General features: G+C 36.2%; 1 pseudogene; it reads left to right on the top strand.

The window, feature by feature from the left end:
• Window positions 1-23,444: 23,444 nt before the first annotated feature.
• On the top strand, window positions 23,445-142,198 carry LOC126068668 (cytochrome c oxidase subunit 7B, mitochondrial-like; annotated as a pseudogene).
• The last annotated feature ends 1,981 nt before the right edge of the window (window positions 142,199-144,179 follow it).

Below are 144,179 nucleotides of genomic sequence, written 5' to 3'. Positions count from 1 at the left end.
TGGACAGGTTCCTTAGCCCATACAGTGCAGTAAACCAGCAGGAGTGTTGTAATGTGATATAATCATTCTCTTGTTAAACAATTGATGCATGCCTAGATAATTACTACCAATTTAATAATTTGTATGGTTGATGGCAGATTAAGAATAAGGCTTGATCCACTATGCTTGTCAGCTTCAAAACTTTTTAAAATTGGGCCTGGCCCATAAAGGTGTTTAAAAAATATACATTTTTTCCTGCTTCCAAACATTCTCAGACTCCCAAAATCTGAGGTGTCCACTGTGGTTTTCTCCTTTACTGATTGTCTTTGGTTCTGTAGTAGACCAGATTCTAAAATAGCCCCTGTGATCTTTGTCCTCTGGGTGTTACTCCCATGATTACATTATGTACATTACCAAAGGAATTTTGCAGATGTAATTAAGCTTACTAATCAATTGATTTTAAGATACAGAGATTATCTAAATTGTCCTAACATCTAATGAGCCCTGTAAAGGCAGAGAGATTGGAAGCATGTGAGGGATTTGTTATGAGGGAGGTTATACCTTTCTGAAATGGAGGGGGCCACAGAGCAAGGATTTGAGATTGGCTGCTATGACCAGTAAGTGGTCCCCAGCTGACAGCTAGCAAGAAAATGGGGACTTAAGCCCTATAATCACAAAGGCCTGAATTCTGCCAACAACCTGAATGAGCCTGGAGGTAGATTCTTCTGCAAAGCCTACAGAGAAGAACCCAAACCAGCCAATATTTTTACTTTAACCTTGTGAGAGCCTAAGCAGAGAACCCATGCATGCCCACCAGGACTTCTGACCTACAGAATTGTGCAATAATAAGTGGATATTGTTCATTCTGCTAAGGTTGTGGTAATTTGTTACATAGAATTAAAAATAATTACAGCCTGTGTATTCAGAATACTTTTGAGATTTACAATAAACTTAATCAGCAACTGGAACAAGGTTGGTATTTGGTCTGAGAAAAAAATGTGATAGAGACACTGGTTCTACACATTAGATTTTTGAAAACATGGAATTCTCTTCATTGGAAATCTATTCCAGTGTTAGAAAAGTTGCTTTCTTTGCATCTATCTTGCAGAATCCCATGTGTATGGGTGAGATAACCAAGATTATTTCTTGATTTGTGGGTGAATGGAGGCAGTAGGCAATTAACCATTTATTTAGTTAATATGGAGTCCTGGATCCTATATACACTGAGTCTGACCAGTTTTTGGAAATAGTGGAAGCTTTTGACAGCTGGCATTTCTGAAGGTGACAGTTACATTCTGCCATTCTTGAGACTAAATTGTCCATAAGATATGAAAATCCATATCTATTTTACCAGAGGAAAATATGTTGTGGGTTATAATAGTAGTGGTGGTGTTTTTAAGGAGATGAAAATTATCTTTCAGAACAAAAAAAGAAATTTTTTTTTCTTTAAGAAGGCAGCAAGTTACAAAGCTACTAAGCAAGCTTCTATACATATAGTAGTTGAATTTCTAAGCTAGCTGTCACAGGGCTTCCATGAGATTCCTGCTGCCTTTCTAACAGATGATATCCTGCCTTCTAACATTAATCTCTATTTTTGTCTTACCCAAGAGAGCAAATACATTTCTTCTCAATGCAGTACCACCAAAAGCCTCAATTGCTAGTTATCAGCACTCTCTGCCTTCTTTGATTTTATTTTCATTCTGTTTAATTTATGGATGTCCAAGATGTTTTTTAAGTAATCCAAAGGAACACAGCCAGTACGACCATGTGGTAGATGAAAGGAAAACTGTGTAAATGACTCTTTTGTCATGACACAGGAAATCCATTTATTCTTTTCCAGTTATATAAAGGGTTTTGAAGACAGAGAGACAAGAAAAGAGGACCAGAGAATATGGTGATAAATTAAAACAAAATGAGAAAACGGAAAACAAAGACATGGAAAATCCCAAATGCCCAACACCAAAATGCTTTACCACTGAGTCGACTCCAACTCATAGCAACCTTATAGGACAGAGAACTGCCCCAGAGGTTTCCAAGGAGCAGCTGGTGGTTTGGAACTGCTGATCTTTCGGTTAATAGTCAAGCTCTTAACCACTGCATCACCAATGCCCAAAAGGAAATTTAAATAACATTATTTCAAATAGCATACTTAAAATTTTTCTTCTCCAAGGTTACATAATAATCTATTACAGATTATCTTTTAAAGAGAATTATTTAAAAAGAAATTTGGATGGCTGTAAGTTTACAAAATGACATCACCAATTAATAACGCCGGATTAAGAGTCCAATTTCAAACTGTTAAAACTTTCCCTCTATATTTGTTAGGATTCTACACTAATTTAAGGAAATATATTTAACAAATATTAAGAACACATTTGATTGGAGCATAAGATGAAAGAGAGGAAGTAATGTAGGATCATATCATGCCAGATGTATGAATACTATTTACAGAAGTTATGGCTAAATTTCATTATATACTCTATTTTCAGTTCCTCCAGTTACATAGAGTGCTCCGTGAGAGAGGCCATTCATTAGTTCATTTCTCTAGATCTGCTGCCCAGTTATCTCCCCTCCTTAAATTTACCTTCTAGATCTTCTGATGCACCATCAAGAGTAAAAAATAAATCTAATTCATTTCCCACATGACAGGCCTTCAAATATTTAAATATTATCATCATGCTGTCCCAACCCCCAAGTCTTTCCCTAATAGGTCACCTGCTGCTCTTATATCTCAGATCATCACTCTCTCTTCATTCCTGTTGCTACTGCCTTTGTTTAGACACACATTATTCTTCACCTGAATGATTACATAGCAAACTCATTGGTCTCCCTGCTTATGTCGTTGCCCTCCAAGCTATTCTCCACATTGATGCTGCCAGAATGAGTTCTTTAAAAAGGCAAATCTGATTCACCATTTATACTTAAACCTCCTTAATTGTAATGATTTGTTTATATGTCTGTGTCTTCTACTTGACTATGAGCTCCTTAAGGGCCGGGAATATAGCTTATTAAATAAGTAAATAGCCCTGGCTGCTAACACAGTGTCTGGCATATAGCACATGCTCTGTAAGAGGTGGTTTAGTATTCTGAATATGTTTCTATTCTATATATACCCCATTGCTAAGAAAATGTATTATTATCAGCAGGTATCATAATAAAAAAAAAATTACCTGCTGAAGCATTCCTTTACCTATCTGATTTTCTTAATTTTGTATATGGGCAGGATTGTTGTTGTTAGGTGCGTTGAGTCAGTTCCAATTCATAGGGACCCTTTGTACAACAGAAGGAAACACTGCTGAATCCTGCGCCATCTCACAAATGGGCATGATAAGACCCTGGAAATGTGTCATAATAATAATAATAGCAAACATTTATTAAGTTCTTATTCTATACTGCTGCCATTCTTCTGTTCTATACATTTTTGCAAATACTATTTTCATTTAATCCTGAGAAAAGAATCATAAAACTCAAAAGGTATAGGTACTATTATTATCCTCATTTTACAGATGAGAAAACTGTGGCACAAAGGAAATAAAATAATTCAGCCAAGATCACAAAACCTTTAAGTGACAGAGCTGGTATTCAAGCCCAGCCTGCCTCCAGAGTCTGTACTTTCAAACACTAAGCTATGCTACCTATTGATGTATGCTACTTTGTTTTTTATGTCCCCTACACACTTTCTTTGGATATGCATTACTTTGTTTTAGCAACTTTCTCAGGTACCTAGTATCTTCATACTGCTATCTGGCTACAGGAAGGTCTCCTAGTTTTTGGTTTCTCTAAGCCACACTATATATACTGCTTTCTCATATTCAGAATTTTGCCTGCCTTAGCTCCTTAAAATCTTGCATTAGGGGCTACTTAACTATATACTTTAAAGCGTTATCAGCAGTTATTGAGTTATTAATGGTATTACCAAAGGTGTTGTTATAATATCTGAGCTCGATTAAGATGCACATATTACCAGAATATGATGAGTGTATCTGATTTCTGGAATTTTAGGACATCATGCACTAAAGTATGATTGAGAATTCGGAGCTGGAGCGTCTTGTTCGTGTCACTTCAGACCACCTAGGTGACTGTTAACTGCCTTCCTCTCTGCAAGAAAAAGAAAATACAAACCACAATAAAAACTATTCTCATTGCTTGTGTTTAACAACAGTAATGTGATGTGGCATCTTTTCCCCTTGGATCAGAGTTGATGGGCTAATTTATCAACCCATTCTAAACATTAAACTTTACTAATGATTAAAACAAACACCTAGAGGCTGGGCTTTTTATACCTCTTTCCTAGCAGAATGCTATGCAGGAGAAAAATGGCAACAATGAATCCGGAAGCCAAAGATTTTTAATGGAGTCTTAAAAACTTTGTGGATACTTTTTCTAGAATAATACTATTCATTACAGGCAGCTTTTTCATCTTATAGATATATTTCCTTTCTTCCTACCTCCAACAGTTCCTTTGTCTTTCTATAAGTTCTATAGTTGTAACAGCTGGTAACTTTCATTTCATTTCTACATCCTTAGATGTATTTATTCAGTCATCTGGTAAAGAGCATTGTTTTCAAGGTAAGCATTATTCCTGTGTTAATTAATAGTAAAAATAATAACTAACTATTGTTAAGGTAGGAGAGAGTCCTCTAATCTATTTACCATTCAAGATTTTGCTGCCATTTTTATTTTAGTTGTTTCTCTGGGGTTATCATGATCACATTCTTTTTCATGTTTAGCTGTCATTTTAGCTCCTCCCTCCCCCTTTTAACCCTGCTGGAAAACAGATACCAAGTGTCACTAAAGAAACCAAACTGATGTTGTAATTTCCAAAGACTTTTTTTTTTTAATTTCTCCAAACATAATTAGATCTTTATAAGCCTTATTTGGACTTTCTCACAATACCGTGAGACCCACGATTAAGAAGAGTGTAACACTGGGAATGGGGTGGTAGTTTTACATATTTTATGATACTTCTTAGTGGTTCTTATAAGTAAGGAGCCCTGCTGGTGCACTGGTTAAGAGCTTGGCTGCTAACCAAAATGTCAGCATTTCAAATTCACCAGCCACTCCACAGAAACCCTATGGGGCAGTTCTACTCTGTCCTATAGGATCAACTCAACAGCAGTAGGTTTTGTTTTTGGGTTCTGTAAGTTATATCATGATTAAAAATGTGAATCTCAGGCATTGAGACAAACATTCTATGATTGTTTTAAGATCTTTCTCTTTCTCTCGCTTTTTTTTTTTTGACTTGAATTTACTTAAGACTTATGAGGAGAGGTGTTTAGTTCTCCCACTAATGGGAGATAAAAATATGGACTAGGGAAAGGTGAAGGAAAAACCCTGTGGTGTTGGATTTACATTGAAGGGACTAGAAGTACTTATACTGCAGTAGCAATGAACACACCTAGCACCTAGATCTTGGTTTCTAATACAATTCCCCATTACATAAAACCAGAGCACCTTGGAGAAATTACTTATACCAGGTTGTGGGCAGGAAAACTATAAGATGAGTCTGAAACATCTTTTGCCAAAACACAAGGAAGTACTCAAAAACAAATTAGAGTATGTCAAAAAGATCTGGCAGCTTGAAAAGCTCCTAGAGACAAAATTTAGATTATTTGATCATCAAAAAGGATATGGCAATAAGCCGGCGGGGCCAAGATGGCTGACTAGGTAGAAGCTACCTCGGGTCCCTCTTGCAACAAAGACTCAGAAAAACAAGTGAATCGATCACATACATGACAATCTACGAACCCTGACCATCAAACACAGATCTAAAGAGTTGACCTGAGTGACAGAGACTGAGAATGAACAACCACAGGGAAGCAGTGACTGTTTTCGGAGCCTGGAGACAGCGTCCCAGTCAGGAAACCTTGGCGCCGGGCTTTGGACTGGGCACAGGGGAGCTGAGCATGGCTTCCTGAGACGGTGCAAACACGGGACACAGCCCTAGCCCCCAGAAGTGACCTCAGGGGAAGCCCAGCCAGTGCATGCAGGCAGCACAGCATGCAGCTGACAGGAGAAGAAGTCACCAGGAGGCAGCGACTGGTTTTGGAGCCTGGAGTGCGGCGTCCCAGCTGGGGAACCTTGGCGCTGGGCTTTGGACTGGGAGTGGAGGAACTGATCACGGCTTCTGATACAGCACAAGCATGGGACGCGGGCCTGACCCTCGGGGGCAATCTCGGCCCAGCCAGCGCACACAGTCAACATGCCCCTCGGGAATCTCAGATAAAACAGTCATCCCAAGCAAGATAAGTAACTTTGTCTATATTCCAGGGTGCTATTCTCTCCTATTTATCTGAACCCTCCCCTCCCCTTCCCAGGCGCCTTCATTAACATTGGAATTTCCTGAGCCAGAGAGTGAACTGTGCTGTGGCTTTTCTTTCTTTCTTTCTTTTTTTTTTTTTTTTGGTCTTTTCCTAACCCATTCTCCTGGCCTGAGAGAAGCAGCTACAAAAAACCCAGGGACCAAAAATCCTTCCCTAATTGGACTAAAAACACAGAACCACCTCCAGCCAAACATATGTGATCCACACTCTTGGGCTTTCATCCCTACAGGGAACAAGGTGGCTATTATACTCCAAAGGCATTTCTGATAGGGATCTGACTGTAATTGTTTTAGCAGACTACTGGAAAGATGAGTTGCCCAGGTCTGATATCTCTGCATATTCAACAGAGCCCTCACTGACCCACAACAGGGAACCGAGGGCTGAAGCTCCCCCAAGACCACCTAGCCTCCTGCCTTAGGGGTCTAAGGAGGGTGACACCTACCAATCTGTAGAGGTACTTGCATTGGGGGCCTAAGGTACAGCTGCAGAGCCCACCCACCAAAGTGCTTTAGGAATAGAGACACACCTACCTCACTGGCACTTGGGGTAAGCCTGTCAGCATCCTGCCCTCCCTGGAGTGTGAAACCCTGCTGCTACTAGAATCTGGTGCACACAACTATCACTACTACTTCTCTAGGTGGATAGGTGACAGTCTGCATCACACACTTGATGACCCAAAATCAGATTCTACTCAAGAATAGCGAATGGACTCTTAGGCTTATATATCTGGTAACAGCCCAAACCAGCTGGTAATAGGACATAAGTGATTCAAGGGCTACAACAATCAAGACAGTGCAATATAGTAGCCCATCTATGTATATTGAAAGAAAACAAAACAAGGTAAGACTCAGTGAGCAAATATAGAATAAATCACTACAATATCTTAGTGATGGCTCGGAGACAGCAGTCGATATCAAAACACATAAAGAAGCAGACCATGATTGCTTCTACAACTCCCCAAACTAAAGAATCAAAATCTTTCCCAAATGAAGATACAATCTTGGAATTGCCAGATGCAGAATATAAAAAACGGATTTACAGAATGCTTCAAGACATCAGAGATGACCTCAGAAATGAAATAAGGCAATCTACAGAAAAAGCCAAGGAACACATTGATAAAGCAGTTGAAGAACTCAAAAAGATTATTCAAGAACATAGTGGAAAAATTAATAAGTTGCAAGAATCCATAGAGAGACAGCATTCAGAAATCCAAAAGATTAACAGTAAAATTACAGAATTAGACAACTCAATAGGAAGTCAGAGGAGCAGAATAGAGCAATTGGAATGCAGGGTGGGGGATCTGGAGGACCAGGGAATTGACACCAATATAGCTGAAAAAAAATCAGGTAAAAGAATTTAAAAAAATGAAGAAACCCTAAGAATCATGTGGGACTCTATCAAGAAGAATAACTTGCATGTGATTGGAGTCCCAGAACAGGGAGGGATAACAGAAAATACAGAGAGAATAAATGAAGATCTGTTGGCAGAAAACTTCCCTGACATCATGAAAGACAAAAGGATATCTATCCAAGATGCTCATCGAACCCCATTTAAGATTGATCCAAAAAGAAAATCACCAAGACATATTATCATCAAACTTGCCAAAACCAAAGATAAAGAGAAAAATTTAAAAGCAGTCAGGGATAAAAGAAAGGCCTCCTACAAAGGAGAATCAATAAGTTCAGACCACTCAGCAGAAACCATGCAGTCAAGAAGGCAATGGGATGACATATATAGAGCACTGAAGGAGAAAAACTGCCAGCCAAGGATCATATATCCAGCAAAACTCTCTCTCAAATATGAAGGCGAAATTAAAATATTTACAGATAAACACAAACTTAGAGAATTTGCAAAAACCAAACCAAAGCTATAAGAAATACTAAAGGAAATTATTTGGTCAAAAAAACAATAATATCAGATACCAGCACAACACAAGGTAACAGAACAGAACATCCTGATATCAACTCAAATAGGAAAATCACAAAAACAAATTTAGATTAATTTTAAAAAGAAAAAAATGCTCAAAACAGGGAATCATTGAATTCAATATGTAAAAGATCACAATAATCAAAAAGAAGGACTAAATACAGTGGCATAGAACTGCCATATGGAGAGGGATACAAGGCTATATAGGACAATTCAAGTTAGGTTTTTACTTAGAAAAATAGGGGTAAATACTAAGGCAACCACAAAGAGGTCTAACAACTCCATAACTCAAAATAAAAACCAAGAAAAACATAACGACTCAGCAAACATAAAGCCAAATACTATGAAAATGAGGAACACACAATTTGCAAAGAAAAACGTCTCAGCACAAAAAAGTAAATGGAAAAATGAAATTGTCAACAACACACATAAAAAGGCATCAAAATGACAGCACTAAACACATAAAAAAAAACACATACTTATCTATAATTACGCTGAATGTAAATGGAGTAAATGCACCAATAAAGAGACAGAGAGTCTCAGACTGGATAAAGAAACACAATCTGTCTATCTGCTGCCTACAAGAGACACACCTTAGACTTAGAGACACAAACAAACTAAAACTCAAAGGATGGAAAAAAATATATCAAGCAAACAACAAGCAAAAAAGAGCAGGAGTAGCAATATTAATTTCTGACAAAATGGACTTTAACCTTAAATCCACCACAAAGGATAAAGAAAGAAACTACATAATGATTAAAGGGACAATTGACCAGGAAGATATAACCATATTAAATATTTATGCACCCAATTACAGGGCTGCAAGATACATAAAACAAACTTTAACAAAAAGGATATGGTGATATGGCAGAAATGGACTATAAAGGAAGAATTAACAATTTATGAGTCCATATGAATATTCCCTCTTAAAAAAAAGGAAAGAAAGAAAAAAGAGAAGGATGAAATAAAGGGAAGAAGGAAGAAAAAAAGAAATGAAAGAGACAAAGGGGATGATAAATATAGAAACCAATAAATATTGAATGAATAATGGAAAATAAATTGTATGAACACAAATGTAATGATTTACAAAGAAATCATCAATGTATGCTAAAACCATTGAGTAAAATAATGCTGGAAAACAGGATAGTCACACACTATCAAATTATTCTCCCAGAGATTTTTTTATTAATTATAAAGGAAAATATGTACTTTTATAATGTATAGATTGGCCATTAGTAAAAAAAAAAAAAAAAAACTTGTTATAACCCATTGTTATGTGTTCCCGGTGTGATACAAATAAGAGCTACATAGCATCACCTATGTAAATGGATTTTCCAAAATTGTTTATTATTCTAATCATCAAGAAAGAAGCATATACAAAATGATGAGATATTCTGGAAGAAAACAATTCTGGACTCTTCCGAAAGGTTCATTTCATGAAAAACAAGCAACAATAACAGCAAAAGGTGAGCACTGTTCTAGACAGACGAATCCTGCAGACATAACTAAATGCAATGTATGAACCCTTATGTATATATACATATATATAAAACCAAAACCAAACCTGTTGCCATCAAGTCGATTCTGACTCAAATCGACCCTGTAGGACAGAGTAGGACTGCTCCATAGAGTTTCCAAAGAGTGCCTGGTGGATTCAAACTGCTGACCTTTTGGTTAGCAGCCGGAGTAGCACTTAACCACTACACCACCAGGGTTTCCATATATATGTGTGTGTGTATATATATATATACACACACACACACATACATGCATGTTGTTGTTGTTAGGTAACATCAAGTCAGTTCAAACTTAAAGCGACCCTACGTACCACAGAACAAAACACAGTCCCGTCCTGCATCATGCTCACAATCGATATGCTTGAGCCCATTGTTGCAGCTACTGTGTCAGTCCATCTCGTTGATGGTCTTCCTCTCTTCCACTGACCCTGTACTTTATGAAGCATGATGTCCTTCTCCAGGGACTGATCCCTCCTGACAACAGGTCCAAACTATGTGAGATGTCGTCTCACCATTCTTGCTTCTAAGAAGCATTCTGGTTGCACTTCTTCAAAGACAGATTAGTTCGTTCTTTTGGAAGTCCATGGTATATTCAATATTTTTCACCAACACCACAATCCAAAGGCGTCCATTCTTCTTTGGTCTTTCTTATTCATTGTCCAGCTTTTGATTGCATATGATGCAATTGAAAATACCGTGGCTTGGGTCAGGTGCACCTAAGTCTTTAAGGTGACATCTTTGCTTTTTAACATTTTAAAAAGGTCCTTTGCAGCAGATTTGCCCAATACAATAAGTCTTTTGATTTCTTGACTGCTACTTTCATGGGTGTTGACTGTGGATCCAAGTAAAATGAAATCCTTGACAGCCTCAATCTTTTCTCCACTTATCATGATGTTACTTACTGGTCCAGTCGTGAGGACTTTTGTTTTCTTTATGTTGAGGTGTAACCCATACTGAAGGCTGTGTGTGGTCTTTGATTTTCATTAGCAAGTGCTTGAAGTCCACTTCACTTTCAGCAAGCAAGGTTGTGTTATCTGCATAAAGCAGGTTGTTAATGTATCTTCCTCCAATCCTGATGCCCTGTTCTTCTTCATATAGTCCAGCTTCTTGGACTATTTGCTCAGCATACAGACTGCATAGGTATGGTGAAAGGATACAACCCTGACACACACCTTTCCGGAATGTAAACCACACAGTATCTCCTTCTGTTTGAACAACTGCCTGTTGATCTATGTACAGGTTCCTCATGCGCACAATTAAGTATTCTGAAATTCCCATTCTTTGCAATGTTATCCATAGTTTGTTATGATCCACACAGCCAAATGCTTTAGCATAGTCAATAAAACACAGGTAGACATCCTTCTAATATTCTCTGCTTTCAGCTAGGATGTATCTGACATTGGCAAGGATATTCCTGGCTCCACGTCCTCTTCTGAATTTGGTTTGAATTTCTGGCAGTTCCCTGTTGATGATATACTGCTGCAGCCACTTTTAAATGCTCTTTGGCAGAATTTTGCTTTTGTGTGATACTAATATTCAATAATTTCCGCATTTGGTTGGATCACCTTTCTTGGGAATAGGCATAAATATGGATCTCTTCCAGTCAGTTGGCCAAGAAACTGTCTTCCATATTTTTTGGCATAGACCAGTGAGCACTTCCAGCACTACTGCATCAGTTTGTTGAAACATCTCAGTTGATATTCTGTCAATTCCTGGAGCCTTGTTTTTTGCCAATGCCTTCAGAGCAGCTTGGACTTCTTCCTTTAGTACCATCAGTTCCTGATCATATGCCACCTCTTGAAATGGTTGAACATCAACTGATTCTTTTTGGTATAATGACTCTGTGTATTCCTTCCATCTTCTTTTGATGCTTCCTGCTTCGTTTAATATTTTCCCCATAGAATCCTTCACTCTTGCAATTTGAGGCTTGAATTTTTTCTTCAGTTCTTTCAGCTTGAGAAACGCTGAGTGTGCTCTTCCCTTTTGGTTTTCTATCTCCAAGTCTTTGCACATGTCATGATGATACTTTACTTTTTCTTCTCAAGTCACCCTTTGAAATATTTTGTTTTTTTACTTCATTTGCCCTTTTGTTTTAGCTGTTCGATGCTCAAGAGCAAGTTTGAGAGTCTCTTCTGACATCCATTTTGGTCTTTTCTTTCTTTCTCGTCTTTTTAATGAGCTCTTGCTTTCTTCATGATGTCGTTGATGTCATTTCACAACTCATCTGGTCTTTGGTCATTAGTCCTCAACACATCAAATATATTCTTGAGATGGTCTCTAAATTCAGGTGGGATATACTCAAGGTCATACTTTGGCTCTCACGGACTTGTTCTAATTTTTTTGGGTTTCAACTTGAACGTGCATATTAGCAATTGATGGTCTATTCCACAGTCAGTCCCTGGCCTTCTTCTGACTGATGTTATTGAGCTTTTCTATCATCTCTTTCCACAGATGCAGTTGATTTGATTGCTGTGTATTCCATCTGGCGAGATCTGTATGTAGAGTTGCCATTTTTGACGGTGAAAAAAGGTATTTGCAATGAAGTTGTTGGTCTTGCAAAGTTTTATCATGTGATCTCTAGCATCATTTCTATCACCAAGGCCATATTTTCCAACAACTGATCCTTCTTTGTTTCAAACTTTCGAATTCCAATCACCAGTAATTATCAGTGCATCCGGATTACATGTTCGATCAATTTCAGACTGTGGAAACTGGTAAAACCTTCAGTTTCTTCATCTCTGGCCTTAGCGTTTGGTGTGTAAATTTGAATAACAGTCATGTTAACTGGTCTTCCTTGTAGGCGTATGGATATTATCCTATCACTGACAGCATTATACTTCAGGATACATCTTGAAATATTCTCTTTGATGACAAATGCAACATCATTCCTCTTTGAGTTGTCATTCCCAGCATAGTAGAGCATATGACTGTCAAAATGGCCAATACCAGTCCATTTCAGCTCACTAATGCCTAGGATATTGATGTTTATGCATTCCATTTCATTTTTGTTGATTTCCAATTTTCCTAGATTCATACTTCATACACTCCATGTTCCAATTATTAATGGATGTTTGCAGCTATTTCTTCTTGTTTTGAGTCATGCCACGTCAGCAGATGAAGGTTCTGAAAGCTTGACTCCATCCACATCATTAAAGTTGACTCTACTTTGAGGATGCAGCTCTTCCCCAGTGGTCATCTGAGTGCCTTCCAACCTGTGGGGCTCATCTTCTGGCACCATATCAGACAGTGTCCTGCTGTTATTCCTAAGGTTTTCACTGACTAATTATTTTCAATAGTAGGGTGCCAAGTCCTTCTGTTACTGAATGCAATGGGTTTATCGCTTGTAGTCTCGTTAAGAATAACTAAGAGTCAAGTGGATTTAAAGCAAGGCATAGTTTATTACTTGCAGTGAGTAAGGAGACAGGGAGAATACTCTTAAAGTACTGTCTCTTCGAACAAAGGGCTGAAGGAAGTTTTACGTTAAATGGGAAAGGGGCAGCCATACATACTCATTAATTTTCTGGTAAAAATAACATGCATGTTCAAAAGGGGCCAGGCTAAGATTTGGCATGGAATTGGCCAATGGACTTCTCGTTTCTGAAATGGGCTCAGTCACTGCTAAATGGTGTATGTAGGGTGATTTTGGTTCTTTGCATGAGTCTTTTGGTTCCTAGGCAATACTCATTATGGGATGGAGTCATCTGGTGGCTAACCTGGTCTACTTGCTCATGCCTAGGATTCTGGTTTTACCTGGTTTACCTGAAAAACAACTGCTAGCAGAAAGATTAGGAGGAAGCAGACAACACTGTGCTTAAACATTAACAAGATATTCTTTTAAATGGGGTAAATAATGCATTGTGGTTGACATTATCCTTCTAGATAATCTTTAACTGACACAACTTGTTGCTTAAGGCCTTTTCTGTTCCTAGCTAGTCTCATTTCTTCCTAGTCTCTCTTAGTCTGGAAGCTCAGCTGAAACATGTCCGCCATGGGTGACTTTGCTGGTATCTGAATACCAGTGTGATGCTTCCAACATCACAGCAACATGCAAGCCCCCACAGTACGACAAACTGACAGACACGTGGGGGCTTGCATATATATATATTATATATAGATAGATGTATATAGATGTAGATAATATAACATTTTTGAAATGATATATATATACAAAATTTTTGAGGACAAATGAGGAAAATTGACTGTGGACTGTATATTAGAAAATGTTTTTTAATTAATGATAATTTTCATGTTTAGAGATCATATTCGTAACTTAAGATGGTTCAGAAAATGTCTATAATTATACACCAAGCCATACTCCATACCCCAACTCAAAGTGAAAGAAGGAGAGATAGAGAGAGATACAGAGCAGGGAGAGAGAGATGAAAGAGAAAGACAATTTGAAAAAATGTTAAAAATTGGTGTATCTAAAATCTATGTATGTTCATTGCACTTTTAACTTGTCTTTAGGTTTGAAATTTTTCTAAATAATAGAAATTTCCAACTACATAGGTCGATTTATTTGTTTTTCCTTATAGCTCTATGAATTTGTGCTTTACATATTTTGAAGCTGCTATCAGGTTCACACAAATTTCAAATTGTATCTTCCTTGTAAATTAAACCCTTTATTATTATAAAATCTTCTTTGTTCTTAGTGATAGTTTTTCTTTAAAGTCTACTTTTTCAAATCATAATGTAGCTACACCAGCTTTCTTGGAGTTAATGTTTGCATGGCATTATCATTTGCCATTCTTTAACTTTTAAAGTTCTACATCCGGTTTTAAATATGTGTTTGTAAACAGTAATCAGTGTTGCTTGTTCATTTGTTTGTTTTGAATTGTTTTGATTTTAATTGAATCTGGCAATCTTTGTCCTTTAATTTGGGCATCTTAGTCCTTTACACTTAGTCCAATTAGTTTAAATCTACTTTAAATCTTACTAAGTTCTTGGCATATTTTTGCCCTAATTAATAGCCCTTTTCTTTTAGCTTCCTTTTGATTAAATTATTTCTTTCTGTTAATCAGTATTGCCCTCATGCATTTACTCAGAAGTCATGAGCTCTTTTATAAGTCTTTTAGTTGTCACCCAAGAGATTTAAACATAATTTTTGATTTTTTAAAGGCTAATGGTAATTTTTTTAATGGTAATTAGTACTTTTAATATTTTTCTGAGCAATGACCTTAGAACAATTAAACTCCATTTACCCTTAACATATATGTCATTATATTGTCATGTATTGATGTATATATGTGTGTGTTGTTGTTGTTAGGTGCCGTTGAGTTGCTTCTGACTTATAGCCACCCCATGTGCAACAAAACGAAACACTGCCCAGTCCTGCACCATCCTCATGGTCATTGTCATGCTTGAGCCCATTGTTACAGCCACTGTGTCAATCCATTTCATTGGGGATCTTCCTCTTTTTCATTGACCCTTTACTTTACCAAGCATGATGTCCTTCTCCAGGGACTGGTCCCTCCTGATACCATGTCCAAAGTATGTGAGATGAAGCCTTGCTGTACTCCTTGCTTCTAAGGAGCATTTTGGCTGTCGTTCTTCCAAGACAGACTTGTTCTATCTTCTGGAAGTCCATGGTATATTCAATATTCTTCACCAACACCACAATTCGAAGGCATCAATTCTTCTTTGGTCTACTTTATTCATTGTCCAGCTTTTGTATTCATATGAGGCAATTGAAAACACCATGGCCTGGGCCAGGTGTAACTTAATCCTTAAAGTGGCATCTTTAATTTTTAACACTTTAAAGAGGTCTTTTGCAACAGATTTGCCCAAGTCAATGTGTCATTTCATTTCTCAACTGCTTCTTCCATGGGCATCGATTGTGGATCCAATTAAAGTGAAATCCTTAACAATTTCAATCTTTACAGTTTATCATGATGTTCCTTATTGGTCCAGTTGTGAGGATCTTTGTTTTCTTTATGTTGCAGTGTAATCCGTACTGAACACTGTTGTCTTTGATCTTCATCAGTAAGTGCTTCGAGTCCTCTTCACTTTCAGCAAGCAAGGTTGTATCATCTGCATAACTCAGGTTGTTAATGAGTCTTCCTCCAATTCTGATGCCCTGTTCCTTTTCATATACTCCAGCTTCTCGGATTATTTGCTCAGCATACAGATTGAATAGATATGGTGAAAGCATACATACAACCCTGACGCTCACCTTTCCTGACTTTAACCATGCAGTATCCCCTTGTTTTATTCGAATGACTGCTTCTTGGTCTATATAGAGGTTCTGCGTGAGCACAATTAAGCATTTGAGAATTCCCATTCTTCAGAATGTTATCCATAATTTGTTATGATCCACACAGTCGAATGCTTTTGTACAGTCAATGAAACACAGTAAACATCTTTCTGGTATTCTCTGCTTTCAGCCAAGATCCATCTGACATCAGCAATGATATCCCTTGTTCCACGTCCTGCTCTGAATCTGTCTTCAGTTTCTGGGAGTTCCCTGTCGATTTACTGCTGCAACCATTTTTTAAAAGATATCTAGGAAAATTTTATTTGTATGTGATATTAATGACATTTTTTGATAATTTCTGCATTCTCTTGGATCACCATTCTTTAGAATGGACACAAATATGGATCTCTTCTAGTCTGTTAGCCAGGTAGCTGTCTTCCAAATTTCTTGGCATAGACGAGTGAGTGCTTCCAGAGCCTCATCCTTGTGTTGAAACATCTCAATTGGTATTCTATCAATTCCTGGAACCTTGTTTTTTGCAAGTGCCTTCACTGTGTCTTGGACTTCTTCCTTTAGCACCATTGGCTCCTGTTCATATGCCACCTCCTGAAATGGCTGAACATCGACCAATTCTTTTTGGTATAGTAACTTTGTATATTCCTTCCATCTTCTTTTGATGCTTCCTGTGTCTTTTAATATTTTCCCTATAGACTCCTTCAATATCACAACTCAAGGCTTGAATTTTTCCTCCAGTTCTTCCAGCTTCAGAAATGCCAGTCGTGTTCTTCCTTTTTGGTTCTCTAACTCTTTGCACATTTCAGGGTAATACTTTACTTTGTCTTCTCAAGCTGCCCTGTGAAATCTTTTGTTCAGCTCTTTTACTTCATCATTTCTTCCACTCACTTTAGCTACTCGACGTTCAAGGGTAAGTTTTGTAGTCTCTTCTGACATCCATTTTGGTCTTCCCTGTGTTTTTAATGACCTCTTGCTTTCTTCATGTATGATATCCTTGATGTCATTCCACAGCTTGTCTGGTCTTCAGTCATTAGTGTTTAATGAATCATATCTGTTCTTGAGATCATCTCTAAATTCATGTAGAATACACTCAAGGTCATACTTTGGCTCTTGTGGAATTGTTCTAATTTTCTTCATCTTCAACTTGAATCTGCATACGAGCAATTGATGGTCTGTTCCACAGTCAGCCCCTGGCCTTGTTCTGACTGATGATATTGAGCTTTTCTATCATCTGTTTCCACAGATGTAGTCGATTTGATTCCTGTGTATTCCATTCGGCAAAGTCCACATGAATAGTTGCCGTTATGTTGGTTTTGCAAAATTCTATCATGTGATCTCTGGTGTTTCTATCATCAAGGTCATATTTTCTATCTACCAAACCTTCTTTATTTACAGCTTTCATATTCCAATCACCAGTAATTATCAATGCATGCTGATCACATGTTTGATCACTTTCAGACTGTAGAAGTTGGTAAAAATCTTCAATTTCCTTGTCTTTGACCTTTAGTGGTTGGTGCATAAATTTGAATAATTGTTGTATTGACTGGTCTTCCTTGTAGGTGTGTGGATATTGTCCCATCACTGACAACATCATACTTCAGGATGAACCTCAAAATGTTCTTTTTGAGGATGAATGTAATGCCATTCTTCAGTTCGTTATTCTTGGCATAGAACTGCCCCGTAGAGTTTCCAAGGAGCACCTGGTGGATTCAAACTGCCAACTTTTTGGTTAGCAGCCATAGCTCTTAACCACTACACAACCAGAGTTTTCATAGCAGACCATACGATTGTCCAACTCAAAATGGCCAATACCAGTCCATTTCAGCTCACTGACACCTAGGATAACAATCTTTATGCATTCCATTTCTTTTTTGACAACTTCCAATTTTCCTAGATTCGCACTTCTTACATTCCATGGTCCTTTTATTAATGGATATTTGCAGCTGTGTCTTCTCATTTTGAGTCGTGCCACATCAGCAAATGAAGGCCCTGAAAGCTTGACTTCATCCACATCAGTAAGCTTGACTCTAATTTGAGGAAGCAACTCTTCCTTAGTCATATTTTGAGTGCCTTCCAACTAGTGGGGCTCATCTTCCAGCACTGTATCAGTCAATGCTTTGCTGCTATCCATAAGGCTTTCACTGGCTAATTTTTCCAGAAGTAGACTGCCAGGTCCTTCTCCTAGTTTGTCTTAGTCTGGAAGCTCAGCTGCAACTTGTCTACCATGGGTGCTCTGTTTGTATTTGAAATACCAGTGGTATATCTTCCAGCATCACAGCAACACACAAGTCACCATAGTACAACAAACTGACAGACGTGGGGAGACATATATATATATATACGGAAACCCTGGTGGCATAGTGGTTAAGAGCTATGGCTGTTAACTGAGAGGTGGTCGGCAGTTCGAATCTGCCAGGTGCTCCTTGGAAACTCTACGAGGCAGTCCTACTCTGTCCTATAGGGTCGCTATGAGTTGGAATCGACTTGACGGCAGTGGATTGGTGGTATATATATATATATATATATATATATATATATATATATATATATATATATAGTATATGAACAAAATCTGCAAGGTAAGAAAACCATAATAGCATCTGGTGGTGGGAATATGTGTGCCTGTGTATGCATGCACTTGTATATGTATATATTACATAAACATATACATATATACATATACACACGCACTTTTTAACATATATATTAACATAAAATTTGCCATTTTAACCATTTTTAAGTGTACAATTCAGTGGCATTAATTATATTCACGATGTTTTATTCATAATCATCACAACTATTTGTTCCTAGAACTTTTTCATCACCCCAAACAGGAACTCTACTCATTAAGCATTAACACCTCATTCCCCCTTTCCCTCAATCCATAGTAACCACTAATTCTTATGATATTTTTATGTAAAAATTAAATTTTTTTATGTGGACAAGTCCATCAGGTTTTTCTTTCATGATATATGGCATTACTTTTATACTTAGAAGGTATTTCTCCACTATAAGATGAAATATATTCATTGATAGCTTGCCCTGGTTTTTTAGGATTTCAGTTTTCTACATTTAATTCTGTATTGTATATGGAATGTATTTTAGTCTGTAGTATAGGGCAGAAATTTCATTTCATTTTGTCCAGTGTTCACTAACTGATACAGAAGCATTTTCCAAAAATCTATCCTCTTCATTCTGATTTTAAATGCTACTTTCATCATATTCTAATTTCCATATTACCTAGTTTATATCCCTGGGGTTGCTATTTTATTGCAAAGATACATCTATGCATTCTTGGAAAAGCCCCCACTTTATTTTAATTAATATATTTTATAAAGCATAGTGATATAGAAAAATGCCTGCACCTGTACTCTGGTTTTTAAATATCTCTTCACTGTTTGCATGCCTTATCCTGTTAAATGAACTTTGGAATCATATCGATAAGTTCAAGAGCATTAAACCTGAACAGTCATTTGAGTCAAACTGACATATTCATAAAGTTGAATTCTTTCTATCCAGGAACATTGCATGACGGAAGTGTTTTATGTTCCCAATAAAGTTTTGTTGCTGCTGTTGTTGTTTTATATGTCTTACACATTTGTTTTTAAGTTTATTCTTGAGAAATTTATATTTTGAATGGCATCATTTCCTGTTGTATTTTCTCAGGAAATATTGCTGGCACTTAGGAGAGCTAGTAATTTACGTATATTGATTTTCTTTCTGGTCACTTTACTGATCTGTCTTCTTATTTCTAATCGTTTTTCACTTGATTCTTTTAGGTTTTATTGACATACAGTCATAATGCCTGTAAATAATGATGTTTTACCCTTTTTTTTTCTTATATCGAGATGAGTTATAGTTTTACCTCTTATTTCTATTTCTCTTTTCTGTCTAGTCTGCCTAGAAGTCTGGTTTTCAATTAATGAGAGTTATCAAAAACTACCTGACTGAACCTGAGTTCCACTGGGATACAATTTTTGGGAAAATGTTGCATAATAGTGTCGAAAACTGCCATGCTTGCCTTAGACATGACTTTAATAAGATATTAAACACCTCATGATTCCTGCTGCCAAGTTTCTCATCTATCTCCCAGTTTATAAATTTGTCCCTGATTACACTTTCTAATCTAACCTGAGGATTTTTAGCCATAACTGGAATATCACTTTTACTTTGTTCATTCATTTTACCTACCATATCATTCCTCAATACAGAGTCAAGGATACATAGGAAGATTTTTTAAATAATTTATTTAAATGTTTTCATACGAGAGCTCATATTAGGGAATCACTGTTTTCTCTTTGGAAAGATACATTAATAAGCTCTGTGTAGATAAGGTGAGTTCCCAAGTAAATGATGTGTAGAGAGATATCTATCTTGTACTGTATAAGAATTGAATGAGTGGCTGGGGTGTTAACGAGAGTACAAAATTTGTTTTGAGAGAGAAAAAAGACGGAAAGGAAAAGGAAAGCTTAATAACAGTGCAGGTGGCTAAACTCTACAAAGTGACCAGTGAAATACTTTGTTGCTAGGTGGTGCAAAGGTTAAGCACTTGGCTGCTAACCAAAAGGTTGGCAGTTCAAACACACCCAGTGGCTCCATGGAAGAAAAACCTGTGGATAATCCATAAAATTTACAGCCAAGAAAACCCTATGGGGCAGTTCTACTTGGTCACATGGGGTCACTATGAGTTGAAACTGACTTGACAGCACCTAACAACAGCAGTTGACCTAAGGCTTTTAAGTATAGAGACATCATTCCAAACCTTCAGTTGATTTGGCCTCTCCCTTGCTTTAGAGATTTCAGTGGAAAAGAACTTTTGTGTGATGTGTAAGACAGCACAAAATATAAGACTACGGGAATAACCATGGATACTAGAATTTAAAAAGTACAGAGACTGGAAAAAAGAGGTGACTGAAAGAAAATATATTCTTTTGGGAAAAACACTTGACTCCCACAAAATGTGGTCAAACCCCGTGGCCATTACCCTATTGATATTGTCTTCCCCCAAAATGTGTTTCAAGCTTCTTTAATAACTTATATGTGGTTGCTGCATCTTTTCACCCAGTGTCTTGCAAAAAGTAGGAGCAGGCTGTGAATAATTTCAATACCCTATGGAATCTAGTAAGGGGATTAGTAGAAAAAATGCTTATAATATCAAGTAGAAAATTAAAGGTTAAACAATACACAATACACCATACAAGGTGTCATGAGAATTAAAAAGAGACGAGTATTTTCTGTTGTTTGGATGCATAGGAAAGCCTTCCCAAAAGACATTGCACTTAATTGTGGTATGACATAAGGTTGCATAGATCTTGATTATTGTATGTCATAGAAGAGTAAGTTTCTGGTGAAGGAAATGCACAGTGACAAGAAGGTGGGAGGTAAAAGGACAAATGTCCAAGGAATAAACAATAATCTTACTTAGTGGAATTATAGTGGATGTTTAATGTATGTGTTCAGGAGGCAGAAAAGTAGTGAAATGTGAAAAAACATTGGTGGAATGGAAGAAAATATGGATTGGTATCATTTGCCTTGAAACAAAGGAGAGGGCATGCCATACCAAAAAATATTCCAGTTCCAAAAGCTCTGAAATACTACACTAGTCAAACAAAACAAAATCTGCCGGGTGCACTTGACCCATAGGTCTTCAATCTTGGAACAACTAAATGTATGGTTGGAGAAGTTATTTTAGTCATTATTGACTTTTGTCCATAGCAATTGGACGGTATATAGCAGAGTATACTGTTAATTTGTTAGGTAACAAAGGACCATTGAGAGTTATTGAACAAGAAAATAATGAAAATAATTAGCACTGCTTGAGGTAAGTGTATAGAACAAACAGGAATGGGCAGAGATTGACTCATTTTTTAATGCAGTGGTAGGCTGGTAGGTTAATAAAAAACAAATACCAAACCCGTTGCCATCGAGTCAATTCCAACTCATAGTGACTCTATAGGACAGAGTAGAACTGCCCCATAGAGTTTCCAAGGAGTGCCTGGTAGATTCGAACTGTCAACTTTTTGGTTAGCAGCCGTAGCTTTTAACCACTACAGAACCAGTGTTTCCTCAGAAGACTAATACAGAGTTCTAAGTAGAAATAGTAAAGGACTGAACTAGGGCAGGTGATGACAGTGGGGTTTAAAGGAAGGCATGGATGTGAGATGCAGTGTAAAGCTAGAATTTTTAACCTGTAGACATCTAAACATCTATCATTTGTGGCATTGTTAAATAATTGAATGCGTATCCATAAGCAGAACATCATGCAGCCACTAAAATTTTTATGCGTTGATATGCAAATATCTCCATAAAATATTCTAAGGGAAAAAAATCAGGCTCAAAAAAAAAAAACCGTGGATAGTATGGCTTGATTTATACAAAACATTGTAGGTATGGGGCTGAGTGTGCACACGTGTAGACGATCCTTGATGAATGCCTAAAAAACGTCAACCAAAATTGTCTCTGTCTTTTGTTACTTGTTTGAATTTTTCTATAGTAGCATGTATGGTCTTTATAATTGGAAAACAAAATCATTTTCATTTTGGGGGAAAAAATGTCTGCAATTACACTACAACGTGAAAAGCAATAAGCTGGAGATAACCACATGTTAATGAGGTATTAGTGTGGGGTGGCGGAGTAAGTCAGGAAAGAAATCTTCTGACTGAGCTGATCCTAGAAGAATGAATAAGAGATTAGGAAGCAGAGAGATTGAGGAAAGCACTCCGAACAGAGGGCTTTGCACAAAGAAGGCTAAATGGGTTGAACATCAGGTGTGAGTAGAAGAGGTTGAAGGATAATAAAGGCTACCAGTTATTGGATAGTTATTTTAGTCCCTCTGCTAAATACTGAGCTCTGGAAAACCACACTAAAAATAAACACCTTCTTGTAATGTAAGTATATCTCCGGATAAGTATCTCAAGCTATTAATTTTACACAACAAATCTTCACTCTAGAGAAGAGTTCAATTCAGTCCTTTAATGACTTTACTAGTTATATGAGAATATCTTAAATAGAATATATTTTATAAAATATTGCTTTGCACTGGAACAAAAAATTAATATAAAATAAAGTCCAGTTGGAACAGAGTTAAATTTCAAGAAACTTAGGATATTTTTAGCATTTTATGTAGTGAGAAAATAAAATCCTAGTTCCATTTTCCAGAAAAGGCATTTTCTCCACATTAAGAAGAATACCTATTACCATTTGATATAAAAAAAAAAGTCACATAGAGTATTGTCATTTTAAATAAACTAGCCATTATGGCAGAAATGGTAGAAACTGCTAAATACTAACTCAAAATACTTAGTCAAAAGCCAGGAACTAATTAACTGGTGTCATGACACTGTATCTAATGAGAGAGTGAAGGGAAAGGGATATGAAGCAAAATGTCACAGTGGCTGGTGAGCTTGCAAACATTCACTGAAGAAAACATGGATTATATATGGTGATAGTGAGGTAACACCAGTACTTATGCTGATTTATGTCCTTAGAAACATGAGGTAAGGCACTGAAGCCAACTTATTAAACCATAGTCTGAGTTCTGTTAACAACAACAAAAATGTACAGCTTTATATGATTCACAAAATGGACCTTCTTGTTTATGCTTACATGAAAAAATATTTTATTCACTTTCTGCCAGTAATGCCATGGCTCTGTTCTTACTATCTCAATCATAATATGTGCATTGGAGTTTTTATTTGTACATGTGTACTGATATTGAATTTATACTTTATAGATAATTACCAATTAATTATTACTTGTCCTGAATGCTTCCTAGAAAGGGAGAAGAATGGGTACACGGGTTTAAAACATAGAAGCTTTCCTACTTCCCACTTGCTTCCATGGCCATTGCTTTAATTTTCTGACAATCCTAGTCCAAGCCAAAAGCAAGCTTACTGAGAAATGCACCCCCATACACGTGAGATTGATTGCCCATCTCAAGGCCTTCACAGGCTTTAAAGCCAGAAAGCATATACATCCTGGGACAGTCCAATTTCAGTATTGATAGTATTTTTATTGTAATTATTATACCTCCAATTTTTTTTTATCACACTGCAATTCTCCTGCCCTTATCACAACTGAATTCAAATAATTCTATTTCCTGGTACTCTGTAAGTTCTATGAGTGCAGGGATCTTATCTAGTTTTCCATAATACATAACAGGTACTTGTTAAATGAACGAATGAATATATTTTTATCATTATCTAACTTTGATAATTTCTACTATTCATTGTAGTAAGCACTGCTAGTCTAAAACTTGGGAAATGTAATTCCCAGTTAGGGTGATTTACACATGATAAACTAGAGTGAAGTATAAGAAATATTTATGACTCAGCAAAAGTGAAACTTTTTTTAACTGTGTTTCCTGATCCCACATGTGTGACAATCAAAGTCCTTTCAGATATCTTAAGAGTTGTCTCAAAATTTACCAAAATCAACTTCACAAGGGAAAATAGATTAGAAAAGATATTGTGCAGCTCGGTGTTTTAAATTAGTAAAGTTACTCTAGCTCTCTAAAGGTTTTATGAATATGTCCCCTAACTGATTCATGGAACAGATATAATATTGACAGTGATCTGTGCAATAAACTGTACTTTTTTGGAAGAGAGGCTGTGAAATCAAGTACACAGGGTGCTGCAACTTCAACAGTTGTGGAACTTCATAAGTGAGCTTGTGCCCTGCCCGTATCCCAACAAACTGTTTGAAGGGTAAACAGAAAATGTGATTGCATCCATAAAACTGAGTAACGTGGTTCACCAATTTTATTTCCTTTGAATTGATTTTCATTTGAGCAGCCCAGTCAAAATGATCAGAGTAGCCTTTATGTTTGACACATGCACTTAACTGGAGAAGTGGGCACTGGGGACTTTATTCTATCCTAAGTGATTATTTCCCAAGATTGTGGACTGTCTGTAAAGAGTTGCCAAGCTATTTCTTGAAAATGCTTGAATGAAGTATTTTCTTGGTTAACCTTTTTTCTTTCAGGTGTTTGCTCTTAGGACGTTTTGACTCTGTCAATACACAAATGGTTATTTTAGGAAAGGTTGACAAAATCAACAGGTAACAAAATGTCTACACTTCCACAAGTGTAGCTTAATAAAAATACAATTAAGAGTACTATGAAAAAATAAGGAACTATCTCAAATTGACACAATAGAATGATCTTATCACAGTCTCTGTATGCCTAATTTTATTTGGAGCTGATGCAGGAGAACAAGGCTAACTTGAATATTTTCAAAAACAAAGCAAAGAACTGGGTATTGTGTGTGAATGAATGTATGCTATCTCCTATGAAGATAGCCTACCACTTATTGCCAGTTCAAATTTCATCTGCTTATCTGATGCTGCTAAGAAATAATCAATCTTACTCTTCTCCCAGTCTGTTCCTGTTTATTCAAGGAGTTTAAGCAATGCCTACTGCAGACAAAACAACATAGGCACACATGTGGGATACAGTGGTGAGGAGATGCAACCTAGTTTAATGGAAACTCATGGGCTTTGAAGTTTTCCAGACTTGGTTTTGAATCCAGATGGCTATATTTTTAGTTGTCTAACCTTGATTGAGAGCCCTGGTGGTGTAGTGGTCAAAGAGTTCTACTGCTAACAGAAAGATCATCAGTTTGAACCCTTGGAAACCCTTTGGGGAAGTTCTACTCTGTCCTATAGGGTTGCTATGAGTGGGAATCAACTTGACAGCAAAGGTTTTTTTGTTTTTTTATTTTTTTTTAACCTTGACTGAGTCATGTAATTACTATGAACCACTATTAATCTGTCACATGGAATAATGACAATAACCAACTCCTAGCATTATGGGGAGGATCTCATGTGATTATATATATATATATATTATATATATTTATATATATATATATATATATATATACCTCTTGACACAGTGTCTGGCTTACTGTAAGCACTCAACAAATGCTAGTGATTATTATTGTTGTGGCTATTAAGGTAATCTGCTTGGCAAATAAAGCTTTAAAAATAGAAGGGATCAAAAGTGGGGCCAAATATACCAGCATCAACTCAACTTGGCAATTAATCTCTCTTTAGATTGTCAAGCCTATTTTGCTTCTGATAATTTATTACCACAAAAATAGATTATGTTTTTAAAAGGAGGGGGTAATCAGCATTATTAAATGCTAAGAGGCTAAGTAAGATGAGGACCAAAAACTTTTCACTGGGCATCATGACATTAGAAATAATTTGGTGATATTAGAAATAATTTTTGACTGGAGGAAAGGAGATGGAAGCTAGATTGTAATGGTTTGTGGCTTGAATAAGAAGGCAGAAAATGGAGGCAATGACGGTAAACTAATAAGAAATGTCCATGAAGAAAGGAAGGTAGGACTGTAGCTAAAGAGTAAATGTGGAATCAATGGAGATTTACTGGTTTGGATTTTACTTTAATGGAAGTGGTTACAACACACTTTAATATCAGTAAGAAGGGAGTGGTGGGTTGTTCAAGAGAAAGAAGGAGGATATTGGCTAGTGTAAGCTTCCTGAAAAGGTTAGGGTGGAGGGGTTGGATCCAAAACATGGGAGGAGGGATAGTTTTAGATGCAGCATGGATACCACCTCCTCTATTGTAAAAGAAAAAGGAAGAGGGAATGGAGGCAGATGTACAGTTTGTTATATTTGGTAGAGATTTCCTGTCTGATGCCTTCTACGTTCCCTTTGAATTCCTGGACACAGTCGTCTGATGAGAGGAAAAGTGTTGAGGTTGAAGAATAGAAGTTTGAGTAGAGTAATAAAAGTTTGAAATAAATACTGCAGTGTGTCAGAGAGTGTTTTGTGTAGGGGCAAATAATAGGATTATTGTTGTCAGGTGCTGTCGAGTAGCTTTCAACTCACAGCGACCCCATGTACAACAGAGTAAAACACTGCCCTGTCCTACACCATCCTCATGATCATTGTTATGCTTGAGCCCATTGTTGCAACCACTGTGTCAATCCATCTCGTTGAGGGTCTTCCTCTTTTTCACTGACTCTCTGCTAGATTACTAGATGTTTTAAATGTGCAATTTAAAGCTGTCATTGATGAATTTAGGTGTAAAAACATGCTGTGTTCCATGAATTTCTTCGGCAATGTCCAGAGTATAATAGGGTGAAGGCACAGAAGAAGGGCATCCTTGGGTCTATTCAGAGTTGATATTTTGCCAGAAAAGAGCTCCTAAAAGGTAGAGAGGCAAGGGTGACTAGTTCGTTAGCTAGAATGGTATTGAAATGACAGGTCATAGAATCTAAACTAGATGGTAAAGTAAATAAAGGTTAGGATGTGATTTGGAAGAAATTATAAAGGTCAAAAGGCTGGACACCCCAAAAGCATTGAAGAATAATATTTTACATGGAGAAGTAGAAAAAACAAGCTGGAAGGACAGGAGATTTTAGACAGGAGTGTTTGATTGACATTGTAAGAGGCACATTTAATGATATTGGCAAGGTCCAATATGTGATGATGATAGTGGTTGGCTGAGGGGTCTATAGGAAGTCACTGAAGATGAAGTGATCAAGCAGCTGGGAGACCATCATGTTGAGATAGTATTTGTAAAGATTTTGAAGTCACCAATATTATTGAAGAGGCTTGGGCTTGCAAAGAAGAGTGAGTATTCTTACAAAGTTTCCACTGAACGATGGTAATGATCAGGATATTAGTATCTGAGGAAGAGAAAGCATAATGAAATAGTAGGGACTTTAAAGGAGCAAATTTGTTTGTCCTTTCTAAGAGTTCAAGGAATTAACAGTCTGGAAAGCAGCACTGCGGAGTGATAAGGAGATGAAAGCCACTGATAAAGTCTGAGATACATAGAATAGAGGAGAAAAAAATGAAACAATCTCCACTTGAGAGGCTACAGGGGGAAATGATGTTCTCAGAGGAAAGTCTGTCTGCAGTTCACACACACACACACACAAAAGGCAGAGAAAGTGTTCAGAAGAGTGGTTGAGGCTATAAGGGCAGTTCCTCATTATATATAAAAAATGACCTAGGGCACATTGGAAGAGTTTACAAAGAAGATTTTGGTGAGGGGAAAGGAAGTTGAAAGAATTATAGCAATAATGAGGCAAGAAAAGATGGATGACTAATAGAAAGGACATACAATTTGGAAACTGATAGGTGAAAATAGCTATGAGAGGCATCTTTTATTTACATTATGTTGTATTTACAGATTAAAACTGTGATTCGGATAAAAAAAAAACTGGATGAGGGAATCAAGGAAATCAAAAGCCATGATCAAACACATGGATATTAAAGTCATCCAGGATGGTGCTGAAACTTGAGATGGAGAGGAAAACTGAGATATGTAACAAAACCTTCAATGAGTGAGTATCGGGCATGCGTAGGGTAATGATTAGGCAGTATATAACATTTCAAGAATGATAGAGAACATGACCCAAACATTTAAAACATTTGTACAGTGGATTGGGTGACAAAACATGTTTTCTTAGATATCTTGATACATATACATATAGTTTAGATTTATTTTTTTTATCTTGGCACATCTTTTCCACAGGAATTTTCTGCTATGCACATATTTGCTTATGACTTCAATCATTATGGTTCTTTAGCAAAGAAATCTCTAAAGCCAGAACATAGAGTAAAAAGAACCCATTTTAGTGGCAGATAGTAAGGGCTCAACTTAATCTTTAAAAAAAAAAAAAGGCTATTGATTTTTTTTTTTTATGTCCGTTTCATTGCTAGTGTTAAATTGGTTATCGCCAAGGACATTAAAGGGCCCTGGCAGAAAAAGCACAGCAGTGTGAGAAACAGGAAGAGACAAAGGAAGCGACAAAGATTCTTAAAAACCACAGGATCCTTTGATAGAACAAGTTCAATGCAAGAAACAAAATGATAACATCTCCCCCACCCCTTATTTTTAACAAGCCTCTAGATAGATAACAGGAACTTTTAAATGTCAGTCCATGGCAAAGAAAACATTCTAAAATCTATTCTTTCTTTTGCAACAAAAAATAGTCCAGCCTGATTTAGTCAAAGAGAAACTATGAAAGAACTGTCCTCTGACAATAGGGTCCTTTACAGGGCAGAAACTAAAATTAGTGAGTGGGTGAGCGACAGACACAGGAGAGAGAGAGGGAGATCTAGGGAAAATGCATTGGTGGGACAGAAGAAGGGAAAAGATTAAAAAAAATAAAAGCAGTTGAGTTCCAACAGGAACAAATAAGGGAAAACGGCAAATGCTCACGACCTTTGGACTGAATTTTTAGTGGACTGTTATATAAGTCTTACAGGACTTTAAAAATACAAGTTGAAGAAAGGAAGAAAAGGAGAGGCCGAGATTGATTTACTAAAACGTCTTCCAGTTTTTGGTTTAAAAGGTAGATCTCTATAGTTTGTTGAGGATTTATATGCTCCAGTCTCATCACCTATACCCAGAATGCCATATTTTGAAAAGAAACATGCAGATACAGAGTTACATGTTGTTAGTGAGGATAAAGCTCTGATAACATCTTTATTTCATGTGCCTATTTCAGAAAAAATTTGATTGTTAAACAATAGGTGAATTCAGCGTTTCATGTTTGGGGTATGATGAGGAAAGGGTGATTTGGAGAAGGCAGGTACAATTAAAAAAAAAAGAACCCTCAAAGCAAAAGGGCAGGGCTAAGGTAAGGTTGCCACATAAAACACAGGACACCCAGCTAAATTTGAATTTCAGATAAACAAAAAATATTATTGCATACAGCATACTCCACTACTGTCAAGTCGATTCCAACTCATAGCGACCCTATAGGACAGAGTAGAACTGCCCAATAGAGTTTCCAAGGAGCTCCTGGTGGATTCAAACTGCCAACCTCTTGGTTAGCAGCTGTAGCACTTAACCACTATGCCACCAGTGTCACTGAAAAGACAGGAAAGAAAGAAAAAACCAAGATGGATGTCAGAGGAGACTCTGAAACTTGCTCTTGAGAATCAAGCAGCTAAAGCAAAAGAATTCATGAAGTAAAAGAACTGAAGATTTCAAAGGGCGTCTCTAGAAGACAAAGTATTATAATGACATGTGCAAGGAGCTGGGGAGGGAAAACTAAAAGGGAAGAACACGCTAGGTGTTTCTCAAGCTGAAAGAACTGAAGAAAAAATTCAAGCCTTGAGTTGCTATAATGAAGGGTTCCATGGGGAAAATATTAAAAGACGCAGGAAGCATCAAAAGAAGGTGGAAGGAGTAGAGAGTCATTATACCAAAAAGAATTAGTCGATGTTCAAACATTTCAAGCGGTGGCATATGATCAGGAACCAATGGAACTGAAGGAAGAAGTCCAAGCTGCTCTGAAGGCACTGGCGAAAAACAAGGCTCCAGGAATTGATGGAATATCAATTGAGATGCTTCAACAAACAGATGCAGTGCTGGAGGTGCTCACTCGTCTATGCCAAGAAATATGGAAGACAGCTTCCTGGCCAACTGACTGGAAGAGATCTATATTTATGGCTATTCTCAAGAAAGGTGATTCAACCGAATGTGGAAATTATAGAACAATATCATTAATATCACATGCAGATGAAGTTTTGCTGACAATCATTCCAAAACAGCTGCAGCAATATATCGACAGGGAACTGCCAGAAATTCAGGCCGGTTTCAGAAGAGGACGTGGAACCAGGGATAACATGGCTGATGTCAGATGGATCCTGGCTGAAAGCAGAGAATACTAGAAGGATGTTTACCTGCGTTTTATTGACTATGCAAAGGCATTTGACTATGTGGATCATAACAAACTATGGATAACATTGCAAAGAATGGGAATTCCAGAACACTTAATTGTGCTCATGAGGAACCTTTACATAGATCAAGAGGCAGTTGTTTGGACAGAACAAGGGGATACTGATTGGTTTAAAGTCAGGAACAGTGTGCATCAGGGTTGTATTCTTTCACCATACTTATTTAATCTGTATGCGGAGCACATAATCCGAGAAGCTAGACTATATGAAGAAGAATGGGACATCAGGATTGAAGGAAGATTCATTAACAACCTGCATTATGTAGATAACACAACCTTGCTTGCTGAAAGTTAAAAGGACTTGAAGCACTTACTAATGAAGGTCAAAGACAACAGCCTTCAGTATGGATTGCACTTCAACATAAAGAAAACAAAAATCCTCACAACTAGAACAATGAGCAACATCATAATAAACGGAGAAAGATTGAAGTTGTCAAGGATTTCATTTTACTTGGATCCACAATCAACAGCCATGGAAGCAGCAGTCAAGGAATCAGAAGATGCATTGCATTGGGTAAATCTGCTGCAAAGGACCTCTTCAAAGTGTTGAAGAGCAAAGATGTCACCTTGAGGACTAAGGTGTGCCTGACCCAAGCCATGGTATTTTCAATTGCATCATATGCATGTGAAAGCTGGACAATGAATAAGGAAGACCGAAGAAGAATTGACGACTTCGAATTGTGGTGTTGACGAAGAATATTGAATATACTACAGACTGCCAAAAGAACGAACAAATCTGTCTTAGAAGAAGTACAACCAGAATGCTCCTTAGAGCTAAGGATGGCGAGACTGCGTCTTACATACTTTGGACATGTTGTCAGGGGGGATCAGTCCCTGGAGAAGGACATCATGCTTGGCAGAGTACAGGGTCAGTGGAAAAGAGGAAGACCCTGAACGAGGTAGATTGACACAGTGGCTGCAACAATGAGCTCAAGCATAACAACGATTGTAAGGAGGGCTCAGGACCAGGCAGTGTTTCATTCTGTTGTGCATAGGGTCGCTATGAGTCGGAACCAACTCGATGGCACCTAACAACAACAACACAATGACATACTAACACTAAGAAAAAGTATCCATTGTCTTTATCTGAAATTCCAATTTAATTCTGTGTCATGTATTTTTATTTGCTAAATCTGGCAACCCTAGCCATGGGATGAGGTAAATAAGGAAATGAATTGATTAGAAATATGAGAGGACTGATGAGCTTTGTAGCATGCGACGACCCCAATTGAAAAGTTGTGGCATGTGCTGACTCATTTTTCCACATAAAATTCAGTTACAATGAGCAGAAACTCATATTTAATCACATAATTTTACATTTATTCATGCAATTACATGATACATTTACTCTGGCAATGATACAGTTCATGCAATCATATGGTACATTAATCATACAGTATTCATGGCCTTAATGGCTATTTTTATCAAAAATTAATTCTATAATAAAGTTTAGTTTTGAGAGCCAAGATATTATGGCAGACCAAAAGGAAATTGGCAGCCTCTAATTATATCACAGAGTTTGGATGGTATTACAGTAATCTCTCTTTTCTTTATCAATATCCTTTCTCTTTGCTAAATTTGATGCTATTAATTGCCTCCAGTACTTGCCGAAATACCTGGTATCTCCAGCCAAGCTTGCTCTCTTCCCAGGTATTTTTAGTTGGGTAGCACATTACTTAGACTGTCAAATATATAACTCACCAAAAAATGTTCTTCCACCTTCCTTTCGGCCTTCACATTCCCTAATTCAACATTCATTTTAATAAAAAAATCCTCACATATCATTCTTCCTAAAACTTTGATGTTGGGTGTATATCTAGCCTTCCATTTTCTCTTTTCCACGTATCTCATTGAAACTCCCTGACTTTCTGACTGAATTTCTCGCATTTTCAATTCCGAAGTAAAATTCCTATCTCAATAAGCATTTTTCTTGATTATATCAAATCAACCTAGGCTGTTAGTACACCTACTGTGGAAGAATCTGTAATCAGATGTTTCGCTCTTATTTTACACGGGAAGAAAATATATTAGATTTTTCAAATGTAATTGGCTCTTACAGGAACTCGAATGGCTTCAGCCGTTTTCTCTCATAACAATGCATGTAATAATTTATGCTCTTCATTTACTGACAGAAAGTCAACTTTCCTGAAAGATCCCCGTCTCCCTTGTTCATTAACAAAGCCCTCTTAGGTAAACAGTGGCATATTGTTATTGAATACCCACCCAGCTTCTGCCTCAAGTATGGAGAAATCACAAATTAGAACTAAAGAAAAAAGGTTAAAAATACAAAACTTAGGTCACCTGTTTTCTAATTAGATTATCCTATAGAAGAAGCTATAGGGTCGCTATGAGTTGGATTCTACTCAGTGGCATCTAACAACAATCTTTACGGGAGCAGATTGCCAGGTCTTTAGAGCCGTGGGGGCACAATGGTTAAGAGTTTGGCTGCTAACCTAAAGTTCAGCAGTTCAAATCCACCAGCTGCTCCTTGGAAACCCTATAGGGCAGTTCTACCTTGTCCTATAGGGTCACTATGAGTTGGAATTGACTCGATGGCAACAGATTTGGGATTTTTTTTTTAATAGAAGATACACATTGGTCATTGAATCATACGTACGTTTCTAGGACTGCCAGTTGTCATCGAGTCTGACTCATGGTGACTCCATGAGTAGAACTGTTTCTACCCAGTTCTACCCAAACATGCAGAACTCCATATCTGCATGTTTCTTTTTAAAATATGGCATTTTGGGTATAGGTGATGGGAGTGGAACATATAAATCCTAAACAACTTATAGAGACCTGCCTTTTAAACCAAAGCATGGAAGGCTACCCTAGAGGGGAACTGTTCCATAGAGTTTCCAAGACTGCTTTCAGAAGCAGATCACCAGTCCTTTCATCTGAGGAGCCTCTGGGTAAGTTCAAAGCACCAACTTTTAGGTTAGTAGTTGAGCACTTAACTGTTTACGCCATCCAAGGACTCCTTTCCAAGACTAGAACCTAAGATATCATTATAGCTAATATGTGTCTTTAAGCCAATGAAACCAGTGCTTCTCAAACTTTAATGTGCATAGGAATCACCTGAAGATCTTGTTAAACAATGGGGGGAACTGATTCAGTAATTCTGGGGTAGAACCTGAGATTCTTCATTTCTAACAAACTCTCTGGTGATGCCTGAAGTAGCAAGGGACTAAATCAGCACTGTCCAATAGAAATACAGTATGAACCCCACATGTAATTTCAAATTTTCTAGCAGCCACAGCACAAAAGTAAAAAGAAATAGGTGTGATTAATTTTAACAATCTATTTTACACAACATAGTCAAAATACTCTCATTCCATCCCATAATTTATATAAATATATTATTACAATATTTTGCCTCTTTTTTAATATTAAATCTCCAAAATCCAGTGTATATTTTACAGATACAGCATATCTCAGCCCATACTAGCCACATTTCAAGTGCTAAATAGCCCCATGTGGTTAGCTAACGTACTGGGTAACACAGAGCTAAACCATTCACAATAGGTGGTAATTTGTTATCTTCATCAAGAACAGAGCCTTCTTGCTTCCTAAAGTTTTGTTAAATTGATGGAAAGAACCCTTTCTTACGTTATGAACCAACTGAAAACACCTTTTTTCCTTATTTAAAACCATTTACTGGTTTTCCATTCTCCATGGAACTAGGGAACAATTGTTCAGTATCTTCCTCAAAAAAATTACTTCATGTTCTTAAACAAGAATAACAGCACTTATTCTTTCTATGGGCCAAACACTTGAGTGCTATATATATATGTATATATAGCGCCCTGGTGGCTAGTGGTTAAGTGCTATGGCTGCTAACCAAGAGGTCGGCAGTTCGAATCCGCCAGGCGTTCCTTGGAAACTCTATCGGGCAGTTCTACTCTGTCCTATAGGGTCGCTGTGAGTCGGAATCGAGTCGATGGCACTGGGTTTTTGTTTTGTTCTGTTTTATATATATATATATATGCTTATTTAATCATCTTAGAAACCTTATAAGGTAGGTACTATTTTTATCACCTGTACTTTAGAGTTGAGAAAAGTGAGACAAGGAGAGATAAACATAACTTGCCTGAGAATACACAAATAATAAGCGATAGAACCAGTTTTCAAACCAAGGCTGTATCTCTGCAGAGTCCTTGATTTTGACCAACACATTTTCTAAAACATCTGAAAGAATGTGCATTCGTGAGAGTGCAATACGGTGTGATGGATACATTTGCAGGATGGGAGAATGGTCCATCAAATAGACTTGAAAATTTTAGTGTGGCAATTTGGACATTATACAGATATCATGTTTACTTACTGGTCTTTGTGTGGAACTTGATTCCATTTCTCTTAGGTAATTTATTGCTAAAGTAGTGATCAGAGTAATTAAAATTGCTTCCCAGTATTTTTAATTGATTAAATATTTTCCACCTTTTTGTTTTGTTTCTGACTATAACACACCACACAGTCCAGTTAATTAAGTTGTGGTTAAAAAAAAATCTGTTTTGTGCCTGTCTGTACTTTAATTAAACATTTATGCTTAGGAGGATAGGCAAATTAATACACTTTCATATTAAAGAAGTTTATGGAAACTGCTAGTAAAAACCTTACTAGCGTCCCTGTAACTCCTTTGGAAATCCAGCTGATAAACCAAATGCTGTGGTGATGCAAGAAAAATAAATCAATAAAACCACACCAAACAAAACATTTGAGTGTTTGTTGTGACAGAAAACATTATTCTAAATTTATTCACATTCCTGGCTACATATTTTTGGTCAAAACAGACTTCCTCCCTTTTAAGAAAATCTAGGATAGAGTGAGTCATAAAAGGCCCCTTTACCTATCAGCTTCCTGAGCACCTCAGATTTTTATTAATTATCCATTACAGCAAGATAATGTGTTAGCTGTATTCCTGCCACTAGCTGTATTCCTGCCACTAGTATAAAAAAAAAAAATTTTTTTTTTTTACTAGTACAGGCATACTGAAATTACATGGTCCTTAATCTTTAGAGGATTTGAATCTCTTTGTTGACTTATGAATTCTCTGTTAGAGCCATTTGAAATAATAATAATAAACTATACAATGATACCATAGGGAGGTACTGATTATAGGCAGAGTATTATGAGTCGAAATCGACTTAATGGCAACTTTTTTTATTATTATTATTGGAGCATTTTGGACTGAGAATCTGGCCTACATTCTAATTTCAGCTCTGTTATGTATTGACTTTGATCTTAAACAAGTACTTTCCTCTTGTGACCTCCATTTCCTCATGTTTAAAAGGAAGAGATTGGGAATAACTTCTAAGATCTCTTCCAGCTAAAATTTTTGGAGAGCTATCAACATTACAGAAATGATTTAACATACATAATAGATAATTTGAGGCACTCCCTTGTGGCACAGGAGTTAAGAGCTTGGCTACTAATGAAAATGTTGACAGTTCGAATCCACCAGCCATTCCTTGGAAACTCTATGGGGCAGTTCTACTCTGCTCTATAGGGTCACTATGAGTCAGAACTGACTTGATGGCAATGGGTTTGGTTTTTTGGTCTCAATAATGTAAGCTCCCTGAAGATGGAGACTTTGTTTATCTCATTAGCTATTATATCTCCAATGCCTGGAATACCTTCCGAGGCAAAATAACTGTTCAGTGTTCATTGAATGAATAGTTTTCTTGGTGATGGTTTTCAAACTATTAAAACAATGGAGCACTTTTCCAAATGAAATCTTATATTCAATAGCATATATGAAAATGATATAACCTGAATTTCTCTAGTTAAATCTGAGAGTCCCATCCATTAGGTCTCTCCCTCAAATCCCAGCAACAATTTTGAGGGAGACTAGGGCTCAAGCCACCACTGTTTTGTAAATTAATAATGCAGAATGTGAGTAACTAGAAAATATTTCTTGAGTGCTTACATGACATAGACTATAGGATAACAACAGTAGAACTAACCTCGTTTAGGGACTATAGAATGCCTACCTAAGGAAATGACACTTAGATCAAGCCCTAAAAGATGAGTGAAAGTTAACCAAACCAAGAAAAGAATACAGATGAAGTGGAGGTAAAACAGCGTTCTAGCAGAGGGAATTACTTAACTATTGTTTGCTGTCTTTGCTGACTCATACTCATGGTTGTTTATTTCCTTGTACATTTGGCGATGTTTGATTTTTAGCCCATATTCGGTTGTTCTGACTTTTTAGAAATCCTGAGAACTAAAATTGGAAATGCTTTTCATCCACGAATGATTTGTGTTTGATTTTTCTGGGAGCCTAGAAGGTGCTACCGACCTGAGGTCAACTTCAAATATGTCTGTTGAATCAACATCCCCACTCTATAATGTGCACGTAACTCAATCTCCATACGTTAGCACTGGTATTGGTATTTGCTACCACCGTTGCTTTCCTGCTACTGCTCACAACAACCCACCTTATATAGAGCTCCTTCATTGTTGGTTTTGCTGTTCGCTGGTTTGAGACCTTGGACAGTCCTCTTACTTCCTGTGATTCCATCAATGCATTAAAAAGTGTATTTCTTCCAAGGCGTATGTTTGAAGTGTAAAGAATGCTCTTCAGAATATTTAATCTACCGTACTACCCAGAAAAAATACCAGTCCTACCTTTCTCTGGGGTTTTTTGTACCCAAAATGAAATCTTACATGCGAAATTACTTTGAGAAAAATTAAAAAGCCATATTACTATTCTAAGTGTCATTATTATTTATTCCTTCTTGTTCATGATGTTTCTGAGAAGATGCACTAATTTAGTTCTTATAAAGCTGCAGGTGGTTATAAACTAAACCCTCTAAATAAAAAAAATATTTTTATAAACTAAAGGGGTATATATTTATAAATTGAAATTAACCGTCACTTAAATGGCATTTATAGCATTCATCAGGAAAGGCTAAAACGAAGGTGCTATGAGAAACTACCTGTGGTGATGGTTAGGTCCATTTAAAGGCTCAGGCTTTCCATTAGAAGTATTTTGGAGCTGCTTTATGTTTCCAAACAGTTTTCCCAGTTATTTTCCTTGAATATTCTATACAGCATATCTGAAATCTATCACTTGTTGTATTACTATTATTATTAAATGCTTACATAGTTTTTATGGTGGTAAAAATATATAAAAAGACTTTTTTCATTTCAAGCTTTTTTACATGTACAATTCATGGACATCAATTACATTTGTGATGTTGTGCAATTATCACCACTTTCCATTTCCAATTTTTTTAAATCACCCTTAACAGAAGTAAATGAGTTGCCCAAAGTCATAGAGAAGCTATTGCAGAGACAGAAGGGGAGCTAATTTCCCACGTTTTTATTGTAGCTGTTCAATCCATTAGTCATTCTGTTTGCAACTAACCACTTACTCTTCAGAATGGATGTGTAAGTGGTCAACTTCATTAATACCTTGGTGCCTCTGATGAATGTAAGTCAATCAGCAAGCAATAAACGGCCCAAATGAGGCACTTTTCAAATATAGCCCACTAGACTCATGTCTACCCTTGCATATACACTCATACACATATACATGTGCACAGATGCCCAAAATTGAGGCCTGGTATGTTGTTTTTTGGGGGGTGGGTGGGAATTAGGCCTAAGATATTGCTAACAAGTAAAAAACAATTGTCTGGGTGCTTCTTATTCCTAACTGTAGGGAAAAAAATGCACCTGGACTATTATTGGGAAGGAGGAAGGTGTATCCCAATAATTAGAATGGAAAGTGAAAATGGTAATACATGAGGATTGTAGTTGTAAAAGACAATAAGTGGGCCTCAATAAAACAATAAATGCCTGCCTAGATAAACACATACATAAATATTGATGACGAGATTATTTCTTTGTAAAATAAAATATTAAATATCATTACTCGGTTTTAAGTATTTCCGGGAAACTTGGCATGACTCAGACAGCCCCAAGTATATTGGCTAAATCACAACATTAGACAGCTTCTGCAAACCTGAGAAACATGCTGTGTTTTCTTCTCTTCTTTCCAGCATTGCTATATTTCTGACCTTGCAGGAAGATGTTCTAAACTAAGGGAAATTTCTTATTTTAAGTCCTAGAGTACGTAAACCTGTTGTTTGAAGGACAAAGTGTCATGTTATGTGGGACAGTCTATAGGAGACATTAAACATAAGATTTCATCAAAACTACAGCAAAAAATTATAAATAGTTGTGATTTTTCTTTTCGAGTCTCTAAAAGCAGCAGTGCCACTTGAGAGGGATTATGCAAGAATTTATTTTAATTTTTAAAAGTTGGAGAATTAGCTCATTGTTTATAGTCCAGGGTTATATCATGTTTCAAAATTCTTCTTAATTCATGCTAGATTTCACAGTGTACTTTGAGAGAAATTTCATGCCTATTTCATTGGAGTCATTTATTTACTATGATGAAAATTGATGGTAGTTATTTTTAAAATAGTTCTGGCTTTTTATTGTAGCCATTTATATACATATATATATTTAATTTTAGAGGGAAAGGACATATGCATATATGTAACATGCGTGTATTTATGTTTTGCATGTGTGCATGTGCATATATATACATATATACACATATATATACAAAACCAAACCCATTGCTGTCAAGTCGATTCTGACTCATAGCAACCCTGTAGGACACAGTAGAACGGCCCCATTTAGAGAGTGAGAGAAAGCACATTCATGTCTATTATTACGTATGTGTGCATATTACACTTACATAATAATACACGCAAATGTTCTATGTATGTATGATAGACAGATATTGTTAATAGATTAGAGATTGAGAGCGTAAGAGATAAAAGAAATATAGAGAATGCAAAGATTATCATCACTCTTGCTCTGGATACTATGGGCTATTGAGGATCAAGAGGACACTAGCACTTTTGGCAATCATGTCATGTCATTAACTCATATAAAACTTGCACTAACGTCAAAACGGTCCTCTCAAATCCTGCAGTCTTGTAGAAAGTGGTAGAGTTGGATGTCAGACCCCCACTTTCAAACAAATATCATTACTAAATTCCAATTTAAAATTGTTTTGACTTAAATTAACTTTAGTTTGACAGAGCTCTGAAAACAAATAAATAGTATTATTTATCCAGTACTTTTTGAAGCAGTATGTCTAGAATTTCAGGGATAATGATGAGCTGCTAACCAAAGGTTCTTTGTCTGTACTTCATTGCTTCCACGGGTTTTCTAATTCTCTATTACACCTCCATCCATCAGAACATCAGCTTTAGTTATGAGAGAAATGCATTTAAAAGGAGTGACATGGTACAGTATTTTAAATACAAATGGTATACTGAAGCAAGTAAATTTCGATTTATCTGACAAGTTTAAAACAAATAATTTACAGAAATTAAATTCAAGATATTAATCTGTAAGAAAAAATTTTTTAGGGATAGAAAGACCACATGGATTTAATAACTAGGAGATAAAAGATAGAAATTACAGGTGTCAGGGATTGAATTATGTCCCCCCAAAAATGTGTGTATCAGCTGAGCTGGGCCATGATTCCTGGTATTGTATAACTTTCCTATATGTTGTAAATCCGGCCTCTATGATGTTAATGAGAGAGGATGGGTGGCAGTTGTATTAGTGAGGCAGGACTCAACCTACAAGATTGAGGCAGTCTCTTGAGGTATAAAAGAAAGAAGCAAGCAGAGAGTTGGGGACCTCATTACCACCAAGAAAGTAGCACCAGGAGCAGAGCGCATCCTTTGGACCCAGGGTCCCTGAGTCTGAGAAGCTCTTTGACCAGGGGAAGTTTTAGGACAAGGACCTTCCCCCAGAGCCTACAGATATAGAAAGCCTTCCTCTGGAGCTGACACCCAGAATTTGGACTTTTAGCCTACTTTACTGTGAGGAAATAAACTTCTCTTTGTTAAAGCCATCTACTCATGGTATTTCTGTTATGGCAGCACTAGATGACTAAGACAATGGGAGTTAATATCAAGAAATGATTGGGGCTTTTTTATTTTTTAAACTTGCTTTCAGAGATCTGTCAAACTAAAGTTAATTTAAGGCAAAACAATTTTAAATCGGAATTTAGTAATGATATTTGTTTGAACGTGTGCTTCATTTGAAGGTCAAATAAAAACTGGCATATAATCAAGAGCTCAAGACATCTAACATCAGAAGTTGAGACAGCCTACCTGAGAGCTGTTTTGGCCATTTAATATTAATGGGAAACTGACACCAGAAAATTTAATCTAAAGGTCAGTTATATCTGACATTCAAATAGAAAAATAATCCAAATTTGGACCTATTTTTCTCATATGAATTATAAATGGTATTATTTATCCAGTACTTTTTGAAGCAGTGTGTCTTGAATTTCAGGGATAATGATGAGCTGTTTTTACCAGTCTTTTTTTTTTTTAAAACAGATTTTCCTCAGTGTACCCAAATAAGTTTTCTACCTCAGGTTCATTTAGATATCTTTTCTTACCAGTGTGTTGGTGATTCTTGTTATTGTTATCATAGAAACACTAATGAGTATTTTTAATTAACTTTTTTGTTTTTATTTTTTTATCCTTTTTAAAATTAATTTCCAGAGGCTAGTTTGTATTGTGGTAACTTACATCCTCACAGACAGACAGAAAGTGCTAAGTTGACACTGTTGGTGTTCTTAGGTACCGTAGGGTTGGTTCCGACTCAAAGTGACCCTATGCACAAAAAATGAAACACTGCCTGGTTCTGTGCCATCCTCACAACTGTTGCTGTGCTTGAGCTCATTGTTGCAGCCACTATGTCAGTCCATCTTGTTGAGGGTCTTCCTCTCTTTCCCTGACCTTCTACTTCACCAAGCATGATGTTCTTCTCCTGACAACTTGTCCGAAGTATGTGAGGCGTAGTCTCACCATCCTTGCCTCTAAGGAGCATTCTAGTTGTACTTCTTCCAAGACAGATTTGTTCGTTCTTCTGGCAATCCACGGTATATTCAATATTCTTCACCAACACCACAATTCAAAGGTGTCAATTCTTCTTGGTCTTCCTTATTCATTGTTCAGTTTTGCATACATATGAGGGGATTGAAAACAGCATGGCTTGGGTCAGGCACACCTTCATCCTCAAGGTGACATCTCTAATTTTCATCACTTTAAAGAGGTCTTTTGGCAGCAGATTCACCCAATGCAATGCGTCTTTGGATTTCTTGACTGCTGCTTCCATGGGTGGATACAAATAAACCTAATTTTCTTCACGTATGGAAAAGGCGGATATTGTGCCCGTGGACCTGGACAGAAGAGGGAACTGAAAAGCTACAGAACTGAAAAACTACAGGAATTCTCTTCAAGGGTTTCCTCACTTTCCTATTATCCCCTGGTCCTCTGCCCGACTTATTTATACAGTGAAAGTAAGGAAGGATGATACACTCCTCTCACATAACAAACACTGGTATATGCCTATAGAAGCACTCAATCCAAATTTCTTGGATTAGAAACCAGACAGTCTCAGATGGTCTAAGGGAGATGAGGTTGTTGTTGTTGTTAGGTGCTGTCGAGTCAGTTCTGACTCATAGTGACCCTATGTACAACAAAACGAAGCACTGCCTGATCCTGTGCCATCCTCAAATCGTTCTGCTTGAGCCCATTGTTGCAGCCACTGTGTCAATTCATTTCGGTGAGGGTCTTCCTGTTTTGCACTGACCCTCTACCTTACCAGGCAGAGGTCCTTCTCTAGGGACTGGCCCCTCCTGATAACATGTCCAAAGTATGTGAGATGTAGTCTCAGATGGTCTAAGAGAAACGAGGAGAGGGTGTTTTTACCCCTGTGCACTTGAAAGCTATTTAAAATTGTAATCGTTCTTTTTCTGTCATAGGTTTCTTATCTCACTATTCACTTTAACAGCAAATTTATTCTAGGGCTCTGAAGACAGAATTTTTGTGCAGCTTAACTTCTCTAGGGTATAAAATTAGGTGAGAGCCTCATCAGTCTAATTAAGAGAATTATGATGATTGGGTCAACACTTTTTGACAGGAGTCTGTATTTAACAGTTCTTACCAATCTAGGTTTAGCATTCATCAAAGTCACCAAATTTTCCACATTTGCCTCTTCTCTCGTCTTTCCAATTTTTGGTAAATATGGGCCTATTCTACCAAATACACTGAGTTTTCTTTGCATCTTCTCTGTTATCCCTCAATATCCAATCATTATTAGAGCCTGCTTCTTCTACCTTTGTGATGCCTTATTTTTTCCACATTTTTTTCTTCTACCTTTGTGATGCCTTATTTTTTTCACATTCTAGTTTCCATCTCCACTGCCGCCACCCTACATTGAACCTTCAGCTCCTCTCTTACAAACCATTGTCTTGGAGCCTCCTACCCTGACTCCCTGCCTCCAGGCTTTTTACTCTTCAAACCACCCTACACTGCAACCATTTTAAGTTTACTCAAATATAGGTTGGAGCAGGGCATTCTCCTGTTTTCCAAACTTTGCTGGTCTCTCTTACTCATAAGTCCTCTCTCCCCACTCTGAACACTCAGAGATGTTTTAATCTCTCTTATATCACACACTATAATACAATACAGTGCTTTGTGTCTTATCTTCTTCCTGCAGTGTTTGGAATATTGTCTTATACACAGTAGGCATTTAATAAATATTGTTGAATGGATCAGTCTATGGCTAAATGTAAACTCATCATTACAGAAAAATATGATTGTCTTTTCTTTATTTAGAGAAATCGTCTTTTGAGCCTACATTACTAAAGGAGAAATCTAGATGGTTTAGTAAGTATATAATGATTCAAAATTAAGTCTATGCATAAACAAAGCAGATAATTCCATATGTGAAGCAATATTAAAACCCCTGAAAAAAGACTTTCTCCCATCCTTGTTTCATCCTCCTCCAAAAAACAAAATACAAAACAGATTTTCTACTGGCTTGTCATAATCCTTAAAATTATACTCTCAATTGAGGACAACTAGCATTAGCATAGTGTGTATATTTTTTGTGAGGGAAATTTTATTCAACCTGTGAAAGACAAAATGCACTGGACAATTGATATAATTTCGTGCAGGTTATTCTAATAGGAAAAAAGTTCACTAATGAGAATATCTCGAAGGAGAGAACCTTGGGTTTTACAGAGGCAAAAAAAAACAAGAGAGTAATGTTGAAGGATGAAGGTGGAATTTATCTCAGAATATGCTAAGGTAGAGTAGTCTTTGCAGTTTAGCCTTTTCTTGGAACAATACCACCACCATCAAAAGGTAGGGGATTTCTCAACTATCACTGCTTTCTGGGAGCATAGGACTCAGATACAGTTTAACATTGTCAAACCAATACAGAGATGACTAGGATACTGGAAAAGTATCCAAAAATGTGTTTTATAGGGACTGGAAGCAAGGGGTGCCAGGAAGAATTATGGATGACAAACAGGGCCAGATTAAGGCATGTGAGGGCCCTAAACATTGATAATCTGTGGTGTACTCTCCTCTGCTTACTCACACATTTGACTGGTGTCTTAGTCATCTAGAGCTGCTATAGCAGAAATACCACAAGAGGATGGCTTATCAAAGAGAAAATTATTCGGACACTAGGAGGCTAGAAGTCCGAATTCAGGGTACCAGCTCCAAGGGAAGGCTTTCTCTCTCTGTCATATCTGGGGGAATGTCCTTGTCATCAATCTTCTGCAGGTTGAGGAGCTTCTCAATGCAGGAACCCTGGGTCCAAAGGATAGGCTATTCTCCTGACTCTTGTTTCTTCATGGTACGATGTCCCCATGTTTCTGCTTGCTTCTGTCTTTTACATCTCAAAAAAGATTGACTTAAGACACAACCTAATCTTGTAGAGTAAGTCCTGCTTCATTAATGTAACTGCCGCTAATCCCACCTCATTAACATCATAGAGGTAGGATTTACAATACATAGGAAAATCACATCAGATGACAAAATGGTGGACAATCACACATACTGGGAATCATGGACTAGCCAGTTTGATACACATTTTTCTTGGAAACACAATTCAATCCATAACAGGTACAGAAGATCTAAATCCCACAATCAACAAACTTGACCTCATAGACATATACAGAACACTCCACCCAACAGCAGTATACATTCTTTTTCAATGCACCAGGAACATTCTCCACAATAGACGATACTTTAGACCATAAAGCAAACCTTAACAGAATCCAAAACACTGAAATAATGCAAAGCATCTTCTCTGATCAAGATGCTATAAAAGTAGAAATCAACAATAGAAACAGCAAGGAAAACAAATCAAATACATGGAAACTGAACAACACCTTGCTTAAAAACTACTGGGTTACAGAAGAAATCAAGGATGGAATAAACAAATTCATGGAATCAAAAGATAAAGAAAACACATCTTACCAAAACCTTTGGGATACAGCAACAGCAGTGCTTAAAGGTCAATTTATAGAAAAAAAAAAATCCAAAAAGAAGAAAGAGCTAAAATCAAAACACTAAACCTACAACTCGAACAAATAGAAATAGAGCAGTAAAAGAAGCCCTCAGGCATCAGAAGAAAAGGAAATAATAAAAATTAGAGCAGAAATAAATGAAATAGAGAATAGAAAAACAATTGAAAGAAACAACAAGACCAAAAGTTGGTTTCTTTGAAAAGATCAACAAAATATTGGCCACAATGACAAAAGAAAAACAGAAGAGGAACCAAATAACCTGAATAAGAAATGAGACAGGTGATATCACAACAGCTCCAACTGAAATAGAAAGGATCACAACAGAATAGTATGAAAAATTGTGTCCAACAAATTTGAAAACCTTTAGAGGAAAGTGACAAATTTCTAGAAACATACTACTTACCTAAACTAACACAAACTGAGGTAGAAAAAGCAAACAAACAAACCCATAAGAAAAGAAGAGACTGAAGAAGTAATAATAATTAAAAAAAAAAAAAAAAACTCCCAACAACAACAAAAAAAAAGGCCAGGACTGGATGGTTTCACTGGAGAATTCTACCAAACTTTCAGAGAAGCGCTAAAACCAATAATACTCAAGCTATTTCAGAGCACAGAAATAGAGGGAATACTCCTGAACTCATTCTGTGAAGCCAGCATAACCCTGATACCAAAGCCAGGCAAAGATACCACAGAAAAGAAAACTACAGACCAATATCCCTCGTGAACAAAGACATAAAAATTCTCAACAAAATTCTAGCCAATAGAATTCAACAGCACATCAAAAAAATAATACATAACCACCAAGTGGGATTCATACCAGATATGCAGAGATGGTTCAACATTAGAAAGTCAATCAATGTAATCAACCACATAAATAAAACAAAAGAATCATATGATCTTATCAATTAATGCAGAAAAGGCATTTGACAAAGTTGAACACCCACTCATGTTAAAAACTCTCAGCAAAATAGGAATAGAAAAAAATTCCTCAACATAATAAAGGGCATCTAATCATCCTAAATGGGGAGAGGCTGAAAGCATTCCCCATGAGAACCAGAAGAGGGTGCCCTTTATCACCACTCTTATTCAACATTGTGCTTGAGGTCCTAGCTAGACCAATAAGGCAAAAAAAAAAAAAAAAAAAAAGAAAGAAAGAAAGGGCAGCCAAATTAGTAAGGAAAAAGTAAAATTATTCCTATTCATAGATGATATGATCTTATACACAGAAAATCCCAAATAATCCACAAGAAATCTATGGAACTAATAGAAGATTTCAGCAAAGTAGCAAGACACAGGATTCACATACAAAAATCAGTAAGATTCCTCTACACCAACAAAGAGAACTTCGAAAAGGAAATCACCAAACCAATACCATTTACAATTCCCCCAAGAAGATAAAGTACTTAGGAATAAATCTAATCAGAGATATAAAAGACCTATACAAAGAAAGCTACAAAACACTACTGCGAGAAACCAAAAGAAACCTACATAAGTGGAAAAACATACCATGCTCATAGATAGGAAGACCCAACATTGTGAATATGTCAATTCTATGCTAAATGATCTACAGATACAACACAATCCTAGTCCAAATTCCAAAAGCATTTTTTAACTAGATAGAGGAAAAAAACCAACAACTTCATATGGAAAGGGAAGAGGCCCTGGATAACTAAAGCATTACTGAAGAAGAACAACAAAGTGGGAGGCCTCACTCTACCTGATTTTAGAACCTGTTATACCACCACAATAGTCAGAATGGCCTAGTATTGGTACAACAACAAGATACGTAGACAAATGGAACAGAATTGAGAATCCATACATAAATCCATCTACATATGAGCAGCTGATATTCGACAAAGGCCCAAAGTCAGTTAAATGGGGAAAAGACAGTCTCTTTGACTAATGGTGCTGGCATAACTGGGTATCTACCTGCAAAAAAATGGAACAAGACCCATACCTCACACCATGCATAAAAACTAACTCAAAATGGATCAAAGACCTAAATATAAAAATCTAATACAATAAAGATCATAGGAGAAAAAATAGGGACAATGCTAGGGGCCCTAATACATGGCATAAATAGTATACAAACCATAACTAACAATGCACAAACACCAGAAGAGAAACTAGGTAACTGGGAGCCCCTGAAAATCAAACACAGTAAAGACTTATTATATACCTACAATAATCAAGATAGGGTGCTATTGGTGGAGGGATAGACACATAGACCAATAAAAAGAATACAGAACCTAGAAACAGACACATAACAACATGTCCAAATATTTTTAGGAAAGGTAGAAAAACACTTCAATGAAGGAAGGATAGCCTTTCGAAGAAACAGTACAGAATCAACTGGATAGTCATAGTCTAAACATAACAAATTACGGATAACATTGCAAACAATGGGAATTCCAGAAATTGTGCTCTTAAGGAACCTAGCTCAAACCTAGACGCAGTCCTTCAAACAGAACAAGAGGATACTTCATGCTTAAAAGTCAAAAAAGGGTGTGTGTCAGGGTTATATCTTTTCACCATACTTATTCAATCTGTATACTGAGCAAATAATCCGAGAAGCTGAACTATGTGAAGAACAGGGCATCAGGATTGGAGGAAGACCCATTAACAATCTGCAGTATGGAGATGACACAACCTTGCTTGCTGAAAGTGAAGAGGACTTAAAGCGCTTGCTGATAAAGGTCAAAGACCACAGCCTGCAATATGGTTCACAACTCAACATAAAGAAAACAAGACCAATAAGCAAAATCATGATAAATGGAGAAAAGATTGAGGTTGTCAAGGATTTTGTTTTCCTTGGCTCCACATTCAACGTCTATGGAAGCAGCAGTCAAGAAATCAAATGACACATTGCATTGGGCAAATCTGCTGCAAAAGATCTCTTTAAAGTGTTAAAAAGCAAAGATGTCACTTTAAGGACTAAAGTGCACCTGACCCAAGCCAGGGTGTTTTCAGTCACCTCATACACATGTGAAAGCTGGACAATGAATAAGGAAGCCTGAGGAAGAATTGATGTCTTTGAATTACAGTGTTGGCAAAGAATATTGAGTATATCATCGACTGCCAGAAGAACAAACAAATCTGACTTGGCAGAAGTATAGCCAGAATGCTCAATAGAAGCAAGGATGGTGGGACTTCGTCTCACATACTTTGGACGTATACTTTGGACATGTTATCAGGAAGGACCGGTCCCTGGAGAAACACATCATGCTTGGTAAAGTAGAGGGTCAGGGAAAAAGAGGAAGACCCTCAATGAGATGGAATGACACAGTGGCTGCAACAATGGGCTCAAACATAACGATTATGATGATGACACAGGATTGGGCAGTGTTTCCTTCTGTTGTACACAATGACTCAACAGTGCCTAACAACAACAAAAACAAACATAAATAAATACATAAAATAATGAAACTTGAGAGATCAACTTCCAGCATGACAGTGTGTTGAGCTCCATTGACCTGCCCCCCAGTGAAAATGGTAAAAACTATATATATATATATATATATATATATATATATATATATATGTATTAAAAAGAAATAAAGCCTCTGGAGACATTGCCTAGCACAAATAGCAATGAAGAAACTGTTTTTCAAGAAAATCTATAAAAACACAGAAAGTTAAAATTCTCTATTATTTGAAGCAAAACTGCTCAGTGAGATACAGATTCCACTCCAGACTGCTGCAGTCTAGAGCACAGGGCTCCCTCTTCCCCCAGCTCTAAGCTGAAGAGCTTTCTTCCCAGAAGGAGCAGGACCTCAGCATTTTTCATCCTGTCCTCTGCTGTCTGTTGAAAAGGCTAAGTCCCAAGTGAGTGCGGTTGAGAAGTGGGGCTTCCTGTTCTACCCAAACCCCACTCATGGAATGGAGGTTCTACCTTGGGTGTGATATGCTGAGAATAAAAGTCCCTGATAGTCCTTCCTCCAGCTCCTGAGGTGGTGGTTCCATGCCAGGAGAGACAATCCAAGAAGACTTCAGCCTACTTCCCCTTCTCCAGAGTGCTCAGCTCCTAGAACAAGGGTGCCACTCAGAGAGAAGCTTGCCATGATCCCAACCCCCACTTCCAGAGCCTTGGTACATAGAATTTTCCTGACGGAGAAGCAGACCATGAAACAAATAGCTCCTCATCTCTTCACAAAGGAACTGACTTCCCTTGCAATAGACCTTGGAGAAATTTAAACATGAGGGTATTCTCAAAAACAGTGGAGGTTGTAGTGAAAGTCAATTGAAAGGAGATTCATGGATCCAATGAAGATACAGCCTAGAATGTAGGTCAGCTAGCATAGTAGAGAACCAGGAAATAAGACATCTGGGAGGAGCCCTAATGGGGTTAGAACAGATATCAAATGGTGACCTTAGAAACAATTCATTCAAAGGAACTGAATTTGATTGGATTAGCCTATAGAGGAATTTATGCCCCAGAGCATTGTTCAAAATAGTAAAGCAATAGGCCTGCCAACAGTGGAATTTAACAGCTGAATGTAGTAAGGGAAAGAAACTAAGACAGCACTATCAGCATCATTGTAATTCCAAGGTGACTGTGGGAATAACCAAATTTGTGCTCCCCTGAGAAGTGACACCAGAGGGTTAACACTGGTAGGGTGGAGGTAGAGTAGACTTCACTAAAATAATTCAACCACTCACTAAACAAATAAACAAGCAAACAACACTAGAAAGCCTTGGGTTGGAGGTGCTAGGCAGAGTTGCTATAACATATGATCTAACATGTTCAGGTTCTAACAAAAAATTGCATGGCATGGAAAGGAACTGGAAAGTATGACACATGCACTACAAAGTAAGTAGGCAACATAAACTGCCTGTGAGAGCAACCTGATATTGGACTTAACAGGAAAATACTTAAAAGTAGCCATTATAAATATGTTCATGGAACTAAAGGAAAAAATGATTAAAGAAGTAAAGACCTGTCTAACCTTTGGCTGAAGGGTGAACACCAGCCCAAAAGCAAAGACGAGAAAGCAGGAAGGACAGAAAAACTGGACAAATGGAAACAAGGAACCTGGGATGCAGAAGGAGAGAGTGTTTACACATCGTGGGGATGGCAACCAATGTCATAAAACAATTTGTGTATTAACTGTCTAATGAGAAACTAATTTGGTCTGTGAACTTTCACCTAAATCACAGTAAAATAAATAAATAAAAGTAAAGAAAGGTATGATGACAGTGTAAAATTAAATTGAGAATATCGGTAAGGGGATAGAAATTATGAAAAGTACCAAGTGGAAATTAAGGAGTTGAAAAGTAAAATACAGAAACAAAAAAATTCACTGAAGTGACTTGACAGTAGATTTGAACTGGGAGAAAAACAAATTAGGAAACTTGAATATAGATCAATAAAGATTATGCAAGATTAAGAACAGAAAAAAAAGAATGGAAAAAAATGAACAGAATCTCAGAGAAATGTGGGACATCATTAAATGCATTGACCTTCATGTAATGGGAGTACCAGAAGAAGAGGAGAGAGAGAAAGAAGGAGAAATATTCAAATAAGTAATGGCTGCAAACTTTTCAAATTTATTGAAAAACCATAACTTATATATCCAGGAACCTCAACAAACTCCAACAAGGACAAATGCAAAGATACTCGCAGACAGACACATCATTGGAAAAACGCCAAAAGTCAAAGAAAAGGAGAAAATCTTGAAAGCAGCAAGAAAAAATTACTCATCACTTACAAGGGATCCCCAATATAATTAACAGCTGACTTCTCAGTAGAAACAATGGATGCAAGAAGGATATAAGATAATATACTCGAAGTGCTAAAAACAAAAAAAAAACTGTCACCCAAGAATTCTATATCCAGCAAAGCTGTCATCTAAAAACGAAGGCAAAATAAGGACTTTTTCAGATGAGCAAACAGAGAATTTGTTGCTAGCAGACATGTCTTATAAGAAATGCTAAAGAAAGTTCTTCAGGCTGAAAGCCTGTGATCCCGGACTATAATTTGAATGCACATAAACTAACAGATAACACCATTAAAGGTAATTATGTAATTATAAAAGACAATAAAAGAACATTTTTCCTTTCTTCTTTGATTTAAAAAGCAGTTGCATAAAATACTATTTATAGGATATATTGTTCGTCCTACTAATATATTTCCAATAACAGCACAAACGAGGTGGATGGTAGTAAAACTACAATGGGCTAAGGAAATGATGACAGATAGTAAAGTAATAATTACAACAATATATTCTTGGTTTTGTAACATTTATAGATGCAATATGTATAATAATAATAATAATACAAAAGAGTGGAAAATAGAATAGAGCTATAAAGGAATAACATTTCCATATATTATTTGAATTAAGCTAGTCTAAATCTGAAGCTTATTCTGATAAGTTAAAATAAATATATATGGTAAGTGCTACAGCCACCATTAAGAAAATAAGCCAATGATATAGTGAAAAAAATCATTAGTGAAATTCAAATGTTACATTAGAAACTATTCATTCAGTGTAAGAGAAAGAAGCAAAGCAGGAATCAAGGAACAAAAATCACATGAGATACATAGCAAACCAAAAAAATAAAATAGAAGATGTAAACCCAACTATACCAACAAAAAAATTAAACATTAAATAATTCAGTCAGGAGGCAGAGATTGTCAGACTGGATAGAAAAAATAAAAATGATCCACCTACATGTTGTGTATAGGAGAAATACTTTAGATTAAAAAACACAAACAGATTGATAATGAAAATAAAGCACAACAGATTGAAAAAGATAAATCATAACCACAACTAAGCTGGATTGGCTATATTATCATGAGACAAAAGAGTACAGGAAAATGTTACTAGAGTTAAAGAGGGGCATTATATAATGATGAAAGTTGAATACATTAGGAAGATATAACAGTTAGAAACATACATACCCTAACCTAATAACAGAGCATCAAAGTACTTGAAGCAAAAACTGACAGAAATGAAGGGAGAAAGACAATTCAACAACAATAGTTGGGTAACTCAATATCCCACTTTGAATAATACATAGAACAACTAGGCAAAAGACTTGAAAAAAATATACATTCTTCTCCATAGCACGTGGAACATCCTCCAAAGCAGACCATATGAAAGGCCATAAAACAAACATACGAAAGATTAAAATGATAGAAATAATACAAAGTAGGCTCTATGACAACAATGGAATAGAATGAGAAATCAATAACATAGGAAAACTTGAGATATTCACAAATATGTGGAAATTAAACAACACACTCTTAAATAGCGGGCCAAAGAAGGAATCTAAAGGGAAATCAGAACACACTTCGAGATAAATTAAAAACCCATTAAAAAAAAAAAAAACCATTGTTGTCAAGTCAATTCCGACTCATAGCGACCCTATAGGACAGGGTAGAACTGCTCCATAGAGTTTCCAAGGAGTGCCTGGTGGATTCACACTGCTGGCTTTTGGTGCTCTTAACCACTACGCCACTAGGGTTTCCTGAGATAAATTGTCAATATCCTGGTTGTGGTATTATACAAGATGTTATCATTAGGGGAAAGTGGGTAAAGGTTACATGGTATCTCTGTTTTATTTCTTACAACTGCGTGTGAATCTGCAATTATCTCAAAATACAATTATGAGTTAAATAAAAACTACTAGAGGGGATTAGGTAATACGTTAGACAGAACAAGAAAAGGATAATAATCTGAGGAAACTATTCCCTTTGCCTTGGGATGTTTAAATAACTATGCTGCTTAGATCTGTTCTGTCTAATACTTAGATTATTAAGTGGCAACGTAATATATACAATAGATAATTCTCGAAGTTCCAAGAATGGGAAACTGAACACATATCTATAATGAACTCGTTCCTTAGTGTGTGTCTATTCATTCGCTTCACACAAAATTTTTAATATAAAAATATGTAGGAGGAAAAACATGACAAAAAGAAAGATAAAAAGGAAAAAAAATAAAGCTGTAACCAAACTTTTGATGGTGCAAATCGAATGTCCTAAATTAGTCAACACAAAAAGCACACAGTAAAATTATTTCATAGTTTGGTAACGTATTTTCAGTTCTTTGAAATAGTCACTTATTGGCCATGTCCAACTCAGATTTGTCCTTTAGTATTAGGATCTGTTTTTATGTCTCAAGTAAAGAGTCTCACATACCCTGTTGACAAACAATATTCTTTGTCCTGTTGTTTCTGCTTACAGCTTTACTATTATTTTACTGGATAATTTCCACTAGTCATTACAACTGTTCTTGCAAATTTCTTTGGAAACTATGCTTTTATTAGTTTGAAAGTCTCCTGCTCCTTGCTGTGTGAAAACTACTCTTGCTGTGATTAAATGAGGAGCAAAAAGTCACTCACGGCAGGTCTGGTGGCATTCAGTACCCTTTCATGCAGAGTAAATGGGACTAGTGGGCTTTCTACTGAACATTATTTCTGGGTCTCCTCAGAAAGAAGGCAGACTGTGTGAACTCTACACAGATGGGCTCTTATGCCTTTTCAGACAAGCATGAAAGAGAATTATTTTTCCTTTGGTTGACAAAGTTGAATAGCTCCAGATTATTAGCATCAGTCACTTTTACAGCTGTCTCAGTTTCCTCTGTATGTACTCAAGCATAGATATTTCTTTTCTTATGTTATTTCTGTTGTGCTTTATGCTGAACCAAAACAACGTCACTAGAAAATTAATAGGAAGGCTACCTGCAAGAGGAGGGCACAACCAAAAATAATGGACAGTAGATTACTCGCATTATATAATCCCATGGGGTAGGAATTCTCTTTCTCTGCCAGTGTAGTGCTACGCGTGGTTAGATGTCTAATAGTTGTGTTTTAAAGGTAACAAAGAAATAGTAAAAGAAGGAAAAGTGGAAAAGCTGATCCATTCTTTCAGCAAACTTTAAGAATACCTATAAAGTCATATTATATCCCTGTCTAAATTGTATATACCAGGTTATCACATATTCCATCATAACAGATCCAATGAACAGTTAAGAAAGATCTTAAAACCTTGAGTATATTTTAGAAACACAAACAGGTGAAATATTTAAACAATAGATTTTTGTATAATATTTTGCATAGTGTAGAACTATTTTGTATTGTAAAATAAAGTTTAAAAGCAAAAAAATAAAAATTAAGAAAATTCAATCTAAAATATGTGTAACACATTAATGAAGAGTTTACAAGTTAAAAACTAAGCTTCAAGAAGGGTTTGGTAAATTAATCAATAATATTTTTAATGTTTAGGAAACAAATATATCTGGTGTTTATTTTTGATCTTTGAAGATAGTGTCGTAAGTGGCAATCATGCTGTTCTAAAAATATTTATTATCCCTGTTAATGGATGAAATTTGGAGGTAAAAGGTTTATATTGGTGAATAATTCCTGTATGATAGATTGAACTATTTATTCCCTGGCATTTCTGAATGAGAAGACATGTGGAGCCACGCTGAGCCAAACCTATCTGAACTCAACATAGACTGCCCCGGAAGAGTCCAGAGTGCCCAGCAAAAAAAAAAAAAATTTTTTTTTGATCCCAACAAATTTCACGAGTGCTCAACAAAGCTGCAGCAAACTTTACCCTAAAGTAACATAAACAAGAGATAATATTTGTTGTTTAAACTACCGAGATTTTGTGGCTGTTTGTTATACTGCACAACCTAGTGAAATCTTACCAATACAGCCCGCTGACATTATTTTTGAAGATTTTTGTTTTTAAATAGCCACAGCTAGACTGAAGCTTGTGGGGTCAATTCAGTCAGATTGGCTCACTGTTTGGTATAATCAATTGCTACATTATTGATCATCAAAATGGAAGGAAATCCATAATTGATGTGTTCATAAACAGTTTGGTCAGACCACACTTAGAGAACTACTAGAGAATTAATAAGAGTGGATTAATCACACATAGTAATGACAGCACTTTGGGCCTTACTTATAATCAATAAACTTGGTTACAAATAAAAGTTGATAGAAGGAAGAAGAAAAACAAAACCCACTAGCAAAGCCTTTATTTGTCCTTAACTGTGAGTTGTAGATTGGGACACATGCCATCAACGCATAAGGCATGCTCCTCTTAAGAAGTCAGACATGAAGTTAATTTCATTTCTAAAGAGGGATTTGATATTTACAGTCTGAGAGAGGTGGTAACTATCACTAGAATTTTTGATACAATTTATCAAGGCGATTTATCAAATCAGTTTATAAAAGTATTTATCATTACAATGAGATACTCGGCTTTTCTAATGAAAAAAAGGTATCATTGTTAAAAAATAATAATAAGACAATTTCCCTCCCTTTCCTTATGCCGGATGGAATGCATGCTACCTGGAATGTCCAGACACTATTGGAAATAAACATAGCGTTAAGAGTCACAAACACAAGGGAAACAAACAAATGAATAAACACACTTCTAAAATCATGAAAAGGTCAATGTTTGGAAAGATTACTAACAGTGGCTCAATGGAAGCTTGGCAGCTGACTGTGCCCAGAATCACAACGCTAATCTCTATCAGTGTGTAGCATTCGGGACGTCAGAAGTTAGAGATGAATGCTCTCTCAGCAAGCAGTGAAAGGCCTATTGGGTTACCTGAAACCCACTGGCGCCATGCAACAATAACCTTTATTTTGGTATTCATTTTAAAAATCTGTTTCATACTGCTTCCCATTGTTGGCTTTCCATTTATTTATTTTTTAAGAAACTGAATCCAACAGAGATTGCATGCAACCCCAACTGTTACAGATAATTCTGCTTAAACGTACAGCCCATAGATGGAGAGATTTCCAACTCTTGTTATTGATGCTGGCCTACATACTGCTGAACTGTTGCTTCCAAAGCATATTTAGAGCTTTATTTACATTTAAGGAACCTGCCATATCTCTAAGATAGGTAAGTGGGAAAATCTGAACAAAACACCAAATCACAAATCTTCCCTATATTTCAGCTAAACCTTGATGATTCATTCTCTCATTCAGTCACTTAATAAATAATTATTGAAAGGCTATTGAGTACTAGTCATCATTCTAGGTGTTGGACATATAGTCATCAGGAGGAAATACAAGTTTATGCTTTCATGGAACATTCTTTGTGCTCAAGTTGTAGAGACATACAGTAAACACGTAAACTAAAGATTTAGTTGAGAGTTATATTAAAGTGTCTTGAGAAGTGGGAAGCTTATGAAGAACTAAAAAGAAGCATTGCAAAGAGAAGAGCAAGAGAAAATATTCCTTGAGCTCGTGCAAAGCTAGCATGTTAAAGGGATAGAAAGAAGGGCTGTGAGATTGGTCAAGGAGAATGAGGAGTCAATTGGTGCATTCAAAAAAGAGAGAGTCCAGTTAAAACAGTGTCATGTAGCTTAACAATTGATCTTGCAAAACAGATATAGATCTCTTAATTGGTCTGGGTCTGCAAACACAAATATCATGATTGAAAAAGTTTGTTTTATTGTTTTTTGAATACCTAACACATATGAAGCACTTTTCTGCATCTAAGAATGCATTATATATACATACACATATATGCATATAAAAAAAATTGCTTCATGAGCAATTCTCTGGTCTAAAGATTTTCTTTCTGGATGTTACACTTCTAGCCTAATTCTCTCTCTCATCCTTGCTTCTTCACAGCATGTCTTTCCCTTTTCTAAAATGTTCAGTGATTCTATATCTACTGATATATCTATCTGTATATATAGATACATATATATACATAGATAGATATCAACTCTAAAAGAGGCAAAAATGAAATACTCTGAGGATTATGATGAAGAATTTAAACACTAATTTATTCCACAAATATTTCTTGAGGAACTATTGTATGCCAGACATTGTTCCAGGCCAATAATGATCAGTGCACAATACAAACAAAAATACCTGTCCTCAAAGTGCTTATATTTTCATGGGGGGGGCGGGGGGAGACAAGCAAGAAACAATTAACTTAATAAATAAATACACAATACGTTATGTTGGAAGTTGACAAGTGTTATGGAAATAAACAGAGTGATGTAAGGGAAATTAGAAAGCCTGATGGGGGGGTATGGGGTGGGGGGTAAGTGACATTTTAAATAGGGTAGTTAGGTTAAGTCTCACTGCAAAGCGATATTTTAACAAAGACTTTAAAAAAAAAGTAATAAACTTAGATATTGAGATTCTGTTGTTAAATCATCCAAGGCAAAGGAAACAGCACCTGACATAATAGGGAAACAATATAGGCTTTCCTGTTATTGTCAGAAAAAAGGACAAGGATGCCCTTTATCTCTACCACTATTTAATATTATGTTGAAGATATTAGTCAATGCAATTATAAGATAAAGCAATTAAAAGCATAAGAATTGGAAAAGAAACATTAATCTACCTTAATTGATAAATGATTACATATCTGAAAAACTAAAAGAATTAAATAAGAAGACAGAAAAAAAGAATAAGAGAATTTAATAAATTAGCAGTTAATACAATTAATATAAGAAAATTAACAGCATTCAGGAAACCCTGATGGTGTAGTGGTTAAGAACTACATCTGCTATCCAGAAGGTCGGTAGTTCGAACCCATCAGGAGCTCCTTGGAAATTCTATGGGGCAGTTCTACTCTGTCCTACAGGGCTGCCATGGGTCGGAATCAACTTGAGGGCAATGGTTTTTTTTAATTTTTTTTGGTTTAACAGCATTTGTGTATAAAAATTAAAACCAACTAAAAGATATAAAGAAAGAGAATACTCCATTTGAAAATAAAAATAAAAATTGACTGTAAATGGCTGATTCCTGGAATGGGGAAGTAAATATAAAAGGCGACCCTGGAATATTTTTGGGGCCATAAAGAAAGTGCTAAAAAGAAACAAACAAATAAGTAAAAATAACCCTACAATGATGCAAGTATGTCAAAGGGGAACAGGAACCAACTGAAAGAGCTCCCAACTGCCAAAGGTAAAGCAATTTAAAAATCAAAATCAAATAAAATTGGATAATAAGCCAAAGTATAAAATAAACATTCATGAGTCCATATTGATATAAATAAATAACTGAATAAATAAATGAGGCAGAACAGACAAATCTGTGCAGAAGAATTCCAGACAGTTTATGGCAATAACACCCTCAAGGAAGTGATGCATAACTCCTAGCCTTTAAGTGTGTACTGCACATAATGACTTCACTCCAAAGAGTACAGTACAGAAATGGAGAAGACAAACAAACAGTAACTTCACAGGGAAAAATTTGAAAAACACTACATTAGCCAGAAAATCATGGTTACCATCATCAGTGATAAGTCAGTAATGTTGATAGTATGTACCTTGTATATAGAGATCCACTTGTCCCAGCACCAGTTGGTGAGAAGACTATTTTTTCCCCATTGAATGGATTTGGCACCCTCGCTGAAAATCAACTGGCCATAGATGTTTGAGTTTATTTTTGCCCTCTAAATTCTGCCCCATTCGTCTATATGGCTATTCCTATATAAGCATCACACTCTTTTGATTACTATAGCTTTGGAGTATATTTTGAAATCTGGAAGTGTGACTCTTCCTACTTTGTTCTGTATTTCACAATTTTAACTTGCATGCCTTGTAGGTTCTATCAGCTATAAAGACTTATAAGTAGTAGAAAATATTACATGTACTGACATAGCCCAAGGGAGAGAATCCAATATTTTTCTCCAATTATATAATGGCACTTTTATCTTTTGAAGCTACATAAGTAGGCCAATTACAGTTCATTCTTCTTAGATGAGAATATTTTAACATTACAAAAATAACTGTCAAGTTTTTATGAACCAATAATGTCATTGTTAGGTGTCAGCGAGTTGGTTCCGACTCATAGTGACCCTGTGCACAACAGAATGAAATGCTGCCCAGTCCTGCACCATCCTCACAATCATTGCTCTGCTTGAGCCCATTGTTGCAGCCACTGTGTCAATCCATCTCATTGATGGTTTTCCTCTTTTTGCTGACACTCTATTTTATCAAGCGTGATGTCATTCTCCAGGGACCAGTCCCTCCTGATAACATGTCTAAAGTACGTGAGACAAAGTTTCGCCATCCTTGCTTCTACAGAGCATTCAGGCCATACTTCTTCCAAGACAGATTTGTTCCTTCTTCTGGCGGTCCATGGTATATTTGATATTGTTCACCAGTACCATACTTCAAAAGCATCAATTCTTCTTCAGTCTTCCTTTTTCATTGTCCAGGTTTCACATGCGTATGAAGCAATTGAGAATACCATGGCTTGAGTCAGGCACACCTTAGTCCTCAAAGTGACATCTTTGCTTTTCAACTCTTTAAAGAGATCTTATGCAGCAGATTTGCCCAATGCAATGCGTCGTTTGATTTCTTGGCTGCTGCTTCCATGGGCATTGATTGTGGATCCAAGTAAAATGAAATCCTTGACAACTTCAACATGTTCTCCATTTACCATGACGTCGCTTATTGGTCCAGTTGTGAGGTTTTTTGTTTACTTTATGTTGAAGTGTAATCCATATTGAAGGCTGTGGTCTTTGATGTTTATCAGTAAGTGCTTCAAGTCCTCTTCACTTTCAGCAAGCATAACACAGGTTGTTAATGAGTCTTCCTCCAAGCCTGATGCCCTATTCTTCTTCATATAGTCCAGTTTCTCAGATTATTTGCTCAGCATACAGACTGAATAAGTGTAGTGAAAGGATAATAACCCTGGTGCACACCTTTTCTGATTTTAAACCACATATTATTCCCTTGTTCTGTTCAAATATTGGCAAGAAGGAAAATGTCAAAATCAACTTCCATCTGTGACAAAACCTATTAAAATTGTTTTTAACCTTTTCAAGATTAAAGCATCAATAATCATGGTCACATTTGAACTGTTTCCCTTATGTACTTTAAGCAGTCAAACAAGTCATGGAAAATTCAAGCAATATAACAATTAGCAATATAAACAATAAAAGTAGTAATTTCAACTTCCTCTGACAGAGGAGTATTTAAACGAATGAGAAATGTGTAAAGAAAAGAAGAAGCTGTACTGCCCCCATTTATTTGTCTTGTGATTTTTACATCTAAGACTACAATACGGGAACTAAAAACAGATGGTAAATTTAGCAAGTCATTGCAAGTGGCTCATTGATAAACCAACACAGTACTTATTTGTATTGCACTTATATAGGCAATATGTTTATCAATTTATTGACCTTGAGGAGGCAAAATAATATAATAATATCTGGGTAGCACAGTGAGTGTAGCATAGGGTGAAAGGCCACTCTTTATTCAACATCATTCTAAATGTGATTTAAATCTACATAAATAATTCAATAACCAAATTTATTTTACAGTCAAAAATATCACTCTACATCTTCTTAAAACTGCCTTTCTAGCAGCATGCGAACAACCATTAATTTATTTTATACAGCCTGCCAAACAAAATCTGACATTTATGCTTCACTCTAGTATTTTCTCAGGGGTTAGAATCAGGATAGAAGTTTAAAATTGATTTCTATGCTAACTTCTTTAGTTAAGGTCTTTCTAACAAAGAAACCAGTAGTTTACTAAGATAACAGAGGCTGTTGAATGCCATTTGTCCTTACTTACTCACGTTTCCTTTCCCTTCTCATGGCACAGAGGCTAAAGGCTTGGCTGTTCTCATTTGGTTTTGATTAGAAAATGTGCAAACAGTAAATTATTCTATTCATTTCTCATTCCTGATGAACAGTAAATTATCCTAACAACATTTACAATTCCATTCATTTTTTATATGAAAATGATGAGATGTGAGTGGCTATTAAAGAGTCTTATGGGGGTTGCAAAACTGGAGCTTATATATTTTTATTTTGTTTATTTTCCTCTGAAATTGCCTTAGGAGCATCTTCTCACTTAAGCAAACACCCAGAAATATATATTTCAAATGTGTACAAAATCCAGGGGTGCTCATGTCAGTGTATACTGCTCCGCTAGGCCTCATCTAACAATAAAAAACTATACGCTTTTGTATGCAATTCATTTTAGTCCATTTTAAATTCAATATCAATGAATAATCTCCTATGGTAGAGATGGGTGTCTGTCCATCACAATCTAATTTCTTATTTTTTAGTATGAAGTTATACCTAGTTAGCAATTGTCCAGCTGCCAACTTCATTTTCTAGCACTTTTTCTACCAAGGTGTGACCACAGGACTAGTTCTTCTCAATGGCACTCGAGTGGAAGGGATCTGTGTCACTTCCAGGCCAAGGCTTTTAAGAAGTCAAGGTGCTTTCTCCTTATGCTTTTCCCTTTCTGGCCACCTGGATTGCAAACTCCTGGTAACATTGTTTTAGAGAAGGCAGAACTAACTAACCTGGAACATCTCTGGACTCAGGTGAGCAAGAAACAAACTACAATTTCATTGAATCATTTTGTATTTTAATCTATTTGTTACTATGGTCTGTTGTGTGCCAGTTGAGTCAATTCCAACTCCTAGCAACTCTACGGGACAAAGCAAAACTGTCCCATAGGGTTTCCTAGGCTGTTAACCAAAAAGTCGGCAGTTTGAATCTACCAGCTGCTCTTGGAAACCCTAAGGGGCAGTTCTACTGTATCCTATAGGGTCGCTATGAGTCGGAATCAGCTCGAAGGCAATGGTTAACCTTTAAGAGATCAAATCACCAGGTCTTTTCTCCCACAGTGCAGCTCGTGGGTTCACGCCACCAACCTTTTAGTTAGTAGCCGAGCACTTAACAATTGCACTATCAGGGTTCCTTTATCACAGCATAGCCTACCCTAATTAATATACTCCCCAAAAGTATTATTTTCTGTACCCAACATGCAGCTATGAAACACTATACTTTCATCGCCATCAATATTCTAATAATAAGCTTTTTTGTTAGGGCCACAGTGTTTCTCAGTCGCTAATCTCAATTTGTACTCAGTATAATGTGTTAAAGAGCCCTGGTGGCACAGTGGTTAAGAGCTTCAGCCACTAACCAAAAGGTCGGCGGTTTGAATCAACCAGGTGCTCCTTGGAGACCCTATGGGGCTGTTCTATTTTGTCCTATAGGGTCACTATGAGTCAGAATCAACTCCATGGCAATGGGTTTTTTTTTTTTTTTGGTATAATGTCTAAAAAAAAAAAGTATATTTTTATGCATCAAGAGGCTTTTTGTTTGAATCCCACTTTGCCACTTTCTGTGTCACTTAGTGTAATTCATAATCACTGAGCCTCAATTTCCTCATCAGAAAATTCCTTAATAATACATGCTTCACTCCACAGTTTGTGTGTATGCATAAGTAGGATGTGTGAAATGACTAAATGAGATAGTATTTATGAAAGCTTTGAGCACATACTTGACACTCACTAATATTAATGGATTAGAATAACAAGAAGGTAGTAATAGAAATAAGCAGAAATTATCCCAGGATTTAGAAGGAGAAAAAAAAAATACAGAGAATTTAAATCAGTGGAATTGGTGAGACCTTATAAGGGTAGGGTGCTGATTGTGCTTTACTTATGTTTTGTTTGCCCTTTTTCTGTTAACATGCATAATTACTGGGATTAAATGAGGCTTTTGTTTCCATTAAAGGTTTTTCTCCCTTCATGGTAAAACTAAACTGCTGTTATTTTCTGATTAAACAATCATCACAGTGGTAAATAATTTTTCTACCAGGCCAAACGATTTAGAAAATAAAAAATATAATGAATTCTTTGAAACTTTGGGGGGGAAACCTTGATCCCTGTTTGATTCTAGCCAGTCACTGGGGCGCGGAGGCACTCAATTCATGAGCTAACATATGTAGATAATAAAAAAACAAAAGCTGTTTCTATCGAGTTGATTCCAACTCATAGTGACCCACTGCACCACCAGGGCTCCTTAACACATTATACAGAGTACAAATTGAGATTAATGATTGAGAAACACTGTGGACCCGAAAAAGAAGCTTATTATTAGAATATTGATGGTGATGAGAATATAGCATTCCATAGCTCCATCCTGGGTATAAAAAATAATACTTTTGGGGAGTATATTAATTAGAGTAGGCTGTACCATGGTAAAGGAACCCGGGCGGTGCAATTGTTAAGTGCTTGGCTACTAATCGAAAGGTTGGTGGAATGAACCCAGCAGCCGTATTGCAGGAGAAAATACCTGGTGACCTGATCTCATAAAGATTAACCACTGTACCACAAGGACCCCAAGTAGATAATAGTTCTAAATTATAGCCCTCTCCTCAAGAGTAGGAGCCCTGGTGGTGCAGTAGTTAAGACCTCAGCTGCTAACCAAAAGGTCAGCAGTTCCAATTCACCAGCCGCTCCTTGGAAGCCCTATGGGGCAGCTCTACTCTGATCTTTAGGGTCGTTATGAGTCAGAATCAACTGGACTGCAATGGGTTTGGTTTGCTGGTTTTCCTCAAGAGTAAGTATGTATAAGTAAACTTTGAATATGTGAGCTGTTAAGTTGTCCAAAGCCATAGGACTGAACTTTTAAAAATATATTTAAAAACTACCTACACAGTATAAAATATCAGACAGAAATCTCTCAAATTAATTTTAACCCAAATTTTATCCTGTGAAAGTAGATCTATAGAGACAATGTCAAAGGACTTGTTACATGAGAAAAATGTTCATTGTCACACTTAAGAACATTGTGTCAAAAACCTAAATGCTCAGAGAAACACCAAAAATTAGTGTAACAGAATATGTTTCTTGTGAGTATGACTGGAATCAGGCAGCATCAGTGTGAGCCTATAGGGAAGGTACTCCAAAGGGGGAACAGGGAAAGCAGGTTGTATGTTAATTTCTCAGGAGATAACATTGAAACATGTGCAGGGTTCCTGGTGGTTGGAGAAACACTCACTAAGGACATACCATACATTTCCCAGTCAGGCCCTGGGGTTCCTGCTCCTAGAAATTGACTGCACATAGGTAATTCTCTAAGGGAGCCCAATGCCTAAGGCCAAACGGTCTTCCCTAAGCTGCTTACCGTTGTTGTTCTTGTGTGCCATCGAGTCCATTCTGACTCACAGCGACCCTATAGGACGCAGTAGAACTGCCCCCATAGGGCTTTCCAAGGAGCGCCTGGTAGATTGAAACTGCCAACCTTTTGGTTAGCAACCTGAGCTCTTAACCACTTCGCCACTAGGGCTCCAAGATGCTTACTAGGCTACCCTTTGACCTGAAAGTGACTCCAGGGTTTAAAAGGACACCTAAGTGCAGATGGCCTGGGTTCATTACCCAAATTCCATGAACCCAGAAATCCAGATTCCAAGAAAACTAGAACAATTTTGTCAATTCCTTTTTTAAAAAGTCAATTTTCCACACAGCATGTATAGCATATATGCTTATTTTAGTTTTGGCTTCCCGAATATTAGTTCAACCAGCAATTCTATTCATGTGTGCAATTGTGTATTTTTCATTTCCCTGTGTCCCATTAGTGGGATTGTTCTCAAAACACAGACCTATGTAAAACAAAACAAAACCCCATGCCGTCGAGTCGATTCAGACTCATATAGACTCTATAGGACAGAGTAGAACTGCCCCACAGAGTTTCCAAGGAGCACCTGGCGGATTCAAACTGCCGACCCTTTGGTTAACAGCCTTAGCTCTTAACCACTAAGCCACCAGGATTTCCACAGACCTATGTGGACAATGTTAATTCTACAAGAAACTTGTTTGCAAAGTCACTCATACATAATTATGCATGTCCTGTACTCAAAATTTTTATTCAAAAGTAGCATTTCTTCACTAAAATTACTTGTAACTTTTAGAATAGCATATATCTTTTTTCATTTTGTGGCAAAATATATGGCACATATAAACAAAAAAATATCGTTTGAAAAACCATTTGGACAATTATTCAAAGTATCTTGTAACCAGATTCAGATTTTCTCCCACCTCTTTGATGTGGGTGAGAATAATGAATTGTTCCTTTTTTTTTTACTATTAATTAGCTAGCACTTTCCTTCTGATGCCATTTTTACTCATTTAGTTTCTCTTCCAAAGAACTGTTTTACCTTAGGGGTTGCCGTTACCATCTCCATTGCACAAGTAAGAAAATTGAGGTACATTTAGGTATTGGCATGCATGCCAAAATTTTAGTGCTATTTTTAATTTAATACTAAATACATAAATACTAAATATTAAATCAGAGAAAAACCAAAGGGTATGCTAATGCATAAATAAACGTCTTCCCTCCATAGGGCAGGTACTTGTCTGTATGATACACTGGTTGTTCAAAAGAATATAGGCCCAATTCCAGAATGCTTACCTATTTCATCTTTTCTTCTACATATTTTTCTAGTTTAATCGATAAATTTATTTCCCCCCAACAAGTCAATCCTTGCCTATATCTAAGCCTTTGTTCACATTGTCCCTCTTTTTATCCTTTGATTCACTCATTTTTTTTACTGCGTATCTACTATATTGCAGGCACTGTTCTAGACACTAGACAACCAAAGCTCCTAACACTATGCAACTTATACCTTACTGGGGGGAAGGGCAGAAAATAAACACATTAGCAAATAAATAAGCAATAAAATTTATGCTTAAGTACTATGATGAAAATGAAACTGTGTATGTTATAAAGAGTGACTGGGTGGGTATGCAGTGGGAAACATATTAGCTACGGTCATCAGGAAAGTTCTCCCTGTTATGTTGACAATTATTTAATCTGAGACCTAAATAATGAAAACAAACAATGAATACGTCTAGAGGAAGAGTACTCTGGTCCAAGGGAATAATAATAATAAAAAAGCCAAACCCATTGCTGTTTAGTCAATTCTGACTCATAAAGACCCTAGAGGACAGAGTAGAACTACCCCATAGGGTTTCCAAGGAGCAGCTGGTGGATTCAAACTGCCTACCTTTTGGTTAGCAGCCAATCTCTTATCCACTGTGCCACCAGGCCAAAGCAATAGCTAGTGCAAAAGGCCCTGAAACGGGATTAAGTCTGGCATGTTTCAGGACAGAAAGAAATCCAATGGGGCTGTAAAATAACAAATGAAAATGGGAGTTGTAAAAGATAAGGTAGGAAAGGTAGACGAGACCTTCTCTGCCCAGCAGCCAGTGTAATCTTTCCAAAATGCAAGTCTAATCATGACATCCCTTATGCAAAATACTTTGGTTGCTACCAACTTGCACTTACAAAGAAGGGAATAATAGCTCCCTCCCTCCTTCTTCCCTCCCTTCTTTCTTTCCTTCCTTCCATTATAAATATTTATTAGGAAATTACTATGTGGCCTGTACTGTTCTGGGCACTGGGGATACACTAGTAAAAAAAAAAACAAAAACACTAGTAAACAAGAAAAAAAAAATTCCTGCTCACATTGAAATGTATAATCTAGCGGGGCGGGGGGTAAAGACAATAAACATATAAATAAATACAATAAAATATACAACACATCAGCTGGAAATATCCATCATGGAGGAATATAATTGGAAATGGGGAGTAGGAAGCGTGTTAAGAAATATAAATTTAAACAGAATGGTCATGGAAGGCCACACAATGAAAATGACCTTGAGCAAAGACCTAAGGAAGGTGAGGTTATAAGCCACGTGGATACCAGGTGAAAAGAATTCCAGATAAAAGGATCATCCCATAATGGAATTGTGCCTGAAATTACAGAAACAACAAAGAGGCTAGTGTGGCTGGAATATAGCAAGCATAAGGGAGGGAAATGGAAGATGGGTTTAGACAGGTTAACAGCAGAGGGAATGCAGCCATGAAAGAAAGACTAGTTTCTATAAGAAGCCCTCTCTTCACTTAACTGCACCCTTGTAGATTAATGGAGAGAGATAACCAAACTCTTCTAGAGATATAATATGAACTTACTGCACCATCTGAAAAGTTATACTTTTTGTTAGCTTATTATTTTCCTTCTTCACTCCATAGGGCGGGTACTTGTCTATAGGATACATTGCAGTAACCCTAATGCCTAGAACAGGACTTGGTATATGATAGGTGCTGAATAAATATTTGCTGAACAAATAAACAACTCAAGTTTTTCTTTTTAATTTGGGGGGTTTGCATAATTGAGTGGATGATGGTACTATTCATTGAGATAGATTATATTGGAACGGAGGAAAAATCCTGAGTTCTGTTTTGCACCTGTTGAGATATTTAAATAGAGATGTAAAATAGACAGTTTGATGTGGGTCTAGAATTCTGAAGAGACATCTCACCTAGAGATATAAATTTGAGATTCATCCGTGTATAAATGGTGATGGAACTATGCATGCAGATGGGATTGTATTGTCTAGAGAGAGAAAATACAAAACAAGAAGAATATGAGACTGAGCCTCGAATAACTTCAACGTTTAATGCTAAGTAGAGCATTCTGAACCTTCAGTGGATACAAATTGAGGGGCAGAGTAATAAGAGAAAAGCCAAGATAGTTAAAGGGAAAAAAAGAGAAATGGGTGTCATGAATAGTTATGCATAATCTTGATTTTATGTTTTCTAATCAATTCTCTTTTCTCTTTTAATCAATAGGTATTTGTTAAAGTTTTACCTATACGAGATTTCATTTTATTCCTTTATAAAATGTTTCATATAATACGGCAATCAGAAAAAAAATCAAATATATATTCTGATTGTATTTTTTGCCTGGTGGCTTAGTGGTTAAGTGCTACAGCTCCTAACCAAGAGGTCGGCAGTTCAAATCCACCAGGTGCTCCTTGGAAACTCTATGGGGTAGTTCTACTCTGTCCTATAGGGTCACTATGAGTCGGAATCTACTTGACAGCAGTGGGTTTGGGTTTTTTTTTTTTTAATTATTATTTGCCTATTGCTGCTGTAACAAATGACCATGAATTTAGTGGCTTGAGACAGCACAACTTTATTATCTTACTGTTCTGGAGCTCAGATGTCTGAGATGAGCCTTTACAGGGTTAAAATTAACATGTTGGCAGAGATGATTCCTTCAGGAGGCTTCAGGGGAGAATCTGTTTCCTTGCCTTTTCCAGCTTCCAGAGGCCACCTGCATGCCTTGCCCTGAGACCTTTTCCTCTGTCTTCAAAGTCAGTAGCATAGCATCTTCTCTCTTCTCTGACCTTCTGTGTCCCTCTTTATAAGGATCCTTGCAATTATATTGGACCCACTAGATAATCCAGGGAAATCTCCCATTCCCAAGATCCTGAATTTAGTCACATCTGAAAAGTCAATTTTACCGTGTAGACTACCATATTAACAGGGCCAGAGATTAGGATGGGGGCATTGTTGTGGGGCCATTATTCAGCCTACAGCAATTTTTTTTTTTTTGAGAAAATATAGTCAGCCTAGGATCCATATAAAATGTTCTTTGGACATAACACTAGTATGGGCGATGTAGTTAGATTGTGAGGGTCCCAACATTAATTCCTTGACTAAAGTTCTGGATTATACCAGGAAATAGATAATAAGAGTTTCTAAGTAACGGAATTACATAAGTAGTAATTATTACATATCCAGATGGGAAATATCATACATTAGAACCAGGAAGGTAGGTTAGAAGTCCTTGAAATTGAAAAGCTTTGAAATAACAAGGACGTGGATTCGTGTGGAAACCCTGGTGGCGTAGTGGTTAAGCGCTATGGCTGCTAACCAAAGGGTTGGGAGTTCGAATCCACCAGGCGCTCCTTGGAAACTCTATGGGGCAGTTCTACTCAGTCCTATAGAGTCGCTAGGAGTCGGAATCAACTCGACGGTGCTGGGTTTGGTTTGGTTTTGGTGGATTCCTGTGGAAACCCTGGTGGTATAGTGGCTAAGTGCTACAGTTGCTAACCAAAAAATCCGCAGTTGAATCCAGCAGGTGCTCCTTGAAAACTCTATGGGGCAGTTCTACTCTGTCCTATAGGGTCGCTATGAGTCGGAATCGACTTGACTGCAATGCGTTTGGTATCTTTTTGTGATTCATGTAGCACTGGGAAAACAAAAGAAAAGTATTTGAGTGAAATAATAAGGAAGACCTAACTGAATCTGAAAACTGAGTTCATAGCAAGTGAGCATTTCAAGATGAGAAGCTCAATAAAGAGCTGGTTTGGGGATAGAAAATGATGAATTCAGGTTTAAACAAGCTGGGCTTGAAGTGCTAGCAGAGAGATCAACATGGATATTTTCACAAGAACACTGAAAATAAAGATCTGGGCCTCAGGGACTATTGTCACTAGAGTCTTGCACTTAAAGGTGATAATTGAAGTCATGGGGGTATATGAGATCACTGAGGAAGTGAAAGTAGGAAAAAAAAAGGTGTATGTATATGTAGAGGCTATATAATGAAAACCACCAAATTACTCACAGTAGGTAAGAACACATAGCAAATAGAAGTCCTCTTTAGATGTTATTGTGAACAATGTTTACAATTTGCCTTATTTTTGCCTTAATAGAAAGTCACACTACCTGAAAGTGTAAGATGAGCCTAAGTAAGTCTAAGACATAATTCAAGACCTCTGGAAAATCAAACAAATTCTGTCTCATTATGGAAGGTTCCTTTTTACTGTGTGAAAATACATATGACCAAAATTTGCTATTTCAACCAGTCGTAAGTGTACAATTCAGGGGCATTAATCACATTCCCCAGAAAGAATGTGTTTAACACAAGCACCCATCATCCTCAAAAAAAATGCTTTTCATTTTTACAGGAATCAGTGTTCAGTTTTAATCTAGGACACACATAAATATCCATGGAGACTATAGTTCCACAAATACATTTTCAGATTCTACAGTGATTGGAATCTTGAAATCAGGGGGGTTCAGCTGCTTTAGCACTCTAGGCATATGTATTTCTGTGTTCATCTATCAGCCCTCTGCCAGGGACAAATACATGGTTACACTTTACCCAGATTGTCCCATTGTTTAAAAGAAAGCTATTTTAAAAACTTAATGGTTCAGTTTTACCACTTCAGGGGATACTTCGAGCTGGATGCATAACTATGTTAGTACATTATTCTATGGAGCTTGCGTCTAGGGAGCCTTCTCCCAATCATCCTGTTCTTTATAGAGAATCTAGAAGGAATTTGGAAACCCTGGTGGTGTAGCGGTTAAGAGCTACAGCTGCTAACCAAAGGGTTGGCAGTTTGAATCCACCAGGCACTCCTTGGAAACTCCATGGGGCAGTTCTACTCTGTCCTATAGGGTCGCTATGAGTCGGAATCCACTTGACGGCACTAGGTTTTTGGGGTTAGAAGGAATTTGGAAGCTCTGCAAAGAATGGAGTGAGGATCAGTGTTACTTACATCACTTGCTTTCACCCCGATTAGTTCAGCTATCGCTGAAAAAGAATATGGAAATGGGCCCTTGGAACTTACAAAAATTGACTGTGGAGAAAGACGGCTTTGTTATTTTCATTTTTCATAAGCATACAAGTGTCTATTAAGAAAACTATTTTAACTGAACAAAATAAGTGAAATTGGGTTATGCTATTTAATACAATTATTAATTGTGGAGGATATATTTTATACTACAGATATTCGTTAAGCAACAGTTTATAAGCACATGCAATTTAATAAAAACATAGTTTACTTATAATATCTATATTTTTGACTCATTTATAATTATTAATGGAATTCAGGTCATTAAAAAAGTTAGAGTATATGAATGTTGTATTTTTCTAAACTCACATACTTTCACTTCGTCCTTTTCTAAAAACTCACTTTCTCAGTATCGTGGCATCGAAATATTGTGTAAAAAATTATGAACATTCGTTGGATGCATAGCTCACATAACAATCTGCGTTTTCCATGTGTTGTGAAAGTCATGATTCTCCTATCTGACACTTAAGTGATTTCTAATTCTCAACCGTCTTTCAAGTTTATGCTTTAGAACAACGCCAAAAACAATGCAGGCACCATTATTCCCATTAATAGAGGAAACAGATACCATTCAATGAATTCAGGTGTTTATGAAAGTCACCTAGATTTTTTTTTTATTTTATTGTGGTAATATATATATGCAACATAAAATTTGCCATTTTAACCACTTGTAAGTGTACAATTCAGTGGCATTAATTACATCCACAATATTGTGCGACCATCACCACTATCTCTTTCCATAACTTTTGCATCACTCCAAACAGAAACTCTGTACCTATAAATCAATAACTCCTCATGTCTCAGGGGCATCACTAAGGAAGGAGTACAGGGGGTGCGGACCACACCAGGTGACACTGTCAAAGAGACTGACCCCAAAATGGCTGTCTATAAAATTTTTGTGCAGTGTTTCAGCAGAAATTTGTTATTTTTTATATAAATATCCCTGTAGTTAGCCATAACAACAAAAACATTTTTCATTTAAGCCCAGCTTACATGTATCAATATACCTACCTACAAGGCTAAAACTCTATGCTGATTTACTTTTCGAACCTCCTAATGTGCTCCGGTCAGAGCTGTCGTTATTATCCAATTACAATGACGCTTCAAATAACGTGGTTTCATCTACACACGCTACATGCCCAGTGTTGTTTTCCTTACTGTCGATGTTTTTATAGTCACTGATTTTGTCAAACTTTTTGGTGTTTTAGCAACAATATCGTGGTAATAAGTATGGGGGGGTGACAACATGAGCTATGAACTGGGCGACACAAACCCTGGTTATTCCACTGCATATCCCCTCCTCCTAGCCCCCAGTAACCACTAATCTACTTTCTGTCTCTGTGAATTTGCCTATTACAGATATTTCTTTTAAGTGAAATCGTACAATATTTTTATCCCTCTGTCTCTGGCTTCTTTCACTTAGCATGTTTTCAAGGTCCACCCATGTAGTAACATGTATCACAATTTCATTCCATTTTATAGCTAGATGCTGTTCAATTGTATGGATATACCACATTTTGTTTAGCCATTCATTTGTTAATGGACACTTGGGTTGTTCCACCTGTTGGCTATTGTGAACAAGGCTGCTATAAACGTTGGTGTATAAGCATCTGTTTGCATTCCTGCTTTCAATTCTTTCAGGTATATGCCTAGGAGAGGAATTGCTGGGTTATATGGTGATTCTATGTTTAAATTTTAAGGCACTACCAGACTGTTTTCCACAGGGGCAGCACCATTTTACATTTCCATCAACAACGCACAGGGGTTACAATCTCTCCGCTCTTCATCAACATTTGTTTTTCATTTTTTTTTTGATAGTAGAAATCCTAGTGGGTGTGAAGTGGTATCAAATTGTACTTTTGATTTGCATTTCCCTCATGACTAACGATGTAGAGTATCTTTATATGTGCTTTTTGGTCATTTGTATATATTATTGGGAGAAATGTCTATTTAAAGTCATTGGCCATTTTGTTTTAAATTGAGTTGTTTGAATTTTTTTTGTTGAATATGTAGAATTTATTAATATATTCTGGATATTAAACCATTATCAGATACTTAATTTGCAAATATTTTTCCAATTTTGTAAGTTGTCCTTTTACTTTCTTGATAATGTTCTTTTATGAACTTTTTTTTTAATTTTGATGAAGTCCAATTTGTCTATTTTTGTTGTTGTTGCTCTTGCTTTGGGTGCCATATATAATAATCCAAAGTCTTGAAGCTTTTACCCTGTGTTTTCTTCCAGGAGTTTTATGGTTTTAGTTCTTATATTTAGGTTGATGATCCACCTAAAGTTAATTTTGTATATGGTGTGAGATAGGAGACCAACTTCATAACTTTACATGTAGAGACCCAGTTGTCCTGCACCATTTATTAAAGAGACTATTCTTTCCCCATTGAATGGATTCAGCACCCTTGTCAAAAATCAATTGGCCACAGATATATGTGTTTATTTCTGACCTCTCAATTCCATTCCATTGGTCTATATGTCTACCCTATACCAGTACCACACTGTTTTGATTACTGTAGCATTGTGATACATTTTAAAATTGGGAAGTATGAGGGTCCCCATACAATTTCATATGAATTTGAATATTGGCTTTGCAATTTCTACAAAAAAGGGTGTTGAAATTTGATAGAGATTGCATTGAGGCTGTAGATCATGTTCAGCAGTACTGACATCTTAGCAAATTAAGTCTTCAAATCCATGAACACAGGATGTCTTTCCATTCTTAGGTCTTCTTTAATTTTTTTCAGCAATATTTTGTAGTTTTCAGCATACAAGTCTTTCACTTCCATGGTTAAACTTATTCTTAGATATTTTATTCTTTTAGATGCTATTATAAATTGAATTGTTTTCTTAATTTCTTTTTGATTGTTCATTGCTGGAGATACACTTTAAATTCAAAGATACAAATAGAGAGAAATTAAAAGGATGGAAAGTGTCTATCATGCAAACAGTAACCACAAGTAAGTTGGATTGGCTATGTTAGTATCAGATAAAATATACTTTTGAGAACAATGTTACAAGAGATAAAGATGGACATTTATCATGATAAAAGAGTTAATTCATCAGGAAGATAAAACAACTATAAACATACATGAACCTAATAACAGCGCATTAAAATACATGAAGCAAAAACTGACAGAAATCAAGGAAGAAATAGAAAATTAAAAAATAATAGTTGGAAACTTCAATATCCCTACTTTAATATGGCTATAACAACTGGGAAGAAGATCAGCAAGAAAATAGAACACTTAAGCAACATTATAAACCAACTAGACTTAATAGACATCTATAGAACATGCCACCCAACAAACAGCTGAGTGTTGTAAGAGGTGTGCGGATTTTTGGTGGGAAGAAACAGAGATTTTGAAAATTTTTCTTTGGGACACAGTTTGTCCCTCTGGACTCTAGGATGCATCTGGGGTGGAATTAGTGGAACAAGGGATGTTCCTTGGGACTCGGAGGGTATGACTGTTGGAGGAGCAAAAAAAAAAAAAAAAATCCATACTACCTACCAATAATTCAACAACACTCAGTGATTCAGCATGCTTCCCTTAATGCAAATGCATGATATAAACAAAAATTCAAGGCAGAAAATAATTAGGTCTTAATAGGATTAAACCATTAAGCACATACTCTATTTTTTTCTATACGTATCTGTATAACATGTATTAAACATATGCACTATAAAAAAATTATATGACTTATAAATTCCATTCCTTAGTATTTCCTCAAGATAATTAAAACATGTGTCCACACAAAGATTTATACACAAATGTTTATCACAGCAATATTTATAATAGCCCCATAATGGAAATAATCTCAAGGTCTATCAGCTGATGAATGCATAACAAATTGTGATATATCATTATCTGTGAATACTGCTCAGCAATAAAAAGGAAACTATTAGTATATGTTAAAACGTAGATGGATCTCAAAGACTACACTACATTGAAGAAATCAAACACAAAAGGCAAGCTACAGTATGAATTTAGATATAGATAAAATCCTTGAAAAGGCAAAAATATGGTGACAGAAAGCAGATCAGCGGCCTCAAATTGTATGGAATGAGTATGGGTACGGGATCAACAGTAAATATGAAAAAGCAAACTTTTTAGGGAAATGGGACTCTTCTATATTTTGATTCCAGTTGTGGCAACCAGTTCCCTATTTTAATAAATTAGAATTTATATAATTAATTTTGAGAAAGTTATGACATGATTGGAAATGGACTCCATCCTAGACACATGCCATTGGAAATGAATACAGAATAACTCACGTGTGTGAGAATCATCAGTTTTTTGTCACATAAGATGGTAATTTTTATATGGTATGTATGTCACATGTACTTTTAATTATTGTTTTAAAAACAATAATAAAATAAATACACACATTAATACCCAGTGAAGAAACACTATTACCACTGTTTTTAAGACTCTGTGTACCTGGATCTGATGTGAACTCTTTCACCAGAGAAATTACTATCCAGAATTTTGTGTAACTAATTCCTTCTCTTTTCTTTATAATTATACCACAGCTGAGTGTATCCCTAAACTATATTTTGTTTAATTATATACCATCCCTACTTTTTAAGTTCTAATCAAAGATATTTTCATGTGCTTGACAGCGGCTAAAATTAATCAATATCCTTATGCTTTTCCTGAAAAAAAAATTAGATGCTTTAATTCCAGTCATCCCCATCCCCATTGATACGTAACTGCCCAATTTTTAATTGCATATTTTTTAATCTTATAAACTAGACATCATTATCACTGTTGTATTCATTTTTTAAAGATTTATCCACTTGTTTTGTGTTTTTATTTATAATTCTTTTGTGCTTCTTCAAAATTCTTTCTTGGATTCTTCTTCTTTCTCCCAAGAAATGTCCCTTAAAAGTAAACATTCTCAGTTTTTGTTAACCCAAAAATATCTTTAATTCACCCTTAGTTTTGAAAAACAGTTTCCATGGCTATACATTTTTAACTTACACAGTTATTTTCTTTCATTTTGATGAAGATATCATTTCATGGTCTTCTGCCTTCCATTATTGCTATTGAGAAGTCAATGTACTTGTCAGGTTTCTTAGGTTATCTGTATTCTCTCTCTGGCTGCTTTGAAGATGTTATCTGTGTTTTTTAATTTTGCAGTTTTACTGTGATGTGGATTTCTGCTATCTTCTTCTTGGGAGTTGTTGGTGTTCTGGCTCTTTATATTGGTGTTATTGATCCATTTTGGGAAATTCTTAGCCATTCTCTTCAGGTATTTCTTTAGCACCATTCTCTCCTTTTCTGCTGCTCTTAATTATATATACCCATTGCTGCTGAGTGGATTCCGACTCATAGCAACCACAGGACAGAGCAGAACTGCCCATAGGGTTTCCAAGGAGCAGCTGGTGCATTTGAACTGCCGACCTTTCCAGTAGCAGCCGTAGCTCTTAACCAGGGCTCCTAAAAATATGTCAGAAATTTTACTCTTCTAGATGTCTCCTAAACTGTTTTTCATATTTTTTCTTCTTTTTGTCTCACTGTGTTGAAGTTTTTATGTCTTAAGACTATATGCCTTTTTAGCAATGCTGTGTAAGCCATCTGCCTTTCTTAACTAAATTATTTCATTTGTGTTCACTCTAAGGGTTCTTTTGGTTCTCCTTTCAAATCTAATTAAAAATTTGTGAAAGCGCTTTACTCAACTTTCATAATTTCAGTAACCTTTTTCATGTCTTTAAATATTAAATAACTATATTTTATATTCTGTTTTTGATAATTCTGCAATCTATAGTAACTATAGGTTTGATATTCGATTTTATTCATTTTGTTAATTTTCATTCATGGTAGATGGTTTCATCATATAGTTTTTTAATTTTGATTTTGTGTTTTTTATTTGAAATTCTGAGGCAATTTGTTGCAGCAATTCCCCAGAGAGGATGTGATCTACATGCTGCCAGTTGCCTTGGTTTTTGAGAATGTTTTAATCTAAACATTTAATTCAGGATATTTTTTTCCGGCTACACGAATTCTGTGAATTGAAACCCCACATTCAAGTGAGGATTGTGGATACATGAGATTTTTTCTCTTCCCAATCTCTCTACATAAAGTGAACAGAAGACATGATGACGAAAAAGAGCTGAACTTCAAAGGGCAGCTCAAGAAGAAAAAGCAAAATATTATAATGAAATGTGCAAAGACCTGGAGTTAGAAAACCAAAAGGGAAGAACGCACTTGGCATTTCTCAAGCGGAAAGAACTGAAGAAGAAATTCAAGCCTCGAGTTACAATTTTCAATGATTCTACAGGCAAAATATTGAATGACACAAGAAGCATCGAAAGTACAGAGTCACTGTACCAAAAAGAATTGGTCGACTTTCAACCATTTCAGGAGGTAGTATATGATCAAGAACCAATGGTATTGAAGGAAGAGTTCCAAGGTGCACTGAAGGCACTGGCAAAAAACAAGGCTCCAGGAATTGACGGAATACCAATTGAGGTATTTCAACAAACAGATGCAGCGTTGGAAGTTATCACTCATCTATGCCAAGAAATTTGGAAGATAGCTACCCAGCCAACTGACTGGAAGAGATCCATATTTGTGCCCATTCCAAAGAAAGGCGATGCAACAGAATGTGGAAATTATTGAAAAATATCACTAATATCACACCCAAGTAAAATTTTGCTGAAGATCATTCAAAAGCGGTTTCAGAAGTACATTGACAGGGAACTGCCAGAAATTCAAGCCAAAGTCAGAAGAGGACATGGAACGAGGAATATTATTACTGATGTCAGATGGATCTTGGTTGAAAGCAGAGAATACCGGAAAGAGGTTTACCTGTGTTTTATTGACTATGCAAAGGCATTTGACTGTGTGGATCATAACAAATTATGGATAACACTGCAAAGGATGGGAATTACAGAACACTTCATTGTGCGCATGTGGAACTTGTACACAGAACAGGAGAGAGTCCTTTGAACACAGCAAGGGGATGCAGCATGGTTTAAAATCAAGGAAGGTGTGTGTCAGGGTTATATCCTTTCACCATATGTATTCAATCTGTATGATGAGCAAATAATCTGAGAAGTTGGACTATATGAAGAAGAACAGGGCATCAGGGTTGGAGGAAGACTAATTAATAACCTGCGATATGCAGATTATACAACCTTGCTTGCTGAAAGAGAAGAGGACTTGAAACACTGATGAAGGCCAAAGACTACAGCCTTCAGTATGGATTACACCTCAACATAAAGAAAACAAAAATCCTTACAACTGGAACAATAAGCAACATCATGATAAACAGAGGAGATTGAAATTGTCAAGGATGTCATTTTACTTGGATCCACAATCAGCACCCATGGAAGTAGCAGTCAGGAAATCAAATGACATATTGCACTGGGCAAATCTGCTGCAAAAGATCTCTTTAAAGTGTTACAAAGCAAAGAAGTCACTTTGAGGGCTAAGGTATGCCTGTCCCAAGCCATGATATTTCCCATTGCCTCATATGCATTGGAAAGCTGGACAATGAATAAAGAAGACCAGAGAAGAATCGATACCTTTGAATTACCCTGTTAGTGAAGAATACTGAATTTACCATGGACTGCCAGGAGAATGAACAAATCTGTCTTGGAAGAAATACAACCAGAATGCTCCTTAGAAGTGAGATGGTGAGACTTCCTCTCACTTACTTTGGGCACATTATCAGGAGGGACCAATCCCTACAGAAGAACATCATGCTTGGTAAAGCAGAGGGTCAGTGAAAAAGAGGAAGACCCTCAAAGAGATGAATTGACACAGTCGTTGCAACAATTGGCTTAAGCATAACAACAAATGTGAGGATGGCACAGGACTGGCCAGTATTTCGTTCTGTTGCGCATAGGGTCACTATGAGTTGTAACCTACTCGAGAGCACCTAACAACATCTCTCCACTCAGTGTCAAGTGTCTTCACCATCTCCCTCCATTAAATTTCTCTTTCTCTCTTTTATGCACCCTCTGAAATTGTAGCCCTTATAGTACCCCAGCTTTATCCAGAGCTCTTACTTTGATGAAGTGCAGGTCCTAGGGTTTGTCTTCTGATCCTCACATAACCCACTGCCGTCGAGTCATAGATACACATGCTATTAAAATTCAAGTTATAGTCGACAAGGGCTGGAGGAAATCCCAGAGGAAATTCTGGCTTCAGTCCTCACTGAACTCCCTGTATGGATGTTTTCTCATTAGTTCTGGCTTCTAAGTGTCTCACTTTCACGCCCACTATTCATTCATGCATTTATAAAGCATATTTTTACATATCATCCCGCTTTTTTAGGTTTTCTTACCCAGAAGGTTTCTCCTGCTATGTTGCAAATTATATTCTCAGAAACTGAACTCTGACACATGTATTTTGTAATTTATTTCACAAGTCTTTATGATATGTTTATCACGTTGATAATCATAGTCAATGCCATAGTCATTATTAAATTATGAAAACTACAAAGATAATCTATACAACTCTGCAAGATCTGTACTCTGCCCAGTTCACACGCATCATCTTGACTCTATAATCTCTCCTTTACTCTATAAACTCCAGTTATGCTGACTGTCCCTTGAATTCTTCTAGCATATTCCATCATGCTCATGCTAGCCTAAGACCTTTCAAACATGCCATTTCTTAAAAAAAAAAAAAAAAAAAATTTTATTTTTTATTTCTTACTCCTGGAATATTCCTTCCGGAGTTGTTTACTGCAGCTATGCTTCATAAAAAAAAAAAATACCCTAAAGCATTATGGCCTAAAGAATCAATGATTTATTATGTCTCATGATCCTGTGGTTTGGCTGCACTCAGTTACATTAATTTTTCTACTCCAAGTAGTGTGGGCTGACATCACGCAGATGGCTGAATTGAGTTGGGAGCTTGACTGTGGCTAGATGATCCAGGGTGGCTTCAATCGCATAACTATCATTTGGTACTGGTCCATTATCCAAGGCCATTAGCCCCATGTGGTCTCTCCAGCTGGGTAGTTGGATTTGTTTTCATAGCAGCCCAGAGCTAAAAGACGGTGAAAACAGATGCTTCGTGGCCACAATAGATCTAGACTCTGGAACTTGCTGTATTAATTTTCTATTAATTTTGTAACAGATTACCACAAATTTAGTGGCTTACGACAACCCAAATTTATTATCTCGCAGTTCTATAGGTAAAAAGTCCAACATAAGTCTCACTGGGATAAAATCAAGATGTTGTCAGGGCTATATTCATTTCTGGAGGCTGTAGAGGAAAATCTGTTCCTTTCCATTTTTGAGCCCCTAGAGTCTATTTACATTCCTTGGCTTGTGGCACCCCTCTTCCATCTTCAAAAACAGTAACGTTGAATCTCTTTGAACATTCTTCCATAGTCACATCTCCCTTTGACTCCTCTTTCTCCCTCTTCCACTTTTAAGGACTCGAGTGATACTTTGGGCCAACTGAGATTATCCAGGATAATTTCCCTATTTTATAGTCAGACTCTGGAACTTGCTTAAAACCCACTGCCATCTAGTCAATTCTGACCCACGGTGACCCTGTAGGACAGAGTAGAACTGCTCCACAGGGTTTCCAAGGAGTGCCTGGTGGATTTGAACTGTGGACCTTTTGGTTAGCACCGAACTCTTAACCACTATGTCACCAGGGTTTCTCATTCCATCTGCAACTGTAATTTCCCTTTGTCATGTAACCTAACATATTCACATGTTCTGGGGTTTAGAACGTGGAACATGGGCATCTTTTGGCGGGAGGAGGCAAACAACACACTACCACACTTGGCAGTGTTACTTCTGCCATTGTTTATTTATTTATTTATTTATTTATTGGTGGGCACAGCAAGTCATAGGTCAGCCCAGGTACAAGGGTAGAAGAGATAAAGATTCTATCTCTGGATGGTAAAATTGGAAAGATCACATTGCCAGTGGGCAAGTGGGAGATGATGGATTATTCATGCATTGTTTTGTTTACCAGTCATAGATTTCCTCCAAAGGCAGCATTCTTTACTACTGTGGGATGTGATCACAGAAAATACTAAGAAATTTCTTAGAAAACTCAAAAGCACACTTGCGAGAGAGGTACATTTCAGTGAAAATTAAGACAGTTCATGCTGAACTTTGAACTCTAATAATTTCAGTCAAATCATTTAGATTTCATTCTATTTATGATTAGAAAGTTAGGACAAAACAGACTTTTCCAAAGTTAAGAAGCAATAGAACTATCTGGAAAGTTACTGAATTATAAAGTTAGTTCTCTCTCTAACCTGTATCTATGGTCACAGAAAGCTAATTTTTGTTTTACATAAATGTAAAATTTCAGTAAGCTATGTGCAGGGCAGTTGAATGAGTCAACATATTAAAATGAAAATAGGATTTTTCTATTACAGAGCCAAGACTAAGGTTTGTGAGCAAATGCATAACTTGGGAAAACTTTATTCCATTCCATTTCATTCCATATATTCTGAATGAGCCATTGTTCTTCTCTGATCTGCTGTATCTCTCTCCTGTGACTGTTGTTTGTTATGAATCTGGTATCAAAAATTGCATTGCTTGTTTTATCCCTTCAAAATAGGCTTTCTCAAAGAGGAAAGATGAAGAGAAATTAGAAATGGAGGTGTTCTTTGATGACCAAGTGCTTCTGAAGTTTCCATGGAAATACAACTTTTTCTCAAAACTTTTTTTTTTTTTACTTCAAACTGGTATATTAAAATATTGTAACTTCCTCTGCTTTAATAAGAAACACTGTTTTATTCACATAGTAATATGATGTTTCTAGCTTAAGAGCTCAAATTTAATACTTATATTACTTTCACTCTTGAATATCAGAATGAAATGTAACCAATTATTAACTGTAAGTACACAATTGGAAAATTCATTAATTTTGTATTTAAATAGCTTGGTTAGAGTTTTACAACTTATACCTCTGACCATACATATGTATATATATAAATATATATTAGAGAGAGAGAAAGAAAATGACAGAATTTTAAGGGTATTTTAAAATGTATAAATGATAATTCATATCAAAGTTTTCAGATATAACATTTGATGATTGACACTTTCTAATGGGCAAAATTTAGCTCTAGTCTTTTGGTCAAACAGTTCTCTTAACCTAGAATTTAATAATCTATGTTTCTTGTAATTTAAAAAATGCTTCTATGATTTTATACTATTGAGAGTAAAGTTTGCTGTAGGTTTTTGGTAGTATATCCTTTATTGTTGTTGTTGTCGTGTTGCCATCGAGTTGACTCTGACCCATAGCAACCCATGTGACAGAGTAAAACCTCCCTTTTGGGTTTTCTTGGCTGTAATCTCTACAGGAACAGATTGCCAGGTCTTTCTCCCTTAGAGCTGCTGGGTGGGTTTGAACCACCAGCATTTAGGTTAGCCTCCTAGCGCTACACCATTTTGCCACCAGAGCTCTCATAGAAATTCAATTCCTATTTTTAAAAAATTTGTTTTTAAATATATTTGGAATTGCATTTTATGAATTTTAATTATCAATTTTTTTCTTTTAATTTAAATATGGAGTACAAAATGGTAGCACAGCGGAGCTGCAGCTCAGTTTTGGCAAGATTCTGCTGAGATGGATGGTGTCACCAGCAGGATTTGTCTCCTTTAGGAACTCTGAAGGCTTGTGTGAATCTATATTGAGGCATGCTGTAGCTGTTTCTACATTTCGTGGCCTCCTAACTTTCATAAATATCTGGAATAAACAAATTAGAAATTTAATATAATATTTATTGTCTGTGTGTGTGCGTGTGTTGCTTTTAGTCTTTTCCAACCCATCTGTAGCCCACTTGAAATGCTGTTAATGGAAATAAGACTTTTGTCTTTAACTGTTTTGATTTCAAGCAATATAGATCCATTCAAGCTAGTACATATAAAGTCATTTTCAGAATGATTGTGAATAGACGAAGGGAAATCTTGCAGAAATCCACGATAATGAGCATTTATAGCACTGAGCTTCCAGAGTGCTTTCTAGATTTGCGCTAGTGCATGGTTCCAAATAATTGCAGCTTTTTAGAATATTTAGCAGCAAGAATTATGGAGCTTCACTGTGGTCTTCCATTAGTCATGTTTTTCAACTATATGCTGCACATCCGTCTTTTTATTTCACAGTACCTGTTGGCCTCCCCTGACAACTCATCGTCTGTTCTTCCGCACATCTTTGAATTCCACTGATCCCTCATCACTCTGCACATTCGTGTTCCCTTAAAACCTTTTAGTTACAATTTTCACCACTAACTGGCACCTTTCTCCCATGTTCCTTAGTTCAAATTTCCAAAATAGACTACCTGATTTCCTCAGTTCCTCTATTGATCCAGATTACGAAAGGGATTTGTCATCTCTTTGTTCAATAGCACCCTTTCAGTCCAGTTGGCTCTGTCCAGGTTGGGGTGAGTATAGGGGACTGTCTTAGTCATCTAGTGCTGCTATGACATAAATACCACAAGTGGATGGCTTTAACAAAGAGAAGTTTATTCTCTCACAGTCCAGTAGGCTAGAAGTCTGCATTCAGGGTACCGGCTCTAGGAGGTTTTTGTCTGTGTCGGCTCTGGAGGAAGATCCTTGTCATCAGTCTTCCCTTGGTCTGGGAGCATCTCAGCACAGGAACCTCCAGTCCAAAGGATAAGCTCTGCTTCCAGCACTGCTGTCTTGGTGGTATGAGGTCCCCATGTCTCTCTGCTCATTTCTCTCTTTTATATTTCAAAAGAGATTGGCTTAAGACACTACCTAATCTTGTAGATCTCATCAATATAACTGCCACGAATCCATCTTATTACATCATAGTGATAGGATTTACAATACATAGGGAAATCATATCAGAAGATAAAATGTTAGATAACCATACAATCATACAAGGGAAGCATGACCTAGCCAAGTTGACAGACATTTTGGGGGGACACAATTCAATCCATGACAGGGACGTAGAACAGTTTCCATTAGAAAAGAGTATCGCAGTTGCAGGTAGCATGGGTGACATATTTAATGAAGGCGTGTAACCACTTCCCACCCAAAAAATGTAAAGAAGCAGCATGAACTTGTGGACTTCATTTACAAAACACATGGCAGGCAGGATTTGGTCTGGAGTCTACAACTGTAGTATGTCAACCCCTGCATAAGAGCATGGTATATCATAAAACTGATAATTTTGTTTTCGAAAGGATGGATTTTTTTTTTTTTTTTTTACAGCTGGTATTAGTATAAAACCCATTACTGTCCAGTCGAATCTGACTCATGGCAATCCCATGTGTTACAGAGTAGAACTCTTCCACAGGGTTTTCTTGGCCATAATCTTTACAAAAGCAGTTCACCAGGCCTTTCTTCTGAGATGTCCCTGGGTGAGTTCAAACTGCCAACCTTTAAGTTAGTAACTGGTCACAAAATGTTTGCAGCACCCAGAGACCTACTGGTACATAGCTGGCAAAAAAAAAATTGGGGAAAAATGAGGTTAGGTGGGTCCCTACACATTATTCAGCAAAATACATTACAAATAGATTATACATTTAAATATATATATTTTTAAAAATACTGGAAGTATATACAACCAAAACCAAAGCCATTGCCGTTGAGTCAATTCCAACTCATAGTGACCCCATAGGACAGAGCGGAACTACCCCATAGAGTTTCCAAGGAGTGCCTGGTGGATTCAAACTGCTGACCTTTTGGTTAGCAGCCATAGCACTTTAACCACTGTGCCGCCAGGGTTTCCAGAAGAATATTTATATAATCTAGGTTTCAGGAAGGAGTTGGGAGATATCATAATGGATATACAGTAATGACTCACTTAATGTCTATGATACTTTCTGCGAAATAGGATGGTACATGATTTGGACATTGTGCGAACACCATATTATGGTTAAAGGTCCTTTCAGGCATTCACTTCCAGAATAAGGAGATTTCGTCCATATTAAAAATTTGCTACAATTAGTTTATCTAAGGTTTTAACAAATTCTTCTATTGAATTCACATAAACACTCACAGACTCACCACTCACTTTCATATTATGCAGCGAAAAATGTTGTTTGAAGCTCTTGAACCACCAAAAGCTAGCATTAAACTCCATATAGTCTGGTCCTGCTTTTTCTTGAAACATCTCAAAAATAGTTTCGTGCCTTAGCAGTGATCATCCACATGCTGAGAGGGAATCGCTAGCCTTATAGCTTTCAATGGAGCTGACACTTTAACAGGTGGAAAGTTTTTTCTTTCTTTTTGAGGGTTGTCATGATTGTCGAGTGTGACATGCCTAAATTCACTATATCCTGTTTTCCAATCGGGATTTCGGCATTCTATTATAACCTTACAGAAGCATATGAAGTCTACGCATTTGGATGTTGCCAGAACTGACATGTACGGAGCGTCATTGTATTTATTTCTGCATAAAAAAATAAATGCAGTTTGAAAAGCACACTGGAACAATGATTCAGTTAACAAAGCATAAGGAGGAGAAAGAACACAAAGGTTAAAATTCTTTTAGATAAAGATAAAAAAAATACATGGGCACATTACTAAATATGAAAAGAATATATGGTAAGGCAATTACAAATACAGATGGGTAATCAACATTTGAAAAAAATTGCAGCACAATAATAAAGATATGCAAATTAAAACAGCAGATTACCATTTTCACTTTTCAAATTGACAAAATTTTAATAATGATAACATCATGTTGGTGAAATATTAGTAACACTTTCTTACACTACTTGGAGGCCTACAAATTGACATAAGAGTATTTTATCAATGCATGTAATCTTTAAAAGCTTAATATCTGCAAAAATTTGACAGAGCAATTCTCCTTCCAGGAATGTATGCTAAAAATCTCAAAGATGTGTAAAGATATAAAGATTTCCCTCCAAGATGTTCATCACAGAGTTGTTTATGAGCATGGTGAACTGGAGCCAAACTAAATGACAAACAGTGGATTGATGTAGATAGGTGCTATTGAATCAGTTCTGACTCATAACAACCCTATGTACAACAGAACGAAACACTGGCTAGTCCTGCGCCATCCTTATAATCATTGCTGTTTGAGCCCATTGTTGCAGCCACTGTCAGTCCAATTCGAGGGTCTTCTTTCTGTCTGACCCTCTACCAAGAATGATATGCTTTTCCAGGGACTCGTTCCTCCTACATGTCCAAAGTACATGACAGAAAGTCTTGCCATCTTTGCCTCTAAGGAGAATTTTAGCTGTACTTCTTCCAAGACAGATTTGTTCCGTCTTCTGGCAGTCCATGGTATATTCACTATTCTTTGCCAACAGCACAATTCAAAGGCATCAGTTCTTCTTCAGTCTTCCTATTCCTTATCCAGTTTTCACATGCATATGATAGAACTGAAAATACCATGGCTTGGGTCAGGCCACCTTAGTCCTCAAAGTGACATCTTTGCTTTTTAACACTTTAAAGAGGTCGTTTGCATCAGATTTGTACAATGAAATATGTGATTTGATTTCTTGACTGCCGCTTCCATGGGCATTGATTATAGATTCAAGTAAAATAAAATCCTTGACAACTTCAATCTTTTCTCCGTTTATCAAGATTTTGCATATTGGTACAGTTATAAGAATTTATGTTTTCTTTATATTGAGGTATAATCCATACTGAAGGCTGTGGTCTTTGACCTTCATCAGTAAGTGCTTCAAGTCCTCTTCGCTTTCAGGAAGGAATGTTGTATCATCAACATATCGCAGGCTGTTAAGGAGTCTTCCTCCAATCCTGATTCCTTGTTCTTTTCATATAGTCCAGCTTCTCGGGTTCTTTGCTCAGCATACAGATTGAATAAGTATGGTGAAAGGATACAACTCTGTCACACCCCTTTCCTGATTTTATACCACGTTGTATCCCTTGTTCTGTTTGAAAGACTGCCTCTTGGCCTATGTACATGTTCCTCAGGAGCAAAATTACACGTTCTGGAATTCCCATTCTTCGCAGTTTTATCCATAACTTGTTATGACCCACACAGTCGAATGCCTTTGTATAACCCAAACCAAACCAAACCCGTTGCCGTCGAGTCGATTCCGACTCATAGTGACCCTATAGGTCAGAGTAGAACTGCCCCATAGAGTTTCCAAGGAGCGCCTGGTAGATTTGAACTGCCAATCTTTTGGTTAACAGCTGTAGCACTTAACTACTACGCCACCAGGGTTTTGTATAGTCAGCAAAAAACAGGTAAACATCTTTCGGGTATTCTGTGCTTTCAGCTAAGATCCATCCGACATCAGCAATGATATCCCTTGTTTCACATCCTCTTCTGAATCTAGCTTGAATTTCTGGCAGTTCCCTGTCAATGTGTTGCTGCAACCATTTTTGAATTATCTTCAGCAAAATATTACTTGCATGTGATACTAATTCCCACATTTCTTGGATCACTTTTCTTTGGAATATGCACCAATTATGGATCTCTTCCATTCAGTTCCAGTAGCTGTCTTCCAAATTTCTTGGCATAGACGGGTAAGCACTCCCACCACTGCATCTGTTTGTTGAAACCTCTCAGTTCGTATTCTCTCAATTCCTGGGGCCTTGTTTTTCACCAACACCTTCAGTGCAGCTTGGACTTCTTTCTTCAATACCATAAGTTCTTGATCATACGTTACCTCCTGAAATGGCTGGATATTGACCAATTCTTTTTGGTACAGTGACCCTGTGTATTCCTCCCAACTTCTTTTGATGCTTCTTGTGTTGTTCAATATTTTGCCCATAGAAACCTTCAATATTTTAACTCGAGGCTTGAATTTTCTCTTCAGTTCTTTCAGCTTGAGATATGTAAACCATGTTCTTCCCTTTTGGTTTTCTAACACCAGGTCTCTGCACATGTCATTATAATACTTTACTTTGTCTTCTTGAGCTGCCCTTTGAGATATTCTATTGAGTTTTTGGACTTCATCATTCCTTCCATTCCTTTTAGCTGCTCTACATTCAAGAGCAAGTTTCAGAGTCTCTACTGACATCTGTTTTGGTGTTTTCTTTCTTTTCTGTTCTTTTTAATGACCTTTTGTTTTCTTCATGTATGACGTCCTTAATGTCATCCCACAACTCACCATGCTTTTGGTCGTTAGTGTTCAATGTGTCAAATATATTCTTGAGAAGGTCTCTAAATTCAGGTGGAATACACTCAAGGTCGTACTTTGGCTCTCTTGGACTTGTTTTGATTAACTTCAGCTTCAACTTGAACTTGTATATGAGCAATTGATGGTTTTTTCTACTGTTGACACCTGACCTTATTCTGACTGCTGATATTGAGCTTCTCCATTGCCTCTTTCCACAGATGCAACAGATTTGATTCCTGTGTATTCCATCCTGTAGGGTAGACATGTACAATCACCATTTATGTTGTTGAAAAAAGGTATTTGCAATGAATAAGTTATTGTTCTTGGCAAAATTCTATCATGCGATCTCCGGAGTCATTTCTGTCACCAAGGCTATATTTTCCAACTACTGATTCTTCTTGGTTCCCAATGTTCTCATTCCAATCACCAGTAGTTATCAGTGAATTTTGATTGTATGTTTGGTCAATTTCAGGCTGCAGAAATATGTAAAAATCTTCAGTTTCCTCATCTTTGGCATCAGTGGTTGGTGCATAAATTTGAATCATAATCTTATGAACTGGTCTTCCCTGTAGGCATATGGATATTATCCTATCACTGATAGCATTGTACTTCAGGATAGATCTTGAAGTGTTCTTTTTGACAGGAATGTGACACCATTCATCTTCAATTTGCCATTACTGGCATAGTAGACCATATGATTGCCTGAATCAAAATGGCCAATACCAGTCCATTTCAGCTCACTAATGCTTAGGATATCGATCTTTATGCTTTCCATTTCCTTTTTAATGACTTCCAATTTTCCTAGATTCATACTTAGTACATTCCATGTTCCAACTATTAACGGATGTTTTCAGTTGTTTCTTCTCATTTTGATTCATGCCACATCAGTAAATGAAGGTCCTGAAAGCTTTACTCCACCCACGTCATTAAAGTTGACTCCACTTTGAAGAGGCAACTCTTCCCCAATCGTATTTTGAGTGCCTTCCAACCTGATGGGCTCGTATTCCAGCACTATATCAGACAATGTTCTGCTGCTATAAGGTTTTTATTGGCCAATTTTTTCATAAGTAGGTTGCCATGTCCTTCTTCCTAGTCTGCCTCAGTCTGGAAGCTCCACTGAAACTTGTCCACCATGGGTGACCCTGCTGGTATTTGAAATACTGGTGGCATAGCTTCCAGCATCACAGCAACACACAAGCCACCACAGTATGACAAACTGGCAGATACATGACGGTCAATTAAATAAATTATGAGGTATTTATGCAATATTTTATCATGCAGCCTTTAAAACTCCCATGATTTCCAGGAGCAATGTTTATAGTATGGTAAGTGTTCGAAGCAGAGTATAAACTGTATATAAATATAATTTCGAAAATACAATAAGAATGTAAGGATTTATCCTAAAATGTTAACAGCTTTCATGTTTATGTAGGAGGAATATGGACAATTTTAATTTTCTTTATATTTTCCCATGCTTTTCTAAGTGAACCACAATATGTACACATTCAAAAAAAAAAAAAAAACATTGCAGTTGAATGGATTGTGACTCATAGTGACCCTATAGGACAGAGTAGACCTGCCCCACAGGGTTTCCAAGGGTATAAATCTTTACAGAAGCAGACTGCCACATCTTTCTCCTGCAAAGCAGCTAGTGGGTTTGAACTGCTGACCTTTCAGTTAGCAGCCCAGTGCTTAACCACTGCACCACCAGAGCTCCTTGTAATAAAGATAGCCGTCTTAATATCTATGTATAAAAATTCAAAATATTTCAGGAAGTACTACTTTTATATATAAATACTAATTCTATATCCTTCAAATAAACCAAGACATATCAAAATAATAGAGATTCTATATTGAAGTTATAAAAAAACTAAAGCAATTCTTTTTGAAAATTTCTAATAACCTTAAGTAATATTGAATGAGTAGTAAGCCAAATGTATCATTTTGACTTTAATTAACTAAAATAAGTTGTAGACAGAACTCATACAGTATATCTTCAAATCTCATTTATTCATTTTTAACAATCTTTGCTTTTTCATGTTTGCAATACTGTACATGCTGCAAGTAGTTATTTATGTGGTTTTAATTAAAATAAATACTCAATCTCTTTTCTTCCTCTTAGTGTGCTTCTTCTCTAACTTAGCTCAGTAAAACTTGTTCATTATATAACATGTGGCCACAGTAAATAAACATTTGTAAAGTTTATGAACATGGATAGAATCTTCATCCATCAACTGTGACTTAAGAATGCAGACATTTTCTATTAATAGTCACTATACATACTGTCTTACTTATCTAGTGCTGCTGTAACAGAAATACCACAAGTGGATGGCTTTAACAAAGCAAAGTTTATTTCCTCACAGTGAAGTAGGTTTAAGTCCAAATTCAGAGCGTCAGCTCCAGGGAAAGGCTTTCTCTCTCTCTCTCTCTCTCTCTCTGTCAGTCTTCTCATCAACCCCTCCACCCCTCCACGCACCAACTAGGAGCTTCAGGAACTTCACAGTGTAGAGACCCTGTGTCGAAAGGATGTGCTCTGCTCCTAGTGCTGCTTTATTGGTGGTATGAGGTCCCTCTGTCTCTCTGCTTGCTTCTCCTTTTTATATCTCAAGAGATTGCCTCTCCTTTTTATATCTCAAGAGATTGCCTCAAGACACAATCCAACCTTGTAGATTGAGTCCTGCCTCACTAACACAAATGTCATCCATCCTCCCTTATTAACATCACAGAGGCAGGATTTACAACATACAGGAAAATCACATAATATCAGGAATCATGGCCCAGCAAATTGATACACACATTTTTGGGGGGACATAATTCAATCCATGACACATACTTTGGAGCCCTGGTGGTGCAGTGGCTAAGAGCTACGCTACTAACCAAAAAAGTTGGCAGTTCAAATCCACCAGCCACTCCTAGGAAACCCTATGGGGCAGCTCTGCTCTGTCCGATAGGGTCACTGTGATTCGGAATCTACATGATGGCAATGGGTTGGGGTTTTTTTTTTGGGGGGGGGTTTACACATACTTTGGTGCTCTGTTGGAGCAATGGTTGAGAACTTGGCTGCTAACCAAAAGGTCAGCAGTTTGAATCTACCAACTGCCCCTTGGGAAACCGATGGGTCAGCTCTACACTGTCCTATATACAGGATTTGTTGTTGTTGTTGTTGGATTTATTTCATGGTGCCTTGTTTTCTTTTGTTCTTGTGTCCTACTTGTTGCCGTGAGTAATTATTGGTGGCAGTTCCCTAAGTCCTAGCCTGACAGTTCCCTTCTGCTGAAAAGAGTTACTCTTGCTTCTGCCAAGTGCTTGGGTCTCTTCTGAATGTATTGCCACTTAGTATCTCCATTTAATATGGGAAAAGACTAGATTAGATTCGTCTTTTGTTTGGTTTCTAGGCTTTAACTTCCTCCTTTGTCATGTGAGATTAATAAAATATCTGCTGTGTTTCCCAACTCTGTTTCCTCAGAACTAGCTAATACCCTTGGTAAAAAAGCACTGTCAAGTGCATGACTTAATTCTGTGGCCTCTTGCCTTCTGCTAGATTTTCATGCCATAATGCTTTACTATGTTGTTAGATCGTAATGCTTTAAGGAAGGTTGTTAAATATTTCATTCACCATTTATAGACGTCCTCCAGTGGCAAAGTTTGGCTAACTAACCCTGACTTTCACTACCAGAATCAGACTTATTTTTTTTAATGAAATAAAGAAGAGTCACAAAGATCATGCAGACAGATTCTGTATACCCTTAATCTAGCACCACTCAATGTTATCAACATACATAACCACAGGACAATTATTACAACTAGGAAATTAACACTTGTACAACACTATTAACTGAAGACTTTATTTGGATTTTATCAGCATTTCTGCACAGAGGTAAAGGGCCTCTCACAGCGCATTCTGTCAGGGAGTATATGATATCAATGTCTTATTACTGGTAATATTAGCCTTGAACACCTGACTACTGTTAACCTTGAACACTTGACTACAATAGTAACTATCAGATTTCTCCTCTATAAAGTTACCATTTTTTCTATCTCTGTACTCTTTTTTTTTATTTTTTTAGAATCAAGTCACTAAATCTAACCTATATTCAAGAGGAGATTAAACACCACCTCCTGGAGTATCAAAGTATTTGTGGACATGTGTTGAAACCACCACAGAATGTTAAAAATATTTTGGGGAGTCATTTGAGTCTATATAAATATCCTATTCCTTCTTCAAGTACTACCCACTAATTTCAGCATTCATCAGTGGATGTGGTCTGCAGCAATCAGTACAAGAGTGTTCCAGTGGTGCTTTTCCATTGCTTTCATTTCTTCTAAACTTATGAACTGGAATTCTTCTGTAAGGAAGAACTGTCCCTTCTGCCCCATTTATTTGTTGATTCAATTTATTTATATCTGTACGGGTTCATGGATAATTATTTCATTATTTGGGTTATAACCCAATACTATAATTATTCATTTTGTGGCTTAAATTGTTACAGATTTGATCATTGGGAACTATTTCAGGCTGGCACCTATGTCCTTTTTTCCCCCAAACCACCAAAGTTTCCTCGTTTCCTTTTTTCATGTCTCCTACTCTTTCACACCATGAATTCAACATCCCTATTTTTTTTTATTCTGTTGGTTTTATACTGACTCCGTTGGATATCATTCTTCAAGTCACAGTGAACTTTTATCCTTTCCTCACTTTACATTTTGCCTTTCCTCTTCCTTCTTAGACAATATTTTTGTGCATTTATAAGCTATTTCCTGCACAAGAGACTTGATAAAAAAACTGACAGGAAAGAAAGAGAAAGATGTCTTCTCAAAGTTAGGCTGCAGCAATCTACATAAGCTGGGATGGATTTTACATCCAATATCAACCATGAGTTTCTGCTCTTCTTGACAACACTTTTTTTTTGAGATAATTGTAGATCCATGTGCAATGGTAAAAAAAATAATAACAGCATTACCATGTGTCCTTTACCAAGATTCCTCCAATGGAAACATCTTGCAAAACTATAATGCAATACCACAACCAAAATTCTGCCATTATACAATCAAGATACAGAACGTGTTGCCCTTTTATATCCATACTCACTTACTTCCCACTTCAGTGCTCCTTAACCCCTGGCAACCACTAATACATTTTCCATTTCTATAATTTTATCATTTCAATAATGGCATATGAATGGAATCATGCAGTATGTAACATTCGGAGATTGACTTTTTTCACACAGCATAATTCTATGGAGATCCATCCAGGCTGTTGTAGGTATCAATAATTCATTTCTTTTTATGTTGTTGTTGGGTGCAACAGAATGAAGCACTTCCCAGTCCTGCTTGAGCTTATCGTTGCAGCCACTGTGTCAATCCATCTTGTTGAGTGTCTTCCTCTTTTTTGCTGACCCTCTACTTTACCAAGCACGATGTACTTCTCCAGGGACTGGTCCCTGCTGATAACATGTCCAAAGTCCATGAGACGAAGTCTCACCATCCACACTTCTGAAAATGAGCATTCTGACTGTACTCTTCATCCGAGACAGATTTGTTCATTCTTCTGGCAGTCCATGGTATGTTCAATATTCCTTTTTACAGCTGAGTAGCATTGCATGGCATAGATGTACCACAACCTTTTTTTTTTTAAATATTAACCTATTAAAGGATATCTGTATTGATCTAACCGATTATCCTAGGTCCTAGATTCAAATAATTATCCTAGATCTAACCAGTATCACTACTTTCATTGCTACCTGTAATTCATGCTAGACTGTTTTGTTTGGATCTTGCAATAGCCTCTCAACTGCCTCGTTTCTTGCCACATACCTACCCCCTCTACATTTCATTCTCCTCACAGCCACCAACGTGATTTCTATGAAACATAAGTCAAAGCAGAATCGAATTGACAGCAATAACATCATACTACACAGAACACCTTAATGAATTCCAATTTGACTCACAACAAGATATAAATTTTATATCTTAGCCTGTAATGCCCTATATATTCTGGCCCCCAATTACCTTGATGATCTGATCTCTTAGCACTCTCCCCACTATTTACTTTACTCCAGCCACTGGCCTCCTTGAATTCCCTTTAATACACCAATAAAGCTTTCCAGGGCCTCTGCACATTCTGCACCCTCTGCCTGGAATTCTTTCCTCCAAGTATCTGCAGATTTGCTTTCTCACATCATTCAAGTCTTGTCTCAAATTTCACCTCCTCAGAAAACATTTTCTTGTCTACATTTCTAAAATAGCACTCCCAGTTACTCACTGGAAACCCTGGTGGCGTAGTGGTTAAGTGCTATGGCTGGTAACCAAAGGGTTGGCAGTTTGAATCCACCAGGTGCTCCTTGGAAACCCTATGGGGCAGTTCTACTCTGTCCTATAGGGTCAGTATGAGTCGTAATCGACTCAGTGGCACTGGGTTTGGTTTTTTGGTTTTAGTTACTTTCCACAGGCATTCTGTTTCCCTTTATCTGCTTTATTTGCCTTCATCATTATCTCACATACACCTGTTGCCATCAAGTCAATTCCGACACATAGTGACCTTACAGGACACAGTAGAACAGTCCCATAGGGTTTCCAAGGAGTGGTTAGTGGATTCGAACCGCTGACTTTTTGGTTAGCAGCCACAGCAGTTAACTACTGCACCACCAGGGCTCCATTTCACATATATAAATGTATTTACTGTTTGTTTCTTTTCAAATTTTTAAATGAAAAAGATATGATATTCTTTCAGTTAATGACACTTCCCTCATCCTAGAGTATACATTAATAATAAGGGACACAATCTGTCCCGAATCCAAATAAACACTGACCTCCCTTACTCAGCAATGATTTAATTTTCCTCTGCTCCGCTTTTATGTATTCGTTTATTTTTAGGTATATGGCTAGAAAATTTGGCCATCTCCCTCCACTTACAATCACAGTACTACGGTTGAAATCAGAGAATCTGATTTTCCTCAATGAACTTTTTAAGGCCTGTAAAAGATCAAATGAGATGAATCAGCCTTCTGGCACAATTATGCTATTCTAAAGGTCATTTGGAACCTTCCTCTGTCAGCAGCTTTTTTATGTGGATCCCTTTGGTCTTCCTTTGGATGAGCTCTAGCCTTGCTCTTTAATACCAACCAGCATCATTTTGAAAGAAGAGGCATTTTGAAATTGGCAACCATTTTAACTCACTGATCAAATTGTGCCATGGATCGTTTCCAACCACCACATCTGCACCCATGACCGCTGGCTTCCAAAAGACATTTCCTAAAGCAGCAGTAAAATTGGCTGTGACACTGGCCGCAGGCCAACTACCCCCAGCTTTGCTCCCGTGATGACTTCTACCATAGAAAGGTCTTTGAACAGTTTTCTGCTGCACTTTGACTTCTTTCATAAGACAATGAAAAAGGAAGGAAGGTCATCTTCTATAAACAATTCAATCTATTTAAAAGTATCAATTAACTATTTTCCATGCAGGGCAATCCAAAGGTATGCATGTTATATATAAAATATTTTTCAAATGTTGAAAATAGATTCAAGAGAAAAATGACATGTTTTGTGGAGAAAAATAGATTTTCAAAATTAAATGAACTAATGTGTTTATATTTCAATTTATTCTAAGGCCCAAATAAAAATACACAAAGTTCAAGGTTGGGCTTTTATTGACATTCTATTTCCCAGTGTACTGGTTTATTATTTTGACTGATGACTACTATTCCCATGAACAGTTGTCAATACGCAGATCAGCATTAAACACACATCAATTAGCTTTTAGGAAGAAAGAGCAAAAGCCATGTATCAATTTTCCAGAATTAGAAAAACAAAAAAAGAAAAATAACCCAAGCTGATGTTCTTAAAGCCTCTAATTAAAAAAGTGAACAACTAGAGTAAATTAAACATAGATGACAATGGAGGTCATTACAGGCATATTTCACAGGTCTGTTGATGCTTGTACTACACTCCCCATAGCAAATACAGATGGGCATGTAGATGCTCTAACAGCCTGCAAAAAAAAAATTATTAATACATGCATTCATTCTGTTTATATATATATATATACTTTTAAATGCATATCAAAATATTTTTTAGGAGATTAACCAACTCTAAGGCCTAACAAAATCACACAACACCAAGGAATGTTCCACTGGAGAGTCATCCTAATTTTCAAACTGATCATGCAGTTTAATGTAATTATTTGGAGAAAAAATCAACATAAAAATGTAATATCAATGGATAATATGACTTTTGCATTTAAACTAACTCCGACTTTCAAGGAATCCCTGGAGGCATAGTGGTTAAGTGTTACGGCTGCTAACCAAGGGGTTGGCAGTTCCAGTCCGCCAGGTGCTCCTTGGAAACTCTATGGGGCAGTTCTACGCTGTCCTATAGGGTCGCCATGAGTTGAAATTGACTGGATGGCAATGGGTTTGGTGGGCTGACTTCCAATCTTCTAAAAGTTCTGTCATCAACTGAAGCTTGTGTCAGAAGTTACATGTTTTAACCAAATGGAGAAGAGAAAAAAACAATGAAAAGATATGGCCTTTAGTTTTCTAAATAGTATATAGGGAGAAGCAAACCAGAACAGGTTATTCAGTTCACTGAGACCTAAGACTCCACATTTCTTTTTCTCCACACTCTTCAGTAGCCATTATTTTTAAAAAATCAACATTGAATAGCTCCTTAAAAGTCTGTTCTGAGAAAAGCCACTAACACAATTTTATTATTCCATGAAAAACAGTGTGTAGAGCTTGGTGTGGAAAGGACAAAGGTGACATTATAAAGATGAGTATTGAACACAGATCTTTTAAAGAAGTAATGCAAGAAGTTGATATTAATTGCTATGTTTTGGGCATGGTGCAAGCTACTTTAATATATATTATTTAATCCTTAACCCTTTATGATGAATATATCCTTTTAAGAATGAGCAAACTAAAGCTTGGAAAGGTAGAGTGGCTTGTAAAACCACAGACCTAATAAATGATAGAACTAGGAATAAAATTTATGTTATTCAAAGCCTTGGTTTGTTTATTTTGTTTTGTTTTTAACCAACCCGTATTACCTCTCATGCCATGCTAGTTTTTAATCCCGTTTATCATGTAATTGAGAAGTTGTGGGGCTTAATGTTTAAATCTTCTCTGAAATCAACTCTAGATTTAAGTTACCTAGAGATACCACTTTTCAAGTTTCCTTGCATTGATTCTCAATGATCTCCAGTTAATACTGTCTGAGGTTTATAGGGAACTCCATTATTAGGAATGCCGTTCAGTGTAATAGTTAGAGGGAGGGCTTTGATGCACATTTCTTGGATTCAAAGCTCAACTATACTTCTATTTAAATAATGTTTTTATGCCTCTCGTTTCACGCCTATAAAAAGGGTGCAGTAATAGTACATAACTCATAGAGTTGCTATGAGGATTAAGGGAGGTAATATGTCTAAAATATAAACACTATATAAAGGCTAGTCATTGTCATTGTTATAAATAATGTAAAAGGCATTTTCTGGGTGGGGGAGCGGAGGAGAGGTGGGAAGAAGCTACCTATCTGCTTTAGAAGGAGATGGATGTTAAAAAGTGAGTGACTGTTTTGGTCTGAGATTCTCAGAACAGTTGGAGAAAACATTGTCTTAGTAAGACTAAGATTACAGCTGAGTTCTTTACTGTTATTTTAGTTATTTCATGAGATGAGAAAAAAAAGACTATTTTATTCACTGTTTTATTATAGGTTCTCAAGTGGTGCCTGGCATGTAACATTTTCTGGAAATTTTGGCAAAAAAAATTTGTGTTGTTTTTTTTAAAATTATAGATAGATGGTGTAGCTCTGTGTGTGTGTGTGTGTCCATCTGTGTGTCTAAAGGGAGGTAACTTAGAAAATCATTTGAACAGATGTCAAAAGACTTGGACTCTAAAACTAGCTTTACTCTTTGCTTTCTGTGTACTTTTAAGCAAGTGGTTTAGCTTTTCTAAACATCAGTTTCTGTATACATAAGATAGAAATAATATCTGTCCCCTGCTCTAACACATCCCAGCTCTGTATTTACAACTCATTGAGAACTAAAAAACCAAAACCAAACCCACTGCTGTTGAGTTGATTCCAACTCATAACGACCCTATAGGACACAGCAGAACTGCCCCCATAAAGTTTCCAAGGAGCACCTGGTGGATTCGAACTGTCCACCTTTTGGTTAGCAGCCATAGCTCTTAACCACTACATCACCAGGGTTTCCTGAGAACTAAAAGCACTTAATAAATGAGGAATAGCTATGTAAATATACATTTCCTTACAAGCACCTGTTGAACTAAATCGTCAATCAAAAATTGTTGTTAGGTGCCGTTGAGTCGGTTCCAACTCATAGCGACCCTATGCACAACAGAACGAAACACTGCCCGGTCCTGAGCCATCCTTACAATCCTTGTTATGCTTGACCTCATTGTTGCAGCCACTGTGTCAATCCACCTTGTTGAGGGTCTTCCTCTTTTCCCCTGACCCTGTACTCTGCCAAGCATGATGTCCTTCTCCAGGGACTCATCCCTCCTGACAACATGTCCAAAGTATGTAAGACGCAGTTTTGCCATCCTTGCTTCTAAGGAGCATTCTCGTTGTACTTCTTCCAAGACAGATTTGTTCATTCTTTTGCCAGTCCATGGTATATTCAATATTCTTCGCCAACACCACAATTCAAAGGCATCAATTCTTCTTCGGTCTTCCTTATTCATTGTCCAGCTTTCACATGCAATCAAAAATGTATATTCTAATCTCTTTACATTCATAAAACAAAATGAAGGACTTCTGAGAATTAATTAATTATACAAATATCTATTGAACATGTGCTGAAACCTCTTCAAGGTTTTGTGATTTTGTGATCAACTCTTCATCACTAATAGTATAACAATTATTAACTTTCTCTTAAAACTCAGCTTATTAAAGTATACTTTACATGTAATAAAATCCACTATTTATATATAACAGATATATTAATCTTGACAAACACATATAGTAATGTAACTTCCACCACAGTGAAGAAATAACACATTTCCAACACCCCAAAAAGTTCCCCCTGCTCCTTTGTAGTCAGTCCTTCTCTCCATCCCATCCCCTGGCAAGGACTGCTGTACCTCAGGGGATAAAGTTTCTGTGTTTCAGATCTGTTTGGAAAGGCTTGTATCACTTTGGAATTCAGGCTGCCTATTTGGCCTGTGACCTCAACTCTTTGTTAGTTCAAGAAAAGAAATGATTTTTTTAGATTATCTGACATGTTCTCATTTTTAAAGTGGTAGCAATGTTCCTTAAGCTTTCTACATCCTACATGGAAATCAAATTCTGTTGCCTTTTTCGACATATATTGCCATGTCTGAAAGATGTATCAGAAATAATTCTAATACATCATTTCATCTTCAGAAACTAGCCCTAACCAACCCAATCCTTTTCCTTATCTTAGTTACCCTATTTCTATCGTGCCTCAAGCCCAAAATTTCTTCCAAATGTTGCTTGTATATTGCACATGTTTGTCTCTTTTTTCTTTCTTTATAAATTTTGGAATTTTTTTTAATGTTTAAATACACTGATGAAAATATCAAGTTTCCAGAATGATTTCAAGGTTGAAAGGATGATATATCAAAACTCCTTAAAAAATTCCATTCTTGCCTAGTGAGTTTTCAAAGAGACAGAAAGACGAAGGGAAGGAGAATGCAGGAAAGAGAAAAATAAAAAGAAGGAAAGAATGACTGGTTGACTGACTGATTGATTGCTTGTAGCCAAGGGTAGCTACCCATAAAGGTAGTATATTAACATTATTTTTTGGATACCACCTTTGTGTGAGTTCAATCTTTTTTAGAAATTCATGAAAATGCTTGCTTTATGCCTGTTTTAATGTCCATTTTTAAATTTATAATTGATAGGTCCTAGTCCTTTTTTTTTGTCCTTAGAATATTCTACTTTACTTTTTTATAGTTAATTGAGCCTTGCTTATAATGTAGAACAATATTTCACCATAACAAAAGTACTAAGGAAATTACCACATTAAATTACTGCTCCTCCACAATGAAATTTATCGTGACCTCCTGTATATAAACTCCATTACTTTGAGTTGTGAAGAAAAGGAACCTAACAGGGTGTTTCCTGCAGCACATGAAAGAATTCTTTGGCAAACTGACTACTTTCCTAACGTATAAGCATATGCTTCTCTTTTATATTTGTCCCTCTATCATTATATTTTTTTTTCTGATATCACATTGCAAACATAAATGATATATAAAGGTTTTCTGAATATTTTAAAGTTCATCACAGCCATCATGGGTATTAATTGAGCACTTAAAATGCATTTAATTTTATAATTTGTGAACTTGATTTCTATTTTCAAGTTCAAACTTATTAAATTTTTGTAGTCTGATTTTAAACCACATGAAATTGGAAGGAAGAAACCTTCTCTCATGGAAATCTAAAAGTCTAAAGAGTAAATAATAAATCCAGATGCTCTCATCATTTCTCCATTCTCTAGAAAAATTTTAAAATCACTGCCCATTCTGCATATATTTAATTTCCTTAACGTTCATCCTGAAAGTTATTCATTCTTTTCATCTTTAATTTTACTTGGGTCATGGAAAATTTATGTTTAGCTAAAAACATTAAATGCCAGCTAATTTATAAAAGTGTTGTACCATTCCTCTTTCATTTCCATTTAAAAAGCTGTTCATTTAAGCACTCATCTATGGTTGCCTAACAGAAGTGACAATATGAATTGGCTAAGCTTGGGTTGCTGGTATTAATTTAGGACTTGTAAAATTATCATGTACTTGTGTTTACCACTGGTAGCACAGTGGTTAAGAGCTATGGCTGCTAACCAAAAGATCAAGTTTGAATCCACCAGCCGTTCCTTGGAAATCCTAAGAGGGCAGTTCTACTCTGTCCTCTAGGGTTGCTATGAGTCGGTATCAACTCAACAGCAATGGGTTTTTTTGGGGGGGTTGTGTTTACATTTCACAAAACCTGTTGCCATCAGGTCAATTCTGACATATACGGTCGCTATGGGCTGGAATCAACTTGATGGCAATGGGTTTTGTGAACTCTAAACACGTTTTCTGTCTGTGGCAATTAGACAAATCACTTCTTCATTAAGGTCTCAGTTTTGTCATCTCTAAAAGAAAAAAAGTAGGACTTGATTATCTCTTAAGGAAGATTCTAGTCCCGACAGCCCTTAGACTTAAGAGCTTAAGCTTAATTCTGTGAGTCTATATAGGGTTGCTATGAGTTGGAATCGACTCAAGGGCAACAGGTTTTTGGTTTATCTGTAAAATAAAAAAAAAAAAAAACTTTATTGATTTGCTAATTCTTCTTTATTGCTCTAGATACATATTTGATTTTTAGGCATGATCATGGTGATAACAATTGCAAAAACTCCACCTGCCACTCCTCTACTTTCTAATGTTCAGAGACTTTGAATGAAAAACATTAAATTAAAGCTAATAGCATTCTCTGGGGGAAAGGATGGAGAAGCTTGTATGACAGTTTTATGGTTATCTCAGGCAATCTGGAAGCAGAAGAAAGACCCAGATATTTCTCAGCTTCAAAAGGGAGACATATTTAAGACAGAAGCGAAACCTTGCTTATATGTTAATACTTTTTCTTCACCATGGGTTTGGACTATGCTATAGGGTCGCTATGAGATAGGGTAGCTATGAGTTGGAAGCGACTCGACGGCAGTGGGTTTATTTCTGATTAGGAAGGAGCTCTGGTGGCACAGGGCTTAAGGGCTTGGCTGCCAAATGAAAAGTCGGCAGTTTGAAGCCACCAGCTGCTCCACAGGAGAAAGATGTGGCAGTCTGTTTCTGTAAAGATTTACAGCCTTGGAAACCCTATGGGGCAATTCTAGAAGTCCTCTAGGTTCGCTGTGAGTGGGAAGCCATTCAACGGCAACAGGTGTTTCTGATTAAAACAAAAATGCTTTAACCTCTGAAACGTGCACATCTCGTAGGTCACATAATAAAAGTACTAACAAGCTAAGAAGCCCCACTATTTGGGATATTGAAAACGAAATCAGCATTGAAGAATCTTGGAAACAAGGACTACTAATGCCCACTCCTTCAGAAGCCATCTGAGGTTCCTGAAGGAACTTTCCAAACTGCAGGACTTGTTAAGAATCCAGAGATGATGACTCCTCCACTCCGCCCCCATGGAAAGGGGCGGAATTTCCCGAAGGGTGGAGCTAATGTTTCTAACTGAGATACTTGAAGAAGATGACTATGGTATATTCGTCTCCTGATAAGTTATTGAAAATAAATGAAAATCAAGACAGCTTCTGAAAGAGCATACATTAACCTGTAGGAACCTCTCAAGAAGAGGTATATTTTTACCAAAAGCATCAAGTTTCTGCTATTCCTCTAAGAATGATCATTAGATTTTGTTTCTTTAGTGATTTTAGTATCTTAAAGGAGATAGAGTTCACAGTAAAATCACCATCCTTTAAAATAAAAAAATATAAAATCTGATTCTGAGACATTCCTTCTCTATAGGAAAAACACATAAACAGTTAAGCTAAAAATGGCATGAAGTTATCTGATTCATTAAACCAATACCCGTTGCCATCGAGTTGATTCCGACTCATAGCGACCCTACAAGACAGAGTAGAAATCCCCCATAGAGTTTCCAAGGAGTGCCCAGTGGATTCGAACTGCTGACCCTTTGGTTAGCGGTTGTAGCTCTCAAACATTACGCCACCAGGGTTTCCATCTGATTCACTAGAACTTGATTTTTTTCACAGATAGCTAAGTCAATTCAAGGTGTCTTAATACTAGGTAGAGTATTACTGCTTAAACATTAATATTGCCAATTATGTTGGTACCGAAAATGCCTCTTTTTGAACGTAAAACCATTCATTACATCTACTGACATCGGCCTCTTCTCATCCCTGTTTTCTTTTCTTATTGCTGCTTCTACAAGGGATATTGTCCTCTGTTACTAGTTCAGATTTAGATAAAAAGATATTCTTAGCTTTCTACCCATCAACAGTATACACACACTTTGGTAATATTTGACTGAAAACCTTAACCTAGACCTTTCAATGGAGCAGAGATGAGGACACAGAAAACCACTGTGCATGTATGTACAATGAATGAGGATGTCAGGGGCTGCAAATGTACTATACTCATGCTTGCGTTCCATTTGTGATGGGAATGAGAATCATGATCATTCCCCTGTCAAAAGAGATCTGGAACAATTAAAAAAAAAAAAACCCTTGTTAGATCAAAAGCTCTCCTCTCCAAGGGGAGGAGTCATATGCTTTTCACCTTATGCAAAACATATGTCTTAAGCTATTCCAGATTGTTTTAGCGTAATGATTCCATCATCAATTTATTTGTTCTTTACAAATCCTTTGAGTTTCTGTTACTTCATTTTCTCATTTATCAAATGGGGATAATACAATCTGCCATATGCAAGGGGTACTTTAAGGGTAAAATGAGATAACAAATGTTAAAATACTCTGAGATTATTGAAAGTGCTATATGATTGTAAAGCATATTGATACTTGAATCAATTAGTTTGTACAGATAAAAAAACTCTAGCAAATATAATGTAACAAAATAAAGTTCCATCAACCCAAAGCTGTCTACATTCTACAGTCCTATATGCAGCGCATGATCATATTGAATTATGGCACTAGAAGGACCCTGAATAAGTCACCTTATCTTTTCCCTGGCCTCTAGATATCAAATAGAAAGAAAAGTGGTAATTTTTTACAAAAAGGGGATTCAGGAAAAAAGTTTTAGTGAAAATAACTAACATGTATGGTTTTGATTTTTAATAGACTCATATCTCCTTCATAGATAGTCCAGAGTAAGAATATATTAATGGTGCCCAAATTTGGTCATAGAAAAGCAGAAGCTAATTTTCATTGGAGGTTTCAGTGAATATCTGAAAAAAGGTCTCTTTCCATGACTGTTTGATACAAAATTTTATAGTATGCCATACTCTTTTCTACTTATCCATGATCATTTGGAACCCTTCTGTCTTGGCCATGCTAAAAAAAAAAAAAAAATCGATGTACTTTAACTGTAATTGGTGAGTGTTCAGTTTACACATGGAAGTAGAAATGTGCTAAACATAACTAAATAAAGATCTACATATTTTGACCCCCAGATACATTCATAGAAATTTGTATGACCAGTGTTAGCCTACTATATATAAATTCTTCCTATAACCTAAGACTTTCAAGTACCCCTTCTACATACTCCTATACTACCACCAGCTTATTTGAATCTTAACATTTATCATGTGACATAGATATTGCCTGGTTATTTGTTGGTCTTCCCAATAAACTACAAGATGCTTAAAGACAGGGGCTATACTTGTCTTGCTCACCATTGTATCTTTATTGCATAACACAGTACCTGGAATATAGAAATCATTATATAAATCTTAATGGAATGATGCAAGAAATAAATGGATATTATAATGCCATTCTGCAGAGTGAGATGTCCCACATGTATACTTAGATAAGAAGTTTAAATATTTTTTGGTATAAAGTTTTACTCTTTTTATAATGACAGAATGTAATCACTTGTCCTAGAGGAAATTAGGAATCATGTAACTTTTTCGGTGTAAAAAAAAAGAATACTAAGTTATAGTAGCCTATGTAACGTGGATTAGTGTGGTTTACTGTTACAGAAATTGTTGAGAGCTTATGGAAACAAGGAGCTAGCAATTACACTTATGCTAATAGATGTCTCATGAAAAAAAGAGAATTCTGGTAAATTACTGGCAAAACAGTGAAAAGGAAAGGTTAGTAAGAGGGCCAATTTTCAGTAGGTGGAGAAACTTCTGAAAGCTACAAAGTTCAGTCGCATAATGAAGACAATACAATCACAATTGTTAACGATAGCCCACTAAGCTTGTATAAAACCAAAAAACCAAACCCGTTGCCATCGAGTCAATTCTGACTCATAGTTACCCTATAGGACAGAGTAGAACTGCCCCATAGAGTTTCCAAGGAGTGCCTGGTAGATTTGAACTGTCAACCTTTTGGCTAACAGCCACAGCACTTAATCACTATACTACCAGGGTTTCCAAGCTTGTATAAGGCCCCAGCAAAAGAGAGATAAACTGAAAGTGCAAGCTTTTTGAGGTGGTGAGACTGATGAGTACACTGAATTGACTCTAAAGATACCCTGGAGAGACAGAAAACAAAAGAAATTATCAAGATGTCAGCTCTGAATAAGTAGAAAAGAGTATGGCATATTATTAAATTTTGTATCAATCATGAAAAGACCTTCTCTCAGATATTCACTGAAACCTCCAATGAAAATTACCTCCTGCTTTTCTATGACCAAATTTGGGCACCATTAATATATTCTTACTCTGGACTATCTGTGAAGGAGAGGAAGAGTTCCTATGTGTTGGATAAATGCTTTGGAATAAAACAGAATTATTAATAATGTATGAGTCTATTAAAAATCAAAACCCATGCATGTTAGTTATTTTCATTAAAACTTTTTTCCTGAATCCCCTTTTTGTAAAAATTACCACTTTCTATTTGATATCTAGAGGCCAGGAAAAAGACAAGGTGAGGTATCCGGGGCCCTTCTAGTGCCATAATTCAATATGATAAAAATCCAAGTGTGTTTACACATATGTTTCATATCAGTCAACAACTAAAAGCAAACAACCAGAAACATCATTCTTAGAATTAATAAAGTGTTGAAAAAAGGACTATAAATTGGAGTGTTTCCCACAATAACCCTTAGAATTTGCTGAGGAAATTTTCTGTCACAATCAACTACAAACACATCATTTCTATTATTTATACACCATCTAGTCTACAGTCTTGATGCAACATTAGATCAAATCTAGTCTTTGCAGACTATTTAAAATTTCTCCCAGTAGATTTACTAAATAATTCAGATAGGATAATACCAAGCAATACTTGGTACTTACTGGCTAAAAACAATTTCACAAGCCCCAACTCTTCTCTTATAATTAATTTTTTACTTCCTTGCATAACATTGCATATTTAATTTTTGAATAATTCATTATTACAACTCCCTGTCAAATTGTCCAAACCAATTTGAAGACAGAATGAGAAAGATTACTCAGAGAGAATTAAAGTACACATCATATTTTGTGCGGAACAGCAAGGAGGCAATGTGTGCCTTAAAAGTGCCTTAGTGTGTGTAAAAAAATCCATAGACATGTCTCCCTGCCAAGGATATGGAGGAATATTTGAAGGGCTGACATGACTAATAGGAAAGTATGCTGCCTTTCTGCAATGTACTTCTTGGTTGTGATGGAGTACCTGACAATTTTGTCAAATCTTCAGACTTCCCACTCTTGTGGTTTCAGGTGGGCTAAACAATGTCACCAGAAGAACCCTAGGAAGTGTCTTTAAGGATCATACCAAAAAGTACAATTCAACTTTCTGTTATAAAAGTCAAATATTACTCTAGTTCAAAAAGAAATTCTTAAATGTCTAGATATGCTATATTTTCATGTATAAAATTTACTCAGAATAAATAAAATATCAATGAAGAAACGAATAGCAAAAAAATCGAGCAGCAGTATGTCTTCAATTATTGTTTGTGAGTGGGGTTTATGACCTCACAAACAGAGCACAAGTAGGGGTACCAGTACTAACACACACAAAAACACATACTACTTCTTAAATACTACTTAATATTACTTGTTTAATACTAAAACAAGAATACAAAACAGAGAAATCAAGAACATCATTCTCATCTCTTTTGGTGATAGGGATCATAGTTTTTATGATGCCTGAGTAATGGACTCTTACCTACGAATTATTTAACACCAGGCAAGGGTATGTTCTTGAGTGATTTACTCTGATCAAAGATATTTAAGCTAGAAAGGAAGTTGAAGGATGAAAAAACTCAGAGTTAATATTGTAAATAACATCACCAAAGAAGACATTAGGTGTGATCTGAGGATAATGCATAACACTGAACAGTATTCACAAGACCTCAGATGAGAAAGCTACTGTGCATTAAGAACTTGAAAAAGAAAAAAAAAAAGTCTATGCCCAAAAGCAAAAAAAAAAAAAAAAAACCAGAAACAGTATTAGGAAAAGCTACCTTCAGATTTTACCATGAAGACGTACATACAGGGATCCATAGGGACCACTAAGATTCACTAAAATGGGATACAGGACTGAAATTTAGCTATGGAAGGTGTCTTGGTTATCTAGTGCTGCCATAACAGAAATACCACAAGTGGATGGTTTCAACAAACAGAAATTTATTCTCTCACAATCTAGTAGGCTAGAAGTCCAAATTCAGGGCTTCAGCTCCAGGGGAAGGCTTTATCTCTGCCGGCTCTGGAGGAAGGTCCTTCTCATTCACCTTCTCCTGGTCAAGGGGCTTCTCAGTGCAGGGACTCTGGGTCTGAAGGATGCACTATACTCCTGGTGCTTCTTTCTGGATGGTGTGAGGTCCCCATGTCTCCACTCGCTTCTCTCTTTTATATCAAAAAAGAGATTGGCTTAAAACACACTCTAATCTTTTAGATCTCATCAACATAACTGCCACTAATCCATCTCATTAACATTATACTGATAGAATTTACAACACATAGAAAAATCACAGAGAATCACATCAGATAACAAAATGGTGGACAATCACACAATACTGGGAATCACGGCCTAACCAAGTTGATACACATATTTTTGGGAGACATAATTCAATCCATGATAGAAGGGAAAGTTTTTCACAAAGTATGACATATTAGAGAGAAGTAAAGTAGCGCCGTGTGTGTTTAATTACATAGATATCTAAAATCAAAGGGTGAAAGATCCCTGAATTAAAGGTACATGAAGATTAATGTATAGAAGAGTACAACTTCTAAGGTTATAGGGACATCATTCCTGACTACCTAGTAAAACAGAGAAATGGATAACGACTTTCAGATACAGAAAGTTGGCACAAGAGCAATATATAGAATTATGAATAATTTCAACAATCTGGAAATCAAATAGAAGTCACACTAGGCTAAAAACAGCATGTGTGATAGATTCTTCCATTATAGACAATTTCATAGAAAAAGTAACTAAGGGAAATACTAAATATGGGCCTAATTCTGACCATCACATTAAAATCAGTTGGTTAAATTCAAATGAAGAGAATTTGATGGGAGACAATGAGCATAAGGATGGATGGGATAAAGTGAACATAGTCAAAAACAGATCTAAATGTTTGAAGAGGCAGAATGTAAAATTTTGATTCGCAGATTGAGACTTAAAAGTTAAGATAGGTAGGGGAAGGCTGAAAATTTCTTAAATATGATGCTGAGTATATAGTTGTAAATGACACAAGGTAAAAAAAAGAAGTTGGCGTCTAAATTATGGATAAAATTCCGGAGGACAACATAATGAGTTCACTCCTTAGAAGAATATGTTAAAAAAAAAAAAAGTGAAAAGAATGGAATCTATTCAGTGAATCAGAGACAAACAAGAATGGTATGACTTTATAGGGACCCTACTTTTTTTTTTTTTTTTTACAGGACAGAGTAGAACTGCCCTATAGGGTTTCCAAGAAGAGGCTGGTGAATTCGAACTGCCGACCTTTTGGTTTGTAGCCAAACGCTTAACCACTGTGCCACCAGGGCCCCAATCTGAGGAAAGTCCAAAAATAAAACAGGACTGTCAAAAACAACCTAAAAAAAAAAAAGCCTCTACTACATTTATATTCACAACAAGCAAGAAAATAAGACAGAAGTCTTCTGTTTGGGGTGGATGATGCCATGAAAATGATTGACAGAAATAATACAAAACTGCTCAGTCTTAATTTAATACAGACTTTCTCTGTTTAGAAGACTGATTTTCAGGCTAAAAAAATAGTTGTGGAACAAACACTGGCAAAAAGCAACTAAAGCCTAAGGTATTTGCCATTGATTGTAAGAGATTACTTAATTGCTTTACATAAATCCAAGATTCCAGTTTACCAAATTAGTTCCCAGATGTGGTTGCGAAAGCACTGTTTACAATTGTTTAGGGATCATGGTAATCGGAGGAAATGACAACAAATTCTTCTGACAAACTTACTGACAGTTAATATTTTCTCTGTCACTGACACTAGTTTTCAAAAAGGTGGGAGAAGGTACTTCTGCAATGGGTCAGTGAGTTTAATGTTTATTACAAAAAAGATGTTAGATAGATAGACAAAATAATGGCATGTAAATATTTAGTAGAATAAGGACTTTGCATTAAAAGCCAATTATGTCATATTAAACAGCATCCAGTGGAGGCCATTGGCAAATCAGCAGGGAGAGGGAAAAGTAGACAGATTCAACTCTAGGTTTGATCTCCAACAAAGGTGATTCACATTCCAAAAGGGGCACTGATAACTCAGTTCTAACCCAAACTGGCATCAATATCTGAGGGAACTTGACAGTGGCAATACATACCCTGGTTGAAAAAGATCCCAGGTGATGACCGAGAGTATAGAAACACTACTCAAATATTCAGCTCCTAACTGAAAAGGGCCTGAAAAGGGCCTGTCAGGGCTTAAGAAGATTTTCAGAGACACAGTCCAGCAGGCAAGGAGGACTCAGTGGAGAAATAGAACCATGCCCACAGTATTCACCAGTAACTTGGAGGGGCAGGGACCAGTGCAGGTCAGTGTACTGATATGTTCCTGGAACACACTCCCTGTTTCAGGCCAGAAGATTAATTCCAGACCCTACCTTCTTATAAGGACTTATATTACACTACACATTCTTTTCAGGGGTGGGGCGAAGCAGAGCATGCATTTGGTAAAGAAAAGTCTGATGTTGGCATTTATTAAGAAAACAATCCATCCCTAAATAACCAGTTTTCATAATCTGTTACATACATGTTGTACATCTGAACTTAAACAATGATTATAACCAAGCATTCCATGAGAAAATTTTGGAGCAGATGGCAAGGAGAGGGAAAAATTGGAAGTTTTTAGAGTTATAAGTAGTTGAATGTCCATAACCAAGGTGTTCTGATTAAAGGATCATTATCAAACTGGAGAGATTGTCAAATAATTTTGTTGTCATCTCTGTCCTATTAAATATTTTTTATTAATGATGTGGATAAGGACATTAATGACTTGCTGATCAAATTTGTGGAAAATATGAAATAGGAGGGAAGAACTGACATGTTGCAGCAGGATGAGAATCAACAAAGATCTAAGAAGGGTTAAATCTAACAAGATAACATTTTAAGAGGAATAAATGTAAAGTTACATATTTAAGTCCCAAAGCTACAGAAATTGAAAGAGATGTGACCTATCTGGTTTATGTGACTAAAAGAATTTTGCAGATTTTGCCTCAAAGAAATGAATCTATAAGGAGTTATGGTTGATGTTCCCAAATACTTTAAATCATCATGTGTGAAAAAAAAAAAGATTACATTTATTCTGTGTCATGCTGTATAACAAAACTAGGACAAATGGGTAGAATTTAAAGGGAAATAGACACTGGTTCAACAAAAAGCAGAACTTTCTAATAGCCTAAACTATCAAAGTATTATGCATTGTTTTTCAAGAGCTAAGAACTTCTCTTTCATTGGAAGTGTTCAAGCTGAAGATGAATAGCAAGATATGGTGTTTTTATGATAAATTTAATAAACAAATATCTGCTTTAGTTCAGGGAGAACTTAATTCAATCAAAAATTACATACACCTTGAAGGAGATTAACTCAAGAAACTTAGTGACAGTCAATATCGTTTCTATCACTGATAAGACTCGGATTTTGAATAGAGAGATTTCAGGCAAGGGTAGCTAAGCACCCAGCAATTAGATGTAATAAAACCACGTTATGTTATTCTACTTGCCTATGGCTCATACGAAGAGTAAAACAAATTTTCTGATATGCATATTACATAGGAAAAACAGGTCAGCTTATAAAACATAAATAATACTAGCTTAATCAACTGAAATGAGAAAAGAATAAAAATAATTCTTCATACTCCTTTTAAAATTGCTCTTAAAATCAGAAAAGTGATGATACAAATAACATACGGGTAGGGTATTCAGCGTTTACCAGTAAAAGATCATTTTTCGCCTTAGACAGCAGAGATAAAAACTTGACTTTCGATGTCTATGTTTTCTCCTGTCTCACAGAAAAACAACTAAATTCAGGTCCTACACCTGGAAGAAGCTGTCCCTTTTTTTATTGAGGTAAAATTCACATAACACAAAATTCACCATTTTAACCACTTAAAAGTGTACAAATCAGTGGCTTTTAGTACATTCACAATGTCACACAGCCATCACCACTAATTCCAGATTATTTTTGTCACCTAAAAGAAACACCATATCCATTAAGTAGTCACTACCACTGTCCGTTCCTGCCACAACATGGGGTTTTCTGAGTGAAAATATGTAGCTGGTATTAATCTTTATTTCCATCTACTTTTAAAAGGATTTTTAGAAAACCTAATTAAGTCACTTAAGTCATAGAAGAAAATCTACCTGAAGTCTTGAAGCTGTCAGGTTCTTTTCAAGTACAAATTTGAGGGAATGTGTTCTGTCCAACAAATACCTCTCTTCATAAATGCACATGAAACAATATTGAAGACATTCTAGTTGTTCGTCTGCAAAAGGCTTAAGTACCTCTATTTGAGCTGTTTAAATTATTTTTAAAGGGAATCAAGTAGCATTTAAGTTAAGCAGAAATGTTTTCAAGATTCAATTCCATCTCTAGTCCTGTATGACTTCTTTCATATTTCCCTTTTCCTTTCATTTTCCAAGACGGAAACTTATTCCATGTAATCCATTTTGGGCTCCTCAAAGAGAAACTTAACTCCACTTATTTACTTCCCATTTACCAATAAAATACATCATGATAAAGTGCATTCAGCCTGATGAGTTCTTCACCACACATTTGTTACCTAAATTCACATGCCCACTCTTTCAGCAACTGAACACATTATTCTTATCTGATATTACAAGTTTTAACAAGGAAAAAAAGGGTCCTCAAAAAGTCATCATTTCACTGTTCTTCTTATTTTGATGTTATTAATACAGGCAGCAGAACGACATACACCAGACATACCTACCAAAATATTAAGTTATTCAATCTCCTTGTAATTTTTATCAGTCCTCAGCATTCCTGAATCTCTATAATCTGTAAAATTGTAAAAATAAACCTTGATGATCTTCCTGCAAATGTTTCTATTTGTTAAATAAATAAGAAACATAATATACTAACATTCCCTCTATCATCCCTTATTTTATTTTAGGACTGAATGTACTAAATTAAGATGGAAAGAATACAGATAGCAAAGAAATATTTAACCACATATATAAGTGTACTGGCCAGTTGTCTGTATGATATGACTGGAAGAATTTCTTACAAGTCTCACAAAGATCTTCCATTGACCTACCCCAAGGCCTGTAATTGCCATAGTTAATCACACTTTGGGGCCAAGTCATTAAAATCCATGTCAAAAGTGCAAATGTTATGGAGGCTTTGCTGTTAACTTGTACTTCAACCTGTGTGTGTCTGTTTATCAGATTAAAAGTGGAAAACATAGAATCCTTCAGTAGCCTAGGGAACCAAGATGTAGTTAAGATTTTGAGGAACTTTGAAGATATAAAACATTTCCATAATAACTTAATGGCAAAGAATACTAAACTTCTCAGATATGGTATTTTTCTTCACTTTTTCACATATCATATTCTCCAGCTCTGGAATTTGTGAGTATGTTTTTGTGTATGCATGTGTATGTACATATGGGTATATGTATACCAAACCAAACCCCCTGCCATCGAGTAAATTCCGACTCATAGCGACCCTATACCCTATAGGACAGAGTAGAGCTGCCCCCATAGAGTTTCCAAGGAGTGCCTGGTGGATTCGAACTACTAGCCCTTTGGTTAGCAGGCGTAGCACTTAACCACTACGCCACCAGGGTTTCCGGATATATGTATATACACAAACATATATCCTACAGATGACTTTTGAGTGCATGCAGAAAATTTAGATTATCTCTATTGTGAACACTCTGTGTTGTTATGTTGTTAGGTGCATCGAGCAGGTTCCGACTCATAGCAACCTTGTGCACAAGAGAATGAACTGCTGCCCAGTCCTGTGCCATCCTCTGTCAAACCAAAACCAAACCCACTGCCGTTGAGTCAATTCTGACTCATAGTCACCCTATGGACAGAGTAGAACTGCCCCGTAGGGCTTCCAAGGAGCAGTTGGTGGGTTCAATCTGGCGACATTTGGTTAACAGCCTGAGCTCTTAACCACCGTGCCACTAGGGCTCTCCATCCGTTGCAGGCCAGGCTTAATTTCAAAATTTTGTTCACATTTTTATACACTCTATATGAGTTGGAATCGACTTGATGGCAGTGGGTTTAGTTTTTTTGGTTATTTAATTCCGAACTTTGTTAACTACATTGTAGTTTGAGAGGTAGAACTAGGGTTAGTAGGTGAGAGTCAATAATAATAAAAATAGCTAACATTTATTGAGTGGTTACCATTTTCCAGTTGTGAGGTAAGCATTGTGAATATATTAGCATAATGAGTGGTCATAGCACTATGAGGTAATGCTATTATTATCCCCATTTTGCATATGAAGAGCTGATGCCACAGAGATTAAGCAACTTGTCTAGCTTGTAAGTGGAGGTTAATATTAAATTTTAGGTTTTTCTGCTTGCAGAACAAAACAAAGCACTTAAGAACTACACTATGGAATCTGATTTCAGTTCAACAAAGAATTTTCTGGTAGTCAGAGGGGTCCAGGAGAGTCAAAAGGAGTCCAAAGGGAGGCCATGACTCCTCTTAGTTGAATTGATACAACTGAGACTTAATGACTACATGGCAGAGATGTAACGGAGAACAGAGCATCACACAAGTGATAGCCTCTCCAAATTTTGAGACTCTATTGATCTAGACATGCAATCAGCTCCCTACATAGGGAAAAGGGAAAGAGGAAATACTGCTTCAGCAAAACACAAAAGGTGCAGAAGCTTTCTTTCTTTTTTTTTTCTGTGTGTGTTCCCTTTTTTGACTGCGTATTTGTGAATTCTTAGAATCTATATTTAAGTAGAAGAACAAAATTCTCTTCCAGAGCAAAGTATAATATGATGGTGTGACACCCATCAATCTGTTATCTGCGTCATCACTACTTTTCATTAATGCAGATAATCAAAATTGAATAAACGAAAAATATTAGAATCAGTCCAAGAGCAATAAAACGGATCCATGTGAGCTATTGTACCTTTTTTTATTATACATGCCTTTCCCCTTAAATACACAGAATAGGAGGCAATTGTATCTATTGCAAAAAGTAATTTTAACATTAAAATTTCCTTAACAAATCCACAGGCATATGTTCTCTTACTAGGGGGAAATGACTATATCACATGGGTAATCCAATTCCTGTAGCCACCTCTATGTGATACCACTGCTTTATTTAGAAGTCACTTTGTTAAAAGCATTCATAAGCCACAGTGAACTAACAAACTAGCAGCTAATTGCTTGTAATAATTGGTTTCTTGGCGATAATAGCCTGAATATTTTTTACAAAGTTCTATGATCCCAAATTGGCTCTTACGCCTTAAACTGTGAAAACAAATATGCAAATAAATATCTTAATCTATAGTCCTGTCATAAAATACACAGAGTATTCTATTTTCATTTTATTCACAGACTAAGTGGATTACCCTTTCTATAAGGCTGTTATGAGTCGGAACTGGCTTGATGACATACAACAACAACATATATGTTGCATAAGTCTTTCTTTACAGACATATGGACTGAAATATTTGGTGCATCTGCAAACGCAATGTTAGATTGTTTAAGATGAAATATTCACAGTAAGGCAATCTTTTTTGGTATTGTATGTTTTATTAGAACTTAGGTAAAGCAATGGCAATTGTGTTTGAAATCCAGCTTTTGAAAGCAGTGATCTTAAATTCAACTCAAATGCATATTAACGTAAACTATCCACTCAAGGTGTGGGGAATAATAGAATCCTTGTTACAAGAGAACACTGACTCTCACTTAGACTTAGTAATTGTACATTAGGCTCTATAGGGTAGTTAAAGCTCATCAACTCTCATCCAAACTTACATCTTGGTGACAGTCATTATTTTATACAATGACAAAGGTAAGAAAAGTCTGATTTGCCTGCATCGATATTACCAGCATTTAGGAAATATATTTTAGCAAAGCAGTACCATACAAATCCACTTCATGAACAGCAGAAATGGTAAATCATAATATTCATTTTTTCTTCACTCACATAGATTATAGTACTACTGTTATTTGAAATTTAGAATTTACAAAATGATATTACAAATGTACATTCAACAATCAGGAAGCATAGGTACAGTGCATTCAAAATTTAAAGAAACTAAGCATGATTATTACAAAAACAAATTTTGGACTCTTCACTTGATGGTAAATACAGTCACGCCTTCTAATGATGCTATGAACATGTTATTATATATTGTGTTTTATAGTTTTGTCAACTAAAAACATGCAAGTTGCTAAAGGAAGACATTCTAATTTAACCATTTAATTCATAAAAGAAAATAAAAATCAAGATTCATAATCCCAAACTACAAATCCAAGTTGAAAATAGCTTATTATTTTGCTGAAACAGAGAGAAATACAATACCTAACATCTTATGGGTTTATTTTATTAGAAAAAAGGACAGTACTCTTGCTGGTGAAGAATACTGAATGTACCATGAGCTGCCAGAAGAAAGAACAAATCTTACTTGGAAGAAATACAGCCAGAATGCTCCTTGGAGGCAAGGATGGTGACACTTCATCTCACATACTTTGGACATGTTATCAGGATGGACAAGTTCCTAGAGGAAAACATCATGCTTGGTAAAGCAGAGGGTCAGCGAAAAAGAAGAAGACCCTCAACAAGATGGATTGACACAGTGGCTGCAACAATGGGCTCAAACGTTTAACAACAATTGTGAGGACAATGCAGCACCTGGCAGTGGTACCTTCTGTTGTACATAGGGTCGCTTTGAGTTGGAACCAACTCGACGGCACCTCACAACAACAAAAAGTACCATTGTGTGTCAAAAATTCTAAGCCTGAAAAAGGGATCAAGAGTGTATACTTCTTTGACAGATAACCAAACTATGTTCCCAGTAAAATGCTCAGACATTTCTAATCCTTAAAATATGCCAATTAAAAGTTCAAGTATGTGATTTTTAATACCAGTTGTCTTTAAATATAAGAATTTTTCAAAAGAAATGTCTCCAAACATATATCTACACAGTATAAGTATATGTATATAACACTTTTATAGTGATTATATTTTGCAAAACACATGGGTGTCTATTCGATTGCATTAAAAAATTCAGGGCACTTCTATTTGAATATCGTAAAAAGAATTTGGAGAAACATTGAATATTGAAGTTTCAAAGGATGGCCTTAATCTATACTAACATGCTTCAGTTAATATTTTCATAACCCATGAATCATTGTATAAAACAAATATTTGTGATTCTTACCAAACTTTCAGAGAAGAATTAACACCAGTACTACAAAAGGAGAGAATACCCTAGAACTCATTCTATGAAGCCAGCATAATCCTGATACCAAAACCAGGTAAAGACACCACAAAAAAAGAAAATTACACACTAATATCCCTCACGAACATAGACATAAAAATTCTCAACAAAATTCTAGCCAATAGAATATAACAACACATCAAAAAAATAAATCTCCATGACCAAGTGGAATTCATACCAGGTTTTTATGCAGGGATGATTCAACATTAGAAAAACAGTCAATGTAATCCATCACATAAATAAAACAAAAGAACCACATGATCTTATCAATTGATGCAGAAAAGGCATTTGACAAAGTCCAACACCAATTCATGATAAAAACTCTCAGGAAAATAGAAATACAAGGGAAACTCCTCAACATGTTGTTAGCTGCCATCGAGTCAGTTCCAACTCATAGTGACCCTACGCACAACAGAACGTCCTGTGCCATCCTTACAATTGTTGCTATGCTTGAGCCCACTGTTGCAGCCACTCCATCAATCCATCTCCTCGAGGGTCTTCCTCTTTTTTGCTGACCTCTACTTTACCAAGCATTATGTCCTTCTCCAGGGGCTGATCCCTCCTGACAACACGTCCAAAGTATGTTAGACACAGTCTTGCCACCCTTGCTTTCAAGGAGCATTCTTCCAAAACAGATTTGTGAGTTCTTTTGGCAGTCCATGGTTTATTCAATATCCTTCACCAACACTACAATTCAAAGGCAAGAACTCTTCTTTGGTCTTCCTTATTTATTGTCCAGCTTTTGTATGCATAGGAGGTGATTGAAAACACCATGGCTGGGGTCAGGCACACCTCAGTCCTCAAGGGGACTTCTTTGCTTCTCAACATAATAATGGGCATTTATACAAAGTCAACAGTCAACATCATCCTAAATGGAGAGAGTCTGAAAGCATGCCCCTTGAGAACGGGAACCAGACAAGGATGCCCTTTATCACTACTTTTATTCAACATTGTGCTGGAGGTCCTACTCAGAAAGCAATTAGGCTAGATAAAGAAATAAAGGGCAGATTGGTAAGGAAGAAGTAAAAGTATCTCTATTTGCAGATGACATGATCTTATACACAGAAAATCCCAAAGAATTCACAGAAAAGTACTGAAACTAACAGAAGAGTTCAGCAAAGTATCAGCACACAAGATAAACATACAAAAATCAGTTGGATTTCTCGACACCAACAAAGAGAACTTCAAAGAGGAAATCATCAAATCAATACCGTTTACAATAGCCCCCAAGAAGATAAAATACCTAGGAATAAATCTAAGCAGAGATGTAAAAGACCTATACAAAGAAAACTACTGCAAGAAACCAAAAGAGACCTACATAAGTGGAAAAACGTACCTTGCTCATGGACAGGAAGATTCAACATTGTGAAAAATGTCAATTCTACCAAAAGCAATCTATAGATACAATGCAATCCCAATCCAAATTCCAACAACATTTTTTAATGGGATGGAGAAACAAATCACCAACTTAATATGGAAATGGAAGAGGCCCCAGATAAGTAAAGCATTACTGAAGAAGAAGAACAAAGTGGAAGGTCTCACACTACCTGATTTTAGAACCTACTATATCTCCATGGTAGTTAAAACAGCCTGCTACTGGTACAACAACAGATACACAGACCAATGCAACAGAATTGAGAACACAGACGTAAATTCATCCACCTAGGAGCAGCTGTAGGGTCACTATAGTACTGGTACCAATGCAACAGAATTGAGAATATAGACGTAAATTCATCCACCTATGAGCAGCTATAGGGTCACTATGAGTTGGAATCGACTTGACGGCACTGGGTTTTTTGGGGGGTATATGAGCAGCTGATATTTGGCAAAGGCCCAAAGTTCATTAAACGGGGAAAAGACAATCTGTTTAACAAATGGTAGTGGCATAACTGGATATCCATCTGCAAAAAAAAAAAAAAAAATGAAAACAAGACCCATACCTCAAACTAGGCACAAAAACGAACTCAAAATGGATCAAACACCTAAATATAAAATCTAAAATGATAAAGATAATGGAAGAAAAAAGAGGGGCAATGCTAGGAGCCCTAATACATGGCATAAACAGCATACAAAACATAACTAACAATGCATAAATACCAGAAGAGAAACTACATAACTGGGAGCTCCTAAAAATCACTTATGCTCATCAAAGGACTTCACCAAAAGAGTAAAAAGATAACCTACAGACTGGGAAAAAAATTTTGGCTACGACATATCTGACCAGGGTCTAATCTCTAAAACCTATAAGATATTACAAAATTTCAACGATAAAAAGACAAATAACCCAATTAAAAAATAGGCAAAGATATGAACAGGCACTTCACCAAAGAAGACATTCAGGTGGCTAACAGATACATGAGGAAATGCTCAGTATCGTTAGCCATTAGTGAAATGCAAATCAAAACTGCAATGAGATACCATCTCACCCCAATGAGGCTAGCATTAATCCAAAAACACAAAATAATAAATGTTGGAGAGGTTGTGGAGAGACTGGAACATTTGTACACTGCTGGTGGGAATGTCAACCACTTTGGAAACTGATTTGGGGCTTCCTTAAAAGCTAGAAATAAAAGTACCATACAATCCCGCAATCCCACTCCTTGGAATATAACCTAGAGAAATAAGAGCCCTCACAGGAATAGATGTATGCACACCCATGTTCATTGCAGCACTGTTTACGATAGCAAAAAGATGGAAACAACCTAGGTGCCCATCAATGGATGAATGGATAAACAAATTCTGGTATAGTCACACAATGGAATACTATGCAATGATAACAACGATGAATCCACAAAACGTCTCACAACATGGATGAATCTGGAAGGCATTATGCTGAGTGAAATTAGTTGCAAAAGGACAAATATTGTATGAAACGACTATTATAAGAACTCAAGAAAAGGTTTAAACATAGAAGAAAACATTCTTTGATGGTTATGAGCATTGGGAGGGAGGGAGAGGAGTATTCGCTAACCAGATAGTAGACAAGTATTATCTTAGTTGAAGGGAAGGACAACACACAATACAGGGGAAGTCAGCACAACTGGACTAAACCAAAAACTAAGAAATTTCCTGATACAACCAAACATTTCAAAGGACAGAGTAGCAGGGCATGGGTTTCAAGGGTCATCTAGGTCAACTGGCATAACAAAGTTTATTAAGAAAATGTTCTGCATTTGGTGAGTGGTGGAGTCTGGGGTCTTAAAGGTAGCAAGTGGCCATCTAGGATGCATTAATTGGTCCCAACCCACCTGGAGCAAAGGAGAATGAAGAACACCAAAGACACAGGGAAAATATTAGCCCAAGAGACAAAAGGGCCACATAAACCAGAGATTCCATCAGCTAGAGACCAGAAGAACTACATGGTGCCTGGCTACCATGAATGACTGCCCTGACAGGGAACACAACAGACAGTCCCTGATGGAGTAGGAGAAAAGTGGGGTGCAGAACTCAAATTCACATAAAAAGACCACACTTAATGGCCTGACTGAAACTAGAGGAACCTGAGAAGACATGGCCCCCTGGGCTCTCTGTTAACCCAGAACTAAAACCATTCCTGAAGCCAACTCTTCAGACAAAGATTACACTGGACTAAGACATAAAATGATACTCGCGAAGAGTGCGCTTCCTAGTTTAAGTAGATACAAGCGGGACTAAATGGGCAGCTCCTGTCTGGAGAGGAGATGAGAAGGCAGAAAGGGGTAGGAGCTAGTTGAATGGACACAGGAAATTCTGGGTTGAAGGGAGGAACGTGAGGTAATGTTACAGGGGTAGCAACGAGGATTACATAACAATATGTGCATAAATTTTTGCATGAGAAACTAACTTAAGCTGTAAACTTTTACCTAAAGCACAAAATATATATACATATACACACACACACACATACACATGTATATATATATATACATGTGTATGTGTGTGTGTGTATATACATATATATTTGTGATTCCTTGCTCATTAACTCTAAACAGGTAAGTGAGATCTTTGTAGTTAAGAAGTATTCTCTCCACTCAAGGAAACTATTGTACCTATCCTAACACTCCCCACTTTCTGAACTGATTCTGCCATCTGTTTATCTGAGTCACTTTAGATTTGTGTCTAAGACTATGTTTACAAGATGCAAAAAAAAAAAAAAAGAAATCTGGTCAATACAGTGAAGAGAACCAGGAAAACTATTTGGTGTCATGTAGACAAAACAAGTGTTGGTTCAATGAGTATTTTTATTTCCTTAGCAGAGTGCCTCAGTGTTACACACTTTCCAAATAAATAAATAAATAAGACAAATAAATATATGTGGCAACCTTAACGTTGAAATTTAAACAAATATCTGGACAAAGCACACAATTAGGAAATCTGTTAGGTGGAGGCCTATTAATATTTGTGTAAACAACCTTGATCATTAAGTTGAATAACTCTGTTTCTTATTTAGAAAAATTAACGGCAAATCATAAAGTATATTTTGGTTATATTTCTCAACAGGTACTCAGGATCAATCAACATCTCCAAATAGTTAAACCTATACCTGAAGCACAGAAGTTGGCTTAAGTATAACTAATGATTCATAAATTTGTTAATTGTCCTTTTTTATAGGTATTATAAAGGTATTAATTAGTCCTTGTTCAATCTTTGGTCATAACATTTATAATAAATAGAGTTGTTATTCAATTCCATAAACAGAAAACCTCCAGGAAATGCATGTTTTTTCACCTATCATAGATAGCAATTTGGTCCCTAGAAATTATTCTTATTTTTGACAATATTTACTAGTTACCTAACTAAATAGAATGTTGACCAAAGCACCAAAGTATCAATACTAATATATATTAGAAAATTATTACATTTTTAAACGATGTTTAGCTCTTATTTAGGCACAATTATTTCAAACTATTCTAATATTTCTTTCCCCAGAAACTTAGCAATATGCCTGTGGAGGTGACTCAAAATACAACCTTCAGAAAAAAAAATAAGAGGAATGGCAAACACCTGATACTGATTGGCAGGTATATATTTTAAAATACCAACAAATGAAATTAAAGATTAAATAACTCCATTTAAATAAATGCAGAGTAAAAATTCACTCCTCTAAATTAAATCTAAATATAAAGTGGAAGCTTGTATGAAATTGAGTATATAAATCAAATTAAATATGAGGAATAAGAGAGGGAAGAGCTAAGAAAAACTGAATATGAAATTAACAAATTTCCAGTAAGTTTCTTTTTCTCTAAGAATGTAAAGAATGAAACAATGTAAAGTGACTAAATACAACAACACCATCCAAATTCAAATCCCAATAAGTTAACAAAAAGAAAGAGAAAATCATATATTGGTAAATATATATAGTGGGAAATGGCAAAAATATTGTTAGGTAAGAAAAACAAGGCCCACTCTCGTGGATTGAATTGTGCCCCCCAAAATATGTGTCAATTTGGTTAGGCCATGATTCCCAGTATTGTGTGGTTGTCCTCCATTTTGTGATTGTAATTTTATGTTAAAGAGGATTAGGGTGGAAGTATAACACCCTTACTAAGGTCACATCCCTGATCCAATTCAAAGGGAGCTTCCCTGGGGTGTGGCCTGTACCACCTTTTGTCTTACAAGAGGTTAAAGGAAAAAGAAGGGAGCAGAGGGAAGGGGGACCTCATACCACGAAGAAAGCAGTGTTGGGAGCAGAGCACATCCTTTGGACTCGAGGTTCCTGCTTGGAAAAGTTCCTAGTCCAGGGAAGGATTGATGAGAAGGACCTTCCTCCAGAGCTGACCAACAGAGAAAGAAGACTGTGAGAAAATGAATTTCTCTTTGTTAAAGCCATCCCTTTGTGGTATTTTTGTTATAGCAGCACTAGATGACTAAGACACCACTAAAGAAATACAATGCTGAAAAACTATGAATGAAATATGCATTAGTGTCCAGGAAACTAAAACAGTATATTAACTTATGGCATATTTTTGAGTATCCTAAGTCACTTTCACCTATGTATAGGACAAAACATATGGCAACACGCTTTACAAAAGTTATGGCAATAGCGTTTCCAAGTAAGCAGAGCAGCTGTTTCGATAATTGCAAAACAGCTAATTTTTACTAATTTGGGACATGGATTCATAGATAGGCAACAGCTGCAGTTTTGCCATCCACATCCTAATTTTCCACATACACACCTCTGCTCAAGAAGATGGAATTTGAGACTGCCTCTTTTTATTGCACTGCCTCCTCTCCTTTCTAAGAAATATCCTGAAGGTCGTTGGCAATGAAGTTTCACCAAGGGCTCTATCATTCAATAAAAGGAGACTGATGGACACCAAACAAACAAAAAAATACCAAAGCCATTGCTGTCAAGTCAATTCCGATTTATAGCGACCCTATAGAATCTCTAGAAATTGACATTAGGATTGTAATACAGAAAACAGTGAGTTAGAGGCATGAAAGGGGAGGCTCTTTGGCTTAACTGCTGAGATAACACATTTTTTTTAAGTAGGAAGTGGAGAAACAACTAAGAAAAAGATTCTATTGGTTGTTGCTTTCTTTAAAAAAGGGTTACTTCATACGTCCCCCTTCCATTCTCTCTATCTCCCTGTTTATTTTCTCTCCCTCCCATAAGGGCAATGTAGAGGAAGTGTTTATCCTGGCTCAGAGGATGCACATTTGTGTGGTAACTGCTTGCTCCCTGTAGTATAGCTGGCATGACGTGATGTGCATACCAAAGCAGACTGCATTAGGCAAGGGTTAGCAGAGCCAGTTTTCTAGTCTCCACCTTTCGTATTCCAGAGCAGCTTGCTTTACAGGAAACTGGAGTACTTTACGGACACAAGAAACAGTTGACTATTTTAATAACTCCATTTGTGGGGAAAAGGTACTTAGAATGTGTTTACATCCAATGAAAAGATCTGTTCTTTTCAACCCAGATGTAGGTGCCACAGAATTGCAAGTACTATCTACTTTTAAATGTCTTTCATATGTAGCAACAATTTTTGCATGAAATGATCACTGACTTTTGCTTGTTCTGTCTGATGAATTTTGGGAAATCAATCTTTCAGTTTTTCAGGAACCAACTCTCATTCAAAGTCAATCAAGCAACCATTTATATTCCCTAAAGTTTCATACATAGACAATACTTAAGAGATCAAGGAGGAAAATACCTTTTGTTGCCTTACTTGGACAAACTTTGGTGAAAGTTTAGTATCGAAAAAAAACCCAACACTAGCATATAAAAGTATAAGAAAGGCTTCCAAATTTGTTCCAACACGTATGCAGAAATTTTTTTTTTAATAACAAATATAACAATTCTAGTTTTGAAACAGCTTAGCTTGCTGGCATATATTAAGAGAAGTAAAATAAAAGTAATTAATAATGTTTAAAATGAATTTGTTTTCCAAAGCAAACCAAACCCATTGCTGTTGAGTCAATTCTGACTCATAGCAACCCTACAGGACACAGCAGAACTGCCCTAAAGAGTTTCCAAGGAGCACCTGGTGGATTTGAACTGCCGACCTTTTGGTTAGCAGCTGTAGCACTTAACCACTACACCACCAGGGTTTCCAAATTTGGCTTAGAGGTCACCATTTAATGTACTCCTGACATTTTAGCAGGGATTAAGGTATAGTTAATACATCAAATTCAAAACAGAGACTAGAAACAGAATGATCATAAAAAAAAGTAAATACAAAGAATACATTTCTATAAGGCTATATATATGATGTATGGGATTATTTGGAGTATGTTTAAATTACATTTAATTATTTTAATGGATTTCTCTAATATCATTTATCTCACTATCATTCAAGGTTTGTTGCTTAAAGCTGTATTCTACTTTGGACTGTGAGCCAAAAACAACTTTGTGACATCTCAGTTGGGACTGATGATCTCTCCCAGAGACCAATTAAATTCATTAGTGAAACTACCCAGAAAAATATATAATTACATTAGAATTCCTTTTCAGTTTTGGCACTTTCTATACCGTTTGTAAACACCTGGTAATTGGGACTTTATCTATCACCAACTATACAATTTAATTCCTTTAACTCGAAGCTTTCAGTGCTCAGTTCCATTAACCATCTTCCCTTAGACCCATACAATCCAGGATATATAGCATACACATAATAATGACATTATATGTTCACTCTCTAGACTTTAGGAATATTGATAGATTTTCGATACGTTCACTATTTTACAACGGGTCCATGTCATCAAATCTGATGACACACTAAATACTCGTCTAAAAGATTTACATTAGCAATATCTAGTCAACAGAATTAGTTTCAGCCTAACAATACTGAACTCTTAATATTTCCAGAGCCTCTGTACAGTATATTTTCTCCAAAGTCACTCTCTTTTTAAACTTCAAAAGCTGAAAACACCTCTTAAGATAAAACCATTTCCATTGCAATGGGTAAAACATATTGTACTAATGATTATGATATCTTAGGGAATAATCTAGTAAGAATTTTTAAGTTTGAACTTTACATGAATAAAATCCAAAATAAATAAATACTTTCCCTCAGTACCCTTTCTCACAAAGCATTTGTAACCAGTTCCAACCTCAACATCAATCCTTTCCTGAAAAAATGACCATCATCTTTCAGTGGCTACACCCAGTTTTTTTTTTTTTTCTTTTATATTAGGATTCCTTTATCAGTGCTCAAAACTATTTTGCAATGATCAGGAGACAGCATACATGAGTCCTGAGTTTTGTGCTTTACTTTTTTTTAATTTAGAATTTTACATTAGATTTAATTCTAGAAAAGTGGCTGCCACTGACTTATAGATGTGTTTGATAATAATTATATAGGACACCTAGACCAGTGGAATCAATATTTGCACAAGCTGACCTATAAGAAGGTAAAAGGCCTTCTTAATGACACTATGAGCACTAACCACTTTAAATAAAGGTATGCCTCTCCTTTTGGAACTTTCAGGACAGGGAAGTCTTTAAATCTGGCTTATTCCTGGGAGATTTATAAAAGCTATTTTATGTGACTAATGATAATAATAAAACACTTCAATTATAAAAAGCCTTAAAAAATCCTGTTTTATGCAAAACTGTCATTAGTAGTTAGTAAAAAGGCTGACACAAATAAAAAGAAACAGTCTGTTGCAGATATTCATTCATGCAACCTGTTATTCTTCCAATTCTATGACAGACGTACGTTTTGAGTGAAATAGAAGTAACATTTGGCTGCCAAAGTCTTTATAGGAAACTGAGCCAAAAGACATTTTATATTAACATTGAAAATGTCTGATGTTCATTGTGCAAACATTCTCCTTGAGCTTTACCTCAGAACCATAATTGATTTTTAAATTTCCATAAAGTTAGATAACGACAGAATTAGGGGGTTATGGGCCCACTGATAAAAAAAAAACCCTGGTACTCCTGCAACAGATGTGGAGAAATATTCATCAGTATCAACAAATATAAAAGCTGAAAACAGAATTGAAGAGATTTCTGCAATTTTTATAGCAAGTTTGCTAATTCAATTAAGGCAGAGGAAATTTATCCATTATGGCTAAAAATGCATGTATCCATATATTTATATTTCACAAACTTCCAAAATGAAGTCAGTTATATTTTGAGAAGGAGTAATGAAAATGTATTTGAGCTTTTTACTTAATTAGAATTTATATCCCAGTTATTTAAAAATATATATATTTTTTTACTTATTTTCTAAGAGAATTGAAGTTGCTTTATCATACTGTACAACTGAATCAGCAATGATAAAAACATAACTTGTAGTGTGCTGTCAAATCAATTCCAACTCATAGCAACCCTAAAGAACAGAGAAGGACTGGCCCATACAGTTTCCTGGGCTATAATCTTTATGGGAGCAGATTGACAGGTTTTTCTCCCGCGGAGTAGCTGGTAGGTTCCAACTGCCGAACTTTCGGTTAGCAGGTGAATGCTTAACCACTGCTCCAGCAGAGCTCTGGAACCCTGTAAAAGAGGACATCTAAGGGAGAATAAAAAATAAGGAAACATTTGGTTTACTATGTTTTCATTTTTCTGACAAAGGAAAGCATAAAAATTAATAGAGAGACAATTATAAAGATATTACTATCTTATTTCCTAGTTCAGTGATTTCTAAAACCATGTAAGTGCTGACATAATACACTTGTTATTTTCACTTTTGTCCTATTCACTAAATTGTTATATGGGACATTTACTTTAATAATTTCCAATATGAGCTAAATGGAGATGCCCTGAAAATTAAAACAAACAAACAAATGAGCAAACTAGGACTGGATATAGCTTACTCTGATTTGGACAGAAAATAGTCTGTTAAGAGTTTAACATTAGGTATTATACAGAAGAACTGAGATGGATATAAAGGAAAAAAGATATTAGCTATATAATAAAATGGAAAACATTAAATAAAATTATTTAACCACATTGAGCCCAACCAAACTTCTTCATAAACTATAGTTTTTTTTTTGTCTTTTTTAAAAGGCAAATCATTAGATAACTATAATCTCATAGAAAACTATGAGAAATAATTTATAAAGCCCATATGACATTAAGTGATGTCTCCAGGCCAAGGATTTTTGAAATATGTAAATAAAAACCTTCAAAATCATCTAATTATTCATATATACATTCCAATCCAGGTGTCTTCATAAAGAAGATTGTTTATATCTCTTGATGGGTGCAATTTGAGGGAGAAAATTGATCTTATAAGGAAATACTACATTGGATAATCATAAGGCTCTCTTGGAAACATATGGTCCAATGGTTCTCAAAACTGTGTACATCAGAATCATTCAGGGAGATTTTATGAAGTGGTGATTCTCACATTTCGCTTCTAGACTTTCTGATTTAGTAGTTCTGGGATGGGTTGTATAAATTTGAAAAGGTCTAAATGTAATTTTAATCTACAGCCACATTTGAGCATAACTGAACTCACCCGTAACTATTATAAATTCCTTTTAAAATCACTTTATAAAAGGTATTTAAATTTGTTGGTCAGGTCAGAAAATATAGTAGCAGATCAAAAATCTTAAAACGTTTGAGGCCACAAAAAAAAAAAAAAAAGAATTGCATTACTAAGGAATCTGTGGATTATAGTATTGTTATAGTCAAAGGGTACCACCCCAAGGAACATTAGTAAAATGATCTTTATTCCATGTTCAGAAACTATAAAAAAAACTATGGACCATATTCTACAAATAGATAGAATATGGTAAAACATTTCACATATTTTACTTCATTGAGAAATAACATAAGTTACATATTTCAGATAAGTTAATTTTTTTTCAAGTATCAAGGTTTTAAATTTAACCTTTTTTATGGTAATTAAAAACTAAGCAATAAACTTATATTTCCAAAGATGGAGAAACAGGGACCAGACTTACCTCTTAGGTGAAACAAACAAAATGTACAAAGTATATAAAATAAAGAATCTTAAGATATATCAGACAATGAAAGGGAATGACCCTAAGAGATTGGGAAAAAACTATATCAATAGTTAGATTAAATGTAAATGGTCTAAATACTTTTAATAAAGGAAAAATTGTCAGATTGGACAAAAAAAGATCAAACTATATGCTTCCTACAAAAGTACACTTTCAATATAAAGAAAATAATAGTTTAAAATTAAGGATGGAAAAAAGATATATGCTAGCACTAATCAAAAAAAAAGGTGGCTATCAGGCAAAGTAGATTTCAGAACAAAGAATATCACCATGGATAAACAATGCCATTTCATAATCATAAATTTGTCAATTCATCAAGAGAACTGAACAATCAAATATGTATACATTTTTATCTGCTTCAAAATACATGAAGCAAAAACTGATAGAACTACAAGGACAAACAGACAAATCCACAGTTATTGCCACAGATTTCCACTTGAGAGAAATTAGAGAATCAATATGTTAAAAAAAATACTATTAATCAACTTTATCTAATTAACATTTGTAAAACATTTCACCTAACAACAACAGAATAACCATTCTTTTTCAAGTGTATGTGGACAGTTTACAAAGACAGACCACAGTCTGAGTCATAAAACAAGTCTCAGTAAATTTATCAGGATTTTCTTAAATAAAAAAAAATATGTTTTCTGACCAAAATGGAATTAAATTATAAATTGAAAACAGAAGCATTTCTTGAAAACACCAAGTATTTGGAAAATATATAAAACACGTCTAAATAACCCATGTGTAAATGGAAATTAAAATGCATTTGAACCAAATAAAAATGAACACTCATCATATTTAAAATCTCGATGTTGCTACTAAAGCAGCACCTACAGGCAAATTTATAGCAATAAACACCTTCAGTGGAAAAGATGTTTCAAACCAATGACCTCAGATCCCACCTTAAGAAACTAGAAAAAGAAGAACAAAGTAAACCCTAAATAAGTAGAAGAAACGAATAAAGAATATAATAAAGACAACAGAGGAAATAAACTAGAAAACAGAAAAAGAATAAATCAATGAATATGAACACTGATTTTCATTTTTTAGAAGATCGATAAAATTACACATATCTAGCCAGAGGTGACATCACTACAGATTCCACAGACAGAGTAATTAGGGATTTTATGGAAAAAAAATGTGCCATTAAATTTGACAACTTAGATGAAATGGACAGATTTCTTGAAACATACAAACTACTAAAACTCTCTCAAAAAGAAAAACATAACCTGAACACCCCTATAATAATGAAAGAAATAGATGACATACTTAGAAATTTCAAACAAAGAAAACTCTAGTCCTAGATGACTTCAATTTGCAAAGTCAACAAAGTATTTAAAATAAAAATAACAGCAATACTACATAAATGCTGAAAATACTAAAGAGGAAAGAACACTTTCCAATTTATTCCATATAGCAAACATGATGCTCATAATAAAATCTGACAAAGGCACCTCAAGAGAAGAAAATTATAGACTATATTCCTCATGAATATAGATGCTAAAATTAAAGGGAAAATGTTAACAGATCAAATTCAACAATATGTAAAAATGATAATAAATCATAAGCAAGTGTTATTGATTCCAGAAAAGCAAGTTTTATTAGCATTAAAAAATCCAACAATGTAATTCACTCTATTTAAAAACTGAAATAAAGAAAAACAAAAAACCATAGGCTTAGCTCAGTAAAGCCAGAAAAAATATTTGACAAAGCCCAACATTCATTCCTCATAAAACATCTAAGCAAATTTGGAATAAAAGAGAACTTCCTCAATTTGATGAAGAGCATCTACAAAAAATCTACAATTAACATCATATGAAGTGTTGAAGACAGAATAGTTTCCCCCTAAATTTAAAAACAAGAAAAGGATGTCTTCATTTACCACTTCTACTCAACATTACATTCAAACTCTAGCCAGTGCAACAAGTCAAGAAAAAGAAATAGAGGCAGGGCCAAGATGGTGGAGTAGTCAAATGCTTTCAGTGGTCCCTCTTACAACAAAGACCCGAAAAAACAATTGGAATGATTAACCTAGGGGCCTTGAATATCAAAGGCAAATTTAGAAAATGGAGTGAGCAGCAGGGTAGGGAGAGATGGTTCAGAAGTGGAGAGGAGTTGCTGGAACTGAATCTCTGGGAACCCTCAGACACCATTCCCAGGCGTGACTATGGTGGGGCTGGTGGTAGCATTCCAGACGCAGTTTCTTCAGGGAAGATAGCCAGACGCACAGCCTACTCACACCTCCAGAACCAGAGAAGAATGGCGCTCTGGGCAAAAGCTAAATATTTGCATATATTTTACCACACCCCTAGGCCCCAAGCTGGCTTCACTGGCTTTCGATTTTCCTGGGCCTGAGATTGCTCCTGCTGTGCATTCTGAACCATTCGCCCAGCCTTGGAGAAGGAATAAATTCACAACTGGGGGAAAAGACGATCTGCCAGCTGCACTGACCTGGGGAACTCAGGACAGAAGTGGCTCCTGTCCAGGCAAAAATAGTCCACGGACTTTGAATACCTTTCCCCCTGCATGGATCCATGTGGGCCTATTTCAGGAGAATAGGCCCTTGTTGCCAGACTGCAACTATTTCAGCTGTGTGGTGGGGAGGTGGGTGTTTGATGTTTGACACCACTTTGCCTATTAAACAGGTTCTTCACCTACCCACATCAGGGGCCTAAGGATGGGTGGCTCCACCCACATCACCTAGCTACCCACAGCAGGGGTCTGGGGATAACTGGTACCTCCCAGTCCTTACATCCAAAAGCTTTGGGTGCCCATGGTCTGTCTGCAGAACCCACCCATCTGTGTGCCCTAGAGAACAGGCACGTGCTTTCTTCACAGACACTCGGGGGGTGGTTGTCAGCCCTCTGCCTTGTTCAGAGCATGACCCCCTGCTGCAACCAGATACTTATACCTACACCAATTACCCCTGCTCCTCTAAGACCGTAGGACAGTGCCCATACCACACACTTGATGACCAACTACCTGGACACCTGAGGTGAATTCATACAAGAAGAGTGAATGGACTCCTAGGCTCATATACCTGATAATAGCTCTAGCCATCTGGTGACAGGACATTAGAGCTTCAAAGGTGAAAATAACCAAGCTAGCTCACTCAAGCAGCATATTGGAGCAAATCAAAATAAAACAAAACAAAGCAAGAAGCTAGGATACAGTAAGCAAACATAAAATAAACTAATACAATAACTTCTCAATGACTCAGAGACAGCATAAAGAAGCAGATCATGATTGCTTCAACAAGCTCTCAAAATGAAAAAACAGGGGATCTTCTGGATGAAGGTGCCATCCTGCAATTACCAGATGCAAAATACAAAAGATTAATATACAGAAATATTCAAGACATCAGGAACAAGATCAGGAAGGAGATCAGGCAATATGCAGAACAAGCCAAGGAACACACAGATAAAGCAGTTGATTAAAAAGGTTATTCAAGAACATAATGAAAAATTTAAAAAACTGCAAAAATCCATAGAGAGACAGCACTCAGACATTCAGAACACTAACAATAAAATTACAGAATTAGACAACTCAATAGAAAGTCAGAGGAGCAGAATTGAGGAAGTGAAAGGCAGAATTAGTGAGAATGAAGATAAACCACTTGGCACCAATACCAGAAAAATCAGGTAAAAGAATTTTAAAAAATGAAGAAACCCTAAGAATCATGTGGGACTTTATCAAGAGAAATAAGCTACAAGTGATTGCAGTACCAGAACAGTGAGGGGTAACAGAAAATACAGAGAGAATTCTTGAAGATTTGTTGGCAGAAAACTTCCCTGATATTGTGAAAGATGAGAAGATATCTATCCACAATGTTCATCAAACCCCACATAAGTAGATGTTAAAAGAAAGTCACAAGACATAGCATAATCAAACTTGCCAAAACCAAAGATAAAGAGAGAATTATAAGAGCAGTGAGGGATAAACGAAAAGTCACCTACAAAGGAGAGCCAATAAGAATAAGATGGACTACTCGGCAGAAACCATGCAGGCAAGAAGGCAATGGGATGACTTATATAAAGAATTGAAGGAAAAAATTGCCAGCGAAGAATCATATATCCAGCAAAGCTATCTCTCAAATATGAAGAAGAAATGAGGACATTTCCAGATAAATAAGAGTTTACAGAATTCGTAAAAACCAAACCAAAACTACGAGAAATACTAAAAGGAGTTCTCTGATTAGAAAATCAATAATATCAGATATCAACCCAAGACTAGAACACAGGACAGAGCAACCAGATGTCAACCAAGATAGGGAAATCACAAAAATAAATCAATATAAAAAAAAGCTTGAAACAGGGAAAGAGCGATGTCATTATGCAAAAGAAGGCAACATTAAAACAATAAAGAGGGACTAAGAATTGTAGTCATAGATCTTTCATGTGTAGAGGAAGACAAGGTGATATAAAGAAATAAAAGTTAGGTTTACACTTAGAAAAGGAGGGGTAAATATTAAGGTAACCACAAAGGAGACTAACAATCCTACTCATCAAAATAAAATACAAGAAAAAAACAAAGGCTCAGCAGAAACAAAAGCAACAAGAGGAAAAGAATATATTAAGATAAATTACTCAGCAGAAAAAATTAAGTCAGAAAAATAAATTGTCAACAACACACAAAAAAAGACAACAGAATGAGAGCACTAAACTCATGAGAAAAAATTTTAAAAAACTCATACATATCAATAATTATGCTAAATGTAAACGGACTAAATGCACCAATAAAGAGACAGAGTGGCAGACTGGGTAAAAAAACATGATCCGTCTATATGCTTCATACAAGAGACACCTTAGACTTAGGGACACAAACGAACTAAAACTCAAAGGATTGGAAAAAATACATATCAAGCAAATAGCAATCAAAAAAGAACAGGAGTGGCAATATTAATTTCTGACAAAATAGACTTTGAAGTTAAATCTACCACAAAGGAAAAGGAAGGACACTATATAATGATTAAAGGGACAATATACCAGGAGGATATAACCATATTAAATATTTATGCACCCAATGATAGGGCTGCAAGATACATAAACTCTAACAGCATTGAAAAATGAGATAGACAGCTCCACAATAATAGTAGGAGACTTCAACACACCACTTTCGGTGAAGGACAGGACATTCAGAAAGAAGCTCAATAAAGACACGGAAGATCTAAATGTAACAATCAACCACCTTGACCTCATAGATACATACAGAACACTCCACCCAACAGCAGCCAAGTATACTTTTCTAGTGCATATGGAAGATTCTCTAGAATAGACCACATATTAGGTCATAAAGCAAGCCTTAGCAGAATCCAAAACATCGAAATATTATAAAGTATCTTCCCTGACCATAAGGCCATACAAGTAGAAATCAATAACGCAAAAAGCAGGGAAAAGAAATCAAACACATGGAAATTGAACAATACCCCGCTCAAAAACGACTGGGTTATAGGAGACATTAAGGATGTAATAAAGAAATTCATGGAATCTAATGAGAATGAAAACACTTCCTATCGGAACCTTTGTTAGTTGCTGTTAGGTGCCGTCAAGTTGGTTCCAACTCATAGCTACATTTAGCACAACAGAACGAAACACTGCCCAGTCCTGCACCACCCTCGCAATCGTTGTTGTGCTTGAGCTCATTGTTGCAGCCACTGTATCAATGAACCTCGTTGAAGGTCCTCCTCTTTTCCGCTGACCCTGTACTTTGCCAAGCATGATGTCCTTCTCCAGGGACTGATCCCTCCTGACAACATGTCCAAAGTATGTAAGACGTAGTCTCATCATCCTTGCCTCTAAGGAGCATTCTGGTTGCACTTCTTCCAAGACAGATTTGTTTGTTCCCTTGGCTGTCCGTGGTATATTCAATATTCTTCACCGACACCACAATTCAAAGGCATTAATTCTTCTTCGGTCTTCCTTATTCATTGTCCAGCTTTCACATGCATATGAGGCAATTGAAAACAACATGGCTTGGGTCAGGCGCACCTTAGTCTTCAAGGTGACATCTTTGCTCTTCAACACTTTAAAGAGGTCTTTTGCAGCAGATTTACCCAATGCAATGCGTTGTTTGATTTCTTGACTGCTGCTTCCATGGCTGTTGATGGTGGATGGAAGTAAAATGAAATCCTTGACAACTTCAATCTTTTCTCCATTTATCATGATGTTGCTCATTGGTCCAGTTGTGTGGATTTTTGTTTTCTTTATGTCAAGGTGCAATCCATACTGAAGGCTGTGGTCTTTGATCTTCATCAGTAAGTGCTTCAAGTCCTCTTCACTTTCAGCAAGCAAGGTTGTGTCATCTGCATAACGCAGGTTGTTAATGAGTCTTCCTCCAATCCTGATGCCCCGTTCTTCTTCACATGGTCCAGCTTCTCGGATTATTTGCTCAGCACACAGATTGAATAGGTATCTTGAAAGGATACACCCCTGTCACACACCTTCCCTGTCTTTAAAACAATCAGTATCCTATTGTTCTGTCTGGACAACTGCCTCTTGATCTGTGTAAAGATTCCTCATGAGCATAATTAAGTGTTCTGGAATTCCCATTCTTTGCAATGCTATCCATAATTTGTTATGATCCACACAGTGGAATGCCTTTGCATAGTCAATAAAACACAGGTAAACATCTTTCTGGTATTCTCTGCCTTCAGCCAAGATCCATCTGATATCAGCAATGATATCCCTCGTTCTACATCCTCTTCTGAATGTATTTCTGGTTTGAATTTCTGGCAGTTCCCTGTCAATACATTGCTGAAGCCGCTTGTGAATAATCTTCAGCAAAATTTTGCTTGCAGTGTTTGATAATTCCTTCATTTGGTTGGATCACCTTTCTTGGGAATGGGCAGAAATATGGATCTTTTCCAGTCGGTTGGCCAGGTAGCTGTCTTCCAAATTTCTTGGCATAGACGAGGGAGCACTTCCAGTGCCACATCCATTTATCAAAACATCTCAATTGATATTTCGTCAATTCCTGGATCCTTGTTTTTCACCAATGCCTTCACTGCAGCTTGGACTTCTTCCTTGAGTACCTTGGTTCCTAATCATATGCTACCTCTTGAAATGGTTGAACATTGGCAAATTCTTTTTGGTATAATGATTCTGTGTATTCCTTCCATCTTCTTTTGATGCTTCCTGCATCTTTGATATTTTCCCCATAGAATCCTTCACTATTTCATTATAATGCTATAAATTTTCTTTTGTGGTTTCTTATGTGGCCCATTGTTTATTTAGGAGTGTGTTGTCTAATTTCCATGTATTTGTGAATTTCTCAAATGTTGTTCCATAATTTATTTGTAATTTCATTCCACTGTGGTCACAGAACACACTTTTAATGATTTCAATCATTCTTATGTTTTTTGAGACCGGTTTTGTGACCCAACATATGGTCTATCCTGTTCAAGTTTGTTTTACTGATACCCACCATGGTCAGAGCAAATCTTCTATGTGCTTTCAGTCCTATGGATGTTTTGACACTTCTTTATCCACCAAGAATATATTTAATTTTGAAACATTATAAGTGCATTGAAAACTATTTGCATTTGGTCATTGTTGAGGGCAATATTGTGTATGTTAATTATGTCAATTTTATAAATCATGTTCAAATCTTTTCTTTTCTCTGTTGATAGGAATATATCACTATGATGGTGGATTTTTCGTTTTCCCCTTTTGCTTCTTACAAAATTTGTATCTTTCATTTGATTTTTTTAAGTTTTGCTCATAAAAATTTTTAAATTGTGATACATTTATAGTGGATTGACTCATTCATCATTGTGAAATATCCCTCTTTTTCTCTAGTAAGGATTCTTGACTTAAAATTAGTTTTATCACATATTAATATAGGTACACCAGCTTTATTGTTAAATTTTGTATGGTACATAAATTTCACATTATTTTACTTTCAAACTTCCTACATCCTTTTATTTAATGGATGTTTTCTGCAAACAGCTTATAAATTGTGCATTTTATAATCTAAACCATCTCTATCTTTAAATTGGAGAGTTTAGTCCTTTTATATTTAATGTAATTACTGATATAGTTGGGATCATTGCTACCCTTTTATTACTTGTTTCCCATTTGTCACTCCTGTTAATATGTTTCTTTTTTTCCTCGTTCTTGTCCTTTTAGGAACTATGCAATTCCTTCTTAATTTGACCATTTTCAAATTGTTACTTTTATATTCTTGTATAACCTAAAAATTATAACACGAATCCTTGACCTTTTACAGACTAATATAAGCCAATTCATTTACCACCTCCCAAACCAAAAAAAAACAAACCCGTTGCCGTCGAGTCGATTTCGACTCATAGCGACCCTATAGGACAGAGTAGAACTGCCCCACAGAGTTTCCGAGGAGTGCCTGGTGGATTCAAGCTGCCCACCTTTTGGTTAGCAGCCGTAGCACTTAAGCACTAAGCCACCAGGTTTTCCTACCACCTGCCGGATGACGATAAAACCTTTAAACAGTTTAGGTCCATTTACCCACTACTACATTTTGTTGGAAACCCTGGTGGCACAGTGGTGAAGCGCTACGGCTGCTAACCAAAACGTTGGCAGTTTGAATCCACCAGGAGCTCCTTGGAAACTCTATGGGGCAGTTCTACTCTGTCCTAAAGGGTCGCTATGCCTACAAATAAAAGACAAATCTAGATTGTATCATTGTTTTTTACATATTCATTTGTATTTTCTCTCATATTTGTATTTGCTGTTGCTCTTCATTTCTTTCTGCACTAGAATGATTTTATCTGGGATAATTTTATTTCTGCCTTAAAACTTCCTTTAATATTTCTTTAAATGCAAGTCTGGATGCAATTAATTATATTGCTTTTTATCTGTCTAGATATGTTTTTGTTTTCCTTCATTTTTTAATAGTAGTTTTGGTTGTTATATACAGAATGATAAGTTGTGTGTTTTTATCTTCCAGCATTTCAAATACATTCCCTTTTCTTTTTGATTTCTGTTTCTGTTATAATGTCATTTATAAGCTTTACTCTCCTACTTTTGAAGTTGTGTCTTTTTTCTCCATAGTCTTTATCATATTTTGTTCACTTTTTTTTATTTGAGCAGTTTGAATATGGTTTGATTAGTTGCGAATTTCTTTGCATTCATTCTAATTTATTTTTTCAAAAATTTAGATGAGTGGCTTGGTTTATTTCTTTTTTTTTAATACTTGATTATTATTTTATCAAATATTTCTTCTGCTCCACACCCATTTGACTCAACTCCAGGATGATAAATACATGTATACTAGGCCTTTTAACGCTATTAAATGTATCATTTATCTTCTTTAATTTTACTCCACCTTTTTTGCTCTCTGAAGAAATAACAGCCAACCTTTTTTTTTTAATTTGATGAAAACAAGAAACTCATACAAATAAGACACTAATTTGCCCCAAGCACAAGAAACATAAAGAAAACTACACTGAGGCATACGAAAATCAAGTTACCTAGGGACAGTGATAAAGTGAGTATCTTAAAAGTAGAGAAGACATGTTACATATAAAAGATTAAAAGTACGAGTGATGACAGATTTCTCATCAGAAAAAATGAAAACTACAATGCAGTGGCACATTATATGTATGAAAGAAAGAAAAAAAAAACCTGGAAGCTTAGAATACTATGCACAGTGATAATATGATTCAAAAACAGGGTCCAATTATATTCATCTAACAAAGGAGTTATTACTGGGAAAAACTAAAGATAATGCCATATTTTTACACAAAAAACACATGCCTTCTACTTTTCTTTGCCAACCACCCCCTCCCCCCATGAGGTATTTTCATAAGTGCCACCATGTCAATTTTTTTTTTACATGTTGCTGGAAAAAAAATAATTAGCGTAATACGCTTACAAAAATACCTCACTAGGGGAGCGTGTGGTTGAGAAACAAATGTAGAAGGTGCATATTTTTCCATTAAAAAAAGTGGTACATGGATGGAAGAGGTAGAAAAGAATGAGTGAAAGAAAAAGATCTCATATTTCTATTCATTTTTTATTCAAAATATGTGAAAAACATGCTGCCATTCTCATTGCCCTCCTCACTGCTATATACAGTCGTTACTATGTTATTTTGCCAAAACTGCCTGTTGGCACTCAGGAAACATTATCACATCTTTGTCCTTATGGTTTTAGATACAGTTGAGACTCTGCCTATGATATGCACTTGAGAGACATTTCGATAGCAGAAGGATAATAAAAGCCATTGTTCTTTATTACAAGCAGCAGCAGCATCTGTAGGAACTGGTTTTGCCAGATATGACTAATTGTCACAGTCAGCCAAACTTAATCTTTTCTTTAGTGTCACATACCTCTGAGCTGCAGGGAAAGTGTGATGTTGTCGGTGGTTTCCTACATTTTCCTGACCACAGCTGTAATAGTGAATCTGGAAGCTACTAGTGCTCCACAATCAACTTCCCCTCTTTTCAATGGTTTTAAGCATCTAATTCCCTATGTTAAGCCCCTTTTTGCTGTAAATACCTAGAATGGTTTTTACGTTCCATACCACATATTGATACAGCTTCATTATCTTAATGTCTGAGATGACTACTTTTGGGAGACCTAATCCAATTATATGCTCTTAAGTGAATTATTCAATTCAGCAAGCACTTGTGTTTTCATGGCTTTTTCAAGTTCATTTTTCCTCAAATAAAATGGAAAAAATATGAACTGCTGCATTAGCTTATGGCAGTCTGCGTTTGTAAATATAGCCTTGGAAACCCTATGGGGCTATTCTACTCTGTCCTATAGGGTCACTATGAGTTGAAATCAACTCGACAGCCATGTTTTGTTTTGTTTTAATATATGTTTAAAAATAAATACCTTTGCATTAGATACATGATTACATCTGTCATATTATAATGAGAATTGACAGTATTATAAATTTTACATTTTAACTTAATAAACATATTTTCCCTCTATGTACAACAATCTACCTTTGTAGTATTGCAAAGATGAATAAATTATGGTCCCTTTCTCAATGTGTTCACGACCTAGTAGCAAGTGGCAGGCATGGACTTGTCAAATTATAGCAATCTTAGATTATGATGAATTCAAGATAGAGGTTTAAACAAAATGCTATGGTAGCTCAGGCAAGATTTTAGTTCTGCATCAGGGAGTTGATAAACCTTGATGGACGAAGGGAAATATTATCTGGTACTTGAAATTTGATTGAGGCTAACGAGGAGAGAGTATTTTGGTCACACAGTAAGGACATATACACATACAAATAAATGGACTATTGGATAACTGAAAAATTTGACAATATTGGAGTCTAAGTTGGATGCTATCAGAGTGAATTTGAACTTTATTCTCTATGCAATCAGCAGCAAACAAAGTAGTATTAGTAATGGAGCACATGATGAAAGCTGGTTTTAGAAAGAACTCCAGTAGCAATGAGAATTATGGAACGGAGGAGGAATAATAGCTGTCCTGTAAATACCGATGCCCTTTTCTTGCTTTGATTTTAAAGCCTATTCTGTAAAGGTGGCATCGTCTCATTGATGATTACCTTAAAAAGAAAGATGAAGTAATTAGCAAATGAATTTCCTCAGACCAGGGTCTAAAGCCAAACTTTTCAAAAAGAATTCTTTCTTTTTGCTGTATAAGACTTTATGAGATCATAGTTATCTTAAATTTTTTAATTATAATTTTATTTTTCTGTATGTCTTTAAACACTTTCATAATATGTATAAATGATGCGTTTGTATAATCTGTCTACTTTGGTATCTTTGATCGGTTTATTTTGTGTGTATGAATTTGTTTTATTATTATTAAATCCCTAATGAATTGTAAGAACTGAGAAATCCTTGAGACTTGAGTGGAGCATTAGAGATAGGGTCTCAAACTTTGTGTAGTTTACAATACTAATAAATTTCATATTCCAAAAAAATCAATATACTATCATCTTATCCAGAAAAAAAAAAAAAGATAGTTTATTACCTACATTTCTCTAGTTTATCAAGGAGGGGGGGAAACTTTCTCTGATTTTCTCTTTATTATCCTTTTTCTTACTCTCCCTCTTGTCACTGAAGACATTTTTACTTGGATCCAAGGGACAAAAATGCATTTTAAATAAATTTATATGCTGTAATTAAGCTTAGGACATGATTTTTAGTTTAAAAAAATTGAGGTCACAATTAGTGCGTTCTTTTGTCACATTTAAACAGAAAAGTTTCCATTATTTAATCACTATATATTTTTGCTTAGTGGAGTAATATAATATTATTTTTCTGTTTTATTACCCCTTTCCTGAAGTTCTATTGTTAATGATAGAATGGCAATGTTGAAAGAATGCATTTCACCCGATCCTTCTGAGTGTCTTTGATGTCACACTTTTGAATTAAACTAAAGAATATTCCTAACATTTGTTGCATTCCAAAGACAAGAAAAAGAAACTCATACCAAAATATTTAAAGAGTCCTAGCTTCTCAAATTAGCCTTAGCTTGACTAATAAACCAAAAATAATCCAATGCCATTGAGTCAATGCTGACTCATAACAACCGTATAGGACAGAGTAAAACTACCCCATAGGGTTTCCAAGGAGCTCCTGATGGATTTGAACTGCTGATCTTTTGGTTAGCAGCTGTAGCTTTTAACCACTACACCACCAGGGTTTCCCTTAGCTTGACTAGGGAATAAAACCTATGTTCTTGACTCACTGGGTTTTAATTCACCATCAGAACTATCTCCAGAGGATTGCATTTTTACATTTAGTGAAACTCTCCTTGCTTGTCATTCTTAATTGAGAGCACTGGCACAACTTGCACACCAGTACAGAGACCATCAGTAAAAATGTCACATCAAAATGAATTAAAGTGAATATATTTTTAGACTATCAGTACTTCTGTCAGGACATTACCCATCTTGACTCTGACAGATTAATTATTTCTCATGGCTGATTTTTCCTGCTGCAATGTTTACATCAGCAAGTACAATTGCCTACACAATGTAAAATCAGTTGGCATAAAGCTAAAATAAAAATTGTGTGATATCAGCACAAATATGAGCATACAGAGTAACTGAACAAAAGAGCAATTATAAAAAAAAGGACAAAGTTAAGATAATTAGTATATCATAAATAGAGCATATCAAATTGAAATGAAAAAGAATCACTATTCAGTCCAATATGTTACCATAAATAGTAATCCGGGAATGAGCTAATGAACTAACTCTATAAAATATATATATATATATTTCACATTTTATACCTAAATAGCTTCTACATGGCAGTGGTTTACAGCCAGGGGATGAATATAAGAATAATTTTTTCAGCTTTCTCAAAATATCCATTATAGCTTTGTCACTTGAACAAAAACACTGGGAAAAAAACTAAAAGATCAACAATAGGAGATGGTTAGTTAAACACATTATAATATATCAAATCTAATTTCTATGGAACAGACATAAAAATGATACTTTATTAACATGAAAAATGCCACAACGTTGAAATAAATAAGCTGGAATCAGAACTGCATGCACAGTATGCACATGGGAGAGGGTGGTAAAAAAGAGACAGAGGTTAGAGAAAACACACTATGAAACAACTATGGTTATCCCTGAATGGCGGAATTCAAATCTAATCTTCCTTTTTCATTTACATTTTTTTTTTTTTGCTTATCTGTATTTTCAAATTTGTCATCCATCAACACATATTACATATTACTTGTGCTAAAAAAAAAAGTATATATTATATAAATAATTTCAGTTCTGTGGCCAGCTCTTACTAATCTGAGGTAATTATTTTTTTTACTGATCGTTCTTTCCTAGGGTATCAGTATGATGTAAACACAATCTGTTGAAAAGTGAAAATTGAAAAATCCAGTCAACTGTGTCTCTTGTCCATACATTTTTTTTTTCTGTGAACTGAATTACCTGAAAGTTTAGGTGACTTATGGTAATAATAATGCAATACACTCAAAAAAAAAAAAAAAAAAACACTCAATAGTAAATGGAAAATATATCCTTCAAACTACAATTGTCATAAATAGTACCTTAGAACTCCAAAAGATCTTCGAAATCAGAACACAATTCTGCTTTTTTTAGAGATGAAGAAATTGAGTCATCATTGGTCTTTTTTATTTAAAGTGGCTACTGAAAACATGCAGTACTGGTTGCGCAGTGGTTAAGAGCTCAGCTGCTAAACAAGAAATCAACAGTTTGAATCCACCAGCCACTCCTTGGAAACCCTATGGGGCAGTTCTACTCTGTCCTATAGGGTCGTTATGAGTCAGAATGGACTCAATGGCAATGGGCTTTTTTTTTTTTTATTGAACACATATTTATTTTTAAAACTGCCTAGGAAAAAATGGCAAAAACAACAAAAAAGCCATACAACTTGAGCAAAATAAAGAAAAAAGAAACACCAGAATTATTCACCACACACTTCTTCCAGTCAGTCTCTCCAGGGCTGTGAAATTTTGGATTAAACTAAACTGTTCTTTGAAGAAGAGATATAAATTAGAACCAAGGAGTTACTGTTTTCAAACTGATCATCTTGTTCTCGCTGGCTTCTGAGCCGTTGTTCTTAAATCTGTGTGAAAATTTCTGAGCCTCAGGGCAAAATTCTCCTCACTTGTAAAGTGGTCAGATTTCTAGCAAATCCAATCATGTACAATTAGTAATTTACCTGGAATTTAGGTAACAAAAACAACAAGATCTCTGTGTTCCAAAACTCTGTCATAATCGGAAGCCTGCCAAATAAGAAAGAGGAACAAAGGTACCGGATGTGAATTGCACCTAGCAAGTAGCTGCAGTTGTCATAGTTTTATTTATTTTTTTCAGTTTGTTTCCCTAGGCCAAAAATGCGCTAAGCCGACTTCAAGTTTGAAGTATTCAGCAAACGATGACAAGGCATGGCCACCAGAAATGTGCAGCTAATTTCCCTGACAGATATGGTAATGTTGTATCAGTTACTGGAGCTACTTACTGTGTTGCTGTATGAACATATGCAGCAACACAAACTGGAATAGAAAGGAACCTGTCCCCTATTGGCAGAGTCACCCCAAAGAAATGGAGAGATCAGTAATCAAACCAGCTGGTAGTGTAATAGTGAATTGTTTCAAAAACCAACTCATAATTGATACCAAGTAAAAGTACTGGCATACCAATTAAAATCTACCACTCATCTGCCATTTTGTCATACTGTGGAGGCTTGCATGTTGCTGTCATGCTGGAAGCTATGCCAGCAGTATTTCCAATACCAGCAAGGTCACCCATGGTGGGCAGATTTTGGTGGAGCTTTGAAAATAAGACAGACTAGGAAAAAGGACCTGGTGATTTACTTCTAAAAGAAAAACTGACCAGTGAAAACCTTATGAATAGCAGTGGAACTCTGTGTGATACCGTGTCAAAAGCTGAGCCCCTCAGGTTGGAAGACACTCAAATACTACTGGAGAAAAGCTGTCTCCTCAAAGTAAAGTTGATCTTAATGATGTGAATGGAGTCGAGCTTGCCCGTTACAAGGATGTGATTTTTTGGGGACCAAAGGGTGGAATATCATGGATTGAATTGTGTCCCCCAAAAAATATGTGTCAACTTGGTTAGGCCATGATTCCCAGTATTCTGTGGTTGTCTTCCATTTTGATTGTAATTTTATGTTGAGAGGATTAGGATGGGATTGTAACACCACTCTTACTCAGGTCACTTCCCCGATCCAAGGTAAAGGGAGTTTCCCTGGGGTGGGGCCTGCACCACATTTTATCTTTCAAAAGATAAAAGGAAAGGAAAGCAAGCAGAGGTAGGAGGACCTCATACCACCAAGAAAGCAGCACCAGAAGCAGAGCACGCCCTTTGGACACAAGGGTCCCTGTGCCTGAAAAGCTCCTGGACCAGGGGAAGATGGAGGACAAGGACCTTCCTCCAGAGCCAACAGAGAGAGAAAGCCTTCCCCTGGAGCCAATGCCCTGAATTTGGACTTGTAACCTACTAGACTGTGAGGAAATAAATTTCTCTTTGTAAAGCTATCCACTTGTGGTATTTCTGTTATGGCAGCACTAGAGGACTAAGACATGGACCTCACCAGATGGAATACACAGCAATTAAATCAAGTACATCTGTGGAAGAAGACAATGAAGAAGCTCAATATTATCAGTCAGAACAAGGCCAAGACGTTACTACGGAACAGACCATCAATTGCTCATATGCAAGTTCAAGTTGAAACTGAAGAAAATTAAAACAAGCCCACAACAGCCAAAGTACAACCTTGAGTTTATTCCATCTGAATGTAGAGACCCTCTCAAAAATAGGTTTGACGAATTGAACACTAATGATCAAAGACCAGATGAGTTGTAGAAGAACATCATGTATGCAGAATGCAAAAGGTCATTAAAAAGACAGAAAACAACAAAATAGATGTCAGAAAAGATTTTGGAACTTGTTCCTGAATGTAGAGTAGCTAAAGTGAATGGAAGAAATGACCACCTCAAAGAGATGAACAGATTTCAAAGGGTGGCTCAATTATAATGAAATGTGCAAAGACCTGGAGTTAGAAAATTTAAAGGAAAACACACCCTCAGCATTTCTCAAGCTGAAAAAATGAAGAAATAATTCAAGCCTCGAGTTGCAATACTGAAGGATACTAGCGGCAAAATATTGAATGACCTAGGAAGCATCAAAAGAAGATTGAAGAAATACAGAGTTACTGTGCCAAAAAGAATTGGTTAATTTTCAACCATTTCGGGAGGTATTATATGATCAAGAACTGATGGTACTGAAGAAAGAAATCCAAGCTACACTGAAGGCATTGGCAAAGAACAAGGTTGCAGGTATTGACGGAATACAAATTGAGAGGTTTCAAAAAACAGATGCAACAATGGAAGCACTCACTCATCTATGCCAAGGAATTTGGAAGAGAGCTACTGGACCAACTGACTGGAAGAGAGCCATATTTGTGCCCAAATGTTTCAGAAAGCTGATCCAACAGAATGTGAAAATTATCAAACAACATCATTAATATCACACGCAAGTAAAATTTTGCTGAAGATCATTCAAAAACGGTTGCAACAGTA

This window comes from Elephas maximus, chromosome X (assembly GCF_024166365.1).
Source record: "Elephas maximus indicus isolate mEleMax1 chromosome X, mEleMax1 primary haplotype, whole genome shotgun sequence".
Classification (NCBI taxonomy): Eukaryota; Metazoa; Chordata; class Mammalia; order Proboscidea; family Elephantidae; genus Elephas; species Elephas maximus.
The sequence above is the reverse complement of the archived record's forward strand: the minus strand, read 5'-3'. Positions and strand labels throughout refer to the sequence as shown.